General features: G+C 33.1%; 14 protein-coding genes across 24 annotated transcripts in view; 7 read left to right on the forward strand and 7 right to left on the reverse strand.

The window, feature by feature from the left end:
- Positions 1-4,069, forward strand: part of LOC107953548 (rhodanese-like domain-containing protein 8, chloroplastic) — a 12,718-nt gene extending 8,649 nt beyond the window's left edge. For 2 of the 4 annotated variants that reach the window (XM_016888887.2, XM_041097321.1), the window contains 2 exons: positions 409-681; positions 3,079-3,390. In XM_016888887.2, the coding sequence (XP_016744376.1) occupies positions 409-681; positions 3,079-3,220 (415 nt within the window). In that variant the 3' untranslated portion in view covers positions 3,221-3,390. Of the gene's footprint in view, positions 1-408; positions 682-3,078; positions 3,391-3,637 lie in introns of those variants that run through there. The other 2 variants (XM_016888888.2, XM_041097322.1) reach the window with 2 other exon arrangements.
- Positions 4,070-5,295: 1,226 nt separating this feature from the next.
- On the forward strand, positions 5,296-9,964 carry LOC107956560 (NAC domain-containing protein 86). Its single transcript, XM_016892175.2, has 3 exons — positions 5,296-5,493; positions 5,572-5,849; positions 9,463-9,964. The coding sequence occupies exons 1-3, from the start codon at positions 5,337-5,339 to the stop codon at positions 9,769-9,771; spliced, it is 744 nt and encodes a 247-aa protein (XP_016747664.1). The 5' UTR covers positions 5,296-5,336; the 3' UTR covers positions 9,772-9,964.
- Positions 9,965-14,174: 4,210 nt separating this feature from the next.
- On the reverse strand, positions 14,175-18,692 carry LOC107953546 (galactinol--sucrose galactosyltransferase). Its single transcript, XM_016888886.2, has 4 exons — positions 17,348-18,692; positions 15,417-15,594; positions 14,959-15,326; positions 14,175-14,883 (listed from the first exon to the last, which is right to left on the reverse strand). The coding sequence occupies exons 1-4, from the start codon at positions 18,569-18,571 to the stop codon at positions 14,317-14,319; spliced, it is 2,337 nt and encodes a 778-aa protein (XP_016744375.2). The 5' UTR covers positions 18,572-18,692; the 3' UTR covers positions 14,175-14,316.
- Positions 18,693-21,603: 2,911 nt separating this feature from the next.
- LOC107953545 (UPF0426 protein At1g28150, chloroplastic) lies at positions 21,604-24,671 on the reverse strand. The gene is made up of 3 exons (XM_016888885.2): positions 24,446-24,671; positions 24,229-24,348; positions 21,604-21,905 (listed from the first exon to the last, which is right to left on the reverse strand). Exons 1-3 carry the CDS (start codon positions 24,485-24,487, stop codon positions 21,729-21,731), a joined length of 339 nt encoding a protein of 112 aa, XP_016744374.2. The 5' UTR covers positions 24,488-24,671; the 3' UTR covers positions 21,604-21,728.
- Positions 24,672-35,881: 11,210 nt separating this feature from the next.
- LOC107953544 (mannose-1-phosphate guanyltransferase alpha) lies at positions 35,882-41,769 on the forward strand. The gene is made up of 15 exons (XM_016888884.2): positions 35,882-36,856; positions 37,116-37,213; positions 37,306-37,406; positions 37,509-37,587; positions 37,725-37,785; positions 38,611-38,657; positions 38,733-38,825; positions 38,933-39,023; positions 39,308-39,356; positions 39,893-40,009; positions 40,249-40,396; positions 40,716-40,808; positions 40,929-40,997; positions 41,342-41,384; positions 41,472-41,769. Exons 1-15 carry the CDS (start codon positions 36,799-36,801, stop codon positions 41,570-41,572), a joined length of 1,248 nt encoding a protein of 415 aa, XP_016744373.1. The 5' UTR covers positions 35,882-36,798; the 3' UTR covers positions 41,573-41,769.
- Positions 41,770-42,364: 595 nt separating this feature from the next.
- LOC107953543 (uncharacterized) lies at positions 42,365-46,098 on the reverse strand. 3 transcript variants are annotated; one of them, XM_016888880.2, is made up of 6 exons: positions 45,912-46,098; positions 45,759-45,829; positions 43,944-43,992; positions 43,747-43,853; positions 42,896-42,978; positions 42,365-42,781 (listed from the first exon to the last, which is right to left on the reverse strand). In XM_016888880.2, exons 1-6 carry the CDS (start codon positions 45,958-45,960, stop codon positions 42,517-42,519), a joined length of 624 nt encoding a protein of 207 aa, XP_016744369.2. In that variant the 5' UTR covers positions 45,961-46,098; the 3' UTR covers positions 42,365-42,516. The 3 variants fall into 3 exon arrangements, with proteins under 3 accessions (XP_016744369.2, XP_016744370.2, XP_016744372.2); XM_016888881.2 differs by having other exon boundaries at positions 45,908-46,052; XM_016888883.2 differs by lacking the exon at positions 45,912-46,098 and having other exon boundaries at positions 43,944-44,031; positions 45,759-45,835.
- A 1,328-nt stretch (positions 46,099-47,426) lies between these two features.
- LOC107953542 (betaine aldehyde dehydrogenase 1, chloroplastic) lies at positions 47,427-52,802 on the reverse strand. The gene is made up of 15 exons (XM_016888877.2): positions 52,553-52,802; positions 52,257-52,399; positions 51,739-51,819; positions 51,511-51,659; positions 50,990-51,082; positions 50,746-50,869; positions 50,566-50,631; positions 50,391-50,457; positions 50,165-50,241; positions 49,254-49,367; positions 48,853-48,930; positions 48,627-48,778; positions 48,466-48,526; positions 48,192-48,298; positions 47,427-47,793 (listed from the first exon to the last, which is right to left on the reverse strand). Exons 1-15 carry the CDS (start codon positions 52,659-52,661, stop codon positions 47,703-47,705), a joined length of 1,512 nt encoding a protein of 503 aa, XP_016744366.2. The 5' UTR covers positions 52,662-52,802; the 3' UTR covers positions 47,427-47,702.
- Positions 52,803-59,434: 6,632 nt separating this feature from the next.
- On the forward strand, positions 59,435-71,216 carry LOC107953541 (FKBP12-interacting protein of 37 kDa). The gene is given in 15 exon segments (XM_016888876.2): positions 59,435-59,645; positions 59,755-59,806; positions 59,909-59,970; positions 60,193-60,260; positions 60,393-60,429; positions 60,998-61,085; positions 61,236-61,300; positions 61,402-61,414; positions 61,417-61,478; positions 62,582-62,629; positions 63,115-63,168; positions 63,679-63,840; positions 64,115-64,184; positions 64,354-64,409; positions 70,807-71,216. Coding segments are annotated over 15 exon segments (1,038 nt in total). The 5' UTR covers positions 59,435-59,618; the 3' UTR covers positions 70,981-71,216.
- Positions 71,217-73,779: 2,563 nt separating this feature from the next.
- LOC107953540 (triose phosphate/phosphate translocator, non-green plastid, chloroplastic) lies at positions 73,780-79,168 on the forward strand. 2 transcript variants are annotated; one of them, XM_016888875.2, is made up of 10 exons: positions 73,782-74,420; positions 74,917-75,039; positions 75,114-75,266; positions 75,471-75,556; positions 76,209-76,293; positions 76,465-76,584; positions 76,698-76,766; positions 77,448-77,577; positions 77,695-77,782; positions 78,851-79,168. In XM_016888875.2, the coding sequence occupies exons 1-9, from the start codon at positions 74,040-74,042 to the stop codon at positions 77,769-77,771; spliced, it is 1,224 nt and encodes a 407-aa protein (XP_016744364.1). In that variant the 5' UTR covers positions 73,782-74,039; the 3' UTR covers positions 77,772-77,782; positions 78,851-79,168. The 2 variants fall into 2 exon arrangements, with proteins under 2 accessions (XP_016744363.1, XP_016744364.1); XM_016888874.2 differs by lacking the exon at positions 78,851-79,168 and having other exon boundaries at positions 73,780-74,420; positions 77,695-78,015.
- Positions 79,169-84,690: 5,522 nt separating this feature from the next.
- On the reverse strand, positions 84,691-87,022 carry LOC107953538 (uncharacterized). Its single transcript, XM_016888873.2, has 3 exons — positions 86,038-87,022; positions 85,351-85,401; positions 84,691-84,944 (listed from the first exon to the last, which is right to left on the reverse strand). Exons 1-3 carry the CDS (start codon positions 86,855-86,857, stop codon positions 84,898-84,900), a joined length of 918 nt encoding a protein of 305 aa, XP_016744362.1. The 5' UTR covers positions 86,858-87,022; the 3' UTR covers positions 84,691-84,897.
- Positions 87,023-91,166: 4,144 nt separating this feature from the next.
- LOC107953537 (pentatricopeptide repeat-containing protein At4g17616) lies at positions 91,167-95,806 on the reverse strand. 2 transcript variants are annotated; one of them, XM_016888871.2, is made up of 3 exons: positions 94,961-95,806; positions 92,363-94,571; positions 91,167-92,258 (listed from the first exon to the last, which is right to left on the reverse strand). In XM_016888871.2, the coding sequence occupies exon 2, from the start codon at positions 94,541-94,543 to the stop codon at positions 92,417-92,419; it is 2,127 nt and encodes a 708-aa protein (XP_016744360.2). In that variant the 5' UTR covers positions 94,544-94,571; positions 94,961-95,806; the 3' UTR covers positions 91,167-92,258; positions 92,363-92,416. The 2 variants fall into 2 exon arrangements, with proteins under 2 accessions (XP_016744360.2, XP_040953258.1); XM_041097324.1 differs by having other exon boundaries at positions 92,363-94,466; positions 94,961-95,704.
- An 849-nt stretch (positions 95,807-96,655) lies between these two features.
- On the reverse strand, positions 96,656-100,443 carry LOC107953536 (uncharacterized). Of its 3 annotated transcripts, none has more exons than XM_016888870.2 (5): positions 100,194-100,443; positions 99,652-99,702; positions 99,208-99,338; positions 97,733-98,188; positions 96,656-97,290 (listed from the first exon to the last, which is right to left on the reverse strand). In XM_016888870.2, exons 2-5 carry the CDS (start codon positions 99,676-99,678, stop codon positions 96,876-96,878), a joined length of 1,029 nt encoding a protein of 342 aa, XP_016744359.1. In that variant the 5' UTR covers positions 99,679-99,702; positions 100,194-100,443; the 3' UTR covers positions 96,656-96,875. The 3 variants fall into 3 exon arrangements, with proteins under 3 accessions (XP_016744359.1, XP_016744357.1, XP_016744358.1); XM_016888868.2 differs by having other exon boundaries at positions 99,652-99,762; XM_016888869.2 differs by lacking the exon at positions 100,194-100,443 and adding an exon at positions 99,857-100,169 and having other exon boundaries at positions 99,652-99,762.
- A 17,417-nt stretch (positions 100,444-117,860) lies between these two features.
- Positions 117,861-121,331, forward strand: LOC107953535 (probable methyltransferase PMT2). 2 transcript variants are annotated; one of them, XM_016888866.2, is made up of 7 exons: positions 117,861-118,082; positions 118,526-119,191; positions 119,370-119,580; positions 119,722-120,010; positions 120,126-120,503; positions 120,615-120,692; positions 120,903-121,331. In XM_016888866.2, exons 2-7 carry the CDS (start codon positions 118,547-118,549, stop codon positions 121,153-121,155), a joined length of 1,854 nt encoding a protein of 617 aa, XP_016744355.2. In that variant the 5' UTR covers positions 117,861-118,082; positions 118,526-118,546; the 3' UTR covers positions 121,156-121,331. The 2 variants fall into 2 exon arrangements, with proteins under 2 accessions (XP_016744355.2, XP_016744356.2); XM_016888867.2 differs by having other exon boundaries at positions 118,533-119,191.
- Positions 121,332-132,773: 11,442 nt separating this feature from the next.
- On the forward strand, positions 132,774-134,027 carry LOC107953533 (protein PHYTOCHROME KINASE SUBSTRATE 1). The gene has a single exon (XM_016888865.2). The coding sequence runs from the start codon at positions 132,774-132,776 to the stop codon at positions 134,025-134,027; it is 1,254 nt and encodes a 417-aa protein (XP_016744354.1).
- Positions 134,028-142,955: the final 8,928 nt, after the last annotated feature.

Consider the following 142,955-nt stretch of genomic DNA (forward strand, 5'->3'; position numbering starts at 1 on the left):
GGTAACTGATAACATGTATCCCATTTGGATTTAAATTGTGGTTGGGAATGTGAATTTCTTTCACATCCTGTTATTGCTATTGTGGACAAATGGATGTTACCACGGTAAAAAATAAAGGCTATGAATATCGGGGGTGAGGAGAGTGGAAACTGTTAGATAGCAACCTGAACCTTGTGTTACGGCCGCTATTTAAATCCTTGATCTAACATGGATATGACACTGATATGTGGGGGCTGCAGTGTGTTCTGTAAAGAGGGAATGCTCAATCTTAGTAACGATGCAAATTGTATTTATTGGTAGGAAGAGAAAACATAATGAGATACATCTTAGCTGTGATTGAATTACTTTGCAAGTCAATGTACTATAGAAAATTTCCCACTCTAACAAGATAGTCCATTTTTATGTTAGACAACAGGGTTTTCAAAATTTGTACACCTTGGAGGGAGGGGTATCTCATTACCTCAAAACTGAAGGTCCTGTAAAATGGATTGGGAACTTATTCACATTTGACTCTCGTCTTTCTCTCCCACCATCTGCCTATAACCATGAAACAATGATTGAAGCCAGCATGACTCAGCAAGCATCCAGTGATAAATTTGCTAAATGCTACGTTTGCAATTCACAAGTTTCTGAGTTAAGGCACCGGAACTGTGCCAATCTTGACTGCAACTTTCTTTTCTTGTAAGTTTCTCTCCCCTTTTATTGCGTATTTGGCCTGCATAAATTGTGAAGGTTTAGCTCATGCTAGAAATGCACGTCACACAAATAACCTAACCAGGTTATTGTGGCTGTTTCAATATAGCCATTAAACACAATTTACCTATGGACTGAATCAATCATATCAATTATGTTGGTTCTATAGTTCTAGCATGTGATTTTAACTCTAAATTTGTGGACATATGGGAATTCTTGAAAGATCATGCATAGAGGACTGATGGCAGCCTATTCAAAGAAGTGAAACTTCTTATCTTGGTAGTGGAAAATATAATGTTTAAATCACATTGTTTTCTTTTTTGTGTTTATTTCTAGCTTTCTCACTGGTCATCATACTTGTTCTACATTTATTTATTTATTTTTGAGGGGGAGGGGTGATAAACCATAAAAGTTTAGCAAAGTCAAAGGTCTTCTCACATCCTTTTTTCTTCTTTTTCTTTTTCCTTCTATCAAGATAAGGATTACTCCAATAAAAAACCGCAATATATAACTTATATGTTTTTATATTTTCATGTAGAAAATATTCAAAGTTTACATATATAATCAATTATTTGAGTAAAATTCATATTATTACTCAAAAATGTCTAGTCAATTTTCAGACTCATTTTATATCCCCTAAATGTAATAAAAAGGTTGAAGTGTTATAAAATGTAAATAATTACCATGCTGAAACCGATTTCAAGGGCCTAAAGAAAATCTTAGCGCAGGTAATCGGGTTAGAATGGTGCCCAAGTCTGCTTTTTTTGTGTGTGTGTGTGTGTTGAATTAGTGACTATTAAGTATTCAACCTTTTCAAATTGATACAAATAAGGAATTAATTACATGGTCGGTAATCTAGTCCTTAAAATTTAAGCCTATTAAGTATTCAACTCTAAAGACCAGTAATCTAATCCCTAAATATCAGTAGTAATCAAATCAGGTCAGTTGTCATCAGCTGTCAACGCATGGTCAAGCATTCTGCTGTGGCTCGGTCTTGACTCTAATGCTAAAGGAACGGTTAAAAATAAAATGTTGATGATAGTTGCTGATAGAATAAATTTCTAAGAGGGAAGGAATAAGAAAAAGATGGAAGAGCGAAGAATGTTGAAATTTTGAATTATGCTAAAGGAACAGTTAGGTAAGAAGTGTGGAGCATGTTCAGATCTTGATACCCTATGAGGCATCTAATTTAAAACCACTTGTGACTAAATGGGCAAAAGTAGTGTTTTTCTATCATCTTATATTCAAGGTCAACCTCCCCATTTATTGTCTATTAGTGTTTAGGTAGGATGCTTAACATTGAGTCAAGGCCCCGAGTATACTTTGTTCATCTTGCCTAACCCCATGTGAGGTCGATGACTCTTTGTGAGGCTGTTTACGTGTAGGCCTTTGTTGAGTTACATGTGAGAGGGAGTGTGAAGTGGTATTACCTCAAATCTATTAAGTTTATTGTGATCTTGATTCAAGTTGCTGATTAATTTTAGGTTGGATGCTTAACAGTTTATGTTACCATTGTGTGGTTCATTCTTTACTTTTTGATGTTGATTTTTTGATTGGTTTATAAATAAACTTATATATTTTGAAGCCTCCCTTTGGAGTTTATTTCCTCTCTTCATTTATTTGGATGGTGTAATGACTAGATGGTACTTAGTTTGGTGGTTATATTTAACAAGCGTTCCCAGTCAAACTTTCTGCTTTTATCTTGATTCTCAATCTGTATAAGATTAGATGGTATTGGGATTGAAAATCTCAATAAATGAGAGCCTGAAGACCCACCCCCTTTAAGCCCTTATCAAAGTCAAAGGTTTTGCTTGTTTTATATAAAACTTTGTTGATGAATATTTGTTTGGAGTTTTGCTTGAGTCGGTCAAGCAAAATTATTAGTTGATCTTAGTTTGCTTGGTTTTATTTTATAAGCCTTGCCCATTCTTTTCTCTGCTATCTTCTTCTTCAATCTGTATAGAATAAATGAATGGTATTGGCTTGAAAATCTCAGTAAATAAAAGCATGAAGACCTAGCCCCTTTAACACCATGTCGAAGACGAAAGTCTTGCTTGTTTTATGGAAGATTGTTTACGAGTAATTTCTTTGGAGTTTGCTTGAGTTTGTCAAGAAAAGTTACCTCTTGATATGAAAAGTCAATCCAGTTTGATCTAGGAACATTGGGTTTTGCTTGAAGTATTATGGAAAATTATTGATGGTAATGAAAAACTGTTGATGATAATGATAACTTTGTGATCATTCAAATTTTGGGAAGTTTTGTGTTTTTAGAAATATCATATTTCGGTGGAACAAATGTATTTTTTTACATAAAATATTTACTTTCCAAACGTTCGTTTTAGGTAAATAACTGATGGGTAAATTGTATTTATCTCTACTATCCAGATGTTGTGAAAACTGTGTGATGGATTTGGGAGGATGTTGTTGTTACAATTGCATGACTGCGCCCCGACGCAGACCTGTTTTACCGGGGTTTCAAAGATACAAAAAGTGGCATGTGTATCGAGATCAGAAAGTCGAAGCTTGAGCTCAATGAAGAATTCACGATTAGGATGTTTTTGAGGTAATCATCCATAATCTACCACAATTTTGTGGTACCTTATAATCTTGTTAGAATCTAGTTATTGTATCTAGAAAACCTGCAATTTTTAAGTTTGCAACAGTTTTTGCAATGCTATGTTGCAAATGGTCACTGTAGTCTAGCACTTTCATTATAATTTTATATTTCAGCAAACAAGCAACTTAAAATATCAACAGAAACAAGAAGAAATCTAAATTAAAAGTTAATAAGAAAAATAATATGGATTAAGAGATTGCGAAAAATATTCAAATGAAAATTGAACACAAATATATCCAGTGAAAGGCAAATTAAAAACAAATTTGGGGATTTCATAGCTCTCCTAAGAGGATGATCAAAGCCTTACCACTTTGTTTTGAAACGCAGATTTGCATAACGCTATATAGGAAATCAAGTCCATTAATAAGCAAGACAAAGACTGGAAACCCCAATCAACATAATAACACTGGCTTTAACCTCCACGGTGAATTGTCTCACCGTCTTTATTTTATTATTTCTTGTTTTTACTTCCACCGGCAGTGTTACCTCCAGCCGCCGCCTTTTCTTGTAAGGCCTTTGCATCTCTTTCCCAGCGTTGTTCAGGGGTCAATCCATCGTCCTTGGATTTTCAATCTACAAAAGATCCAACTTCTTGCTTTTTCTATGTTTGTGCTCAATCAAATTCCATGTTTTAGTGAATTTAAGAGAAGATTGGGTGATACTTTTATGGTTTCACAATATATATTCAGTTTTCATTCATTTGAAATCTTTTTTTAATCTCTTGATCGCTATTATGATGATCATCATCGTTTGATTTTGATTTCTTCTTCTCTCTCCATGTATAATATTTTTCCTTGGAAAAGCTTAGATGAAATGAAACTGCAAAGGAAAAAATAATTGATTCTTTTAACCATGGCTTAAGAGATAATGACATATATAATGCTGACATGGAAGTTCATTCTTTTAAGAATGAAGTAAAGTCAAGGAAAATGTGAAGTTAATGTGCATTGACTATTGTAATTTTCTGTAACGAAGTTAATGTTCCAGCAATATATATTTCAAATTAGGAAGCTAAGTTTGGATTGGGTGAAATGGATTTTTATAGAAGTTTCCGTCAAATAATTATTTTGTGAAGCCAAGAATGGAGGGGGGAAAATAAGCCATTTTTTCTTTTGAGAGAAGTGATACACCAAATCGGGCAAACGACTTTTGTTCAACATAATTACAACCTAAAATTATTTAAGAATTAATATCAATACCAGATGAGCCTTCACTTTAATAGTAATGCACAAATATGGAAAACTAAAACGCATGGGTTCAATCTTTTTTATATCTATATATATTTTCTACATAAAATATATAAAATGATAAATCTCGGAAATCATACAATTCAATTGATACCAACAAGTATAGATTAATAGTATCCCTAATTTAAAGCATAAATGTTTTTAAATGGTAAAAGTACCATAGAGACTTTTGTACAAGAGTCAAATTGCATTGTCTCCTCTACTCAAAATGGGCAAATTAGTCTCCATACAAAGAGCAACTGGTTGTTCTATTGAAAATTACATTCATTTTTATTGTTAAAAATTGTCCCATATATGTCAGAACGAGGTACATGTGACATACAACGTATAATTGATTGACACGCCAATTTTTAGCGGTAAAAATGAAGGGATTTTTTAATAAAAATGATTCGTTTGCTCTTTACACTGAGATACAATGATTATTTTACTCTTTTTTTAGTAAAGAGGACAAAATACAATTTCTCCCACAATTTGATAGGTCTAAGCGTTGCTAGCTATCCTACCGTGGATTGAGCGAACACAGTTGTTTTTAGTCCCTTGAATGGAAGATGTTGTCCTAATGAAAACTTGAAAACAGTGTTAGTCTTAGACGCAAATGGTTAAGAGAAAATGGTTATTGCAATTCTGAAAATATTGAAAAGGAACGGCTTGTGAGGAACGTTTGTCCAAGAATCTATTAAAGAAAAAAAGTGAAAAATAAAATAACCCAAAGAGAGGCGACTTTGAATACTTTATATAGCAATCATGATAAGCGTAACTAGTGGGGAGTGTAAAAAGAAATGGCACCATTGGGATTACCTCCTGGTTTTAGGTTCCATCCCACTGATGAAGAGCTGGTGAATTACTATCTCAAAAGGAAAATAAATAGGCAAGAAATCGAACTCGACATCATCCCCGAAGTTGATCTCTACAAATGTGAACCATGGGAGTTAGCAGGTCTCTCTCATTTCTACGTCTCATTTCTATGTTTATTTCTCTACCACTTGCCTTGATTCTTACGTATTATTTTCACAGAAAAATCATTTTTTCCAAGTAGAGATCCGGAGTGGTACTTCTTTGGACCCCGTGATCGAAAATACCCGAATGGGTTCAGGACGAACAGGGCGACAAGGGCGGGATATTGGAAATCTACAGGGAAGGATAGGAGGGTTAGTTGCCAGAATCGAGCCATTGGAATGAAGAAGACACTGGTTTACTACCAAGGCCGTGCCCCTCAAGGAATCAGGACCGATTGGGTAATGCATGAATACCGGCTCGACGATAATGAATGCGAGGGCACCTGTGGGATTCAGGTAGTTGCTGCATCATAAACTTAACATCCATGATAAAGATAACAAGCATAACAGGACACAAAACGAATGGTTGAACTCGTCAGTTGCTTGCTTTAGTATGAGATTATTATTCACCAATTAATCAGGATTTCAACTGCATTCATCATAGCATTTTCAGTCTCATCCTAGGTTTTCAATTACTCACGGTAAACAATAGTGAAGAGAAGAATAGAAATCCATGCTACAAGCTCCGGCAACGGCGGAACGTGCCACTGAGTTTTGGCGGCCAATTTAAAATTGTTAAAAATTTTAGGGGTCTAATTGAGTTTTTAAACTTTTGAGGGACTTAATAAAAAATTTTAAAAATTTTGAGGTTTTAATTAATATTTTTCAAATGTTTTTCAAACTTTCGAACTTTCGAGGCACCCCTCTGGCTCCAATGTTGTTTTGCCTCCTGCATGAATTCCTACTTTTCCTCTATCTTTTTTTTTATTGCTATGTTTCAACAAACACAAAAAATTTAATGTTGTTTGAATCTGATCGGATCGGTCGGTCAAATCGGTTGAATCGAAAATTAATTCAGAGAAAGACTTTGAACCGGTTGATCTAGGAATCGATACGAACCGGTTGATCTGGGTAAAAAATAGGTTGAATTGATGATCTGACCGATTCGACCACCAATTTGATTTAAAAAAAAAATCCACCCCGAAACAGGAGTGTTGACAATTCTTTAGGATTTAGACCTAAGATCATGAAAAGCAATTACTTGCTTTAGTTGTCTTCCCTAAATTGCTGAATCTTATGAAATGTAGAGACGTGGGCAATGCATGACTTGCATGCAAAGTTAGGGCATTTAGGCACACTTTTACTTTATCATGATTTTTTTTATAAATAAATCCAAACAAAAATGGGTGACATATTCCTTACTTGCAGATCTCTAAAGTAGGAAATGTTTTGTCTTACTTTGCCTTTTCTAATAAGACAAAACCATTCTCCTCTCTCATCTCTTCAAGGTTTAATTACTATAATTTGATATAATATTTACTTTATTTCTCTTTTCTTTATATATTTTAATTATGTTTAAATTATATAAAAATTTTCATGTTGATTATTCATATTATATAAGTTTAATGCATTTCTTATCTACACTAATTAGAAGTCTTTGATTGAACTTAATGCTCCGAGTTAACGGTACTAATTTTATTATAAAAAAACTTAAATTCTAAAATAAAAATTATTATATAATAATTTTATTTTTTTAATTGAGTTTATTGTTACAAGGTAAAATATATCAACTTGTTAAGTAAATTATAAAAAAATTTACAAAACAAAGGTGTGTAATTATAAAGAGATTTTACTATTTTTAAATTCACTACCTATTTTTTTAATCGCCACTAATAAAATTTTGAAATAATAATTTATTTTATTTACAAAGAAAATAGTCATTTTAGTTTTCTATTTAATTTTTCGCCTATTTTAGTTCTTAAACTTGCATTGTTTCTCGAATCACTCCAAAATAGATGAAATAATTTTATAATTTCTTTTTTGATTTTTAAAAAATATTAATTACTGGTGTGGCACTCATGTGGCAATCCACTTGTATGCCACATCAGCAAAGTTAACAAAAATTAACTTTTTTACCCATTTTGAAATGATTTGATAAATAGCACAAATATAAAAGTTAAAAGAGACAAAAATTAAATAAAAGACTAAAATAAATTATTCTTTTAAGTTGACATTATGGCTAAAACTTTTCCATACATTGTTAAGATTAAAAAAAAATCATCTAAACAGTGGTATGCCATATTTCTAATGTATATTGTATGTGTATATTTTAATTTTTTTTACAGTGTATTTGAATTGTATAATATGGTAGTGTCCACAATTATTCTAACTTGTAACTACATCCCAACACCATTAAAAGTTATATTCCAAACATATATATTTTGACACCTTTATAAGCAGAGGTGTTCATGAGTTAGGTCAAACCCTGACAAAAATCTAAGCACGGTTAATAGGTTCGGTCTGAAAATGGGCTTAAATTTTTACTCAAGTTTGATCCAGATAAAAATGTTAAATCTCAATTTGGTCTGTCCGTATTAAAATTTTTTATTTTATTTATTTATATAAAAAAATTAAAAATATAATTCATCAAAACACTAAAAATATTAAAATAAATGTTTCTCAACAAATTGAAAATAAATTTTAAAAAAGGTCTTGATATTTAAATAACACTAAGATATAGGTGCAATTTAACGAGTAAATTCCTCTAAATTAGTAGCAAAATTAACAATAAAACAAGAGTTATACAATGTCCAAACAATAATAACAAAATAGTAGCAACGTAATAGTGAAATAACAGTAAAATATTGGGAAAACAATAAGAAAATAACAACAAAATAAGAAGTTATTTTTTACAAATTCGGGTGGACAAAAAAGCTTTACTTAAGACTTGACCCATTTTTTAAACAAGTCTTATTTTTTATCCAAACTCATTTTTTAAACTTATATTTTTACCTAAATTTTTTCAGTTTTTGGTTCATCCGCACGTAAAACTTTACTTATAAGCCAATGAATTTGCTGTTTTATTTATTTATTCATTATGTTGCTATGTTTTGTTTAATTCCTCGATTTGGGTAAAGATTTGTGAAGAAAATGAACATTGGTAGCCAATATTTTAATGCCTCTCCATCAACAGTTTCAATGGATGTTTGTCCTGTATTTGTGTGTTTTTTCGTGTTAAAATTTTTCGAGATTTAAATCATTTTCTATTTTCAACATATTAATAATATTGATTATTAGTGAGATTCAATGTAATTCTTTTTTATTAAGTATTATTTTCATTTAATTAAAAATGATTAATAATTTTTTATGCAAAATTTAAATATTTCCACTTATGATTTTTATTTCATTTAGGAATAAAACTATTTTTACTAAAATTTGAGACAAGATGTTGTTATAAAAAAAACTAAATTAATAAATAATGTATTTCATAGTTTATTGTTGTTATTGTTATAGAGGATAAAAATAAAACATAAAAATAAAAAAATTCTATAATAAATTTGACTATTATAATGAAATGTTGTTGTAGAGAAATCTAGCTGTATATAACTTTTGACAAGTTTGTAATATGTGTTATATGGATTTAAGCACGTGCACATCTTAGTGTCATATTCATTTCATGTCGTATTATGTTTTATGTCATGCAATTAAATTATAGGTTAAAATATACCATTAGTCTCTACACTTTAATAAAATTTGAGATTTAGTCACTATACTTAAAAAGTTAAAAAAAAAAACTCAAGTCATCCTACTCTCTTGATTTAAAAATCCAGTCCAATCATTGAAATTGTAAATAATTTTCATTAAAATTTGTCAATTTGACATGTTGATTAGGCCATCCTCATGTGATGTGGACGAAAAATAAACATGTTACGTTGGCAATTTTTAATTGGAATTACCAATTATGATAATGATTGAACTAGGATTCTTAAACCGAAAAAGTAAGAGGAATGAAATTTTGACTATTAAATTATAGGGACTAAATCTCAAATTTTGTAAAAGTAGAGTGACTAACAGCACAATTTAACCTAAATGATATGAATAGGAAGTAAAGAGAAGTGGTTATTGGCAGGATTCTTATGCGCTATGTCGGGTGTTCAAGAAAAATGGCATGACGGGGTCGGAAACAGAAGAGCAAGGGCAGAGTAGTTTAACGGTAATGGATCAGTACTGCTCGCAAGGTGTAATTATGAATGATTCGGAAACCATGTATGGGGAAGTCCCCATAGGCGCCTCCTCATCTTCATGCATGGAAGAGGAAGAAGATAAAGATGATTCATGGATGCAGTTTATCACTGATGATCCATGGTGCTCTTCTAACTGTACTGCTGCCATGGCTGGGGATGAACTTTCTAATACTGGCTTTTACAATCTAAATTAATTTTGAGATGGTGAATATACAACACAAAATTAATTGGGTAATTATGTTTCTTGAAATAAGACGCAAATATTACACTGTAAAATCTCTGATATTTTTCTCTCATTCATTAGGAGATTAGTTTCTCTGATTGGGTGTAATCACTTGGGGCCTCATTATTATTAGTATTATTAAGACAATAACTACATTATGCTCAGCTTCGGCTTTTATTATTAGTCTCTCACCCATAAATCAGATCAGATATAATTCATCATCTTATTCCTTTTATGAAAAAACCTAATTCCACCAATTAATTACATATCCAAAAACCTAAAATTACACCTAATTTAATTTTTGCAAATTTACTTCATCATCGACTTGAAACTTTGTATTCTTTACATTTTGGTCCAAATCGACCTCGGTTTAGCAAATAAGATTTCATAAATTTGTATAAGACTTGGAATTGATTATATAATGATTAATAGGCATGAAGTACTTGTAATTAAATGTATATTGATTATTCAATTGACTGTTATAAATTGCAGTTGCTCTAGCAACAAATGTGATATCTTGTAATTGAATTTTCAGCTCTTTTAACTTCGTTGGTGCCATACGGTACAAGGCAATTAACACGAGAGCTATACCTGGGTAAACTTAAATTGCAAACTCAACCTCACGATCAGGAGGCAATTTCGACAATTTTCTTCTAGGAACTCACATATTGTTCGTATCTTGCTTATTTGGCTTTCATCTGAGTTCGAGTTAATAATATAGGCTAAATATGCTTCGCAACCTTGATTCAGAAGCTCATTAGCTCAAACCGATGAAATGATATGAGTAGAACCACTCGATCTGATGTCTTTGACTTCAATAATTTCGCCTTCCGGACTTTGGACAAAAAACTTCTTTTTATGGAAGTCCAAAATCACATCATGTTTAGTTAACCAGTCTATTTCCAGAATTACATCAAAATCGCTAGACGACATGATCAACAAATCAATAAGAAACAATCTATTATGGATTTCTAATGGGCACCGCCTACACACTTGGTCAACAAGCACGGTTTGTCTCAAATGACTTGAAACAACTATTGCTACTTTTGATATCTCAGATTTCAAATTCTCTGATGAAGCTAGAATTTGTATAAGAAGCATAAAGCTAGGGTCAATTAAAGCATGCACAGGTGCTGAATATAAAAGAATATACTTGTTACAACATCGGTAGCATCACCCTCTTCTCGGGTTCGGATCATGTAGGCTCACACAGTTGTTGAACTGCCAACTCGGTTCCTCTTCTCTGACTACCCCTCGATACAAAACCACCACGAGGATTTCCTCTACCTCTAATTGCAGGAGTGAACCTCTGAGTGGTAACAAGAGGATCATTATCATTCCTCAAACAATCTCAAGCAAAGTGTTCTTGAAACCCACATCAATTGAAAGAAAGGGATAACCTAACCTTTTCCTACAAAACTGACTTGAACCAAGCAAAAGTGATCTAAAATATCTTACGATAGTTATGTACTTACTCTGGTCATAAAGTTAATAATAATACTAATATTTGTTTTTTTTTACTAATGTTGAGAGCGCTTTGCCAGATCAATTCACTAGATTCTTGAGCTTTAGGAGAGTTGATGGTTTAACTATTTATTTAGGTGTTCTGTTATTTCATAAAAGGGTTATAAGTTGCACATATAAATTTATTATTGACTTTAGCTAAAAATGGGTGTTATTTGCTTATCTTAATTATCTTATGAAAATGGCACTGATTCCAATTGGAATTTGCAAGGAGATTGATAAACTAGTGAGTATCTTCATTTGATTCGCATACAAAGTGAAATTTGCCTTTGTTAATTGGAATTCTTTGTGTCAACCTATTAAATGCGATGGATTAGGATTAAGGCATTTGGTTGAACACTACAAGTCTACGATTTTGAAGATAGGGTATAATATAGTAACAAAAACTTCAGCTTCATGGGTTCGGGTTGTTGGAAGAAAATACAAATTGAAGTTGTCCTGTGAACATTGATAAGCCAAAAGTGCTCGATCCTATATTTAACAATTAGTATCAAAGATTTGGAATCAAATTCGGAATAACTTGCGCTGGTCAATAGGCAATGGAAGACGAGTCCAATTTTGGCTTGATAGCTGGACATCCGATCTTAAGCTGTTAAAGAACTATTGCCATAATGTAGATAAAGAGAACATGAGGTTTTGGATAATACAATGGTGGACTGAACATAGAGACCGGAACTAGGAGGTTATACAACGGGAATTAGGTCAACCAATCATTACAAGGATTGTGACTATTTGGCCTCTTGAAGAACGTAATGGTGAAGCCCATGACCAGTTCTGGAGGTTGTCTAGAGGTGTGGCCGCCCAGGGCCCAAAATTGAAAGGGGTCTAAAATATTGTTTTCTAGTTTTTAAGGGGCTTAAAAAGTTATTTTTTTTAACTTTTAAAGGTTAAAAAAAATTTACTAACTTTTAAGGGTCCAAAAGTTTTTTTTACCAATTTTTAAGGGACTTAAAAAAAATTTCATCAACTTTTAAGGAACCTAAAACCCCATTTTATAGTTTTACCTAGGGCCCCAAAAATGTCAAAAGCGAGCCTGGTGAAGCCTCATGCTTTTGAAGGTAGGCGGAGGATGGGAATTACTCAACATACGTAAAAAAAAAAAAAAAAAAGGTCGAACACGGTCACGATGGATAGAGACCCCGGATTGAAAAACTAAAGTTGAGAGTGAAAGGGGAAGCAGAGTTTTAGATTTTTTTTCCCTCGAAAGTTTTTTTTCGTGAAAGGAAATGAAAAGTTTTTTTGAAGCTTGAAAATTTTAGGGTTTTTGTGAAAAGAAATAAAAGGTTTTTTTAAGCCTGAAAGTTTTAAGATTATCCTGAAAGGAAATGAAAGGTTTTTCTTCTTAGATAAATTTGAAGCAATCCAAGGTCCTGTCTTGGGCTATTTGTAATTAATTCAAAATATTGGGTTGGATTTAATTTTCGTTTATTATTGTAGGCAGCCCAAGGTCCTGTCTTGGGCTATTTGTAAATTAATTTAAAATATTAAGTTGGGTATAAAGTTTTAGATTTTTTCAAAAAAAAAAGAAGTAAAGTAAATTACCAAAAAAGTATAAATGTATTAGTATGTTTTGTAATATTTTATGTTATGGCAAGAGAATTTAATGGAAAAGAATCCATTATATTTTAATGAAAAATATTAATATTTTTATTCATAAAGTACTTTTTTATTGTCATATCTAGTCATATTTGTGTCCCCATTTTTTAAAATTTACTATGTTACTATGTCTGTATTGTGTCGTACCCTTATTGCGTATCGGTGCCCTCATAGCTGGTTATATGCTCCTAAAGGGAGAAAACTAGGACCCGTAAATGCAATTTGGTGAAAAGTTTGGGAGATAGGCGCTCCCAAAGAGTTGAACAGTTTTTATGGCTATTTGCCTAGAGTAGACTCTTGACTAATGAGGAAAGAAGTAGACGTGGTATGATGGATTATGCTTCATGTCGAGTTTGTGGTCATTGCGTGGAAACCATAGTTCATGCCATTCAAGAGTGTGATATGGGTAGAGCTGTGTGGGTAAGGATTATACCCCCAACGGGCAATTGACAGCTTCTTCTCCTTGCCTTTACAATACTAGTTTGTGGGAAATAGTGATATCAGGTTTTGAACTCTACTTTAACGAGGTGAAATAGATTCTTGGTTCGCAATCCTAGCTTGGATGATTTGAAAGAGAAGGAATGAAGTCGTTTTGGGGAAACCATGCCAGAGTGTGGAAACCATTTTGTCTCAACATGGAGCTGGGCAAAAAGCATTGAAGACAACGTATGTCTTTTGATTGAATGTAGTGGGAATAATATTGAGGTGCCTTAATGGCAGCCGCCCCCGACTGCTTGGTGCAAAGCTAATATAGATGGAGCAATGGCTACTAATTCTGGTATAACCGCTGTAAGGGGATTACTTCGCGACAGCAATGGAAGGCGACTGATAGGCATTTGTTCACCACTGCAAGCTGAGCTTTAGGGAATGATCGACGGCCTAAGAGTAGCATGGCAACAAGGAATTCGAAAGGTGATCATAGAATGTGATAATTTATTCGTACTAATGCTTCTGTCTAACCAAATGATAGAAGACTGAAGCTTCCCTTGGTGCGACAAATACGGCATTACCGCAGCTAGCAGTGAGAAACTGAGATTATGCACATCAGGAAAGATGATAACCAGTCAGATGACTTTATGGCGAAGCTGGGATTCAGATTGCAACAAAAGTTCCGACTAGAGCCAACGCTTCACTTGGTATTGAAGGCTTTCTTATTAGGGATCATCTAGCAATAGAGGAGTGGCTAATACTCTAGTGTTTTGATTATATCTCTTATTATTCCAAAAAATAATAATAAAGTAAATAAATAAAAAAGACATAATTATACCATTTTATAATTTTCTTTTTTTCTTTTATCTTTTAATCAAATAAGATTTCTCTTCTTCTTTTCATTCTATTTATTTTATTTTTATTTTTTTGCATTTAAAACATGCTCTGGTTTTTGGGTGCTTGAAAGTTAAAACAGGTATTCCACAATTGATAAGCTTGAAGAACTTAGCGGCCATGGAACGTGAACCGTGATCATCTGCTCTTCGTAATTGAACTCGGTCAGTGTCTCATCAATTTTGCAGGTCATCGGTTTCTTTGAAGCGTACACCCTCATTTCTCCACTTCCTTTTACTCCAATCCTTACCAGATTTTCACCATCACCCAGCATCGTCGACTGAATTGCACCACCGGTATTAAGCATGTTCACAAGCCCGATGGGAGCAAAGTGGATGTTCTTTCTTGGAAATATTGTCACAGGGGAAACAGTAAGTAGCTCGTAATTGAACGGCTCAAGTGAAACCTCTATTTTATCTGATGGTTTCATCAGCATTAGCTCCCTTTTCTGGTACATGTATACAGCAAAGATGCTCACACCATCCACCGAAACAGGGTTCTTGCCATTGCTCCATTCCACGTCTTTAGGGCTCGCAAAACAGCCTACCATGGCTGAAAACTGAGAGGCACTCTCATTCCTTCGAGATTCACGGGACCATCCACCCCCTTGACAGTTGAACAGTCCTAAAACTCCTGTATACTGATGCCAATGCAAATGATTAATTGACCAAAATAAAAATTTACTTATAATTTAGTGATTACAGTAAAATCTTACTTTGTTGAGGTTCCAAATCTTGAGCATTGTTTTCCCATCATGCAAAGGGTCTTCAAATAGGCAATCTCTTGTTGGGAGAGCATAGTGTTGGCATCTTAAGATGGATCCATCAGGCAATGCAAGGCTCTTTAGCAACTTGAAATTGTGTTGTCCGACTATGTCACTTATATAAATGGGTCCACCAGATATAGCTCGAGATGCGGCATGGAATTCAGCACATTGATGAGTTGATTGGAACATGTCCCAATCGGGTTGTATGAAATTGCCCATCCACAAGCTGTTGTAGGCACAGTGCACCATGTGGCAACCTTGAAGCCAATAGGTCCCATGTGGATCGCCTGAGGGGTCAGTGCACCAGAAATCATCACCTATGACAGCACAGAATGATATTACATTAAACCTAGACTTAATCCCATACTGTTTTTTTTTTTTTCTTATTTTAGTTTTCAAGTGCATACCAACACGACCAAGTGAAATGGCCTCTGTTCCAAGGAAAAAGAAGTCATTACAGTGCTCCATGCTAGCAATAATGCCATTTCCTTTGAAATGTTTCCTGATAGAAGCAGTTAAAGCCTTGTAATAAGCTTTGGCCAGATCTACACGTCCGCCGAACTCCTCCGCCAGCATCTCAAGCAACTGAAATACAGCAAATTAGCTTAATAGTATACGCAAAAGCCTGGTGAAAACTGGGGATTTGTTCATTTGTTGTACTGTGCATTAGAAGCATTTGAAATGTTACAAAATGAAAAATTAACTTGCTAAATTTAGTCAAACCAATAATGACAAAAAATTGGATTGTACCATCCAATTAGATTAAAAATTGATTGATACATAATCTAAAATAAAACAATAAATCGATTAGTCTATGAATTAATATAAAATTAATTGAATCAAATTAAAAATTAATTCAACTAGATTTTATAATCTTTTAATATATTTTTTTAATAATTAATTTAATTTAAACAGAATAAATCATCCAAATTCAATTCTAAATTTATTGGACAAAAGTAAATATCCAACAAAAGGAGCTTGCCAAATTGCCACCGCTAGCTTTAGCTATGTGATGACGAGTTTTTATTGTAAAGCCTGATCCTTGAAATGACGATCCAAAATTTTATGCACGTCATGCCAAATACGTTGTATTGGTACCCATCTCATTCTCACCGCTGACAATTATACCATTCACTCGCTCATCTAAATAGGGGACACGTGCCCAGACACCTGGTAATGGTGCTGTCGTGTACTAAACCCTGCAATCACAATTAACCAATCTTTTTGCACCACAGCCTCTTCATTCCTACCATGCAAATGCTATCTGAATTACATAAATATTACATTGGTCCATTTTTATTTATTAATGAAATAAATCTTAAAATTATACATAAAAATTTTAATTTGATCTATTTCTTATAAATTATTAATATAATTATTGATGTAACATTATTTTATGTTTATATATTGTATAATTAATTAATTATATTTATCCAATATAAAAATAAATTGATGTCTTTAGTTCTTTAAATATATATGATTAAATTAAAATTAAAATTTTAAGTATACATTTGAACCATAATTAGAGTTTCACGTATATAATTGTGCAAATTTAAAGTTCATATATATAGTTACACATTAAATTAAAATTCGTGTATAATTTTAAGATTTATTCATGATGTTTTACCTTCATACTCAACTCACTAATCAATCATTAGTGACGTCAGAGCCTTAATCTATATATATTTTTTAAAATTTTGTAAAAATAGTTAAATTTTAATTTTAATTATTTATCTTTAAATTTAAGATTTCATTTTTATATTTTAATTTTTAAGATAATTTGGTGTTTATACTTTTATAATGTTATTAATACATTCACATAATTAATATTTCTAAGTTTTGTATTAAAATATTATATAACCTTTTATAACTTGAATTTTCTAAAAATTTAATTTGTATACTTTAATTTTTGACTAATTTTACCCTTTAATTTACTTCTATAAGATCATTTAATTTAAATAATTAATATTGTTAATTATTTTAATTAAAATATCATGTTAATTTTTCTTAAGAATACTATTCTAAAAAAATTATTTTATCATGAAAATTTAAGTAAATATTTTAAGAAAAAATCATAATTAATATTTTCAATATTATTTTTATTGTTATATCACTATTAAATAAATATTTAAAAAATTAAAATCTCACTTGAGAATTTAATAAAAGAATCAACAATGGTAATAACAATTTTTAAATGAAGAAAGTAAATGATTAAATTTTTAAAAATAAAAGTAATTAAATTAAATTTTTAATTTACAAAAAAGTAGAAATTTATTCAAATTTATAATAATCCTGGAATAAAAGAAGAAAATCTTATAAGAGAGGTTGGAGAACTTACATGGATTACGTCAACCTTGACGCCATCAATCCCCACCGATTGAAGATGAGAGTGAAGTCCTTCATACATCTCGTGGACTACTTCCGGCGGGACCAAGCCTACCCCATTATTCACAATCTTGTCTACTGCTAAATCTTCCATTGTCATCTTCAACCCCTGCGACAATTTAGGCGTTACTACCTTCGCGGGTGGCATTCCTTGGACATTCGGTCTTATCCCACCCCAATATCCACATAATGCATGCCACACATACACATGTTCTATGGTCTTATATTCTTCTTTTAGGTCCCTAATAAAGGCACCCATCCCCTTCTTATTACCTAACTTAATACTTTCATACTCCCTAAACTTATAGTTTTCTTCCATTTTTATGAGCCTACACGGCATTTGCTCACCAGCTGAAGTTCGATTCATGCCGTCTTTATCGCTGATGGGGTCATCGTCATGACAAATGGACTGCCACCCATCATCAATAAGGACCATCCCAGGAGGGCAACCACCTTCAGCTAGGCCCTTCACCCCTTCCCAAACACCTTTAGGGTGTACATTAAGGTAAAAAGCATCCCAAGTGCACCAACCAAATTTGTCTACGACACCTGGTGGAGTTTTCTCTTCGAGAAGCTTGATGGTCCCCAGATGGTGCCTGGCCACCTTCATGGCCTCTTTGACGAGTTTATACGGATCATCACCAACATGCATATACAGACAACTCCGGAAAGTAGACCTAGACACCCGCGTGGACCCACTTTCCATGCAGATGTCTACATTGTCATCAATTCCTGGCTGGAGAGAAGCCCTGAAAGGGCCTTCAAGAAGTGGAAGGAGCAGAACGTAAGGACGTCCAGACTCATTTTTGTCCAACATCATCATCTGAGTCTCATGCTCCAAGTCTTTTCCACTGTTTCCAACCCAGTGGGTGGTCCACCAGACTTTGAACCTGAATATGCTCATGAACCTTATGCCACTGAGCTTGCCTATGGACACTACGTGTTGACTTTTTGGTTCCTCAGTGTCGAATCCAACAAAGCATCCTACTGCGCCCTTGGATTTGTCTAGAGGTGAAAACGGTGATGGGGTGGCTACAATGTTTTGAGGGACATTGGAGAGAATTGGTTGGCCATTAGCAAGGAAGTTTGTTCCTTTCAAGGTTATTGACATGAATACATGATCATCAGCTAGCCCTATTGCATCCAGGGCATTCTTGGTTATGCTTGGAGGAGCCATGGAATGATTGTGGTGATGTATGTCAAGTTTTGGTAGAGAAGGAGAGGTTGGCAAGGGAGACAAGGAAAATAATCTAGAATTTGAGTGAGAGCAATGCAGGGATACGCGGTGGTATTTATAGAGGGCTTTTAAGCTTTGTGTATACTGGAATGATTCCACAAACCAAAATATTTAAAGTTTCTCCAAGACTTTCTATACATTTTAATTTAATATTTTTGCTTTTCCCATTTAATTAAATAAAAAACATATAGTAATAAATATGAATATAATGAAAAATTTTAATCATAATAAAATATTTAGACTAACTAATAATATTATAAAAATTGATATATTAATTTATGTCAAAAATTTAAATATAGAAATCAAATTTTAAATTTAATAGTATAATATAAGGATCAAAACTGAAATTTGACCATTATTACTAATCTAAAAAATCAAAAGATTCTAACTGCCACGTGTTGCGTGAGATGGTTTATGGCATTCCTTTTGTATACAGTATCAGATTGTTGTTACTAGTTTTCTTCCCACGTGTAAAAAGAATGCATGCATTTATTTTTTTATATTATCCATACTTTGTCTTTTTATATGATATCTATCCATATTTATTTTTACTATTTTATGGCGTTAGTGTCACGGTACTGACATGAGCGTAATTTTATTTTTATATAATAAATCAATAAAATTTAATATTTAAATTAATTTGTTAACTATATTTTATAATTTAAATAAGAAATATTGTTTTGTATTAATTATTGTAATTAAAAATAAAATATTTAATAAATTAATTAAATATTAAACATATAAAATCACATAAAACCCATATAAAATAAAACATCCAGCATTTTTGTTTTTATCCCCTTTTTTTTAATTTTTACTGAAAAAATTGGTTTGGCATTAGTAACCATGCTAATAGCTAGCAAAAAAATAAAATATTGTAAATTAAGCAAAGTAAAAAAAAACCTACCAAGTAAAAATTATAATATACATATTTACTTTGTCTATATTTTCCTTTTAATCATAAAAACAAAATATTTTTGTGAATAGAAAAAATTGTTATATAGGAAGTCGGTAATAATTCAAAACTATGGTTAGAGGAGAGCCATGGGAAGAATCTAGCCATGGATATCACATTTGGGTAGAGAAGGGGACAAGGACGAGTGGGTAAATACTAGCAGTATGTTTAGTTGGGTTGAATGGATTATGGATTACAGGCGGAGTTGTGTAACACTCTATTATAACTGGACTAGGAATAACCATTCCTTACTCCCCTTCTGAATCCCAATTCAATGCAATTATTTCATTTATGCCCTCATTTATTCACGAGCTTCTTCCTTAACTAGCAAAACACTGAGATATTGAACCAAACTAAAATTTTTGATTAAACCAATTTTGAACTAGTCTAACCGTGATTCTTAGAATTATAGGTCCAACTAGTTCACAGCAAATAAATTATTAAAAATATATAAAAATTGATTCAATTAATTTTTTAGCCTGTTCAACCGGTTTGTATTGATTCTCAAGTCAATCAGCCTTTTACCTCTTATAGGACCAATACCCTAGCTGGTTCTTGATCCAACCGGCCCGATCCAATCTAGATAACATTGAATTTTAGAATTTTTTAAAAAATTATTTTTTTATTTTTTATTTTTGACTTTTGACTTTAAAAGAGTTTTTGTTTTTTTATTATTTTTTTGTTAAAAATTATAATTCTTTTGTTTTTTAAATAAGAAAATAAATAATTTTTTTTTAAAAAAAACATACTTTTAAAGAGTATAGATCAAATTGACGAAATACTATAAATGTTGAAGGCTAAAAAAGTTTAAAAATTAAAAGAAAGACAAAAATAAAATAATATACCCATGAACTGATACAGACTGGTTGAAGTAGACTAAAAAATCAGTTGAACTGACAATTGAACTTATTTTTATATACTTTTTAATTTTTTAATAATATATTTACTTTGAACCGATCGAACAGCTCGTTTTGGAAATCAATTAGTCAGGCTAGTTCAAAATTGATTCAATTGTCGGTTCAATCAATTTTTTAGCTTGATTCAACCAGTTCATACCAATTCGTGGATCAACCGGTTTTTACTTTTCACTAGACAAATACCACAACTAGTTCCCAATCTAACTAGCCGATTCGGTCAAGTTTAGATAACATTGAATTTTGAAATTTTGATTTATATTTTTAAGATTATTTTTATTTTTGATTCTTAATTTTTAAATAGTTTTTATTTTGTTTATTTTTTAGTTTTAAAGAAGTTATATTTTAATTTAATTTTTAAATAATTACAAGTTTTTTATTTTTATTTTTTTATTTAAAATATAAAAAAATATTGTTTTACAATTTATGTACTTTTAAAGGATAAAGACCAAATTGACCAAAAACTATAAATGTTGAAGGCTAAAAAAATTAATTTACCTTTGTCAGTTAACTTTAACAGCAATATTAAATGGAAGATAAAAAATTTTAAATTAAAAAAATACAAAAAACTCAATATCTCAAAATTAAAATATAAAAATTAAATTTTAAATTTTAAAATAATCCATATACTTTTAACATATTTAAACTTTTTATATTAATAATATTTATAATAAATATCTAACTTCAAGTCAAGTTGGATTGGACTAAAACAATTTTACTCAAAGCATGGCCCAAATAGAAAAAATAAATTTATTTTTCGAGTTTTTCGAACCAACCTTCAAGAATGAATAACGTTTGAGCCACACTTTTTTGTTTGCCTAATAAAGAGATTTATTAAATAGTCTTTTTTTATTCTTAATTAAATTAAAAATGTTATTTAATTCTTAGATTGTGAAAGAAAAAACATCACTATTTTTTGTCAAAAACAAATGCAGGAGAATAAATTATTTCTTAAGAGATCTTTTTTTATAAATATTTTATTTACTTTATTATTTATGTTGTGTTTTCTTTTCCGAAATAAATATAAAACTTTAATTACTGAAGTCTTTTTCAAGATCTTTCACCATTTTGAAAAATAATAATAATAAATCTTTTTGGACTATAAATGTTTGGTACTTTGTTATTCTTATATATAAATCAGAATTGATACAAGTCAAATACACTAGATATAAGAAAGAAAAGAGTAAGGTTGCGGTATCATGGAACAACTTTGCAAACAAGGGATTAGGTTTCAATCAATCTCAATTTGTTGACGGGTGTCTTCTTCCTCCTGGAGTCCTTCAGAAATATCATCCTCACTGATGTTAGAGGCTTCCACAGTTCTAGCAACCCATTCCTTTAATGGCTCTTCATTCAAATCAAGCCTTAAAATCCCAGCAAACATCCCACCCATGAAGGCTACTGGCTCCTAAACAAGAAATCAATGGCATTAACACCGAGTTTGGATAATATAACCTACATTACATTTTAACATGAAACACAAAGTGAAAAAAGAAATCACCAACCAATGACCATTTCAGAAGTTCTTTTAGAACATGTTTAGACCATACAACCATGACAAGCTTCCACTTAGACTTTATCGATCTACCATCCGGGCAAAATCCACCCCATGCTGCTTTGTTGCCTATTTAAACCTTACACGCGAGGACTAAAGTCTAAACCAAAGACAGTCTGATCTCTCCAGTATGTGCGTGAGTGAGTGGGTGCTTCCTCAAGAGGACTAAATGCTAGGGCTAAGAAAAATCGAAAAATCAAAAACGAACCTGAATCGATGTATATGAACAATTTATGGAATACAAGTTAAAAATCCATATTACCGAAACTAAAATTTATTTTTATTTAATTTATAATTATTTTAAATTTTTTATGATGTAAAAATAAATATTTTATATTAAAATAGTGAAAATATCTTTAAATTTCTATATAAAAAGTTTTTTTAGAAATTATTATATAAAAGTTATTGGTTATTTTTTATTTTTTTAATTCTTAAATAAACTTTGAAACTTTATCAAATAAGGTCCAAAAGCCATAAAACAAAGTTTATTTAATCAAAATAAATCCAATAACTCAGCCAACTAAATTAGGTTGGCCGGGCAGATTATAGTGCACCATCGCTCTGCATTGGGACCATAGCCTCAACAACTCAATAGAAATGAAGTCTTCCAAAGTTTCCAAACATTCTCTCTATTGTTTTTTTGTCCCATTCTAACATAGGTATCTTCCCCTAATTTGCATCTTACAAATTACATCTTCCTTTTGGCAATGTACAAAGCACCTTATTATTTCACTCATGTTTCATAATATGTAAAACCCTCGTTGTGCACCATTGCCAATTTTATCCTCTCTTTCTTTGCAGTAAACGACACAAGTAGAGAAAAAAGTACCCTTGTGTATTATTCTCCTCAAAAGTGAGGTATATACACAACTTACAGAGGTTACACCAAGGAAAGAAACCAAAAACTTAAATCCCTAAATATCAACTATATAATCCTTATGTGGATCAGCCCAGGATTATTTACATAATTCTACAAATTTTGTTACACTCTTCCTTGAGTTGGAGCATAGACGTTAATCATGCTCAGCTAGTTACAAATATAATCAATCCAAACTCCTTTCTATGCTTTTGTTATGTCCCCTAATTGATATCCGATCTTGAAATAACTCAGGAACTAGCATTTTACATTTGACAAAAATCACGTTTGATCAGAATGAACAAGCAAGTTATTTGAATCCAGAGCATGCCAGCAGATTACTCTAGAGGCCTTTCATCATCAAAGTCAAACACTTCCAAAGCCTAAATCAGTGCAAACAACAGACCTAAATTGCTATGAAATTTAACAAAGATTACATAAGAAGACCAATATAAGGAACAAGAAATATTCCCTAACTCGAGATGTCATTCGTCCTACAACGGTTGGAAAGGAAGGTTGTAAAAATGAAGTAAGAATCCTCCAAATTAAAAGAAGGTTGGCAATTACCGAAAGTGGTGGTAAAAGTACCATGGAGGAAGTTGTACTAGAAGTCAAATTGCATTTTGTCCTCTCTACTAAAAAATGGGGCAAATTAGTCTATAGGTTAGATCAAAGAACAAATTGATCCTTTCTATTAAAAATTTTATTCATTTGTACTGTTAAAATCTAGTGTGGTTGACGGAATAGTTAGACAATAACACTTAATGTGCCATGTTTACTTCATGCTGATGTATAGAGATCAATTTTTATCCATAGAAATGGACGGAGTTTTTAATAGAAAGACCAGTTTACTATTTGATCTAAGGACAAAATTGCCTATTTTCTAAGTAGAGAGACCAAAATGCAATTTGGCTCCTAGTAACCAAAGTGGTTCATCAATCATTTCCGCCATTTAAAAATTGAAAAATACCTAGATATGTAACCTACATTTGATTATTGTTTTGCCCCTAATTTCTGTTTCAGTGCTCACATAGTTTCCCTAAAACACTGGCAAGTTAGGATATCTCTCCATGGCCAATTTATTATCCAACTCGAATAAAACAGCAAATTGAGTTGGTTCTTTTAAGAGATTCAAAACCTCAAAATCCATTCCAATGAAAAGAAAAAAAGAAGAAGAAAGCAAGCAGAGTAATAATCAGTTAATCCAGAATCAGGTCCAATTCCAAACATCGAGAATTACAAGAACACACCACATGGATGAACTGTAAACAAAAAGAAATTCTTAGGTAATTAAAAATGAAAATGAATGTTTCAACGGACCTTAACAGCTTGATTGAGGATGGGCACTTGATTGGGATCGAAGAAAAAAGCTTTGATGACCCTCCGCTTGGAGTTTGAATTGAAATTCACGGAAAACGACAAAGGTTTCTTCCAAGTCCCCTGCCAAAACAAACAATAACAAATATATGATTAAGGTATGTCGAAAGTGGAGGGAAATGAGAATGGAAGCACAAGAAATGAAGAGGAGTTGGAGTACCAGAGCAGACCAGCAAGAGTTGGTCAGACAGACGACGCCCATGGTTCCTTTAGGACCAAATAGTTTTTTTTTCTTTTTTTGGTTAATTCTTTCTTTCTCTTTATCTCTTAGGTTTGTGTGATTTTATGCTTTTTATATAAATATAATTTCTTTTTAATTTTTTTCATAAAAAATATCATATCATTTTATATATCATATAGGTTTTTTGTGGGTACAAATATATCATATTTTCTTAAATCAGTTGCTGGAAACATCTAATATGTTTGCAAATTAGGAAATTAGGAAGATTGAAAAATTAATGATGTAAAATCTTTTTCTAGAAACAATGTTTTTTCTTCAAATTAATTTTTCTTTAAAAAATGTTTTTTTTTCGAGCAACAATTAGTAATATCTTATTTTAAATGGTTACATTTTGAGGATAGTCCCTATACTTATTGATTTGTGTGGATTTAGTCCCTCTACTTTGATTTGCTTAAAATTGGTCCTATTTTCCGATTGGCTCATTAACTTTGTTAAAAAATTAGGTATAATCATAAGTTTAGCCCCTCAACCTTTACAACGGTTATTAATTTAACACCTACTCTTTTAATTTTTGCTTTAATTATTAAAAATTTAAAAAAAAACATATGTCGAAACTGTTTTTTGAAAACAAAAATTTTAGGTTGTCGACTTTTAAAAAAATGAAAATTGGGAGTCGCCACCAATCTTTTATTAATGTGTGATTGGGTCACCTAAAAACGACTTTGGTCTACGAATTTTAGAAAAACGGGTCCGGAAATCGGTTACGTATGAGGAAGGATTAGCACCCTCATTACGCCCAAAAATTGGTACCTAGTTAATTAATTAATGTCTTAATGTCGAAAATTTGAAAAATATAATCCTTAGCAAAAACACTTAAACGTTATGTATTAAGACCCTTATCATTTCAGAGAAAGAAAATGCCACACCCAATGCGTTAGGGCACGACATTCTAATTTCCTCAAAAATGAATTAGGCCAGAATACTCGTGTAATAAAATTTAAAAGAATATCCATTTATTCAAGATTTAAGAAATCGCGGCCCAATACGTTAGGGCACAATTCCTCCAAAATCCCAAACTCGGAATATTTCCTTTATTGTTTTTTTAGAAAAAAAAATCTTCATTTCGAGAAATCAATGCGTCATATCCAATACGTTACGACACAAAGTGTTGAATCCCCAATAATGAGTTCTTATTTTTTGATTTAAGAGAAGTGCTCGATTGTTAGATTTAACGAAGAAAATCGGAACCGAATACGTTAGGGCTCAATTTCCTTAAAAATCCTAAATACAAGCATCATCTCAATTTTGAAAATTTTGAAATCGAGAAAAAAAATGATGTGATGCTACATTAAATATACAATGCAATAATAAATATTACGATGGCATAGGAATAATATGAATAAATGAATAAATAAAATTGATAACAATAATCCATGACATGTAAAACATTTAATGTAAACACAATTATATATCGAATGAGGGAAGCAAATCAAATAAATGAAGAAAAGAATATATACAATATGAACATAAAAATTATTAAAATATACATATGATTTACAAATAAATTTTTGGGGTTATGGAACTTATATATATGCAATACATAATATTTACGAATATAAAGAAAAATAGATAAACATATATAGATTATAGAATAGGTATTTAAAAATATATATTTGAGCCCTTTTAAAAAAAATAAATATCCATATAGATATAAATAAAACATTTGTTAAAAATATATATACATATGTACCTATAAAAAATAGTAATAATAATAATTACATTATAGAGAATATACCTATATATAGGAAAATAAATGGATACATAAAAATATATATAAAAATATTAAATTACAATATTATAAATAAATATACGTACATATAAAAATATTTGTTAAAATAAATAAATAAATAATATATAAATAAAAACTAATTAAAGAAGTAATTACATTATGGAAGTCAATTAATTTTAAAGAAACTAAATTGAACTGAATATGAAAAATCTGGGGACAAATCTGCAAATAAATAAAGATCGAAAGACCTCAATGAACGCCCTAATAATTCAGAGGTGCTGGAAGGGAAATTTTCTCTTCTCCTCTAAACGACATCGTTCAATAAGGACGAGGTTGGAATTAAAAAAATAAATAAAGGGAAAATTAAAAAATAAAGAAAACTTAATTGAAATACACTAAAAGGAGGAGGGGCTAAAAATAAAATTTGCCCCTACAAATAAAAACACGCGGATCCTGGATCCAGATCAGGTCAATGCGCGGATCCCACCTCCTTCCAAACGGCGCTGTTTTGATTGGCCTATTTAAGCCAAATTTCAATCAAAAATTTCATTTTTTCCATTCTTTACAAAAAAAAAAAACTTAAAAAATTTCTCAAATTCTCCCTTCTCCTCCGGGCACCGGCCCCCTAGTCCGACCATCGGCCGGTCACCGGCCATCGCGTCGGCCGCCGATCTCCGGCGCCAGCACAGCTGTATGCGATGGCCGAAAAAGGGAAAACTCCCTATTCGGCCCTTTCGGCCTCCCTTAACCCGAATCCGGGCTCAAATACTTCAAAAAAACAACAAAAATACCCTCTAGGCCCTGGAAACCTTTCGGCTTCCGGCCACCAGTCCTCGGGGGTGGCTCCCTTAGTCGTCTTCGCAACGTCGCAGATCCGAACCCAGATGAGTCCTTTCTCTTTTATTTTTTATTTTGTATCAGTATATAAAAATAAAAATAAAAAGAAAATAGATGACAGAACGAAAATATCAACCTTCGATTGATTCTCTTTGTACCCTCTTAGTATCCAGTTGTTTGTGAAAATATTTATGTATTTTACTGATTTCTGAATCCTCTCCCGTTACAATATGTTAAATCGCTTTTATAGCGATCGTCAATACAAGAAGAAAAGAAAGAAATAAAAAGAAATCTTCCAATTTTGATTTGATTTCGATTCCTTCATTTTTTTTTCTTTCCTTTCTTGTGTTTGCAGGCGATTGCATGGAGATTCGGCTCTTGGTGATGGTTGCGGTGCGAAGATCTTGCTGTTGCTAGGGTTTCAGAAACTGTTCTTGCCTATTTGGGCTAAATTGTAATTGGGCTTTAGGTTTGGGTCACTTATTTTAGGTTTTGTTGTAATTGGGCAGTTTCATTTGGGCCCGTTTATTATTTGTAACCCGGGCAAAAATCGGGTATTACAACATATAGCAAAAGTATAAGTTTTTCCCATATGAGACAAAAAATTAAAGATAGAAAAAAAACAAACTTACTATTAATCATTACTACTAGAGATTTTAACTTGCAATTTTTATTTAGCAACAATAAGTATCGTGTATATTAAGTAAGTTACATAATAAATCTTTAAACTTAACCTCAACTTTCAAATAAGAATAAACTTTTGATTTAATCAAAGTACATATTTTAACTTTAATTATTAACAACTTAGTTCACTTAAAACAATATTGTTAAATTATTTTAACAAAATAATTGAATCCACATTCCTACTATGCATGTCTTTAACATGTAAACAAATTAATATCTAATTGAAATTTTAAATTGTTATACCCTTTCACTACTTGGACACGTATCGGCAAGATAGAAGGTGTTGACTTCCTTTTTGACTCCACCTAAGACAATATCTTGGTTGGCCACCTGCCCATACTTAGGGAGAGGTACCCTTCTGATACTAAAACCGCCCACTTTCAAGTGTGAACACTCCTCAAGTGTGAACATGCTCTCAATGTAATAAAGAGTTTATTTAGGCATAACTACCTCGTACTAATTGAGTACATAACAAAATGGGCCCCACGATATATGTCCTTTACACCTATGAATATCATGTATGCATTTGGTAGGGCTAAATATTTATCCTGCCACGTCATATCAGTGGACAATAGGACCTCTCTTATAAATACTCTTCCAACAATAAAGAAAAGATCAGCCTTTTGAAACCCTAAAGTTACTTTGAAGAGATCTTTTTACTCTCGTTCTTAGTCAACCTGCCCTCTTGTTCTTGTTCAGCTCTTCGCCTCTTTAGGTGAATTGACCTACATAGAGCCACCATTGTCTCATCTCTTGTTGGACTTTGTATCAACAATTGATGCGATGAACATTGACCAAAAATGTCTCAAATTCAAAAAGATACAACTCTCAACTCCTCTAACCCTGCCATGTCCGGTAATCTTGCCAACTCCTCTTAGGGAATGGCAAAGATCCTGCCAATATTGAGCTTCCTTCGAACCAAAAACTTCTTTCCATCACTCAGATGACGAACCACCCAACTATTACCCCACTTAAAGCCTTCACATAACTCATGGCCTCCCTCAACATCCCTCTATCCACTCCTTTGTATGATCTTGCCATTGCTACAAGCATGCCACCTGCTACCCCAAACACTCAGATCTCACCTGTAGTAGTACTATTTTAATTTTTCATAGTTGGGTGACAAAATTGAATAGTTGGGTGGCAAAAAAAAAACATAGTTGGAGACTACTAATGTAGTTTACCCTACTTTTTTTCGTATTACCCAACTATTTTAATTTTTAAAATACATAAATACCATATAATGCAACAAACCTTAGTGTATTAAGCATTTTAATATGGATTAATATATTATTTGGTACTTGAATTTGAATTTTAATGTGATACTTGTGTTATTTTTTAATCCAATATTCCACTTGTATTTAATAAAAGTTATATATTTTGGTACCCAAAGGTAATGGTGTTAAATTTCTAGTGTTTCATTTGAATTTTAAGGTTGATTTGATGAAAGTTAACTGCTAATATTATTATATTTGAATTTTTCATGATTTTGTTAATAGAAATTTAATGTTAACTATGAATTTATTAAATATTTTGTTTAATTTGTCAAATAAGTCCGATAGGTGTGATTTAATTTGGGTTTTAGGGTTGATTTTATTAAAGTTAATTATTAATAGTATTAGCTAATTATGAATTTCTATCAAATCAAATTTAAAACATGAATTAAACACTAAAAAGTTGTCATTGTTATCTTCAGGCAAGCTTGATCAAAGCTTTTGGATTTGAGCAAAATGTTGATGAATCTTATATTTACAAATGTATTGTGGGTGGAAAGATAGTTTTTTTGGTTCTCTATGCCGATGACATTCTACTCATTTGGAATGATGTAGGGATGTTCTCATTAGTTAAATTATGGTTAACTCAACTGTTTAGTGTTAAGGATTTGGGTAAAGCCAACTATGTTTTAGGAATTTGAATACTTAATGTCTAAAGAACAAAGCAATACATTTATGGCAAGTTTCATACATAGACAAGATATTAGAACATTTTGCTATTGTCGATTTAAGAAAAGGGTTGTTGGAATGCCACTACGCCCTGTGGTGCAACGGAAAAAAAATTTTGACGATCAACAACCATGGATCCAAGTATGATGAACGAATCGGGTTGAAACAAAGTTGAAGATATACTTTTTCGATCTGATCCCCTGCGCAATGCCAATCCCAAGCCGCAACAAAACTGTCTCGGCCTCTACATAGTCCACCTACTCAAAAGAACGAACAACAAAAACTCTCTTGAACCTTTCAAAGAGAATAATTAAAAATTGGTTGCTAGACCCTCTTTTTCTTTTTCTTTGATAACATACACATTAGACAGGATATTATTCAATTTCTTCAATATCACATAATAAAAAAAATTGTTCTTTTTCCTTTTTAGAGAAACATATGGAAAATAATAAAATATTTTTTTTCCAATAGAATATTAACTTCCATATTTTTTTATATTTGATCGAAATTATTATTACAACTATTTATTTTAATAGTTTCAGTAAAATATATTCAATTAATATTTTAACTAAATCAAATTCATATATTAATTTTAATTATGTTCTCTATTCATGTACAACAAGTTTGTGCATATAATGTGTTTAATATTTAACTGTCAAATTAAATTATTCAATAACTATTTTAATTCATGTGACAGCTAAACACAATATCAACTATGTTTCGATTCTATTCGCTTCAACCATAGGGTGTGACCCTATAGGCTCTTGTAATGTTAGTAGTAATACTAAAACATTTTTAATGTTACAAGCAATGAGTGACATCTAGCAATGCATTATTGTTACACAAGTTACAAAAAGTCGTGATTCAGCAGAACCTTTCTGTAATTTTTCATTTATTATATCTTTTTATCCTTTATATCTAGATTGGGCACAAATCATGAAATAGTCACACTTGTATAGTCCGATCTCATATTTCTTGATATTCTGAGTAGACTGCAATAAACAAATAAGTGTGGTATCTCATATCAACTTATTTGAGTATGACCATTCATTTCTAGTCTCACTCTATCAAGTAGCTTAAGATATTGCTCTCATTATGTAGGAGGGACAAATCCTATCTTCATCAATCATATCCCACTACATAGATTGTGACATACACAACATCAGTCTTTATAGTACAACCTATTATAATAGATGTTTGGCTGTAACAAAATATACGACTCACGATACTGGGACAATGATAATCTCAAGTCTGAGGATCATATACATAGTTATCACTTTAAGTAATGTTGTCATTATTACATAATAATCCAATAAACATACTCATAGCAGGTCATTCCAGTATGTTGTTCTCTAACACATACTCATGTATTGATTTTGACATTCCTATGTCAATGACAATATTTTGTCATCAATCAACTACATATTAGTCTCAATGTATTATTATTGTCCAAGCCCACAGTAATACTTGACTAAAGACCTTTTAAGAATAATCATATTATTATCAAAAATTTAATATTAATCATTTTATTTACACAAAAAAAACTGAAATAACAATGGCAATGTTTTATGTTAACAAACAAGGTAAAATGAGTATGTGATTATAATTATCTTATGATTGGTCTTTGGGCATACTCTAACATATGCACCTTCTATATCGGGCTTTCATCCCTCTTTGGAGGATTATCCTATGACAATAAAAAAAAGAGCATATGAGAAAGGTTCCTTATATTTTGGCAATAGGAAGTCTCATGTATGTTATATTATGCACATATCTAGATATTTATTTTGAAGTAGGTTTGGTAGGTTGATATCAGGCGAATCTTGGTTCAAGACATTGACAGACAGTTAAACATATACTTAAGTATTTACAGAGAATAAGAGATTATATGCTTATATATTTGAAAAGAGATTTAACTCCTATTAGATATACGGATTTTGACTACCATACGTATAAGCATTCAAGGAAATTGACATCAAATTGTGTTTTTGTCCTAGGCAATGGAGTCATACTATGGAGAAGTGTCAAGTAGAGTTGTAATATTGATTCCATGATGGAGGTCAAATATGAGGCTGCTTCTGAGGCTACAAAAGAAGCAATCTGGCTTTGAAAGTTCTTAACAGATCTCAAAGTTATAACTGATATGGAAAAAGCTATCACACTATATTGCAATAACAATGTGACAATAGCTAACATCAAGGAAACTAAAAATCATAAACAGACAAAACATATTGATCGAAAATATCATATTATATAAGAGACAATGACAGACAAAATAGTGGATGTAGTTAAAGTCACATCTAAGAAAAACCTTGTGGATCCATTTACCAAGACTTTAGTGGCTAAAAATTTTGAGAAACATGTAAAGGGTATGAGTAAGTAAAATATAACTCACCTACTTCACTAGGGCAAATGGGAGACTATTGGGATATAGTGCTCTTAATGTAGTTATTTTGTCATGAATGCTTGTAATTTTTTGAACAATTTGGTTTATAAAATTCCACCATTTATATTATTATCTTTTGTATGTTTCCTCAATTTTTTTGCACGAAAAGCAAAATGTATAAGCAAATATTAGGTCACTAATTATTTAACGTTTAACTAATATTAAGTTACATCATGTGGTCGGATCATGATGCAAGAAGACAACTTATATTAGTGGGTAATTTAAATGGTACATAATCTTAAAATCTTAAAATCAAAATTGAACAAATTGATTCAAATGACTATTATGTCGTCCATCAAATCTAATTAAAGAGGTACCTTGTATTGGTATCAGAGCAGATGACTTCTAAAAAAATAGGCATAAGTGTGATTGTCTGGACTAACAATACATCAAACAATATCCAAGTTGAATATATACTAGATTTGTTTAGAGATTTATTAACTTATGACATTCATATTGCGACTTACCTCAATCCTGACTATGTGTATACAGCTCATATACTTTGATATACTGAAAGTCTGAGTTCAATTGGTAATAAAGCTAAAAGCTGACATGTTTGGCATAAAACTTATATATGGCATATATTTACTTACAATAGTGGAATTCATAGCCCAATAAAAGGAAAAAATATATCCTCTCATAAATATTGTATGGTTGATATGGAAAAGTAACGTGGTCACAGATCATTTTTTTGGGACAAATGATTTATTTACTGTGTACTAGTAATTGACTTTTTCATGAAAGAAGATGTAGTGGTTACTATAAGATAAAATAAAATTATATTAAGATAACAAATTTAACCTAAAAAGATTAAGGATATCCTATGAGGGTAACACATATATGATAAGATCATTGGACAAACATATATTAAGTTGCTTTCATAATGATATTAATAAGAGAGAGTTTAGTTATGGTAGTTTTATGACTCCATGACTAAATAACATTGTAATTAATAGACGAAGAGTCGAAACTTAATTATCCTTACTTTAGAATTTGTATAGAGTCTTAGGGTTAGACTTAAGATTAGAATTATGCTATAAGTTTAGAATTAGTTTTAGAGCTAGGGTTAAGATTATGTTAAACTTAGGACTAATCTTAGAACTAGGTTTAGGATTAGACATAAAACTAGAATTAGACTTAAGTTTAAAACTTAGGATTAGACTTAAGTTAAGAGCTTAGGATTAGATTTAGTCAAACTTAGGACTTAAAACTCATTAAATTGGTATCTTACATTAACATGTTACATCTTTAGATACCTTTTCCATGACATATTTTGTGCTTTTATTTGAAATTTGTTTTGTACTAATATGTAATGATCACCTCCCTCATGTCACACTCATTGGTATCTATTGTATTATTACATTGCTATATTATTGAATGAAAGCCTTTGTCATGCCTTGTGCTAATATCTCTTTTGCTATTCCTATTAAAATCTATGGATATTGACTTACCCATGTGCCCAACATATTTTCTCATTTTAAATTTCTAATAGAGAAAAAGTCCAGAATACCCCTTTAATAAACCTTACATTCAATTTATCACTAAAATTCTCTTTATGCAAAAATTATGCTTTAGTTCCTATACTTTTCACTTTCATTCAATTTATTCTATTCCTTGATTCTCAATTCTTCATGCCAATATATTTTTCCATGCCTCTTCACTCAAGATGATTATTGAACTACTCTTTCTTCGTAATGGTCAATTTACACTTTAATCCTTATATTTTCTCCAAATCTCAATTTAACCCCGTTTCCAAAATTTTGAACTCACATAGATCTTTACAATTTCCTTTCCCAAATATCTAATTAATTCCTTTAAAATAATTATTTAATGAATTCATTCCAATTTCTAAGGAATACTATTATGCATGTCATCGGGACATTGCCATTAATGAACCAAAAATTTTAAGGTGTTACATAAATAGTTCAGAGAAATATGTTTGATTGCTACTACAATAAAATTTTTAAAAGTTAGCAACTTGATAAATAAGTTTAAAGAGAATAAATTGAAAGGAATCACTATAAAGAGAATCTTAGGGGAAAAAAACTTTTTTATTGAGTTTCAAGTGGATAGGATGAAAAAATGTTCCTTAAGCGGGGATGAGATTGGATATTGAGGTGGTTTAAAGAGGCGGAACCAGGGCCATGTCTAGATTATATGATATTTAGATTACTAGGTAATGGTGATGGAAGTCTCTCTTCATAGCTAGAATATGATAATAATTTAAAACATTGTTGTTCCAGGGGACAGGTAGCATCAATGGAAGATTCACTCATGAAAAGTTACGATTACAATAAAATTACTACAAAGCTTTTAATTATTTAGTTAAGTTGTATTAAGGAGATTTTGATACTCAATTACAGAAAATTCCATATTAGAGTTTTATAATGCAATGATATCTTTAATTCATTATTTTTGTTTGGAAAATGATTCTAATCAATCCATTTCTCGTGTCATCTAGCATTGAATCAAGTGGTTCTAATGATCGGAGAAAGAAACTAGGAAAGATAAAGAAACAAGTTCATATTAGAGGTGGAGAAGGTGAAAGAGAACATAGGGTGCATTTAAATTAACTGGTTCTAATGAATTGACTTAAGGGATTTTAAATGTCAGACATACTAATGGAGAAAGGGAGCATAGTATTTAGCAATTAGGTATGTAGCCATAAAGGAGCAGATGTTGGTGATTCATGTAGAGGTAGCTATCAAGAAATATTGGTAACTGAAAATGGCCACTAAGGATGAAGGAGAGCTTAGTGCATCAACATTAGATCGAGACAATTCATAGGTTTTTTAAATTAAGACGGTTTAAATTCTTTGTAAATTGGTGCAACTAGGTTATGATCAAATCCTTAGAGAATGAAAATAAATGTAACATCCATGAAATTAGCGGAATACATAATGATAGGTCTGACTTTTAAAAACAAGGAAAGTGAAAACTCTTCAAAAGATCAAAGATGAACTTTGGTCGAGAGTGGCTATTAGAAATTTGAGGGAAAAAGAAAAGACGGTGTGAAGGAAAAAGGTGCAATCGTTGTTTAACAAAAGTAAAAAGAAAAAAAAAATTACACCAATAAGTCTTTTATTGATTTCAATATTAAACGAGGAGGAGGCATAATGGTCAACAAGCTCTTTGGATTATCGACAAATGTTGATGATAACAATTATAAACGAATTGATTTATCTTGAAATCAAGGATATATGAAATGGTGTTTTTAGGTTTGTGCATAATTCTTTTTTTTAAAACTAATGTTTTGGGGTTTATTGAACATTAAGACGGTAAAGAGTGAAACTAAATTAAATATTTCATGAAGACTATTCATCTTTACTTAACAGGGACACAAGTTTAGGTTTATGGCTGGCTTTTATTAAAAGAACAGTGGGTGTGAAAATTTGTTGAAATTGTATGGCCTTTATGCATGTATTTTATGGGATTGGTTAGAAAAAATTCGGATGAGATATTAGAACTTAAAAACCTTATTCAAGGGCAATGGTAATGGTCACTGTATATGTTAAATACAAAACTCATGTGATAAGATCTTAGAGCCTTTAACAATCATTTGGTCGAAGAGGGAAAAGGATGTAGAACATGTTCTACCCTAACTTCAATGAATTTATTTATGATGGGAAATTCGTGAATTTATTAATAAAAGGGAGATTGTTATTTCCTATTGCACTCATTTTTAGATTTAAGTGTAGAAGCAGTGGGAAAATTTCATTTTAGCTTTACATCTATTTTTCACTTTTTTTAATTTTTGAATTTGTCAATCTTCTTCTTTTTTTTTTTTTGGTTAAATCACTCAAAATGAATAAAACTTTACTGATGTGGTATAAATTGTTAAACAAAGTTAATTTTTCCATTTATTCTAAAGTGATTTGATAAAGTATTTAAGATTAAGTCTTAAAATGAAGTTAACTCCTTATGTTTAAAAATGTATGAATTTGATGAAACAAAAATTATAAAGGAGAGATGAAGCATATCCATGATTTGGTGGTAGAGTTTTTTGTGTATGTTTTATTTCGGTAATAGCTTCTAAGCTGGTTATAGATGGTCTTTTTATCATCATAGTCAACAAACATAACATACATACACGCCACGGAAACAGATATATGGATTTGTTTTCATTTTCATACGCTTTTCAGTACCAGAAAATGTCTTAAGCTTGTCAAAGCGCAAAAGGCTAGGAAACTTCCTTCCTTTGCCCTTTTAGTTTTATATATATCGATCTGTTTTCATTCTCATTTTTATATTTTTAGCTTACTTATCGTAAGCGAGTGGTCTTAGCTTTGTCTTCACATATCCCAAATTCTACCCTTTTATCCGACACTTTACTGGATCTTCAAGAAAATTGCTTCCCTTTTTTTTTTTTTTTACATTATCGTATCTCTCAACATTCAGCTCTTTCTTTCCTTTTTCTAACTTTTTAAGGTTCAAACATTTCAGTCACTGCTACTCCGTGCTTATCTGGTTGTTAGCGGATTACTGAACTTTCATCGAAATTGTTCATCCGGATCATGTGTTGGGTGTGAATTTGTTTTGTTAGTGAGCTTTTCAGGAAAGGGTAGTCTTAGTTTTGTTATATAAGGGCAATTGCTGTTATTGGAGATCTGGGTTTTCTTTTATTGATTTGAAGATGGGGATATCAGATGAGAAAGTGGTTGCTGTGATCATGGTGGGTGGACCCACGAAAGGTATGGCCCTGATCTTACGGTGAAATTTGTCATCTTCAATGTTATGCCTTGCTTGTTAACAATTCCGTTTCGGATTATTTGGATCGGATATGGAGTTTTGTATGCAGCGAATGATGTGATCTAGTCTTTCTTTCTTTTCGTTTATGTTCAGACTTTGATGTCAAATTGAATCTTTTTCTTTCTCAATTATTTGCTGGGGATCTTCGACTGAGAATTGTAATGCAATTTTTAAAATTCCCTTTGAATTTGCGGATTGCAGGCACTCGGTTTCGTCCATTGTCATTGAACATTCCAAAGCCTTTGTTTCCTTTGGCTGGACAACCTATGGTTCATCACCCCATTTCTGCTTGTAAAAGGGTACAATGTTGGATCTATACTAACAGAATATGAAAAATGCTCTTTTGGTTTATAGTTTCTGGTATGTATTAAGATTAATATCTCTGCTGTAGATTCCAAATCTAGCACAGATTTATCTAGTCGGTTTCTATGAAGAGCGTGAATTCGCTATGTATGTCTCATCAATCTCTACTGAGTTAAGAGTTCCAGTCAGGTAAATCCTTGCTTTAAATTTATACATTCTCATGAGGGGATTGATATGTCTTTATGGTTGCTTCATCTTAGAGTTAATCCTTTTTGTTCTTGCTGTTATTAGATACTTAAGGGAAGACAAACCACATGGTTCAGCTGGTGGGCTTTACAACTTCAGAGATCTGATCATGGAAGATAATCCGGTTTATATCCTAACCTATTTCCTTCTTAGAGGCATATCTTTCATAGAGAAAAATACACAGGCTGTAATCTGCCTTGTTTGTCCATATTTACTTTACTTTGACAAAGTTATATGTGTTGTGTGCTTTTGTTTTTGCAGTCTCATATCTTCTTGCTGAATTGTGATGTTTGCTGCAGTTTTCCACTCCCAGAAATGCTTGGTAATCTTCTTCACAATGTTTGAACCCCGTAATGTATCAATCTTAATTTTCTGAATATAGTTTCTTGCTGCTATCATGCTATGTAGTGTGTTCTGCGTTGCAAAAACTCTAGTGTCAATCTTTTAGGACTAATGGCTAGTTTAGCATTGCTTTTGAAAAGGTTGCTATTACTGTCAAAAAGTGCTTTTGAGAAATAAAATATTCATCTTAGGCATGATGTTGTAAAGTAAAAAAAAAAAGCATTTAAATGATGTTCAAATTCATTAATATTAAGATATTTCAGTAAAAATATTAAAAAAGGAATTTGTTGTAACTCATTATTAATATTTTGATATATGAAATTGAAATATAATTTTTAAATACTTTTAAGTGATTAATATTGACTATTTATAAAATTTAATTTGAATATATAAACTATATTTTAAATATTAATGTATAACCATTACAAATACAAATATATAATGTTATATATTTGAAATAAATTTCAAATGGGGAAATAATTGTGTACCCAATATAAATATTACACAAGATACATTGGATTATAAATAAGGCTTAAAATTGTCATTTAACTCCAAAAGTGCTTTTTTTCCAAACTTAAAAGCTATAAATTTTGGCTTTTGTGTTGGGTTCAAAAGCACTTTTGGCCTCAAAAGCTATTTATTTAGCATTGCTTATGGCTCCGAAAGTGCTTTTGAAAAGCAATGGCGTACAAAGCCTAACTGCAATTAGCAGTGGCGCGGATAAAATTACTGCAAAGTTTATTTATGTTTATTTTGTCTTCCTTGAAGATTAATTCTTCCTTTTACCTGTTTTTTGCCTTCGTAGAGGCTCACAAAAGATATGGTGGTATGGGAACTATCCTAGTAATCAAGGTTGGTTGTCGTGGTGTGATATTTTAAGACTTGTATTTTCTTTTGTCATTTGGCCTTATTCTCCTCTATTTGCAGGTTTCAGCTGAATCAGCCAGTGAGTTTGGGGAGTTGGTAGCAGATCCCATCACCAATGAACTGTTACATTATACAGAGAAACCTGAAACTTTCGTATGTGCAGTATCAGAGATTCAACTACAATTTGGAATATTCTCTATTTATTGTTACTTTGATTGAATTTAATGGATGCTCTGCTCCAATTACTTGCCATCATGCAGGTAAGTGACCGAATCAACTGTGGTGTCTATGTGTTTACACCAGATATTTTTACTGCTATCCAAGGTGTTTCCTCTCAACGGAAAGACAGAGGTCAGTAATAAACAATCTTTAAATTGTGCTTCTAATTTCAAAGTAGCTATGGCTATGTACTCATTGGAAACATAAACTGGATTCACTGGCATCTTTCTTTTTCTTTCTCTTTTCTTTCTTTGTGGATTATTTCGTAGGTTAGTGTTTTTTTTCCCTTTTGAAGCTATGCCATTTTTCTGCATCCTTATCAGTAGAAATTTTTTCTTTGCTCAGATCCCCATTATATCTGAATATCATTAATCTTCATTGTACTAAAATCTCAATTCATGTTTTGCCATCTCTAGCCAATCTGAGACGTCTTTCCAGCTTTGAAGCCCTCCAGTCTGCTACAAGGTATGTCTGTTCTTTTCTTGATTTTACAGCATTACAGCATACTAGGTGCATACTTCATTCGCTTCTCTTTCTGTCATTATGAATCACACAAGTAAATATTCACTTAGTTTATTTCACTTCTTCTCTATCTCCATTCAAATCAACCTATGCTGATGAAGTTATGATATGTGGCATGCCATCTTTTTTACATTTTCCATGTATTCTACCTCAACAATCTTGCTGTTGACACAAAATTCTAATAATAGATTAATGATGTTTAATTTTTTTTCAAAGCCATTGAAACATCCATTTGATCATTTGACATTTTTTTGAGGGGGGGCGGGGGGCTATAAAACAATAGTTTACACTCACTTCTTTAGTTGGTGCTGGAATCTAAATGAAACTAAACCGCACACTTATATTCCTCAGGCTGTTTCAACCCATATTTTGATTTTTAGTACTGGTTGTGCCTTTCTTTGGCGTTCTTTTATATAGAGAAATATTTGTCTTTATGTTGGAACCTCAACATGTATCCTAATAAGAGCTCCTATTACCAGGAATCCTCCGTCAGATTTTGTAAGGTTGGATCAAGACATCCTTACCCCTTTTGCTGGGAAGAAGAAGTTGTATACATATGAGACCATGGATTTCTGGGAACAAATCAAAACACCGGGGTAAGCCAAACTGTGGTATGGTGCAATTTGTTTCAGTAGCTTCCGCCTCGTTTTTCTTCCCCTTCTTCATTTTACCCCATAGTTTTTGTATTATTTTTTTAATGAAAACATAGAAACCAACATTAAAATAAAAAAATAAAAAAATCAAACAAAATCCAAGTGAATGCGTAATAAAATGAACAAGCCAATCATAACTTCCCCTTCGACTAACCCTGATTTTTCCATGTTTACATCTGCAGAAAGTCCTTAAAGTGTTCTGGCCTGTATCTTGCACAATTTCGGTTCACCTCTCCCAATCTTTTGGCTAGTGGGGATGGTACAAAAAGTGCCACCATTATTGGCGATGTTAATATTCATCCATCAGCAAAAGTACATCCAAGTGCCAAGGTAACATCTTTTTCATTGCGTTTTAATCATGATGTATGATGGAGAGTAGAGTGCTGCTGTTCTAGGTAATTTGTCTATTAAAGTGTTCATTTGTTTAATGGACTGTTTTAAGTGGGTGATAAAGTATATGTTACCGACACTTATATGCTATTTGCCACATTCCCTAAATGCTTTTCAAAAATAATATTAGCACCCACAGAGATTAGAAAACTATTTCCCTCCCATGTTTGTGCTACTCCTTACGTTATATGAGCATTCTTTTTCTTCTGTTGCCTGCATCATCTATGGGATTGATTGCTAGTGCTACATGGTTAAACAGATCGGTCCCAATGTCTCAATATCTGCTAATGCGCGTATAGGAGCAGGTGTAAGGCTCATTAGCTGTATCATTCTTGATGGCGTTGAAATCATGGTATGCAACCGAATTCAATGTTTTCAAATTGCTTTAAAAACATTGACTGAGGTCCCCTTGAATCTGACACATGATTGATTTGCTTTGTCCAGATTGATGACTCAGTTATTTTGTTTTCAGGAAAATGCTGTTGTTTTTCATGCAATTGTAGGGTGGAAGTCTTCTATCGGGAAATGGTCCCGTGTTCAGGCAAGTTTAACTTATGGTTATTTTTACATGATATTGATGACTAAAAGCTATGTTATATTAGACTTTTTTTACAAGTGTTCAACATATGTGTCTAATACATATTCGGATGTGGGTTTGAGGTATGATCGGAAAAATAAAAAATTGAGCATATCCTTTCTGGATTCAAAGCTATATTCAACACTCACTCCCGAGTCTAGGTAACCTAGGCTGAATGTTCTTCAGACTGATGATGAATACCAGCCTCCATAAATTTCCTCTCAAGATTGTCTCCTGTCGAATGACTCTTTCTTGCTCTTCTACCTGCCATTTTTACGCTAAATTCAAATCGACTCGACTCATTGCAGGCTGAAGGAGACTATAAAGCAAAACTCGGAATCACAATTCTTGGTACTTTGCAAACATTGCCTTTTGTTTTATTTTTCCGTTTCCTTTACGTAAGACAACCTGTTAATCATATTCGCATATCTGTTACAGGAGAAGCAGTGACTGTTGAAGATGAAGTCGTGGTCACCAATAGCATTGTTCTTCCGCACAAGATGTTAAACGTCAGTGTTCAAGACGAAATACTATTATGATATTTGTATCCGCTCCCGTTTGCCGCCTCTAGGCTCCCTCCTATTTCGCAGCCCCTTTATCTACCCTAGTTGTGATGTAATGGTTGCTACTGTGCATTTTGTGAACTAGGGAAATCAGTAGTATTTCTTAATTTTTACTCGTATGTATATTGAGATGCTCAAATTAGAATAAAATTCAACCGATGTTTCATTTGGTATCCTTTAATCTGACTCATATTTGGGATTCATAATTGTTTCTCTTACATGCTGAGCTGAGCTTGGGGTAAATTCTGCGACCCACCTTGGATGGAAGTTTTATATAGTCAAAATAATAGGAAATATTTTTATTTAAATTTAATTATTAAACTATATAAATAAGATTCGATTCCCTTATACTTACTAAAATATTAATGGTATAAAAAAATTATAGAAATACCTAAAATTACTTTAGTTAATCAGACTTTTTGGCTGACCTGAAAGATACAAGGAAAAAGAACTTGCAGGCCTCCTCTACGCATATGCTACTTCTATGAGAATTCCATTCATTTTAAAATGAAATCTTAATAATAATAATAATAATAAAACATACAGAATTTACAGTAGATGAAATTTAAACTTTAACTTGACAATACTAGAGAACCTTTAAAAGAACATGCTCTTTGTTGTTATATTTATTTTAATAGTATGATTATATTTGATCTATTTTATAATTTACCATGTCAGTATTTTTAACATACCAAACTCAATATAACGCAAGAAATAGTAGTATACATGATACAAGTTCCACATTATACTATTTTATAAGATGCCATATTGAAAATTTTCTTAAAATACCTAAAGGTCAAATACGATATTAAACCTACTACAAAATGTGAGCGTTTGTTATGGAGGGAGAAAAACAAAAACAATGTCATGTTCATGTTCATGTTCATGTAGATTATAAGTCAAATGCATGTATATATCAGTCAATCATCATCATCATCATCATCATCATCATCAGAACTTGCATAGGCTAAGCCTAATAAGGATTTGGTAGACTTTTCCACCTTATTCTGCTTTTCTGCTGTATTTGATTCCGAAACACAATGCCCAACCTTCTTCTCATGGTTGGACTCCTGCCCCTGAGATTGTAAATTGGATTGATTCCCCTCAGGCTCAGAGCTGGAGGGAGATGAAATTTTGGGCCGTTTCGGTTTAACTTCCACAACTTTTTTCAGCAAATCTTGCTGTCTGCAAAACAAAGAAGATAACAGAAAATGGTAAATTAAAATAATAATAACATAACAGTGTCCAGAAATATAAATATAACTATAAATATTTTATAAGTGAGAGAGAGAGAGAAACCTGATTCCACTCTTTGGCTTGGGTTCAACTCGAAGAGGAAGAGGAAAGGATGCAGGTGAGGAATCTGCTAAACTTGCAGCTTTGTGTCAAGTGGTTAAGAAAAAGTGAGCACCAATATAAAACATGTACTAGGTAGACAAAACTATACAGTATTCAAGATCAACTTTGTGTGATATGAAACAACTCGTCAAGTAATCTAATGCAACTGAGAAAACAAAGTGGGAACTGATGCTAGAATTCTAAGACATGCAACATAGAAAGTTGAACTTCTACTGATAACGATGTTGATGTTAAAACAGTTCACTTGAGAAACCAACAATTTCTTCCTCCTCTTTCAAAGTAGTAATTGCAAATAGAAAACAACAAACTCAAATGAACACAAATTCAAGAAAAAGACGATTACTTTCCACTGACGAATCAGCTGCTAGGTTTGCAACAAAATCAAAGCAAACCAGAGTAGCAATGAACAATTGGACTCTGCTCAACCTAAACTGCGTGATCTAACACAAGAGAAACACCATAACAAACAAAATAACTTTCATTTTCTTTAACAATCATGAGCTCTTCGCGAATAAAAGTTACAGGGATGAACCTACATATTTCAGCACATAATACTTTAAACAAAATCATGCTCATCCTATGTCTTTTACCAAGTGGCATAAAATGTTGTAAGAAGCAAACACAAAGCAGGCAACAAGCAAGAACAATGACAAATATAATAAAAATGTGGCAAGAAACCAATGCACTAAAAGCACGTGGCAGTGAATTCAATTAATTATTTGCCAAATAAAAGGTCAAAATCTACATGGCATGGGGAGCAAGAGTCACAAAAAATGTTCAAAATAGGATATCTTAAATGCAGCAAATGCCCGTTTCTCGGTACGGCGCAGGAGGCGTTCAGCATCCTCCTCTGCTTCCATCTGCTCCTTGAGATAGAGTAAATCATCACTGTCCAAAGCTGCATAAATAATACATAATAATATATAGATTTATCAAAAGAAAAATCTATCGGGGTCTCAAGATGTAGGGACAGATATAGAAGAGCTACCGCCCCGCCCATGTAGGTAGCCTCCACGTTCTCCAGCAACCTCTTGCATCTGCTTGTATCAAAAGCCCAATGGGAGAAGCCAAGATCCCTGCCAGGGCATGTTATCAGAAAACTAAGCAAATTTGTATTTATAGTAAGAAATTGATGCCAGCCAGATTTAATTCAACAAGTAAATTATTAAAATTATAGCAAGCATCATCATTCCTTCCACTTCTAGTCCTAGAACTGTCAAAGATATATTATATCTTACTAGCTCTTCATTTCCTTTCAAGTACTAGCATCTACCACACATTTGACAGCTATGAGCATACAGATTTAAACCTCATAATATAGGGCAGAACTTAGAAAAAATTAAAATGCCCTTAATACATAGTCATATCCAATACTCACCCAAGTCCAGATCACACAAGGCATAATATGCCATGGTACATCTAAATAATCTAGAAAAACTTGCAAGCACACTCTTGTACCTTCAAACAAATATCTAATTGAACCTTGAACTTTAGATGATAGAACTGGCATTAGCAGCAAAGGAAAATTGAGATAATTGAAATGATTAAAGGAATTAGCATTAAATAGAGCCACAAATGAAAAGGCCAACCAAAGTTGTACATATTAAGGCTATGCTTGTTTTACATTTGGAAAACAAAACCCTTTTCTCAGTAACAGTATGAATTTTGTTCTCTGGATGAAACTATTGACAATACTTTCCATTGTTTGCCATCTTTGAAACACTTTATCGGTAATCTAAACCCTAGCCCTCTACATCAAAACCCACAAACTACCATAAGATTATCAAGTGCTCAAATTTGTATGGAAACCTGTTAAAGCTACCTGAATCATTCCTTTTTATCAATCAATAAATTTTCACCATCACCATAGCCAAGTTAGGCAAATTTTCTGAACAAATTAATCAAAGCTTATAAAATATAAAAAAATTAGATGCTAACCAAAAAATGAAGTCCAAACAAATGAGAAATGGAGCAGCAATTAATGAAAATAGAAATAGAAAATGGTTGATAGTGGTTGAGGAATGAAAAGATGGGTTGTGACTTATTGAGCTTGGCAGCCACAAAATACCACAACAAGGGATTCAGAGCTATATGGAAAATTAAGGAAAGAGAGTAATGTCGGAGGCAAAGAGGGAAGAAGAGAACATGGAAAAGGAAGGCAGGTCGTAGACATAGCAAAGGAGTATGAGAAAAAGGAGAGGGCTGTTGTAGGCAGCTAAAAACAGCGGTGTTGGTGGATAGTTGGTAATGAGAGGGTCCGTGTGGTGAGTGTCAGGGAAATATGGGTCTTTGATGACTAACAAGAGATTAGGTTTTCTTCTCTCCTTCCAAAATTATCTTGTGGATTAAAAAGAAGAAAATTTCACCAATCTATTAGGTAGACCATTTAAATTTCGGCCATAAAAACCAGAAACTGAGATAAATGGATTTCCCAAAGTCATTTTCAGCAAAACAAATGGCAATCTCATAATCTATTGATTGGGTTGAATGCTCTCTAGTATGTATGTATAAGAACAAAGAAACAAGACAGTGAATTGATAATGGTTTCTGTCATATGAATGATGTTACGTATGAGATAACACCAGCCATTGTGTCCCATTGGACAACAAGAGCTCTTTCACTGAAACGGTAAGGGATTCTAGAAACTGCAGATTCTATTAAAACAATCGATATCCAAAAGAAACCATAAGAGAAGGTCCAAAGCGTGCGGGCAGGTTCGCATAACACAATTCCCATAAAACCAAGGAAAAATAATAATCAAATTCAGGAGGAAGGAAAAAGATGGGAGAGGCGACGCTCTAACCTTGGCAACCATACGCTGGAAAGCAATATCTTCATCGTCCAGTTTGTCCTTTCCTTTGCCCCACCTTTTATCTGCAATTAAGATTTTTAATCAGTAGAAAGAACAAAGAACAAATCGGGAACCTACGATTCAAGTTTCGATTTTCATACTTGCCTTTGGGGTCGCTCAGATTGGTGTACTCACGAACTTCTCTCCCTGCCATATCTCAAGAACACAGCAAAACAGCAAATCAAGAAGAGAAACTTGGGATTTTTATTCCAAAACCTAACTGGGAAATTTTTGTCTTGGGGGATTAAATTAAATCCAAGTACACGACACTAGCGTCGAACACAAACCAAACGTCCCTTCTTTGCTTCCCGTCTTTCGGGTGCTTGACCCAAGTGCCGCAGATTCGATTGGGCTTAGACGGATAAGGGCCCTTACAGGCTATATCACTAAAGTTAGGCCTTACTTCTCATTGTCATTTCGATCCAAAACGCAACGTAAACATAATCCCGGATTACTTTTTAAGGCTTAACGATTAAAAAAGCTTTTAATGTGAGAGTGTTGGCTAAGGAAATTTGATGAGAAGATGATGATAATGCTACGGACATGTTTGGTGTCTTACTAAGTTTTTTTTTCAGTTCGAGTAATGCGGGCGAAAATGGGTTTGGGGGGTGGGTAACCGGGTTGGGTTGGGTTGGGAAATTTTTTATTTTAGTTTTTTTTGGGTGGAATTTGTTAATACCATTAATTATTGTGTTTAATTTTAAAATTGATAGAGATTAAATTGTTCCAATTTTTTTTATTGAAACTAATTTGCTCAATTTCAAAATTGATAACAGCTAGGTAAGTCTTTTACGAAAGCTATAGATTTTGTTACCAAAGATAACCGTGGTAACTTTTTAGTATTTAATTTAGATTTTAAAATTAATTTGATAAAAATCCATAATCAACTAATAATATTAACAATTAACTTTCATCAAATCAACCTTAAAATCAAAATTAAATCACATCATCAAATTGTATTTGACAAACTAAACGTAAAATTGAATAAATTTGCAATTAACACAAAATTTATTCTATTAATAAAATTATAAAAAAATTAATCTAATAATATTAACAATTAACTTTTATAAAATCAATCCTAAAACCTAAATTAAATACTAAAAAGTTATCATTACCTTTTAATACCAAAATATATATTTTTTGTCAAATAAATTGAACCAAAAAATAACACAAACACCACATTAAAAAAAATTCAAACTTGAATACCAAATAATAAACTAAACCGCAATTCTTATAGTTAATTATTTTGATTGGTTAATAAATTATGAACTAATCTTTTATATCATAAACATTAATTAAATATTAGCACGCATCATTATTATATATACACATTTTTATTTAGAAAATTGATGAATTAATTATTTAAATATATAAAATCTTTGAATCCTTTAATTTATAAATTTTTACTTTTTAAAATAAAGATAAATTTATTTTTTATATGAAATGATTTTAAAATGTATAAATTATTTTATTTTTTAAAACATTTTCAATATTATTTCTTACCAATATTTTAAATATATATTTAATATTTCTATCGATTTAAACATATATTTTAATATCTTTCACGTGAGTTAAAACTAATTATAAGAAAAATTACTAAGTTCTATGCATAAGCACATATTTTAATACATAAAACTAAGCCATTCATCTCATAGATCACAAACCATAATACATTCATACATGTCTATGTATGTAAATGTATATATTGAAAAAAAAGGTACAGTAGACTTGATGCATAGATGTTGGAGTCTCTCATATTTGAGTTCTATGAACGATAATCCTGCCTTCTCATTAATCACTTCACTACATGCCAATCCTCTCATAAAATACTAACTCTTTAATGGATCTTACCTTATGTCCTCGATGGTTTATTTATTCGAACAGCCCCCAATACTCTCACAGCTTTGATGGCGAGCGATACCACCCCCATGGTTCATCAGAGACATACTGCGTGACCTGCTTCACACTCAAGTAATTGTCGAGACCCCTGTAGAAAAACCAACCAGTTCTTAGAAAGAGTCCCTATTTTCTTTTGAGTGAGGAAATTAAAACATCAGTTTCGTGCAAGGTTTTCAAAATTGGACCAATGATCAAACCGGTCAGAACACCAGTTCCCAATCCGGCTGATCTGTCCGATTCGATTGAATAGATTCTTAAAAAATCATAAAAATTTAAAAAATAATAATAAAACAGAAAAAACCGATTCAACCGGTCAAACCCCTTATGCAGGACTGGTACCCAGGCTGATCTGGTCCAGTTTTGAAAACAATGGTTTTGTGATGCAAGGAGCACATATATGCTTAGCATTTATAACAATGAAACCGTAAGAGGACAACTAATAAGATGACACTGTTATAATATAATTTGGATAGTCGGAGTGCGTACCATTCCCCGAGTTCACGCCCAAAGCCACTGCGTTTATTGCCTCCCCATGGAGCTTGACAGAAGCATGGCTGTGAACAATTGACCCACACAATTCCAGCTTGGAGATTCTGCAAAACAGGAGGGGGAGAAATCACTAATAAATAGTTTACAACATGAAAACTAATTTTCACTCTAATTTTTCACTTTTTTTTTTCTCATTTTCTATTCTATCAAGCACACCCTTAAGGTGCATAATAGCTAAAAGCTTCAACTACCGACTATTAACAACTCTCACCTTGCTTACACGATCACATCTTTCCAGGTCATTTGATATCACGGCAGCACCCAAACCATAACTGGAAATTAAAAAGTATATAGAAATCAGAGACATTTTATGGTATTAACCAGACAAAATAGCAATTCACTGCACTTCAACACGAGAATTCGGCAACTTACTGGGTGTCATTTGCCAGTTCAAGGGCTTCCTCTTCTGTACTAAATGTCTTGACACAAAGAACAGGTCCAAAAACTTCTTCTCTCCAGATTTGCATGGAAGTTGTCACATCAGTTATTATAGTTGGTTCAACAAAAAATCCCTTCTTTAAATGCTGTCAAATAGTTCTCAAATATGAGAAGTTTAGACAGATAAACAGTGTTAATAACAAGCAGCAGCAGCAAATACCTCAGGACGAACTCCACCACTCAAAATGGTAGCACCTTCACTCTTAGCAGTTGAGATGAATTTCGATACTTTCTCATACTGCAACCAATGAAATAAAATTTGAGCAACTACTGATTGTGAAAATATAGGTATTAACATGTCTAACAATCCACTCATTTAGTAACATTTCCGAATCACCCATATTTACAAATTCACTATCTATATCTCACCCCAATACCTATCAAGAGAATCATAGACACTGAAGAACGTAAAATACCAACGTGGATTTAACAAAAAGCATTAATGAGACAAAAGGAACAAGGGTGGAATAGTTTAACATTTCTAACTGGTACGGCTTCCCATTCCAATAGAAGACAAGGAAGAAGGCAAAATGATACATATTGCTCAAACAGAACCCTTACCTGTCCTCCACTAACAACGGGGCCAAGCCTGCATCCTTCTTCAAAGGGATCAGAAATCTTAATGTTTTTAGTCCATTTCACAAGCCTGTCCAGAAATTCTCTCACAATGTTTTCCTGAGACATTTGAACATTGCAGTTTCACAGTGAGAAGAGGGGACCAAGAAGGAAAAGGAAAAGGAACTAGGATAGACTTCTGATTAAATAAAATACTATCGTACATCTGTTATATGAGATTTCAGCTGCCAGGGCATAAAAATAAGCTTGCTTTATCTATTGAACAGAAACGAGTTACATTTACAGCTCTTGCTCACTACATCAGGAATGAGAAATCATGTCTTCCAAAAATAACTACAAAGAGCCCCAAAAAATTTCAGCACAATATTCCAATTGATATGATGTTTAAGCCCATAACACCAAATTTACAGAAGAGCAGTGGGCAATAAAGAGGTACGTTCACATGGCAACACTGTTTGCTTAAGCAAATAAATTGTGATAAAACATGTAAGGAGGTGAAAGGTGCATAAAGTTCTGATTACAGCTCTTAGTGATCTTTCTGAATTAATAGTAATCAGTTGAACAGCAAAATGATGATAGATCTGGCTGGGTCACTGTATTTGATTTCCATTTTTCAAGTGCTTCCCTGAAATAGTATGTCCAGTCTGGTCGCTGACCTCACGTTAGGCTTTTGACATTTGAGATTGGGGTCCAAGGGAAGTTAATTTGCATGGTTATTTAATTTCCAAACAAGATGCACTAAGGAGCCCCTCTAGGTTGTATGGTGTATACAACCTTGTTTCCGATCATACAACTACTCCCCTTCCAAGTATTGAACCAAAAGTAAATATGGCATTATGAAAACATATTTCAGAACCGTATAAAGAAAGAACTAACAATATCATCAAGCAACTTACGTGTACAATAAGACGGGATGTTGCACTGCAAATCTGTCCATTTGTCCAGAAGCAACCAAATGCAGTCCATTCAGCAGCTATTGAATCAAAAAGAATTTTATTAAACTTTATAAACATGAAGTCAGGGAAAAAAACCATCATGCTGTACGGTTTTTGTAAGATGATAGGTTTCAGAATCCAACTGTACGGAAACATATGCTTAAACTGTAATTCAGATGGCACTAACCTTTGTCAAGGTCAACATCCTCAAACACAATAATTGGGCTTTTCCCACCAAGCTCTAAAGAAACAGGCTGACAAAGAAAGCACATAAGTATTTGTGCACAGAAGGAAATAAAGTGATTATGACCACAAAATGGGAGAAAAGGAAAAACATTTTTGTTTCCAGAACTTTAATATACCTTCACCATTTGAGCAGCTGCTGCCATTATCTTGGTCCCTGTTGCACTGCTTCCAGTAAAGGCAATCTGCTTAAAACCAAGTATTAAAATTTATACCAAAATTGATATTTATCTTATAATAGTCAATAACTGAAATCAGAAAGTCATAGAAAAGCATCAATGGAATGAAAACAATTGAACCTTGTCAACATCTGGATGAGATGCCAAAGGAGCGCCAGCTTCAGGGCCCAGCCCAGTCAGAATGTTCAGGACACCAGGAGGAAGACCGACCTCCCTACACACTTCAGCCAGCTCCAAGCAGGTGCTGGAAAGTAAAAATGCATACATAATTAGCAGCATTGTTGGTTCCAAATGAAAAATATAAACAAATGCTCTCAAGTTCTTATATAACAGACAAATTACTGCAACTAAGTTAAGAATGTACATAGATGCCAACTCCGAAGGCTTCAGTATTGCAGCACAACCAGCAGCCAAGGAAGGAGCTACTTTCCATGTAGCCATCAATAGTGGGTAATTCCTTCAAAAAAGCAGAAACACAACAATATGAAAAAGCCATTATTAAGTGTCTTCAAGTCAGCACCGATGTTTGAGTAGAATGAATTGATATGCAGCCTTATAACAAAAAAAATGCGACAATCAAGCCTGTAAGAGTAACTAATTTAACTTGCAACTAGCACAACGGTTTTGCAATTACCTTAAAAGCTAAAATTAATACAGGGGCCTAGTTTCATGTAGTGCTCATGCATATGTATGATGCACCAAAAAAGTAAAAGATAAGTCCAATGCACAAAAATTAGCTTTCATAAATTGGACAAGAAAACCTAAGAATTGAGCAAGGATAATGATAAAATCTGTACTTTTACTGGTGAAACTGAGCAGAGCAGCATAACAACATTTAGAAATAGTTATACTCCAATTGCACAAAGAACAATAAAATAAAAGTACCATGGAGTAATCAATCCAACAACCCCAATTGGTTCCTTAAGCACATAACTCTTAAATGTCTCCATAGGAAGAGAGACAGGAGCCTTTTGCTTTGCATCTAAGCCTTCAGCAAGGTCTGCATAGTACTCAAAACATCCAGCAACATCTTCCTGAATGAAATGAATTGAACGGGTAAGAAAATACACTAAATACTGAATCATAAAACTTTCATCAGTGTGACGAGCATACAATGTCCCAAACTGCTTCATCAAGAGGTTTCCCACAATCAATTGCTTCAAGCTTAGCCAACTCAGTTTTTCTCTCTGTTACCTGGATCACTCAAATAAACACAAGACATCAAATCAAGCAATACAGCCAATTCAAAGATCAGCATATTCTTCAATTCATTCAGAATCAGAAAGGGCCAGAAGTTAGGAGATCCCAAGGGAACCATTACAAGGCTATGGATTGGAGGAAATAAGACACAAACAAGTAGATTGAAGGCTTCTCTTATTTCAGTTTCATATAGCCAGATATGCCTCAACCGCCTGGATGGCTTAGTTCAACAGGCAACCTACAAATAGACTCAGCATATGGGATCACAATATGAAATTATTGATACTATTGAGCCCCTAAGCCCTCATATTAAGGGACCACGTTCTCAGCAAGTTCAAAAAGCTAAATAACAAGATGAAATCATAAAACGAATGCAAATAGTCTAGACTCTAGACAATCCTACACAACTAGTAAGTTCACGGCATGTTTACCTTAGCAGCGATGGCACGTAAATACTTGGCACGGACAGCGCCAGGAGCGGTAGCCCAATCCTTGCCTTTGTTTCTAGAAAGAGCTCTCCGAGCAGCCGCCACCGCAAGCTCCACGTCTTCAGCTGTAGCTGCTGGAATGTTACCTGGAAAAAAAAACGCATCAAACCTCAAATTTTCAATAATTTCTAAAACATTATCCGCTAAACACCACGGAATAAACTTATTAAACCACTAATCAAGAAAACTAGAAAGATCGATCCAAAACATAAAAAAGATGCAAAAGATAAAGAGTTCACCGATGATCTCTTCAGTAGCAGGATTGATGATTGGGAGTCGCTTCTTGAGAATGGGCTCTCTCCACTCGCCATCGATAAATAATTGTCGACTCGGAACTTGGACCGCCATATTAACTCAGTTATTTTAGTTTCACTTCCAATCTCAAACTTAAAAGCTTTCTGGTTTATAATGAAGTTGATCGCTGTTTCTGGGTTTATAAACCTGATCCGGTCTCCATCTAAATTGTTGGATAATAATAATAATAAGGTTAAAATATGCCCTACATCCTTGTGCTTTTCACAAATTAGTAATTTAGTCTTGTACTTTTATTTTCAAGAATTTAATTTCCTATTTTTTCGATTTCAAGATTTAATTATTAACACTATTAATTTTTTATTAAACTTTTTGATGTGACATTTTAAAATAAAAAAATACTCACTTGATAATAATGTAACTAAACAAATGGCCTCATAATCAACCTGAATTTAACAAAATAATTTCAACAGTGTTAACAATTAGACCTCAATTTTGAAATTTAAAAAATAAATAGACTAAATTTCTAGAAATAAAAGTATAGGGATAATTTTCAAATATACAAAGAGTTTAGGGACTTATGGCATATTTAACTTAATAATATTTTTTTTGTTTTATTTTATTTTTGGCTTAATCCACAAATCGATACTTAAACTATATAGTTTTTCCATCTTGGCACCTAAACTCTTTTTTTTATCATAAATGATACTAAAACTACTCTTTTTGTTTCCAAGTTGGTACCTACATTAGTCCCGTGCTTATTCAAACCATTAAATATATTTTAAAAAGGGGTTAACCCACATATTAGTATCTAAAGTATACCCTTTTTCTCAAGTTGGCACTTAATTTTTTTTGGAACAAGTGGTACTTAAATTATTTTTCTATTATCCATTTTACACCAAAATATTTTATTCATTAAAAAGAATTTCAACCAATAATAAATCGTCAATTCATATAAACTTAAAAAAATATTTTTAATTCTTTTATTTTACATTGTTTCTCTCTTAATTTTTTTTCATTTTATTCTCTCTCTGTTTTCTTTCTTCTTCCTTTATAATGTTTGATAATATTAGTAATACTTGAAATTTGCCCTCGAGAACGAGACGCCGATAATTAATTATGTTTTCAAACTTCATAACCTACTTGCTCGACCTGATGGAATCGAAAAAGTTATTTCATTGATCAAAAATAGTGTTTTCATAATCGAACCAATCAGGGTATTGATTTGGGGATAGGAGTTGAACCGATTAACCTGCGAATCGATACAGACGATTGAACCAAGCCAAAAAAACCCAATTGAACTGATTTTCTCTAATTTTTTAAATATTTCCATTTTTATGTTTTTTTTAATAATTTATTGATCGAATTTAATGAACTGGTCCAATTAAGAATTGACAACTTAATTGGTTCGACTATCAATCTAGTAAAATATATATATATAAGAGAAAGTACTATTTTTTATTTTTTTTCACATGTCAATTTTTAATTGATTATATTTTAAATAGAGTTAACGGTTTAATTAATATTTAAACTAACAAATGTATTAATTGAGGGGAAATAGTTTAAGAACAATTTGTGACAAAAAATATTTAAATATCAAAATAGAAAAAAAAAGATAACTATGATACTAATTTATGGGTTAATTTCTTTTTAAAAATAAACTTAACGGTTTTACTACTAAAAATCAACTTAAAAGAGAAAAAATAGTTTAAATGTCAGTTATGGTAAAAAAATATTAAATATCAAAAGAAAAAATAATATAATTTAAATATTAATTTATAGGTGAAACCTTTATTTTGTATACCAAAATCTTCCCCTAACGCTCAGAATCGGAATATCATGTGAGTATTATTTTTAAAGGTAAGAGAGCACGATTTTCCCTTTTTTTTGGTAATAGCTTTGGCACTATCTCCACCTAATTATAAAAAATATATAATTATATTTTTTATTTATAACGTGCGATTCTGTTTTGGGACTTGGAATGATAAAAAAGACAAGGGGATTTAAATTTTGAAAATGAAAGGCCGAAAGGGTTTTCTAAAGTTGAATTCAAGCCTTACACCGGTTTAATTAGGGTAAATTATAAAATTAATCACTTATGTAATGTCTAAATTATAGATTGATCACTGGAATTTAATTCATTATGCTTTGGCCACTAATGTTATGAATTTGTTACATTTTAATCATTGTGTCGTTATCGGTATTACGCTTTAGTTATTTAGACCTAGGTCGTGTGTGATTCATCTCGTAATTATTTTATTGTAATATGACTGGTGCGTAGTTATTTAGACCTAGGTCGTGTGTGATTTGTTTTATTAATTTAGTTTAAATAAACCTCTCTTGACTCATTGAGTGTGATCATCGGAATGCTTCTCAGTGTTTCGTTTTAAATTTTACTATGTTACAAATTGACTTGTACATTTGCAGACACTACACTTCATTCAAATATTCAACTGCATTTTCTTTAGCCCCAAAGAACGCATGTTGGGGCGTGATCATATACAACACGTATATCTCAAATTATATTGACTAAAAAAATTTGATTTCAAAAACGATTTTTCTAACACCAATGAAAATCAAGTTGTTACAAAAAATTACTTATCTAACCTGTATCAAGTCGGACCATCATCCCTTGATACTTTCACTTAGTGAGAAGTGGCATGAGACTGGGTTGAGGCTATTTCAGTTTCATTTGACTTGGTTATTGTACAATGGCTTCTCAGGGTTAGCTCGTTCAAGCTAGGATGCAACGACTCCTACGACAAACACTGTAACTCAAGTTGGTGTGGCAGGTCGTAGGTGGAATATAAGTTTCTTCTTTTTCTTGTAGTACCGAGGGGAGGAAGAGATGTGTTTTGGAAAAGATCAAGCGAGTGTAGGAGTCTCTAGATATGGCGCTAAACCCATGTCTCTTAAAACTAGAAGTGGACTTGCGCACGAAACTTGAAATACTACTTGACGAGGAGGAGTTGATGTGGTGTCAAGGTTCTTGTTGTAATGGGATGGTTCAATGTGACTATAATACAAACTTTTACCATTGCAGAGCTAAGAGAAGGACACGAATGAATCATATTACAACCTTGAAGGTTAGTGATGGAAGTTAGTGCTATGACAGTGAGTTACCTAAAGACGAAGTTGTTAATTTCTTTAATCGTTTATATAGAGTGGAAGGGCATTATTACAGGTGACTTCCACTTCGAGGTCGGTTTCCTATTTTAAGTACTTCTGAGTTACATTTTTTAGATGCTGAGATGTCTGCAGAAGAGATCAACAGAACTTTGTTTTAGATGACACCGCTTAAGTCCACTAGTGTTGATGACTTCCATGTGCAGTTCTATTAGTGTTATTAAGATGTTATTGGTCGTTCCTTATGCCAGATGATTAAGGGCATCTTCGTCTAATCCATTTTTTGGAATGATGCGCTTCTAATCCTCATTTCAAAGTAGGATTATTCTTAGTTCAAGCCCATTAGTCTTTGTGCAGTCCCTTACAAAGTCTTAATAAAAGTTATTGTCAACAGATTGAAAGTTATGTTGCCAAGGATCATTACTCTACCAAATGAGCTTTGTACCAAGTCGGCACATTACAGATGATATTATTGTAGTTTAGGAAATTATTCAATTCATACGTACTTGGAAGGGGATGAAAGGATGGATGGCCATGAAGGTGTATTTGGAGAAGGCTTATGACTATTTGTGCTGGGATTTCATGGAGGATACTTTAAATGATGTGGGTTTGCCATCTGGTCTAAGCAAAGTAATAAGGCATTGTATTTTTACTTATTCAATGTAGATTCTTTGGAATGATCAACTATTTGAGGAGTTTCATCCTACTAGAGGAATTCATCAAGAGAACCCTCTGTTGCCTTATTCATTTGCCATTGTCATGGAGAGATTAAACCATGTGATTGGAGAAGATGTTAAGTTGAATTGTTGGAATTCAATAAGCTAGGCCAACAAGGCACTGCCATTTCTTATTTGTTTTTTTGCGAATGATCCTTTCCTTTTTTACAAAGCTTGTGTTGAGCAAGCCGGGGTGGTTAAGGAAATTCTCCATAATTTTTGTAAATATTTGGGTCATAATTTTTGTAAATAACTGTTATAGTAAAGTTGTTATTCAGTCAGTTAGTAGCTAAGCAGTTTCTGAGTCAGTTAGCAGTTTAAAAGTTAGTTACAGCAGCAGTTAGTTTGTTCTAGCTCTCATGCTCTCATGTTTGTATAAATACATGCAAGTCTGCATGTTCATATTTTAATCAAAAAGAAAATATCATTTCTCTATTTTTTCTATCGTAGCTCTGATAATCTTACATAAAGTTTATTTCTCTTCTAACATGAGCGAGGTGATTGATGATTGGATTGGTAGTATGTTCAATTGTAGATGGTAAATAATTTGGGCACTTATCTTTGTGTGCCCTTGCTCCACACGAGAGTTACAACAAGTACTTACTAGTTTGTTGTTGATAAAGTTTGTCAGAAGCTAAGTGGCTATAATGCTCATTTACTCCCAATGACAAGCAGAGTAACGTTGGCAAATGTAGTGCTAATGTCCATTCTGACTTACTTTATGCAAACTGCAATGTTTCTTGGTGGGATTTGTAAGGAGATTGAGAGGATTGCTCATAATTTTATCTAAGGCGCTCATAAAATGGCTCTCACATATCAAGCTTTATCATCCCTCACTCATATAATTTCTCTCCAATCATTTTTATTTCTCCACTATAAACCATTTCCCGATCTTAAAAATTTTGGTCACTAAAAATATTTGGTTTACATTTGAGATATTCTTGAGTCGTCGGTGATGCGATATTGCTTCGAGCCACACACATTTCATATATCATGTCGAAATAGGATCATTGCCTTTGAAGCCTATCCTAGGGAAGTCGGTTATGGGGTGATTTTGCTTTGTACGATCAAGGGTAGAAGTCGATGTGGAGGTTTCAATCGACGACCATTATGCGGTAATGAATCAAGGTATAATGGGGGAGCCAGTTGACAGCCGTTATGCGGCCACGAGCTCAAATACCTAAAAATGATGCTTTATAAATACCATACAGAAGTTTGATGTCATATTCATACGGAAAAACTCTGGGGTTTCTAGCTATAATTGGTGTAACTTTTTTCTCTATTTCCAAGCAATCGATACCTTTAACCTTCATTCTTGTTTGAAGGTCGGCACCGTCATGGACACAAGAGGACTCTCAAGTGGGGAGCAGCTGTTACGGTGCAGTAAAGGCGATGCTCCTTTCGGAGCGACAATGGTTGTCATTATTACAGGACCTATTAATAACTACAACTGTTGTTGCGCCAACTCGAGTTTGACCTCTACTATGCTGGAACATCCGCTCTCCTCCTAAGAGCCCTCTTGTGTCCACCTCGGTGTTGACTTTTGGACAAGAATGAAAGGTTAGAGATGTCAATTGCTTGGAAATAAAGGAAAATTTTACGTTGATTACATTATAAGTCCCCAGAGATTTTCCGTATGATTATAGCCTCAATTTTATGTATGGTATATATAGGGCATTGTTTGCGGGTATCCAAAAATCTTGAACTCCTGATCGGGTAACGATCGTCACTTGGCCCCTCGGTTGTACTCGAACCCGTGAGCATCACGGCCACCGGCTGGGACATTCACGTTGAATCCAATCCCTGATTGTATCAATCATTATTAACCAGATTTCCCCACAATAGGTTTCTAAAGTCATGATTCTATATCGCAGTGACATATGAAATGTATGTGTGTTGCAGCGCGTTATCACATCCCGACCCCTTAAAATTACCTAATTATTTTTGTTGTTTTAGTCGAAAACCTTGATCACTTTTAAAACACCCTAAATCCTATAAAACCCTAAACCAAAACCCTAACCCTAATAAAATTAAAACCCTAACCCTAGGAGAGAAAACTGAAAAGTTGGACGCACTTTCCAACTAAATCGACCTATATCCTTAATTAAATTTAAAACCCTAATTAAAAAAATCAGTCTATAGGCCTTATTTTGCCTAGTTATTATTTTGAATAATGATACTTTGCATTAATTACATAAAGTAAAACTATATTGTAGGCTGAATATGTTAAAAATGTTTCAATTATTATTTGAAAATTTTCTATCATAATATTTGAATTGATAAATTAATATATTTTAATTATATTTAATAAATCATTAAAAAATATTATTTTATGCTAATTACTATATTTAAAATATAATATTTAAAAAAACTAGCTAAATATTAAATTCGTAAAAATAAATCATAATATTATGTTCCCGCGCGAATCTCAGCAATCACTTGTTCTGATTCTACATATTGATCGTTTTGAACTAAAAGAAAACTTTTTGGTGGAATAGTCACCTTATGTATAATATCTTCACTCTCAATAATTACATACAAGTCCCGATAACATAAAAAAGCAGGATGCCCGTGACGTGTGCGTGTAGGATGAACCAAATCCTCATTGAATTTTATTTTTCCATTAAAACGGGCTCGGACATGTTCTGCAGTACCCCCTGTAAATACTCCGCCGATATGAAAAGTTCTTAATGTTAGTTGCGTTCCCGGTTCTCCAATGAATTGCCCCGCAATAATACCTACAACTTCTCCCAATTCAACCAGGTCTCCATGTCAGAATTAGTTATTTTAAATATTTTAATACTTGTTAAAAACTTAATATTATTTTGATATAACATATATTTTTTAATGTATTATTTATCAAATACTTTATTTTAATTTAAGGGTTGGGAAAAGAATCCGATGATGTAGTTAATAAAATAATTAAATAATAAGACGTGACGTGATATATATGTACAAAGAATAATTTTAATAATAAAAAAGATAAATTTTAATAGAAAATGATAATATAATCGGAGTGACTCATGACTGTTTTAAACTGCCATTTTGGATTGATCTCCTCAAACAGAATCCTGTGACCGGTCACAGGGGATCTGAGCTTCTTCCTTCCCAATTTCGAATTGGGTATCTTGGTGCCGCCCACAGTGATACTATTAGCTTTTCACTCAAAATCAAAGTTTCTAGGGTTTTGTCCGCCGGAATCCTGCCTTCAATGGCTTCTCACGCGCATCTCGATGATGTCAGTTGCTTCTTTCTCTTTACTATGCAGCGCTAATGCATTCCATTTTAGGGTTTCTAATATCTTTTTTGCCTTTTCCAATGATAAATGGGTGTGTTTTGGAGAATAGGATGACGATTTTGGCGGTGACTTTCCTGGGAGTCATAGTGCAAGGCATTCAGGTTAACCTTATTTGATTCCTTCTTTCCCTACAATATTTTTTTTATCAATTTATTTAAATGAACAATTTGTATTATTATTTTTTCTTTCAAATGCATATTCAGGTAATAAAAGAAGTTTTGGTGATCTTGAGGACGATGAGGACGATATTTTTGGATCAAAAAAGGTAGCAATAGTTTTTAAGGTTTATTATTATTATTGTTGTTGTTGTTGTTAAACCCAATGGATTTGAGGGAAATTTTGAATATGGAACCTTAGTGCTCTAAGTTTTCATCCTTATTCATTTCCTACTCATTTATCACTTGACTTCGAGAAGCCATTTGTGGAGAAACAAAATATATTAGTTTAGTTATTTTAACCCGAGGAATTTTGTCTGTTTGTATTGTAGGGCAATTCTAAAGTAGAAGAAACTGCCCCCGGTGTAGCAACAGGGATGATTTTGTCACTTCGTGAGAGGTATAATGCATAGAATGACTTATACCTATGAGATTATTACGTTTATGCAACTGCTTGTTTGTTTGCAATTTTCTGTGAGATTTATCTTCACTTTTTATCGTGATTCTTTTTTTTTTCTTCCACCTTTTGCAGCCTTCAGAATTGTAAGGACACCCTTGCAACGTGCCAAGTATGTATCGTCCATTGTTTGATATCATCAAATTGTTTCTTTGTTTAATTTGTATATGTGTAATAAATAAATGTTGTAAACTCACCTACTTGGAAATACTATAGATACTAAGACATTAAGCATGGAAATTTTGCTTCACAAACGAATAAGTTTTATATGAAAAACCATCTACAACATAGATTTTTCGAAGTTTTGTCTTTTTGGTTGTACAAGTTTTATGCTTCCTTGTTGACTTAGGACCTTTTTGGATATTTTACAGTGTTCCTTTCTTCCTTTTTTTTTATCCTTTCTAAAATAAAACGATTCTATAATAGGCTTGGAAAGGGACTTGTCTTGAGGACTCTAGCTATCATGTCCATGTTAGCTCTTTCTGTCCTTTTCACTTTGAAATGGTATTATATAGGCGTGGAATTAGCTTAGTCCATAAAAAAATTCATGGTTGAAGAATATAATGGCAACCACCTGAGCTTTCATACCTTTTTTCATAAACTGTACTTCCTTTTCTCTCCTTTTCCTCTTATTTCTCTTCTTTTTTTGGATTTTTTTATTATGATGTTTTCTGTTTTAGACGGAGCTTGAAGCTGCAAAATCAGAGATTCAGAAATGGCATTCTGCATTTCGGAATGAGCCCTTCATTCCAGCTGGAATAGCTCCTGGTTTGCCTTTTCTTGTAGTCTTCTCTATATTTATGTTTCATATATTAGGCCCTATTGATTACCTTTCCAGTTCGAAGTTCTATTAAATATTGATCATTTTAGGTATGCTACTTTTCTGATGGAGCAATTGTTTTGTTCCATTTTCTGTAGAACCCAAGTTAGTAATGAATTATCTTCAAACTCTGAAATCCTCTGAGGAGACACTGAAGGAACAAGTAAGAACTTGATATTGCTTACTTTCTCACTATATATTTTCTGCTTTAACTGTTCTTATCTGTTAATCAGAATTTCATGCATGCTTTGTTCTTATTTTCAGCTAGAAAAAGCCAAGAAAAAGAAGCTGCCTTTATTGTAACATTTGCAAAGCGTGAGCAGGAGATTGCTGAGTTGAAGGTGACATCTTTTAATTTTGTTTTCCCTCTTGACTACCATCTATGATTGTTTAGCATGCTGTTTGCTGTCTAACTGTTGGAATATGGCAATGTGCGAGGATGAGATAAATTTTTGGATATTTCTGGTAAAGATAAGCAAAAAGTATATCAATGTGCAGTAATGATTGTTCTAAAAAACATTTTAATTCCAGTATAGATTGCTATTGAAGAGACTCATCTTTTAGGGTGTGCTTGGTTGAGTGATAATGTAGAAAGATGGAAAGAGTAGAGTGGAACAGTTGAAAGAAAATAAATTTTCAGTGTTCTTGGTGGGAAAGAAAAGTGAGAGGAAAAATTCTGAAAGATGACCATTTTCCATCATAATGCATAAAGACAAATCATTCCAAATTGGTATGATAAGAGGAGGGAAAAGTAAAGAGATACAAGTGTGCATATTTACAAGATTATCCTCTTTTTTTTTATTTAAAAAAATCGTTTTCTTTCCTCTCATTTTTCAACTTTACCAAGCAATGATGTAAAGAAAATTACTTAATTCTTTTCATTTCTTCATCTTTCCTACCAAGCAGACCAATGGAAAGAAAAATATATTTTCTATCTTTTTACTTTTCTTCTTTTCCAATTTTCTTTCCACCATACCATGCAAAACCTTAGTTTTAATATGTGCACCATTAGGACTTGCTGGTGAATATGTTATCTCAAATGTATGCTACATTTACTTCTTGAGGAAACTGCATATTTTCTTATTTTTCCACTGTTGATGTTTGTCTATTGTTGATTCTCAAGTCGGAGAGGACTCCTTTAAATCTAGTGGAGTGAGAATTCGTTTTGCTCATCTATGTGCAATCCTTTACGATCTTCCTTTTGGGAGTTTCTCTTTGCTGTTGCTTGTGGTGTAGATTGTCATGACCTTTATTCTACTTCAGATTCTGAAAGAATTTCTGGGGGCACCTTTACCATTTTTTCTTACTTCTATACAATCACCCTGACCCTTTTTTTGGTTATTCTCTTGTATAAAGCATTATGCCCCACTTAGTGCATTGATTACTTGGACATGATTGTCTAATAGCTTGGCCAACTATGACCAAAATCTCTTTTAATTTCCAGTCAGCTGTTCGTGACTTGAAAGTTCAACTGAAGCCACCATCAATGCAGGTATTATCTAATGCTCACTTCAAAGTGAATGATGTTATTTCTGTTAGCAGATATTATATATTACTTTGCTTTTGTTGTTTTATTTTCTACTTGGGAGGATGGTCAAGAAAAATGCATAAAATGCATTTCATAAGAGCTTATGTACCCTTATTTTATGCATTCAAATAATCTGATATTGGCATTATATCTGTCTTTTGAGTTTTGAGTTTTCACTATAAGTTGTCTTAATGGTTCCAAATTCCCAATTGAACCTGCCCTCTGTATTTAAGCGAATTGTTCTTGTTACTTCCTAACATTTTTATGCGATTCAACATTTTGTTGTGTAATTTATGGGTCTGATTTCATCAAATATCTGCTTCTCTTATTCTTTTTTGTCCAGATATTTGTTAGACATGATTTTTTACCGTTTCTGTTACATGATCTAGAACTAAAGGATGTTTTGCACCTTTCTACCTGTTTAATTTTCTTTGTGGCTTATGTGACAGGCCAGAAGGTTACTACTAGATCCTGCCATTCATGAGGAATTTACTCGTTTAAAGGTTTGTTCTTAAAGTTCCTTTTTGCTTATCAGTGCAAGGGTATCTGTTTTCTAAATGAAGTAGAATGAATTTGGGGAGAAAGGAATCATAAAGGGAGTAACATGTTTGCCTGGCAGGCACTGTATTAGAAGCCATAGATGGACCATTGTAATATTACTATTTGTAGTTAATCTTTGGGCTTTTGGACTTTAGGGTGGTTTGGAAATTTTGACAAGTTGGTGTCACAATGGATTAGGCCTGAAACAAGTTCGGTTTCTGTTTGTTTTTTAAACTTTATGCATATCCAAATTCTTCTTATTCGTTTCTGGTTGGTAATCTAGAACATGTTCAAGATTTAAAAGTTGAGGCCTGTAAGTTTAATCTGCTGTTAGGTTGCCCTGTGCTTATAGATTACCCATACAGATACAGTGTTATTTTAATGTCATTATGCTAGAAGTGGAGATATATGCTGTTAAGTAATCCATTGTGCTTATGGATCAGTTATTTATAGTTCTACTGTTATGGTACTAGAATTTGGTTGAGGAAAAGGACAAGAAAGTTAAAGAGCTGCAGGAAAATATTGCCGCTGTTAGTTTTACTCCTCAAAGCAAAATGGGAAAGATGCTGATGGCAAAGTGTAGAACATTGCAAGAGGAAAATGAGGAGATTGGTACTCAAGCAGAGGAAGGAAAGGTATGCGGTAATACATGCATTACTTTGTTGGTGCACGCCAATTTATGTGTTTAAGCATTCATCTCCCCCATAATAAAATTAGGGGGTGGCAAATAGATCGATTGTGATAATTACAGGCTGCATTGTAAAAGCATCTTTGCACTTCGAACTGGAATGAATCCTGAAATAGATTAGAAGGCCTTTCAAAGCTGCATATGATTTATTATGTTGAGACATTGGTTTGTTATTTATGCTTATTTTTACTTACTCTTTGTTCACTCTTTGTTCAATGCAGATGCATGAATTGGCCATGAAACTGGCCTTACAAAAATCTCAAAATGCAGAACTTAGAAGTCAATTTGAAGGTCCGTGTTAAATAAGTTATGAGTTTTGGTTGAATGGACCAGATTGGGATATCCAACATTAATGAGAACTTGAATATGCTCTCTGCCTTTCCGTAATTGAAATTGTTATTCCATGGTTGAAAATTTGGTTCATGCTCATGTTTGATCGTTGCTGTTCTGTTGCTTGCAGCATTATACAAACAAATGGAGGGGCTGACAAATGATGCGGAAAGATCAAATGAAATGGTTGTTATCTTTCTCTCATCTTTAATCTTCTCATTAAATTGAATCATCAAATACCATACATTAAATGAGCATCAGATGGAAATTCCCTTATAATCATGAAATTGCCATTTCCGTGCCATTTGACCTCAATATAACCATCATGCTGAGTCATATCATGTGTTATATACGCCTACTTTCCTTATTTGACAAAAAATAGTGCCCTTTATTTGCATGATAATTGGCATTTGCTTGAAGAAGCTAAGACATGTTTTGAGATAGGATCATTATATTGCTATGTTATAGAGTGGGAAAGATAATAATTTATGGAAGAAAAATGAACTTTTAATGTACAAGCAACACTAGATGCTCTTCCTCTCCATCATGCATCTTCTTTCCCGCTTGATGTCATTGCACCATGTCATTGTAAAGTTGGAGCAATAAGTGTTTTTTCTATTTGACGCTATTTATATCTGGAACCTCCTCTTTGAGCGCTTATTTTGTAGACTAATCACTTTCGTATCCTACTACTTTTCTCACTACCTTTTTCTCTTATCATTTTTTTCTAAAAACAGTTTCATAGCTTCATGCCTTCACCTTTCTTTCCTTTAGGACTTGAGATGAAACTTATTATCTAGAAAAGCCAAAATAGAAGCAAATTTGTGTGAAAAAGGAAAAAGAAAAAAGCTCAAACCCAAAACTTTGCCCACAATCTATCCAAGGTTAAGGTATTATAAGGAACTAGAAATGAAATTGAGGGAAATGAAAAACATATTGGTGAATTGCAATTTTTAGTTGAAACTTTTTGATTGAATTAGAGAGCTCAGTAATAGTAAAATATCTCCATTTTTTTAGGACTTGAGGTAAGCGAAAGATAAGAAGATTTGTTAGGAGATTTGATTCAGATTTTGATTTGATTTTGAGTTCTTAAAATTTCCTTGTTAGTTTAAATAAACTTTCCTAATAAATTAGGATACTTGGTTGTCATTTTCTTTTCCTTAGAACATGAAATTAGGAATTTCATTTTGTTTCTTAAATTGTAAACCTTCATTTAAGAGGAAAATTATTAATGAATAAACAAGTTGAAAGTTGAAAGTTTCAGTAAATTAAAGGTAGGAGTTTTGTGGTAGGGAACTCTACTAGAGTTCCACAACCATAGGCAAAACTAGGGAAATAAATGAGGGCAAAGATCCTTTAGTTGAATCTGATTCCTGTTTCATGTTTCGTGACTTGATCCTAGATTCGGGATCGTAACAATTTGGTATTTGAGCTAGGCACCAAGAACGAGAAAACCTTTGATGAGAAAATTCGAAACCTACTATGCAAGGCTTTGACTTAACATGAAGCGTGTTTGGTTGTATTAGTGGCACGAGTTGATGCAAAGTTAGAACATATTTAGGTTCTGTTGTGCAAGTTCTTTCTTGGGAAAGAGGTAGAGACAACATATTTAGGTTCTATTGTGCAAGTTCTTTCTTGGGAAAGGGATAGAGACTTTTGACCAAGGAATCCCAAACTGTACTTGTGACCAAAATGCACACTTTGGGGTTCGTTTTAGTAGTAGAAGCATCATGGACATACAACAGTCCATGATGGCAACGTGGGTAGGGAAATAGTACCTAAATACATCAAACTTGATTTTCCTACATATAATGGATCGGATGAAACCCTTGTTTGGCTACATAAACGAGAGATGTTTGGCCAACAAATAATATTGCCTCTCAAGATAAGGTTGGGTTGGATGTCTTCTACATGTTAGGAGAAGCATAGCTCTCATTCTATCAATTGAATCTGGAACCAAAAGTGACATGGGCGATTTGGCAATTCAAACAGTTTGTGGCTTAACCTAGGAAGATGTTATTCAATTCAAAACAACTATTCCAATGTAGTTTTTTCCTTTAGAGTTTAATAGTAGGCAACTCCTTTAGATTTCCATAACCATAGGCAATAGGAATCAAAATAAGGGCAAAGACTAGTCAACCCCAAACTCGAGACCATAACACCATTCTTGTCTAATCAAAGGGATGACTTGCATGAATGGTCATGATTGAGGAAAAGAGAGAATTACCACCATCCTAAGCTCTTGGTTATAAATCTATAACTTAAGGACAAAGTTGAAAAGGGGACTTTAAGTCATTGTGAAATGCCATGTCATATGGTACTATGCTATGGTCCTAACTTATGGATCAAGTCATCGGATGATATGCCAAAAAGTCTACTACAATTAAGGGGGTTTTTCCTTTGTTACAATTCTTGCCGCGAGAATAACCTATGATAAACTTGTTAAAGGGAGTCTATTGCAGTACTTGGACTTGAACTTATTGTTGATATACCTTCATGCCCAGAGTTTTTTTTAGCAAAAGAAGATGGAGTCGTCATTGCCATGTTGGTATCGTTAGTACACTAGCTTGTTTGTTACCATGGTTTTCTTGGCATGCTTGCAGTTCTTGCTAGTTGCTTTTTTTTTAAGGATCATGTCAAATTCATTGCCTGAACAAGGTTAGGAAGAGGATTTTGCATCACCTCATCAAGCCTAATTGAATTCATTAATTTTGCGGTAAACAAGTTGACCTATTGGTCCACTCACATTGTATTGGCACGTGCCAACAACCCTTGAAATTGACATTGGTCCACTCACATTCCAGTCCGTTTCAAGTTAACCAATTGACTGCCGCCAAATATGTGAACGTTTGACTGGAAATACAACATAGATATAAAAATATAGCAGTGGTGTCTGCAACTATACGGATCAAATTGTAATATGGTAAATGTACAACGGGTACTGGAAGTACTTCGAGGATCGTACCCAAGGGAGGTTGAATTAAATCTAAAAATATTGTCTACAATAGTAGGTCTAAACTGTAATCATTAACACTACATTACGATAATTGAAGTCATAAAATAAATATTAAACTACAAAAGCAAAGTTGACAAATGAAAAATTCTCTAATAACAAACAAAAGATTAAATTGCTTTAGAGCTCGGGTTTTATTAGGGAATTAGTTATTAACTAAACAGTATTACCTTTCAGCCTCTACTACCTAGCTAATCAACCAATACTCTTTTATCTTCCTATCTTGCTTTTTTGACCGGTATAAATTATGATTTTCTCGATAAACTTATCTCTAGTTCTTGTTTAACTTAGATTACTTTCTAGGGTCGTCAATCCTAAGATTTAAGCACCCAATAATTTATACCAACTAATTCATATGAAAACTATTATTCTTTCGTTAATCACTCCCACATTCGCTCACTAATCTCCGAAAGGACTTAGAAGTTAAAATCTTAAACTACTAAACTAAAACCTTAAAATGGCTTGGCAAAAGTTCTCCCTAGTTGAGCATAAGCCTCCTATTTATAGACAAAGTTAGCAACCCATTTTAGGTCAAATACAAGCCTTAATCACACTAAATATGGATTGTGTAGACAAAAACACCTTTAATTAATTTTTGCCCTCCGTCAGACCTGTGTCGCGACACAGCCTGGTGCGTGTCGCTACATATAACTTTGATTATAAATTCTTGTGTTGGTTTGGTTGTGTTGTGACTCAGTTGTTCTTGATGCTTTTGGGCCTGAAAATAGGTGACCTGTACACTCAATTAGATCATTAGAATTACCTTAAGTTTGATATTGGCCCAATAGGTCAACTAACTCGAAATATTACGTAAAAATGCTTATTTTGCAATAATTTGAATCTAAGTTAAGAAAACTAAAAATGTAAATAATTAAACACGAAACGATTTAAAAACAAGTTCGTTAAGTACCGAAAAGTACTTAAATTACCCCTACAATTTGTGGCAGGTCACCAATTCACCTTAAGGGTTAATCTTCAATGGTGGGGCAAATCTCAAAGTGCAATATTCCTTGCGCCAGATCTACCTTAGTTGTTTTCCGGTTTGAGAAAATTACTCACTCTTGTGTAGCTAAATCAAAAGATCTTTTGTACCATCAAAGGTCAAAAAGTAACTTTGTATATCGCGACACAGTTCTTGATCCACATGTTGACTTTGTCTTGTTCTCTTGTCTATTCTGTCGACAACTTATTTTGTTGACATTGTTGTTTCCTCTATCAAACCTTTTTCCCTTTCATGATTTTGGTTGGAAGTCATCAATTCTTGTCTTTGAAATGACATTTGTTGCAATAGCTTATTGCAACTTGTCAATGCTTTCAACCATTCTAGACTACTTCCAGTTTTGCATCAATGCTCTTTGATGTTGGAATCACCTATGGTGTCTAGCTTTGATATCAAATTGTTACGGTCTCAACTTACAAGTTGAGTCATCAGACAATTTGTCGGAAAGTCTACTACTATGAAGCACGGACACGCCGAAAAGTCCCTTGTACTGGTGTCGACACGGGCACGCTGTCGACATGCCAGAATACATATCAAACACATCAGGATATGACAAAATAATAATAAATATCAGACACGGTCAGATATGAGACATGCAAGGACACAGGATTTTGGTGGTTGAAAGTTAGTGATAGGAATTCTCTATTTGAAACCTAGATATACACTTTATTGTTGAGATTTTCTAAAATCTAATTTGGTGCATGTGATTAGGAGGTTGAGGGAGATATAATGGGGGTGTTTTTCAATATTTCGACATCGTTGATGGTGGCCGAAGTGGTAGCGGTGACATTGGTTCTAGGTAGAGGAAGATGAGACAGAGAGAGAAGGAAATATAAGAGAGAACTGAAAAGATGAGAAAGGAAAAGGAAAAAAATAAAGGACGGGCCATTTAACTTACCCTCTAAGTGAAAAGTGAATTAATAGTTGACTGGGTCTGAGTTTTCTAAGATATAATGGGGTTTGCTGTACACCATTAAATATAATTAATGAATTAATATGTATTCTGAAAAATATATATCACTTTGATTTTTTTTAATAGATTGGAAGTTAGGATATAAATTGTGTGATAATAAAATATTTTCAATATTACGACATTTAATTATATTGATAAAAATATCAATATATTTATCGAATATTAATATATAAAATATATAAAAGAATTTTTTATTGCTGTGTCCTGCCATATCCTTATCCTCATTTTTTTTAAAATTATCGTATCGTCGTGTCCGTACTTCATAGTAGTAGACTTTCCAATTGAGGGGTTTTTCCTTTTGTTATGATTCTTGCTGCGAGAATAACCTATGATGAGTGAGTGAAACTCATCAAAGGGAGTCCCTTACCTTAGACTCGTTAAAGAGAGAGTCCTAAACCTTTGAAATTAAATAATTTCTTAATTTTTTTGCTGTCAATCAGCCTCTTAAATAGAGGTTACATAGGTTTACTTGTTTGAATAAAAACTTAAGGAAATTAGAACATCAAATAAAGAAAAACTTCTAATACCATAAAGATTATTTTAATTAAAGAAGACTTTTAGTTAAGGTAGATCTTCTAAAGTTAACATCTTTCTTGAAATAATAATTAATGTCTTCAATGCGTAAGTAATAATTGATGTCTCACATACTAGAGAAGAGATGGCAATCCATCCGAACAAATAGCATTTTCCTTAGACATATCATGTTTCACTGTAAATCATATCTGGGCTTTTGACTGGACAATTATTTTCTATTCCGACAGTATATATTGGCAAAATATTTCTCTTAAGCGAGCACACTTTCGTGAATCCACTAAAAACTCTTATCTTTTGTCGACAAAATTAATATCTTCATTTTGATAGTTGCTGTGTTATCAAGGTGTGCGCCTAGGTGTGGTTGCGCTTTGTGCCTTAACATTAGATAATAAAACTGATGCAGACATTTTCAGGCTAAGTTAGTAATGTGCTAGGTATTTTTTTTAAGGCAATAGGCTTTAAAAAATCCCAATTGATTGAAGCTCTCTAATTTCTTTTTATTTTAACTTTTTTCATGAGGTGTACTTTTACTAGTAAAAAAAGGGAGAGTATCAAGCTCTCCACTTCTCAGTATTTGAGTATTCAACATGGGATCATAAGGAAATTATACACATTGTCTTTTGTTGATAAATTGGACCACTGTTTAGTGTCAATTATTGTAATTGTTTAAGTTTATACGCACACATCACTCAAGCAAGTATTTTTATGCCTGAGGTGATATAAGGGTTCTAGTGCCTAGAGTGTACCTTGTGCCCTTGATAACACTAGATGGTTATCACCAGGTAGACTGTATCTGCTGACTCAATTCAGTTAATAACAATTCTACTACTTTTTGTATATTATATTTATCATATTCAAGGAGGGTCATATATTCACCAATTGCTATTTTACTGATGAAGGCATAGTTACATCAAGTTGGATGTTTCTTGGTTTATATTTTACCAAATGCTAATCATGTTCATTTAGCCGGCACCAATGTACTAGTATTTCGTCATGTTGTTTTATCATTTATGTTGCTGTTGTAATTGCTTAAGTTTGATAATTCAGCTGGGCTGTGCTGCAGGTGTTTATCTTGCAAGAGAAATTAGAAGAGAAAGACGACGAGATTAAAAGGCTTAACCTAGAGCTGCAGCACAAGATGCTGCCGACTGAAGACAATAACAAGACAGGTTTATTCTCTGATACTGAAAAGGTTAAAGATGAGATGATAACCGATGAAACTGGGAACAGTTCTTAATTAGATGGACATGTACTGTACGATATCGGTCAATGATTTTGGCTCAAACTTTTGTAGTTTGTACATTCTACATTAAGTAGGTTTTTTTTTGGGAAAACGCATTGCTGTTGGTGAAATTGCACTATTGAAGTGCACGTCCACGGTGTATCCAAGTATGAGTTTAAACTTAACCTTCCCCGAGGATAGCATATTATGTTGTTTTATTTTATTAGTGTTTAGATTTTTTTGCATGGTTAGCTTTGGTACTCGTGGATTATATGCTTGTGGATTATATGCTTCGACGTACACTTTATTCTTGCTATGCCCTCACTAAAACATTTTTCCCGTTATGAACCATTTGGGAACTTGAATTTGAGGGGTGAAAGGTTTTGGATTTTTTGATATGCAAATCCAAAAGAAAATTTGTTTGGATACTAGATTCAAAAAAATTGATATGGAACATAGGTACTTGATTTTAAATTTCAGGGATATTATCATATGGAACATTAAAATTAAACGATTTAACCATTTTAATACTTGTAAAATTTACCTTTCATCTTTTTTGCTATTAGTATCGTTTATGCATATTTATGCTTTTATGGATCTTTAGACGCAAGAATGTTTTGAATTTTTTACACGTTTTCTGAAGGGTTTATATAATTTTTGGCTTTCTTTTTGGTATTTAAACTTTGCAATTATTTTCTTGCCTCATAAAATTTTTATATTTTTAAAATTTAGATATCAAAGTGAATAAAATAATATAAATACCAAAGTAAATATAGTTGCTAATCTAGCGGGTTAAAATTTATGTTACCCTTTTTGGAATATAAATTAACAGTAGGATAATTAATCTTATTTGATATTATAATCTATTACCAACCGTATTGAATATTATAATGACAAGATACATTTCATTTTTAAGAAGAGAATATGATTCAAATCTTGGAGATAATATTGTTGGAAGGGATATTTATAAATCTTGAACATGAATAGTAAAACATACTTGGAAAGTACCAAAAAATATTATCACATGTTATATAATAATTATTAATATTATTATGGCAGAATTACAAGATTCACCCTCAATGTTTTGGGGGTCTTCACTTTGGCCCTTAATATATTTTTGTTGCAATTTCACCCACAACGTTGAATTTTTTTTAAATAAGGCCAAAATGGATGGAAATCGTTAGTCAAGTAATGATCAACATTTTTGTCTGATGTGGCATGCCACCTCAGTTGAAGGAGCAGAGGCCAGCAATGGTGAGCGATGGAGCACCGACTGGCAGTTGGGGTTTGTTTTGAGGAGGGGAGAAGAAACAATGAAAGAAATAAGAAGAGGATTAAAAAAAATTTAAAAAAGATAGAAAATAGAAAGACGTGAAGGAGAGGGAGAAAAAAGATTTTTTCTAATTTAAGTTTTTTATTTTATTTTTATACATTTTTACTATTTGATAATATTTAATATTTTTTATTTTTGAATAAATTTAATTCAAAAGTTCACATCAATTGATGAGGTGTCAAGACAAAAATATTGACCGTTAATTGATTAACACCCTCAAATGTTTAAAAGTAAATTTTGCAATTCTGCCTATAACTATTTATATATAATATATTATGTAATTATTAGTATAGCTATTAATATAGTATCAAACTTTTTAGCTAAATACAATGAATTGTTAAAGTTTGTATGCATTTCATTAAGTATAAATAATACATATAATGTAACTTGTGGTAATTGTATATTATAATGAGATCTATAATATAATATAATTCTAGACAAGGGATGAAAGAATGATCGAATTAGATGGGTTTCGTTTTGACCCAATCTCCTAGGGTAGAATTTTTTTTTTTTTAAATGTGACTCGAGTGAAATTACAAAACATAGTCGGGATAGATCAAGGTTGGATTTGAGGCACATCCACCCCTCCCGTCGCCAGATATTTACAAAATTACTCATGATATATATTTCTTTCAATAAATAAATATATAAATTTATATCAAATTTTAATTCTAAATTCAAAAAAAAAATCTTATTTATTTCAAAGTAAAATAATTAAATTAAATTTAGGTCAGAGCCAAGTTTCCTATTATATTTTAGAATCGAGTTTAGGGTGATTTTTTTTCCTTTTAAGAGTTGGAGGTGTTGAAAAAATTGATTTAGAAAATAATGTTATTAGGAATCGGGGAAGTTTGAAATTTTTCTTAAAATCGTTGTAATAAACTTTAATCAAAATTATACTTGTGCTTTGTACGAAGGCGGTTTAGGTCATTTCCCGATTTTTAACTGATCGATTTTATCTGCTATGCTCAAACCTTGAACCGCTTTGAGTGTGAACTCAAAACAAATTGAATCATCGCACAAAATGAAAAATTTACTTAACTTTTAGCGAGAAAATTATTTCTTTTTATAAAACAAAAACTATGAATATTCTTGTGCAAAATAGAATTTATTCTTTAAAATAAATTGTCACTATTTTTCAACACAATGTTGGTGCTCAAAAGTGTATATTAATGGGTTAACTCATAGTTCTTATTTATAGAAAAAATGATACAAGAGTTCTCAGCAAATAATATTTTAATAGAAAATACGAGTTCCACTCGAAGTAAAATTTTGAGGGCGATGACATGCACTAGGATTTATCACTCATTGTATTATCCGGGCTTATTTGAGCCTTTTATGTATTTGGTCTAATTAAACGTGTTATCCGAACTTTGATCCAACCGTTACAATTTATCTAACTCAATAATATAATAATATTAAATTTAATTTAAATTAATTTTTATATAAAAACAAAATAATCCTGGTTTCTGAAAAATGATTTTCACTTACGCTAATTTCACCGCTCAAATGGAGCAGAAAAAGGTTAGGGTAAGCTTTTTTGTCCTTAAGCATACTGTAATTCTCATAGTCTTCCCTGAGTCCTCACTGTCTCAGGGACTGCAAGGGAAGTAGCACAACACTACAAACTCGCTGCTTCCAACAACCCCCTTTCTTTCTTGACGGATTCCCCAAAGCTAATTTCATTTCTCTCCATAAATCTCCCTTTCAGATCTCTCATCAAATTATAACCACCAGCACCATGCAAAGTGCTGCCTTTTCTTTACCCTCTCCTTCTTCACATCCTTATCTGAAGCCCCGGAATTTCGCTTCCAATCCTACATTTTATCCTATTCGCGGCGTTTCCAAAGGTCGTGATTTTTCTGATTCTACCAATGCCATCTCCATTCCTTCTTTCCCTAAGCGATCCTGGTCTCTCTCTTCCTCCTCGCCTTTGCCCCTCAGGGCCTGGACCTCCGCTCCTTCTCTTTCTAAACCCAGTCCCCTTCACCTTAGAGCAACGGCGGCCGAGAATGCCGGTGAAGCTGGAAAGTCAGGTAGCTTGCTCAAGACATTGGAGCTGGGTTTGCTGTTTGGATTGTGGTACATTTTCAACATCTACTTCAATATCTACAACAAACAGGTTCTTTTTTTTTTATCTCCTTTCTTCGTAAAAAAAAAAAAACTTAGAGTTTCCTTAGATTTCACTTTTTATTTTATTCTATTTATTTTTAATATGAAATCAGCTGAATTTAAGGTGTAAAGAATCTTTTGCTGGAAAAGTAAATTCAGTTGAAATTCTACAGTTCAATCTAAATGATTACTACATGCAATCGAATGAATTTTAAGTTATGAAAGATTTTATTTAAACGCCGTTTTGTCGAAAAAAGAAATAGCGATTGGTTGCAAAGCAAATTATGTTGAAGAATTGAAAATAATAAAATATTTATTTTTTTTGGATAACAAAATTATTATATGGATGTTAGATCTAGTGTTGTCATATTCTAGATTTGTGCTCATTTATAATAAATTATAGTATTGTTTTATCAGTATTTACTTTTAATTTTGGTAACTAAATTGAATCTCAGAATATAATGAAGAGAATAAATTGTGATTGAATTGTGTTTCGTTGTGCACAGGTTCTGAAGGCCTTCCATTACCCTATAACTGTCACTGCAATTCAGTTTGCTGTTGGAACTATACTTGTTACTATAATGTGGACTTTTAATTTGTACAAGAGACCAAAAATCAATGGTACTCAGGTATTTGGACTGTTTCAGTGCCAATAGTGTTTCTTTTCTGAAATGATACTGATTCTTGAACTTTTTCCTGCCAGCTTGCTGCTATTCTGCCACTTGCTGTGGTGCATACCTTGGGCAACCTCTTTACGAATATGAGTCTTGGAAAAGTGGCTGTTTCGTTCACTCACACGATTAAAGCTATGGAGCCATTTTTCTCAGTTGTGCTTTCTGCAATGTTTCTAGGAGAGGTCTGGTTTCCTTTTAACTTTTCTTTGGTCAATTCTTTCTTTTTCACTTTCTCATCTATAAATATCAAAAACATCCTAATTTAGATGGGTAAAAAAATTATACCTGTTTGAGTTTCCTTTGCTCTTCAATATCTCTTGAAGTTGTTCAAAGTGTTATTTCATGTTGACTGTTCTAACCTGGATTATGATGTTTTGTTGTTACAGTTGCCAACTCTTTGGGTAGTTGCTTCCCTTGTACCAATTGTTGGAGGAGTTGCACTTGCATCCGTCACTGAGGCCTCTTTCAATTGGTTAGAAAATGCATATGCTAATACCTATATTTAACCATTGAAATTCTTTCAAGCGCAGTGTTGTCAAGGTGTGCGTCTAGGTGTGATTACGCCTTAGTGCTAGATAACAAAACCACCTCAGACCCTTTCGGGTGAGTTGCATGCCTGTTGCACCTAGGCATGCTCTTCTAGAAGGTGATAAGCATAAAAAATGCCTGTCTGAATGAAGTTCTCTTTACTTTCTTTTAGTTTCACATTTTTCATTAGATGTACCTTTACAAGTAAGAAAGGGATAGCATCAAACTTGCTACTTTTTAATTGTTGAGTATTCAACAACAGTTGTAGATCATAAGAAATCATGCATATTGACCAACAGAAAAATTGCATGTTTTGTGAGTGAACAAGATCACTCTTTAGACACACAGAAGCACTTACAAAAATACATACATATTATGCTTTACTTCAGGCAAGTAAGTGCCTTTTTTTTGTTCTTTTTCACTTTGCACCTGAGGCAGTACAAGGGTTTTAGCACCTAGGGTATACTTTGTGCCCATGACAACACTGTTCATGTGCAATACATTTCTGATTCTGGTACTGAGATCATGATATCAAGTGCTTATTGAATTGGTTAGCTTTTTAACTTTGAGTATAACCTTTGCTTTAATCTATAAAGGGCTGGATTCTGGACTGCAATGGCTTCGAATTTGACAAACCAGTCTCGTAATGTTCTCAGCAAAAAAGTCATGGTTAATAAAGAGGTTATTTTACTTCATCTTTGTTGTGTTTGGTCTCTGTAGTGCTAACTCTGTCCGAGTGGCATTTTGATCCACCATTTGATCCATAGAGTGCAACATGGTCTTTTTATAGTTCAGATCTAATTTGGGACTAACTTTAATATTGGCACATAACTAGCTGTTATTATGTGACAGGAGTCGATGGACAACATTACCCTCTTCTCAATAATAACAATTATGTCTCTTATCTTGCTAGCCCCTGTGGCTATCTTCACGGAGGGTGTCAAGTTTACCCCTGCCTATTTGCAATCTGCTGTGAGTACACTCAATGAGCTAAAGTTGCTATAATTACCCTGATTTTGCATTTGATTAACAAGTCTTGTTGACATTTTCATCTCATTTAGCTATGTCTTTATCTTGGCAAACAGGGTTTGAATGTTAAAGAAGTTGTTGTAAGATCTCTACTTGCTGCTCTTTGCTTCCATGCCTATCAGCAGGTGAGGATGTGTTGGGTGTTGGATGGTTTTTCCTGTCTTCCTTAAGAACTGCATACTTGAATATGAAGTCATTGGTTTCTGAATTAGAACTGTGGGGAATGAATAAGAAAAAAAGGGGCAACACGTTGCTAAGGTTCCTTAGTCAAAGCTTGAGAAGATTCTTATTAAAAAGTCAAAATCAAAACCAATAAATTCACAAATCTTTTGACATCATGACGCATGGAAAATTTTTAATAATTTGAATAATTTGGATATTTTATTTAAATGGATCATTTTATTGAAAATTTTAAAGTTTTTTCTGATAAAAAACAATCTATGAAAAGTTTGTGCCTTGATATTATTTTTATTTAATGTTTTACATTGTTCTCATTATACTCAATCTATCTGCTTTAATTTTCAAATTAATTTGTGTAACCAAATTTGAAAAGAAATCCTATGTACTTGACCTAAGGAACCTTGGCTACACCTTTCTTTTGAAAATAATGGAGAAAATGTTGAATGCTAGATGAGTTCAGGAAGTATGTTGGATATCCTAATGTCCTTTTGTGTTTTCTTGTTTTGTTTTTTTATGTTGAATTCGTTTTCAATCAATGCCAAAACCTTCTTAATGTAACCTTAATTTTTTTCTTCACACATGATAGTAAGTGCAAAGCTAATTACTTTTGGATTGTAATCATGCAGGTTTCGTATATGATATTGCAAAGGGTATCCCCTGTTACTCATTCCGTAGGCAACTGTGTGAAGAGGGTGGTGGTTATTGTCAGCTCTGTTCTATTCTTCAAAACACCTGTCTCACCTATTAACTCTCTCGGTAAAATTTACATTCCACGTAGATCTTTACTGAGAAGGTCTTTTTTGTTGTTGTTTGTTTTGGTCCTTTTAAGGCTTCTATATAATCAAGATGTTATTCTGGTGATATCTTGGGCAGGCACTGGAATTGCTCTTGCTGGAGTGTTCTTGTACTCAAGGGTGAAGCGCATAAAGCCCAAAACCAAGGCAGCTTGAAAGTTTAGCCGGTAAGTTTGTATTGGTTTAGGAAATGTTCGATGGCATTAATTGAAGGACATATTTGCAGTTTAGGCCAGAAAAGTAGTAGGCTTGGTTTGATTTCTATCTTTTTAAAAAAAAATTAGTTTTCTAATTATTTTTGGTCCATATTCGTCATTGGGATATTTCATTTTTGGAATGCCACTTGATTTTAGCAAAGAGCCAATGTAGCTGAGAAAAAAAAAATCGTTTTTTGGTTTAAGCTTAATGACTTTCCTGATGGTTCATTGTTTCGAATTTGGGTTGATTTGACTTTAGGAGACTTCATCAGTTTCAAATTAGATAAAACTAGAATATGTCGACTCACTACGATCAACAAAGTGGGATTAAATTTTTAGATATGGTATATAATAATTTAATTCTTAAATAAACAAATTTGAAATTAAAATATTGAAATATTCAAAAATTAAAGTGATTGAAAATTTCAAATAATTAATGAGGTTAAAAAAAACATAATATATAAACACTAGTATTCCCATCACATGTGTATGTATCAAGGGGTTAGATTTTTAGTTTTGCAAACCGCGCAATCTTAAGTGATTTCTTGAGTTCAAATCTTGTCTAAGTTAGCCTATTCTCGGAAAATGAGAATTCTTGTAGAAATTTTAAGGTATTGAAGCAAAGTGGAAGTAAACTTGAAAGACAAAATAAGTTACAAACAAAAATTCATAGAACAATAGCGCATACCAAATGTTTGAGTAATTGCTCTTAATAGTATTAAATTATTATGAAGGATTACAACCAAGTGAATACAAATGAGGGGAATGTCTTTATTTATAGAAGATCTCTCCAAAACTAACGCTATAAGTTGAGTTAAATCAACGATTGAAATTTGTGTGTATCTACAAGATGAAAGTCTTAAGGGACTTAAATTATATACTCTATACATTTTTAAGATTTACATTAATTACCTTGATAATTCTAGTAGTAGATGGACTTCTCTATAGGTTCGACAGATTAGGTTAGTTCATGTGGGTCAAATGAGTCTCATTTAATAAGTTGATCTCTATGAGACGTTCTGTGCGCAATGTTCATAGGTTTTGATCCGCGACTTGTGGCATTCTCTCCCACCCATTCTAGCGACACCCTTGTCGCATCCTTAGGATGACATTGGTTTGACTCATCTCAAAACGGTTTCGATGCCTCGGTTGATTGCCAACTACTCTCTATAAGGTAGTTTTACCTCTCAGAACATTTGCCTCGTCTTATGTCTCTGTTGCCGCCTAACTTGCACTGTATTTTTTTCTTGTACATCTTAATTGTAAGAGGTCATCGCTTTTACTTGCCTCTATTGTGACTTGTCTCGATTGGGATCCTATTGATTCACATAAATAAGCTCTTAAACAGTTTGCATATTCGTGGTATTTTCTATAAAACATTAATTTCAATTGAAAACTCAAGTTTTACCAAACACTAGCAGATTTAAATCATAAAGCCGTATAAAATTTAAATTTTAAACCAAAATTTGTAAAGGCCATAATTACAGCAAAATATTCCCAAATAAAAGTAAAATCATAAATAGGTAGTAAATAGTGTAAAAGAAGTTATGTGGCCACCACTGAATTCTTCGTTGCATCGATTTGCCTATATTTAGGGATTACCTGTACAGATTAAATAGAAGGGTGAGTTTATGTAAACTCAGTGTGTAATCCCCATACAAATGAACAGGCAGTAAACAAATAATCACAGTCTGGGCTCAAGCCCTTTTCAGTATCAGTATCAGTCCAGTTTGGGCCTTAGCCCATCTCAGTACAAAAACAGTCATGCAGTAGGGCTTTAGCCTATCACAGTATCAGTAGCAGTAACAAATATGCAGTTACAAAAATCTTACCCATCCAGCCTCTACACACCATCTCCGTCCAACTCTACATTCCATGTGGGAATATAATCAACCCACTCATCCCTACACTCCAAGTAGTACCGAATGCGGCACTAGACAGTAGTTTGCAGCTGAGCTGCCAGTAAATTAAGCTCGAGGCCTTTCAGTACACTTCCTCCGAACATTATAATCCCCCAACCCAATATAATGCAATATACAGATATAACATGCTATAACATAATATCATGCATGTAAACAGGGCATACAGTATCAAATCAGTGAGACATCATCAGGCTTAATCATACCAGTCATACAGTCATTTTAGTCAAATAGGGGTCTAGGTAAACTTACCGATCCTACAATAGGTTCACAATTGACTTGGGCGACCCGTAAAACCTTATCAGTCAAACAGTGAAAATGGACCTACAAGCCCATGATGATCGCCTGTGTGGGCCCACACGCCCGTGTGACCCACATGACTTAAATTGGCCTTGGCCTCGTGATCCATTTTAATGTAACTCGTGCTAATTAATTATTCGCATGTGTTTTCACTATTTACTTATATAATTTTTTAAAGTTGTCTACTTGAGTCATTGTTACTAAATTATTTGTATCTTAAGCTACAGAATTTTGAATTAAGATCCACAATTTTTTCTTGAAACTAGACTCACATATCTTCTTACCATAAAATTTTCAGAATTATTGGTTTAGCCAATAAGTACAGTTTATTCTTTAAAGTTTTCACTGTTCTTTTGTCTGTCAGTTTCGACCTTTCTGAACTAAAAATTAATTATCTACTCGTACAGAATACAAATGATGTTCCCACTTGTTTCTCTTGAAAGTAGGCTCATTCAAGATTTTAAACATATAAATTCTAACCCATAATTATTTTTATACAATTTTTAATAATTTTTCAAAGTAAGGATAGGAGATTTCGAAATCATTCTAACCCTGTCTCACTAAAATTCAAGCATCTCATAATATGAAATTCTTTTGCTTAGTTCGTTTCTTCTATGAGAACCTAGACTCAAATATCTTTAATCCCATATATTTTTTATTCTCTAATTCGATTTTCACAATTTATGGTGATTTTTTAAAGTTAGCCTATTACTGCTATCCAAACAGCAATTAATTTTGACTTTTCGCCGAATCCCTTATTTTTGTGTTTCAGGTACACACATAGTTTTGTTTAATGCTAAAACAGTCTCCGAGCACTCCAAAACCTATAATTGAACAAATAACACCATAATCAGTCTTACCTCGCGATTAATCAAAATCCTGAAACCAAAATACTTACCCATAAAATGATGAATATTTACCTTAAAAACTTCAAATCGGTACGTTTACGAAAATCACGAGAGCCTTAATCCTCGCGAAATGTTGCTGCCAACACCCCGAAATTAGACTTTTGAACACAAAATAATCTCTTAAAATGATACCTAACAACTTATTAAATTTGCAAAAGTGCTCTTTAACGCTACGAAATTAAGAGGGAAGAATGGATTAGGGGGAACAAGGGAATTTCAGCAGTAGAGGAAAGAAAAGAAATGATAATCGAGTAAGAAGCAAGGAAGAAAAAAATTCGGTAGAGATAGGGGAGAGAAAATGTCAGAAAGATGGAGAGAAAAATGATTTTTTTTCAAAAAAGAAAAAAGTGATCAGATTTTGGATATTCTCCCCTATAAGCTCCTAATTCACTCCTAAAATCGCTCCATCATTTCCCGCTACACATCTACCACTCAGAAACCCAGTTCAGCACAACTCTTGCCGGAATTAGGAGCAAAAATACAACCTTTATCGTCCCAAAGATTCGAACCTATGACCTTCCTCACACCAACACTCCACTTATGCACAGACCAATAAACCCATTCTGTTAATTATTTGCTAACTTTTACTTAAAAACATGCTGACTAAAGATAGAGCTTATTTATAAAAATACCAAAATTTGTCCAAGTTCTAGCTTGAATTTGAGACTTCCCAAACACTCCCAGAACACATAACCACTAAAGCTAATCGATGCTTGTGTCACATTCATAATACCCAAAATTAAAATTTTGGGGCGTTACAAGTCTTGCCGCTAACTCTGGTTTGTAAGTCACTTGGCTTACTCGCTTTTAAACTCTGAAAGGGTCCTTGTGTCTTCATCAAGCCAACGGTAAGCCATAATGTAAAACACTAAATATGTGTTTGAGATGTACCTTACTTGTAGCATTTATTCCCTTATTGATAACTCAGTAGGCTTAATATCGTTGTTCTACTCTAGCATTTTCAAAGGGGTCTTTGTAGCACTCTGATCTACCAAGTTAATATTCCCACCACACGGAACATCCCTAGCTAGTTAGATTGTCAACAATACATTGGTTCTACCTTTTGTGTCTCGACTCACCGGCATAACGCATTATTGTCGAGTATTTAAGATGCAAATACAATCTGCAAAAAGAATTAATAAAACATCAATCTTGTCAAGAAAATTCAAGTAAAGCACAAAATCACAATCATTTAAGTGAATTACCTTAAAGTCGTTTTTACCTTTCTATTGACCAATTTACAACTCAACTCTTTGTGCTACTCCCACAGTTGGGACCAATTAACAGTCTTGATATCCTTGGTTGATTTGCTAATTGAGAGAAAGAAACCTATGACTTTTCTCAATATGAACAGATCTGACACCCTTGTATCAACAAGAACACTTTAAAGATGTTTCAACAGAGTGTAAAATGATTTTCTCAACTCAAAGAGTGGTGCACTCTAGAGATCAACTTCCTAGGCATGCACTTGAAAGATAACTTCCTAGGCATGCACTTGAAAGATAAATAGTACATAGCGCAATCTCGCATCGCCTAAATGCTTCAATAGTTCTCGAATGAAAACCTCACGAAATGACAAGTGCAACAGTTTCTCATAATTGTAAACTACTTGAGTGAGTTCATTTCGAACCTAACGAGAATAATCAGTCCCCTCAAGAAACCATTGAAAAAGGAATCGCTAGGCCAGTGAACATAGAAACACTCAAAGGCATAAAAACACTGAAGGAAAAGTTTACAGTGATCCCAACTTTAAGGATTCCTTCACAAGGTGAACAATCACACAAGATTCTGCAAACAAATGCAAGTAAAAAGTTTTGGTCTGCAGTACTCTTTGAAGAGACAGACGGAAGAAGACAAATATGCGGATATAAGAGCAGACGCTTCAAGAACTTAGAGATCTACTATCACTCCACCTTCAAAGAGATACTAACGGTAAAATATGGCATTCAATAATTTGATTTTTAATTGATCGGACGTCATTTTACTATTGGATATGACATGGCAGCCTTTAGCCAAATGCTAAATTTCAAAAAGAGACTACCCAATGCTCAACACCTGAGATGGGCACAATGGTTCAGCCAGTTCAATTTTACCTTCAAGCATATAAAAGACAACACCAACATTGTCTTGGACATGTTATCCAGACCTCCTCAGCCTAAACTAATATCAGCCATCACGTTTATGGGTCCTTACCATCCCCAATGCTTTTCCTCTCCCTCTTCTTCAAACACCTCTACAACCTCATACCTAGAGTTGCTTTTCCTCAAATGACCTTTTAGACTAACTCCCTAGTGAAACAAAAGATGACATAGGTCGTAAAACCCTTGAAGCCAGAGCCAAACAAATGTTCTACCATTAGTCCAAGGTAATAAAAAAGCACAGAGACAGTGTTATCAGACCCATAGGCATAAACCCGAAATTTTCGTTCCTCCACCTCTTTCGCACCTTGTACTACCAAAGCCTCCTGAAAGAAGCACTGTTACTGTTATGGTACCTAACCCAACTTTACACAATCGCCATTGAGTTTCCAACAAAGAACATTCAATGGGTGGTCACAGGACGTTCCACAAGAAACACCCTTAGAACCTTCCTAGAATGGTTCTCAACCACTGAGACATGGAAAGATCGACGTGAAGATTACATCGAAGAAACCTACATAATATTCCTCTTCCACAGGCCCTACACGAACAAAGGATTCACACCAACGACAAAAATCTATACTAACTTCTTCTATTCCCTGTACGAGAGCTCGTTCATGAAGCCAAAATGGTACAAAGGTATTTTAACTACCTTGTGCATCAAGAACAAAGTCCAACCCTCGAGCGAGCTCCAAGCATACAAAGAAATCCGTAGGAAAACAATCCTAAGAGGTACGTGGACGAACTAGTACAAGACATGGAATACCAAGTGAAGCATGGAAGATTAGTAAGAGAAATTGTGTTTCTTGCCAAGACCCATTAAAAACAAGGCATGTGAACCTATCGATGTTGATCCCCTCAAAGGTCACTTCCTTCCTACGTAACCCATATTGGACAAACTAAGGAAACTATTGTTGACTCGTTCAAATTCGTAAACCTCCTTTTAACCGATTGGGTTCATCAAGCCTATGTACTGTGCTGTGCAAGATTGATAGATACCAATGGACAACAATATTGTGGATGAAAAAAGCTTCGCAAAAGCACTCGAAGAATTTCGAGAGTATCAAACAGGAAATCCTGTAGAAGGAAGATCTAGATATAGTTTGTGAAGTTATGGGATGAACAAACACGACAAATATGTCATTCCCGAGAAGACAAGCCAGTTTCGAGACTTTTCGTCTTTTTATGTATTTTGTTACGTGGTGTGTTTTATTGTGTTCTACGCCTACCATTTTGCATGAGAAGTACCTACCATTCATCATGTAGTGTCATAAGTGTAAAAGTCCAAGTTGCGTAATAAATATTTAATATTTGTCTTTATGTCATGTATGTTGTAAATTCACTATTCAAGTGAATAGTGATTTAATTAGTGAATAGTGTTTGTTTTTGTTCCTTAGTTTAAGAAATTGCCTATATATAGGCAACGAGTCTTTGCTGAAGAGGAGCTTTTTTAACTATGTTTTGCTACTTTAGATATCAAATTGATATAAAGAAAATTTAAATACCAAAAATGATAATCGAGTACAAATTTAGAAATTAAATACAAATTTAACCCTTTAAAACATGAAATTCAGAGATGTAAAAGTTGGCAATTTAATCATTCTGCAATGTGCAAATTAAAATATTTTAATTTTGCTAGACCAACTCAAAATGATTGGTATAAATGGGAACATAATATATATATTCTCTCCCTCAACAAGAGATCAAAAAAGTGTTTATAACAGAAATTCAGAAGCTATGCAAACAATGTAGTGGTATAAGCCAAGACAAAAGTAGCATTTACATGGAGTTGATAAGCAAAATGTTGAATGTCCCTTGTCTCAAGACTGGCTGCCCATTATCCAGGTTGTCATATATATAAAACTTCCTGCAAACAATTTAGTAATGTAGTGCTTAATGCTTTTATTCCTGGTTGTGTTTTTTTGGTATTATAATTATAATTAATTATTTTATCATGTTAGGCTTAAGAATTGTGATATCTAAAAAAATTTAAATGTATTTATTAACTAAGTATTAAAATATGCTTTTATTTTAAAGAATTTGATCCTATACTTTTCAGATTTAAAAATATAAGTCATGTTGTTAATATCATTAAAATTCTTCTGTTAAATTCAAGTTCACTTTTCTTATTACATGTTTACCAAACGAGCATTTGTTTATTTCAAAATATCATATTAGTGGTGAATTTAATAGAAGAGTTCTAATAGCATTAATTTTGAATTTTGAAATCTAAAAATAAAAGTAAAAAGATTAAATTAGAGGTAGAAAAGTACCTGCTAATGCGACTGCCAATGATAGTGTCATTTTACTGGATGTTGAGCTTTCTGCACAATACAAAGTTTGATTACTTCAAACATCCTTAAAGTAACCATCAAACTAACCACATGGTTACACAAATCTGGTAGGCCAAGTTAAAACCCAGCCAAACTCAACTGGAGCCTTAAGAGACAAATGTTTGGAAACATTTAGATAAAAGTATCGCGAAAGTCTTATAGTAAGAGTTGGATTGTATTTCCTTTTTATTTAAAAAAATGAGTAAATTAGTCCACATATTTTAAATCAAAGAGCAATCTACTACTTCTAGTTAAAATTTTTATTCTTTTTTACTATTAAAATTTGATTGTGACTGATAAAATAATCAGATAGTTATATATGGCGTGCCATGTGTATATTATGTCGACGTATAAAGATCAATTTTTAACCGTAGAAATAGATGGAATTTTTAATAAAAGAATTGATTTGCTCTTCGATCTAATGTATAGGGACTAACTTTTTTTTTAAAGTAGAGTGGGCAAATTCGACTCTAAATACGAGGGCCTCCATGGTATTTAACGTACTGAATCGATTGAACAACAAATTAATGGAATGCATAGGTTAATTACATATCATACATTTGAAAATTTTCAAACTGATAAACCATCAAATTTCTTATAAGATTCCTAGGAATATATATATCTGACCTGAATCACAATTGGTGGTAGAATTGAAGCTGCCACACATGCACAACTGTTTAACCCCGTCGGTTCCAAATCCACATGCTCCACCAGTGGCCTCACAAGCTCTACAAAACTCATCGTTTCCTTGAACTGAATATTTCACTCTAATCCCATAAGACCACCCACCAGCCCCATCAACTCTCAGCGGTGCTAGACTATATGCACTACTATACCCTTCACACTGCAGCTTGCTCAGATTTATAGCCTTGATTGCCTCAAATGCCACCGCACAACACTCTGGGGGCCCTGACCCATAAACTGATCCTACCTTCTTGTGACCAATCAGGCTCCATGCCGGACAATCATAGTATTCCTCACATCCCATCCCTGATACATTCCTACATGGCAGATGCTTCCCAGGGAAACCCTGGAACAATGGTGATTCAGCTGAACAACCTATGAGCATGAACACGTTATCAGGTGTTGGATTGAAATATGGCGCTCGCCATTGCTCAACGGTGAAGCCGTTGCCTCTACCGCCTAGAACGATGGTGTCACATGTTGACATGTGGGGGTCGTGTAATGTGATTGCTTGATATGCATAGTCTATATCTAGGACCCTGTATGACCCTGAACTGATATGGAACATTAACACATCATTCATGCAGAACAATAGGTCTCTAAAACCAGGATGACCACAGCCGTAATCAAGAGAAAATGGGTAATCTATGGTAATATTTCCACAATATGATCGACATGAGTTAGCTTGATTGGTGGCAAAACTTGGTGTAGCTAATAATGCTAGAAAACTCGAACAAACAGTAAGCATGAACAGTAAAGTCATGGCTAGAGAGTGGGATAGGGAATTGCATTTGAATTGGAAATTTATTTAAGAAGAAAGAAAATGGAATAGTGGAGGATGGAATGATACTTTGCTTGGAGAGGAGAGGAAATGTTGGGTTATCTGTGTGAATAAATGATGCAAAGGGGGACTTTATTCACATGATATGTTGAAGAATCTAGTTACATAAATATTTTTATGGGTTTTTGCTTCACTTTTATTTTGTGTTATGCTAACTTTAGTATGCTTTTTGAGTTGACAGATTCAAAAACTTCATTAAAGACTTGTTTATGGATTTGCTTTATAATCAATCAATATTTTGCTTCTATAGCTGTTATTTATTTTTAATTTTAGTCTTATTAATATAATATTTTAGATAATTTTAGAAAAAATATAGCTATGGTAATTTGAATATTTTATTTAAAAAAAGATAATTTATTTTAAATTTTTAATAAAATAAAATCTCCTTCATATTTTGGCTTATTCATCTTAATCAATATTTTTTTTTGTTAAAAATTTTATTTTAAGTAAAAAAATCAAAATGATCGTCAATCACATTCTAAATTTAAAACTTACACATAATAACACATAATGATATATAATTGTACATGATGTGATTCGAACGCGGTTAAAATTTTATTGATAAGGTTTAGTGAAGTTTGAGAGTGAATGAAATGTTTTATGTATTTCTAAAAAGATTAGAGGTTAAACATGCAGTCAAGTGGAAAAAGAAGTTTAAATTAAAGATACTTTAATTTGAAATTTAGGCTAATTGCAGATGAGCAGCTTATTAAAAGAAGGCTCATGAAACTTAAAACAACAAATCATCATTTTATTTCTCAATAATCACTATTTTAAACCCATGGAGATTTTCTTTAAAAAATTTTATATGATTAACAAATTTATACTACCTTTTATTTATAATTATACACTATGGAAAAAAAAAGTTTAAGAGTCAAAAAAGATTACATAAAAAATTTACAAAATCAATTGAATCTCTATAAAAAAAGTGCTTAGTGACCAAAAAAAAAAATCAATTGATCCATTCGTTAACGAAAATCGTTAATTGACCCGGTTTGATCGTTAACTTTGTTGATATAACTAATAGAAGTCACTAAAAATTGCCATGTAATAATATGTTGACATGGCATGAAATAAAAAAAATATTTTTTTAAAGATTAAAATTTTCAAAAAGTAAAAGCTTTTTTTTAAAAATAATTAAAATGTATAAATAGAATAAAATGGTTTCTAATTATTAAAAAAAAAAAAAAAAAAAAAAAAAAAAAAAAAAATAAAAAAAAATCTCATGTATTTACTTAATATTAAAGAGCTGTTGGTGGGTGATGATCAACTTCAAGAACTATTGCTCAAATCAACTGAACAAGGAAGGGCCTGCTCTCATCGATCAAATCAATGTAAAGCCGAGTAACTACCCTACATTTTAAAGCAAAAGGGCAGATCAAGCCTGCAATTAAACGGGTGAAGTTCCGGGTTGAAGATAAGAGATGATGCCGTTTGGCTATTGCTGCTATTATGATAAAAATATGGTGGTGCTTGGTTTCTAGGAGCTCTGAAACATATAAACAAATTGTAAGATGGAAGCTTTTGGTAACTTTTTGTACAAGGTCCTTGTATTATGTATTTTTTGTGGATATAATCTTTATAATTTGATTTTTTTTGTCTTTTTTATTTTTGGCAACATGTATTATATATATATATATTAGAATTTTTTTAATAAATAATATTTTTTAAGTTTTTGAACATTTGAATTTTTTATATATACTTTAGATTTTTTTTTACATAACATTTGATAATTTTTTATAATTTTTTTGAAGTTTTTTTTTAATTTTGCACTCTTCCAAAATGAATCTGGACAACCATTTGTTCAAATTCATTTTATATGCACATTTTAATTATTTAAAAAAAGATATTATTTTTTGAAAAAAATTATTTTTTAATTTTTGCTGGTGTGGAATGCCACAACAACATATTATCACATGGCAATTTCTGATGGCTTCCGTCAGCCATGTTAGCGAGATTAACAGTCAAGCCGATCAATTGACGGTTTCTGTTAATGAAATAAGCCAATTGATTGTTTTTGGATCACTGAAAGCTCAACTAGATGTATTTTTTCATAATGACCCAATTGATAAAAAAAAAACATGAATGATTTTTTTTGAATAATCTCATTATAAGTTTTGATCATATTTATTCTTTTTTTATATAATACCTAAAACTACCTATAGCCCTTCCTCAACCCATAGATAGGAGGATAATGCGCTTTAGTACACTCGAATCCACGTCCTCCTGTATTGACAATAATATCCATGCCAATCGAGCTGAAACTCAATCTGCAAACATGAATGATTTTTTAAATGCTAATTTTTTAGCAAAAATTGCATCTCTATTTGGTGGAAAAATTCGGAGCAAATATTTCATTTCTATCCAAATTTTAAAATTTTTAAAAATAAATTTATTTATTTGGTTAAAATAATGAAGAATTTCAAAATATTTCAAAAGATAATTTGAGTAACTCAAATCTACCTATAAAATTTCACTAAAAATGATTTTTTAAAAATTTTGTTATAATCTCCTAATAAAATAAAAAACTTAAACTTCAAAATATTATTTTTATTTAATTCTAATTATTTTTATTTAACTTAACATATATTTATTTTAAATTATGTGTTAGTTTTTATTTTTAAATATTTTGACATAATAAACTATTTTAAAATTTCCTTAATCAAATTTGCTGAATTGATATTTTAAAATTATTTTTAAAGTGTTATAAAACTTAAAAATAAGATTCAAAATGTATTGAATCTTTTGTAAATGCTTTTAAGTATTCTCAAGACATTTAAAAAATGTTTTAAAGATAATTTCAAGCAGTTTTTAGATTAAATATTCATGCCTAGCATGTAGGTATCAATACTCCTCAAACAATGTCTAATAGCACTTTCTAGAGGGGTATGATATCAATACCTAGCCTCCAAATATCGATATATTAGAAGTCAGTAACTATAACACTGTCTAAAAGAGTATGTTATTAAAACATGTTCATCAAGTATCAATACGTCCTTATGAGGTACCGATACCTATCTTGAAAGTATTAATACTCAAACACATTTAATGGCTATTTTTTTCAAGGCATCGGTACCACTCAAATCAATGAGAATGTATAAATAGGGTCCAAGAACACTCAAATCAAAACAAAAAACAAACTTTCAAAAATCGAAGTCCAAAAAGCTCTTATTTCATTTGTTTTACTCATTTTCCTTTAAAAATCACTTGTTGTGCTTATTTGTTTTTTCAAATCTTAATCTTTGTATATCCACTGTCTAGAGGTTTTAATTTTTTTTTATATATTTTTATTTCTCTTATTTGAAAGGTTATTTAAGGTTTTGGATAGAAAACTTGAAGGGGAATAGTCGTATCATACCACCCCTTAATCCAAGCCAGCGATGACCCCAGTTAGACAGCGTTACATTCGATGCCCGTGGCATCTTCAATGATACAATTTCTTTCTAAGGTTATACAACTCCCGGGTCTCTACAAAAATGGTTAATATAGATGGTTGGAAACTCTGAACCATCTATTTGGTTTAAATATGCTATAAAAGGTGAAACTATGAAATATATGCATGGGTTGGGCTACTTGTCTAACTCCAAAATGCTCATTCGAAATTTGGAAGGATTTGTGAAAAAATATTAGGCCCAAAATGAGTTTGGACAAAATAATTAAGCCTGTTTAAAATATGAGTCAAGCTCAACCTAACTCGACAAATCTTTTATATTTATAATATAATATATTATTACTTTTATATATTATATAATTTATAACACAAAAACTAAATCTATAGTAAAATATAATACTATAATGTAAATATTTGAAAAATTAAGATGCTTACATATAAAATGTTACTTTACACCAAAAAAATGAATAAAATGTTAATAAATAAAAAAGTATATAAAATTAGTAAATATTAAATTTAAAATTATATAATATTTTTAAAAAAATTCAAAAGAAATATGAACGGACCTAAAATGAAATAGGATTAGCCATTTACAAATATGAATGAGATTGGATAAAATTTTAGACTCATATTTTAAATTAGGTTGGCTTAGAAGTTTAAAGTGGGTTAATATCATACTTAAGTTCGATCCATAACATCTCTATTTGTAACACCCAAAAATTGTTAGTGTTGAATTTCGAAAATTTTCGATGAAATACAGTGAGGTTTACCAAGATTAATTACCGAAAAGCAAATTTAATTTAGTAGAGAAAATTTAGCAACTATTAAATGGATAAAGAATGAAAATTTGAGGTTGAGGACTAAATTGAAAAAAAGAGATAGGCGAGGAATGTTAGAATATACAAGTAATGGAAGTTATTTTTACAGAAAGAAGTAACCCACTAACGTTCCAATTAATTCCAAAAGAGCAATCATCTTCTCTTCATTTCAATCCCAAAACCAACGAAGACGTGTTTTTGGCCACCTAGTTTTCTGCATTAAAAATTTGATAATTAAGACAAGAAAAAGTTCAAAATGGGACCAAATCATGAATTAAACCTTAAACCAACACAAAGGATGGACATTAAATCTAAAAACACCTTAGTTTTTTTTGGTGAAAAGAGAAAATCCTAAATTTACTCGACTAAAACTAGCATTCACCTATCCTACCGCTCAAACAATTTCCTAAAAGATTTTCTGAATTGCTATTCCTAGACGAATCCCAGCTACTAATTGCATTATACTGCTTTGCCCAATTTATTGACACTTTAATGGCTTCCACAGAACTCCATGTGAGTCCTTGGAGTACAAAAAGATTCCTATTTTTCTATATGAGTCAAGCTAATATACCAAAAAGTGTTGACCAAGGGACTCCATTCCTCGGCAGTCGCTCATTATTTCCTAGTTTTGTTTTGACCCATTCTAATAAATTATTACAGAAAAACTGAGACCAGCTTGCCTCTGACACAATCAATTTCCACATATCTTTAGCTACCGGACACTCTCTAAGAACATGCACGTTGTCTTCTGCTTCATATTGGCACATTGGACAGGCTCCATTCTGACTAATACCTCGTCTAACCCGTTCAAGGTTAGTAAGCAATCGTTGTTTATAAACTAGCCATAAGAAAAACCAGACTCGCCGCGGGCCTTGGAATTTCTAGACATCCTTCCATTTTCCATCTTGCTCATTCCATGTGTTTTCTTTTATCATTTGATACGCACTTTTGACCGAGAAGCCCCCGTTGGATGTATATATCCAAAAAAATTTGTCTGGGCCTGCTTGGGGGTGCGGGGGAGGAATGCTTGCAATCTTTCTGACTATTTCTTCCGGCAGCCAATCTCTGAATGCCTCCAAATTCCAGGCTCTCTCTTCTGTTACCACGTCCTTGACTAAACAGTCCAAATCCAAAAAAACACCTTAGTTAATTACAGAGAAAACAAACAACATGGTTTAGGATAAAGAATAATGAATGTTAAAAACCCTTTGTCCTTACCTGGAGAGAAAGCACATTCAACTTCGACTTCCGTCCCAAAATGCTTGAAAACATTCAGTTAATGCCAGCCCATTTCTTAAAAGCCTTAACATGCTCAAGCCTTTTACCTTGAGCCTCAGTTCTAGCTTTTGATGCTTTTAAGCTCCTATAAAGATTCTTATGGATTTTCAGATATTCACTCTTATACATCCATTTGTCAACATACATGTTACACTTGTTCATATAACCAATAGCCTCCATCACTCTTTCAAAGTATCCACCTCGAAGAAAATTGAGTAGCAAAAACTCGTACAAATCACTACTCAGGGTTAAGCTCCCAGTCTCCATGATTCTCTTCATGTCACCCCATAGAATGGTAATATCACGATACATTTCTAGTGAAGAATACCCACATACCAGATACATAAACGTATGTTCAGTGGGTTGGACTTTCATCTCTTGCATTCTCCGGTATATATTCAGTGCATCCCCCATCATTTTAGCCTTGGAAAAGAAGTAAATAGAAGAGTTCAATTCATAGATTATATGAGATACAGCCTTCTCCGCATCACTTACTTCTTCAAAAAGACATTTGGACAGACTTGGTTGATAAATGGAAGATGCTTCCTTTATGGAAAGAGGACTTCTGCCTACATTTGATGGCAAATTTTTGGATAAGACAATATTGTTAGCTAAATTTATGACCAAACCAGCCTTCCTTACTTGTTTTAGCAGTACATTTGCCTCCCTAGACATATTTCTTTTATAATAAGCAGTCAGGAGTGCCATATATGCACTAGAATCCAAGGAATCCCCAGAAGATTCCATGTCATCCAAAATGTCATGAGCAGTTTCCACCCAGCCTAATGAAATGCATGCATCTATAACATCACATATCACACTTGATTCGCCTGATGAATATAGCTCCTTTTTTAAGCCAAGTAAAAATTTTGACAGCTCATCCATCTTCCCATGCCTTTTATAACCATTAATGAGCTTGGACAGAGCCCTATTAGACGGAAGAAGTTTCTTATCCCTAAACAAAACAAGATCTGATTTACCTTCTTCTTTGAGGGCAGAATCCTTATGTATCAGCTCAGGCATGATTTGTATCTTCAGTCCATTCCTGAGATTCTGAGATCCAATTGGAACAAAACGAGGCTTCTGGAAATCCTTCCCAGGATCATCCATAGGATGGGATCCCCGTGATCTATTCATGTCCAACAGAAGCTCAGCAGCAGCATCAATGTCATCAAACTTAAAATGCAAGCTTAACAAACATTCATAGAATTGTCGATAATGAGAAACAAAAGCCACTGGTAAAGGTGCAACATGATCTTTAAATTTCTTCAACTCATCCCTCTGTCCATTAATTTCATGGATTTGAGCAATGATAATGATTGAGTGTCCATCAGCAACAACTTCAGTTTGCGACATCAATTCTATAATTTGTTGACCTTTGAGAGATGAGCCAAATCTAACACAAGCATCAAGCACAAGATTAAAGATCACTGTATCAGGTTTCAGCAAGTTTGCACAAGGGCTTTTCCCTGAACAAAATTGTACATAATTATCACAAATCTGGATCAACAGATTGGATGCTATACATGCCCCAACCTCTGTCTTGACCATATGCAGAAATAGCAACTGCAATACATTCATTGGGGGTAACATCCCCTTTTCCAGCATCAATCTAAGAATCGTTGATGATGGAATGGGCATCTGAGCTCTTGATAAAGAAAGAGCTAGCTTAACCAATATGTCAGGCTGAAGATGATACGATTTCTCTCTCAGGACCATCATAACCAAATCATAAGCTTTTTGTAGTGAACAAGGGCTGGATGAGTAGGATAGTTGAGTAATGAACCTGCTAACGAGCAAATGGTTAGGGAAACCATACAACCTTATAAAATCATTGAAAGTTTCCCATGCTTCATCCAGTTTGAGATCCTTCAAAGCATTTTCAAGCTTTGTCAACAACACTGTATGAGAAGAACCTTCCCAACTTAACCTTTCCAGACTTGTAGCAGGAGAAAAGGATAGATGTCTGCAAATCACACCAGATTCTTGCAGACCACCAAAAATTTTGCTAAGGAAAAACCTTGTGTCATGATCTGAACTCAACCTGACAAGGAATCGCGAAGAGTTGTAACTAAGGAAGCAAGGATTCACAAATACTTTCCTTGTCAATTTTATTGCCATTTTCAGATAAATGGTAATGACAAACAACCTGCACCAAACCCAGATTCATTTTCATTTATTAACACATAAGAAGCATAACAAAGGCCCAAAGTACCATTAACAAAATGAAAAGTATGTCTGGATATGTATATATATGGGGAGAGATCCACTTACATCGGTTCGTATGTATTTGTACGATTAATATTTTAAAGCTCTAATAGTTGAATTTATTGATATAACTGTAATTTTTGTACAAAAAGATACAAAGGAGTGTAAAACTATACACCGGTGCAAATAGCAATATAACGGAAAATAGCGGTGATATCAGTCTAACAAGCAGGAAACTGAAAAGCAAATATAGCAAAGTGATGCAGAGGCAGAGACCAGATAATGACTCAAGTACAAATCTTCAACAAAAGCTTAGGTTTCAAAAATTACCTTACTTAATTTCCTGCTCTGTCGGAAAACTTGAAGGTAAGAGAGGGTTTGGGTCCGGGACTGAAGGAGGAGAAGAGGGAGAGGGATAAAATAGGAGGAAGAGAAAGACGAGGCTGAGACCAAGTGGTGGCGCGAGAGGCTTGTTTGGCGGCGGGGACGGGTGAAGAGAGAGATGAGAGCGGTGGTCAGGAATTTATAAAGGAAACTTTAGAAATAAAACAATTAATTTTGATCATATTATTAGTTCTATAGAGAAAAAACATCAACACTCAGCGTACTTAGATCATCCAACGAGTCTAGCATTCCCCTTTCCACAATCAGAAGAAATTAAATAAAGGAAACAGAAAGGAAAATAATTTCGTCTCTGACTAATCTATGAGTAGTTTTACTCAATTACTTAAAAAAAATTATAATTTAATTATTGAACTATTCTAAAATTTTTATTTAATTCACCATTTAATCCTGTTTACCGAGGCATATGTGGATCAGATGGTCACTGTGAGATCTGTTCTAAGCACTTTTGGTATGTACTCTGGGTACAAGGTAAGCTGTCAAAAGACTTGGGTTTTCTTTTCTAAGAATGTGTCTCTAAGGACTACGTGAGTAATCTTGGTATGTACCTAGGTGTTCCCTTACTCTACAAACGTGTAACGAAGGCAACCTTTCAGTATTTTATCTCGAACATGAGACAAAAGCCTGCTGGTTGGAAAGCAAAAACTCTCTCGCTTGCTGGGAGGATTACTTTGGCTGAAGCAGTCCTTGCAGCTATTCCCATTTATGCAACGCAGTTGGCTGTCATTCCCGAAAGTGTTTCGCTGGAAATGGAGAAAATTATTCGTAATTTCATTTAGGGTCATAAACGGAAGATTAACCTTGTCAAATGGGACGATATCTGCCAACCTGTAAAAACCGGTTGCCTTGGATTCAAAAGTTTATGCCTACAGAATGCGGCGTTCATTGGTTTCAATTTGATTCTCAAATTGGATCATCTATGGGTGCAAATACTCCGGTCCAAATACAAATAGGTTGGCACTCTCCCTGATGATCTCTATGTTGATAACTGTTCGCGACTATGGAAAGGAATTAGTACGGCCTAGAAAGATGTGAAACAGGGTGTCATATGGGAAGTTGATAATGGGCAGCTTATAGACTTTTGGAGAGACTAATCAAATGAACATATAAAATTATTTAATATCTAATAAACTTGTACCTAATATAAAATTCTAAAACTTAGGCTTAAAGAATAGAAATTAATGGCTAAAATGACTTCTAATTTAAAAATTTCGTATTGAATTTCTAAAAAGTATTACCGTAAAATTCTTGGATCCCTTTGGAAATGCATTGCAAGGTGACATGTTCCAGACTTAACCGCACGTAGGAAGTTGAGAAGAAAATTTTATACCTTGGACAAATTTAGAGAGGGATTCTGTGAAAAATTGTCTTCTCAGTTTAGGTTTGAGAAAAATTGAATTTCGCTAATGGGTCAGATATACTTGTTCTATAGTGTTTTGGTTATAATTTTTCTAATTTGCGAGAACAACAGTGGAATCCATACCTCTGAGATTGAGCTTTTAGGTGTTTGCCTCAATTTTCAAAATGATTGGCAAAAATTTCAAGTTAAAATGACTGTATACAACTCCGAACCAGAAGAAAAACGGATAAGAAGCTGTTACAAGGAATGAACCATCCCACGCAAAAGCAAACCACATTCTACTACATAACATCACCATGTATATCAAAATACAAGCAAAAATAAAACAGCCTTGAGTTGAGCTTTAACAAAACCAGTTCTCTACATCATCATCATCATAATAATTGCTAGCTCTGTTCCAAAATTTCAAATATTTTCGAGGTTGAACTTGAATGTCACTCTTTTCATCTCACCTAAGACTTATCTCGTATCAGAATCCAAATCCTAAATGATGTTAGCCCTCTTCAGAAATCTGATGGTTCTGCAATAATATGGCCATACCGATTCCACAATGTCCACATATGTCTCCATCATCCACTCTTGGAAATCTTTCATCTTTCTTCTAGATAGCTCCTTGTAGTCCAAGTTCTTTATGTTTACCACTGGTTGCCACATACGAGCTCTTACTTCTTCCTTCAGCTTTCCATGTGCAATATAATTATAAGCCACGACGTAATAAGTCGGTAAGTTCCCAACAATTTGAAGTGTCTGCTTCAAGCACAAAACATAGAGTGCACACAACCCTCTGAGAATCCTGATGTAAAGAGCCACAATTAGAGGCCCAAATACCCATAGAGGAGTTAACTCCTTTGAAACTTCAGCCCCATAAATCAAACTGACAGCCATGTACAATGGAATACTGCAGACACAGAAATGCATTTCTTAGCAATGTACATACATGTATAATTGCATTTTTTTCATCTAAAGATCATCAAATAAATTATCCACGACTGACAGAAAGTACTAATATAGAGAATGATTCGAAGTTACAATTTGACACATACAACATATGATATCAGTAAACATTGAATTGATCATCTAGAGGATAGATAGGCAAAACTGATAATGACAGAATCCAAACAAGGTAAACAGCTACCTCAGCAACAGTTGATCAGAGCAATACCAAAAGCCCTTAACACAGTCAAAAAATAATTTGTTTCCACTTTTTTCTTGAGAAAAGGCATTGTGCATCTATATCATATCACAAATATTTAAAAACAAAGCCTTAATAAATTATAGTATAGCAAGGAATATCTACAAGGACACAGAGAGATACTGCCTTTCATGGAAGAAATACTTACAATAATAATATGGGTAATTTAATGGTTACATCCATATCCCAGAAATGGCTCCAAACCATCTTTAGGATCTCGCTTTTTCCATTGCTTTGGGTGCCAATTTGAGTTTCTGATGTGTCCCTTGGGGGAGGTCCAACTCCCGTAACTTCATCCATCACTTGATGTGGGGATTGTGAGAGCAATATCATTATCCATTTCTTGAATAATTTCTGAATAGCAGGGGACCCCAAATGGTTCTCACTTGTTTCTGAGGCATAGGCAAGTGGAACATTATGAACATTTGAAGATTCTATCATGGTCTCTTCCCTGTCTTTTGGCACATAAGAAACTTTAATAGTATTCTTGGAAAGAAATGCATTATTTGTTCTGCCTCTCGATTCATTATTCTGACCACTGCCTTTGAAGGTTGAAATTCCAACATTTTTTACTTTTGAACCACAGGTATGAGGAGCCCCTATACTGCAATAATACATCTAAATTATATGTTTACAATGCATAAGATGAAAAAGGAAGTACTTGAAGAAAATGAAAGGAAAACTAGTTCACATCCTTTTCAAAATGCAAAGCTGTTTCCCTGTACCAGTGTTCATTGCGATAGTTGCATAAGATTTTTAGAAGAGAATAAATTTATTCTGTTTCACAACCAAAAGTTATTTATTTGGAAAGAATAAAATAGCACTGACAAGCAATTCCATAAAAGATCAAAGACAATGTTTGGGCCTGCTCTATTGGCACACCATGCGAAGCAAAACCATCTTTCCCATCCTCACAAGTAAAGAAAACAAAAAGAATGCTGAGGATAGAAATGTTATCAGAGGAAAAGACATCAATGACAAGAAAACAAGATTGGCAGAAACCTGTATTTTATGAGAATAAGTATCATTGAACCAATTGGTCGCTTTTTGCCAATCAGCAGAGCAATAACAATTCTTCACATTCACAAACTCACATCACATCAACCTAAAATTATCTTGACGAAGTTTTGTGCACCACAAGTTCTACGCTGTGTATTCAACATCACTGATGTTTAATATAACCAACAAGATCAAAGCAATTTACAGATAGCAAAAGGAATGGGACTTCTCCCTATGCAATAAATAAGGTTAGGAAAACTGAAAGGCTTCTTTTCTTATGTCAGCTCAGAAATGAACAAACCAGATTACTTTTTTATAGACACTCGTTGAAAATCATTGATTCCCCACCTCCCTTCATTCAATTTGTAAATTTGCTTCTAAATCTAGATCATGATAAAACTAAAAAAAAGAATTGACAAATCGGGGGAAAGGAAACAAATATTTTAAGAGTAAGCGTTATTGGTTTTCTTTCCCAAAATGAATTCAGTATGCTCATTTAAAAGCATAGTCCTTTCAGGATCAGCACTTCCAAATATAGCCTCAAAGTTATCGAACTAATTATCATGCTAAGTGACAAGCTACCAACATTGAACATTGCGTAATCATAGGAGAGAAGTTGGTTACCTTGAACAAACAGAGTGCCTTGATATGCCCCTCTCTCTTCTCCCAAGCATATGAACTGTAACTACATGTCGCTTTAATGTCAAACCTTTCCACCTTGATAAAGGCCTTGATGGAAATGCTATATGTGAATCCTGAAATCCAATAAAATGAACAACACACTTACAAGTTTTCAGATGAATACTAAAAGAAAGCTGAGATCTCTATGTTAATAGATGAAAACAAATAAGACTCTTCTCAAAAAGACAAATAATCTTCAAAGCAGTTCATAAGAGAGCCTCCAGAACAGGATTTTATCACTTCATGGATTCATCGGACCTATGCACTGTCAGGTGGGAACTTTTTAACTCAGCCATCAAGCTCTTGTTTCTAAAGAACTTTTATTCAATATCTTGATCCCATTAACTTGTAACCTACTAGTTTTAGTCCAAAGTTTTCTTAGAATACCTGCAATTGATGAGTCAACAACACCATTGTCTAAACCTCCACCTTAAGCACCTGAACAATTATTTAACAAGGCGTAAACAAAGAACATTAACACAATCAACCCATGATGTCCTGCAACATCAAACGAGATTGGTAGCATCAGGTAAACTGGAAATTATACTAACAATGATTTGAAACTGAGCAGAACCAAAAGCAAAGAAGGTACCCTAAGTGACCCCTACTAGAACGATATGGGCCACGGCCAGAAACAGTACAGGTAAAGAATTCCATTTTGTTCTTACATAGCGTGAAAATTTCGAATATAGAACAGTGAAATTTATACTAAAATAAAAGGAAAGAGTGCGAGGCAAAAAATGATACTTAGTTGAGTTGCAGGGCATCAAAGAAAATTCTATTAGCTTCAAATTTGCATTCAAAAGAAGAAAATGAAGATAAGCAGGATTTGAAGCTATTAAAATTTAACCCATTTCCATGTAAATTAAGTAAATTCCTTATTATTTCAATTAAAAATCAAATAGAGGATAAGGAGATAAGAAACTAACCTAAGGCATTAATTGATATCTTCAGTTCGTCTCCGACAAACAGCCTGTAAATGTGGATAACTTTTTTCTTATTTATCTTTTTGTATCAAGTGATATGGTGCTACATAATAACTAAAATTAACTAATTTTACTCTTCAATTTTCTTGGCAATATACTGGATTGAACGAGAAGGACGCTTTCTCCTAGACGAGCTAGGGTTTTTATAGGGAGAGGAGTCGGACTCTATCTTATCCATCGTACCTTCTAATTGGATCGCAGGAGTCGGTCCATATATTTATTCGGACAAGAATCCACTATTCCAATCAATAATTAAATTTATCGATTTTCAATTATATATATTTTTAAATTTTTTATAAGATTTCAGTAATTTATTTAGCTAAAATCGAATTAATTAGTTGAATCGGTCAAATAAAAAATTGTAGACCTCCAATCTAATTTAAATTGTAGTCTATAATTTGTAAGAGAATAGATTTAGGAAGGATTGCATTCATTAGATATTTTAATCCGAACAACAAATACAACTAGCTTGATTTGAATCCAAGCCACATTTACAGCAATGAACACTCTTAACCATCAGACCATCATTAATTATTATTATTATAATTATATATCAATTAAAATTAAGATTTACTTTTATAAATAACATAACATTACTTTTATCTGTATAATATAATTTTTATTGGTTTGAATTACAAAATTAAGCATATTAATAATTAATTGTTAGATATTATTTTAAATTAATTATCATTTAATTATATTCACAATTGCATATCAATCAAATTAAAATTTACCATTATAAATACCATTCAACATTAAATCATTTTCAAACAATAATATTTAAAAATATATGCATTATTCATGCAAATACAGAAATATAAAACGAAACTTAAAGGTTGAATATGGAACATTTCAGTGGCAAGATTAAAATCATTTTAGGATGAATGGTGTGTTTTGTTTTCTCAACTCTATTTTTATATCCATGTAAATATAAGATTAGTATGAAGTTGATGTGCGTTGTGATTTAGTTGAATCCAATTAGTATTATCTATTTTCCCAAAGATTAAGAGATTATTAGCATTCATAAATTAGAAGTATCCAAAAAAAAAATAGTAATAAAGTAGTGATTAAAAAGATGGAGTTTTTAAATTTATTTACATTTGTTTTAATTATTTTTAAGAAGTTGAATTTTTTAAATTTTTTTAATATTATTTTTTTAATATAATTAGATGATCTAATCTCATCTCAATTAGATAAGTTGATTTTGAACAAGATTCATAAAGTTTACTTTGATTATATTTGATACAATTTGAATTTACTTTGTAACGACCTGATTTTTAGTGGTGTCGAAAAAGACAGTTTCGGGACCCCGTTTCCATAAATCAAGTCCGTAAGTATTTAACGAAGTTATGTTGTAGATGAATTGAATTTTTGATAAGTAATTTAGTCGAAATTGCATTTAATTAAGGCCCAGGGACTAAATTGTAAAGGTTCACAACTATATATTTATAATTGGTCACATATTTAATGTAATGGCCTAAATTTAAGGTTATCGGAACAGTGGTTTCGTAACCACATATCCGATTTAAAGAGAAATTTATTTTAATATTTTTGCATGAATATTGATATGATAGGAAAATCGTATGAAAATATCGATAGAAAAATTCTACCGATTTAGTGGTTAGTTAGAAAAAGAAATTATTGAAGAAATTGGGTAAAAACAAGGTATCGAGTCGATCTCGTAAAACCGAGTCAAAAACATTTTTATAAATATTTATGAAATGTTAGTAATATGGTATTAAAATTTCGTTAGAAAATTTTAATGTTTGGGTAGTCGATTAAGTGAAAAGGACTAAACTGAAAAAGGTGTAAAAGTTACTAGAAGGATTAAATAGCTCAATTGTTAAATGAGGAGGGACATAAATTGAAAATAAGCCCAAAAGGAGATTTTTGGGCGGCATAAGCTGAGAAAAATAAGGGTAAAATGGGAAAATAACAAATTTTACTAACATAAAAATGGGACCAAATTGGAATATCTAGAATTCTCTTTATTTTTCTGCATTCTCATCAGCCAAAAATGTCCTAAGGGTTTATTCAAGCTGGTTTTTCATAATTTTTTCACCAAGTGAGTTAATCCTTGCCTTTTTCTTATAATTTTTGTGTTTCTAAGACTTTTACAACTAGGTCCTATTACTAAATTCATTAGTTTTTGATTTTATGAATGAATTTGAAAGTTGCTATGAATATGTGCTGGAATTTTATGATGAAATAGCATGAAATTGAAGCTTTAATTTGTTTATGAGATGATTTTATTAGGTAATTTCAATAGAAATTGATTTATAGGACTTAATTATGAAAAAGTTTGGAACTAAAGTCTAGTGCTAAAATTCCGATTTCCAAAGGTTATAAAATAGTTTAAAGTGATATAATAAAGTGTTAATTTAGAAAAATCAGCTCAATTGATAGGTTAATTGAGCAGGGATGAAATTATCATTTATTGAAAGCTTAGGGGAAAAATGGTAACTAACATCATGCACTAAAATAGTTTTGGGCAGCAGCAGTAGTTTAACTTTGAAAATCACCAAAAATTGTAGAGACTGAATTAGAGGATGAATAAAATATGAAATTAAAGCTTATTGAGTCTAGTTTCTTATAAAAGAAAAGGTGTAAGCAATGGAATTGTAAATCATAAGATATAATAGATTTTGTGAGACAAGGTCAGAATGAATTCGAATTCCACTTTTCTGAATTTAGAAAATCATAAAAAATTGGAGAAAAATAATTAGGGACTTAAATTTATATATTTAAAATCCTTAATGAGTCTATTTTCAAAAGAAATAAGCGAGAACATCATCCGAATTTTGTACAATGAGATAATTAATTTTTAGTGAAGAGGGGTCCGAACTGTCAAATAGTGAAATAAAGGGAAACTTTAAAGAATAAACTGTACTTATTGGATAAACCAAAAATTCTAAAAATTTTATGGTAAGAATATATGTGAGTCTAGTTTCGGTGAAAATTAACAGATCTTAATTTGGAGTTCCGTAGCTCAAGATATAAATAATTTAACGATTATGACTCAATGAGACAGCTTTGAATGCACTATAAATAATAATGGAATTATTGACAATGTTACATATGAACATGAAATGTATTAGATTAATGATTAAATTTATTTATTTAGATCTAGAAAATTCAAATACGAAGCTAGATCAAGGAAAAGAAAAATTTCGGGATTAGTAGATTTTTGTTTACGAACAAGTATCGAGGTAAGTTCGTGTAACTTGAATTATATTCTTAAATGCTTGAAATTATTTTCTTGATGAGAATATGATTTGGATGCTTATTGTATGATAATTGATGAAGTATTGATAATCTTAATGAAAAGAGAAAATAGATCCCGGTTGAATGAAAGGAAAATTCGATGGATCTCTGAAAAGGAATTGACGGTAAAAAAGATCTAGCCCGGACAGGTGATCCTATCCTGATATAGCCTCCCGAAGAATATGTGGAAAATGGATTTAGCCCGGATGGGTAATCCGAATTAGGGTCTGAATTTAGCCTGGACTGGAAATTCAGATCCAAGCTCATTAGAGTAATTGTCATTGCAGGGGATTTAGCCTAGACTGGTAATCTCGACAATACTCTATGAGTTTATATTACAGGGGATTTAGCTTGGACTGGTAATCCCGCTGTAAGGATGAGTTCGCGAGACTGTGCTCTCTGAAATGGAAATGTGCGTACATGAATATAAATTGACGGACCCGGATCTATACACTAAAGTGTACCCCTGAAAATCCATCAAAATTCCAAGTAGTTTAACGGGATAAATATGGAAAAATAACAAGGGAATGGAAATCATGGTATTGATGAGCTCATCAATCATGGTATATATTATTGATACATGGAAATTATTGGACTAATTTGAATGTTGAGCTTGTGGATGATAGGGGAATAATGTATTGAATGGGTGTATGAATGTTTATTGCATTGTATTGAAAATATTAGCTAAGTATAATTCTTGTTACATGAGCTTACTAAGCCCAAAGTGCTTACCCTGTTTCATTTTCCCCCGTGTTGTAGTGTTAAGAGCTCGGAGGTTGGATTTGGTCGGAGACGCATCACACTATCAACCTCAAGATCTCGGTATATAAAGAAACTTTATTTTGAAAATCAATGGCATGTATAAGCTAATAAAGTAAATGTTAATGTGAAATGAATGTAAGGTTAGCCATTGGTATGGCTAACAAATCTTAGTTTTGGTATGTGAAGAGGTTATCTTATGGATATGTTTGAATTTATCTTGAAAATATGTTGAAATGGATTGGATGTGTTGGATTAGTCTCGGTTTAAAATTGCAGGGAAGGTTAGAAATTTATAAAGGGGTTATATTGAGTTCAAAAAAAAAACTTTGGGATTTTACGAAAAATTTCTTATGGTTTCGATTTAATCCCGATTTGGTCCCGATGTATGTTTTGGGCTTCGGAGGCCTAACCAAGGGACGTCATGACATGTTTCGATAAATGAATAGTATTTAACTCGTAATAATAGAAAATTAATTCGGTAAAATCTGGTAATGCCTCATACCCTATTCCGGCGACGAATACGGGTAGAGGATATTACATTTAATGACTTATATAGCAATTAAACCAATATATAAAATGAAAAATATACCATTTTAGAATTATATTGGAAGATTTGTGGATTATTTTGTTAAAATAAAGTTAAAAATTTTAATTATATTAAATTATAAATTATAAAAGTAAACTAATATATATGAAAACATGGAAAGAAAGAGAAAACATTTCTCTTTTTTTCTTCAAAGGATAGAAACCTCCATTGTTGAGGAGGAAGGAATCGATTTAGGGCTCTAAACTTTAGTCCCCCAATTGGTGAGTTTAATTTAGTCATTTTCTTATAATTTATATGTTTTTGAGGTCCCAAGAGCTTAATTTAGGTATCTCGTGTACCAATTTGTAAAATTGTTAATGTTTTTAAAAGTTTTCATTGTTGATTTCTTGAAGTTTTTGGTACTAAATTATTAGATTTTGAGCTTAGAAGTGAAAAATGACTAATTTGTAAAGTTTAATTGCTAGTTTTGAACATAGGGACTAAAGTGTATAAATTTTTAAATTTGTGTAAAACTTCTGTAATTATTGATAATATAAGGTTATAGAAGGATGCATTTGAGAACAAATTCGAAATCGAAACTCAAATTCGAAAAATATACCAATTTCAGTTTTAGGGACTAAATTGAATAAATGAAAAATTTGTATAAAATGCAAATTGATTGTGAATTTGGTTTAATATTGATGGTATTATATGTTTATGTTAATCTATAGCTAACGTTGACTCAGATTCCTCGAGAGTGAAAGGAAAACCTAAAGTTGTCGATGAATAGCTTGGAATTTTCGGTTTGTATTTCTATAATTCGAACCACTTCAATTGTTGCATATCTATTTTGTTTTGCATGGTAAATTTATGAGGTGATGACAGCTTCTCGACATACCAACATCAAAAGTGAGAATATTGCAACTAAATATAGGAATTAAGGCGGTGTTCGCAAGTATACGGGTAAGGTTGTAATATAGTTTATACAACGAAGTATTGGAGTACTCTGATGATCGTACCCAAGGGAGGCGATACTAAACTAATATTAATTCTTATCCCAACCAACTGATTCGCTAAAAAACCCTACATATATGTTAATTAATACTACATCCGCTCGTTAATCTTCCTTACTGGATTAGTTCCCCATGGATTTAACACATGCAATGCAAATTGATTGAAAAGATAAACATTAAGAAAAAATCAAGAAAAAATCTTGATATAATTATAATAGCGTGAATGGTAATCTGTGAAGAGTTGATTGATCTACAATCCAATCCCCACGAAGAACGAGATAGAAAACTGAAATAAAAACTACAACTGAAGGAAATCTAAATTATAATTGAAAGTAAAATTAAACTAAGTAAAATGTTGTCCCTAAAGTGTTTAGAACAATTCTATTTATAGGCCCAGGTTTGGGCGCTAATCTTTGACCTAAAACGACATACTATTTCCTGTTAAAGTTCATTGTGTGGACAAAAACACCCTTAGCCTATTAAGTAACCTCGTCACGTTGGTGTCGCGACACCTTTTGGCCTATGTTGCGACATTGATGGCAAGCAGCTCCTTTGGTACTCTGTTCACTGTTTTGAGGCATCCAAGCTCCGTGTTGCAACATCGCTGGTAGTCTACCATCTTTGTGCCTCAGAATAATGTCCTGTACACTCACCAGTCCTATTAGTCTACCTTGAGGCCTACTTTGGCCCACAAGGTCATATAAATTACTAAAAATTTTCATTTTATTGCTTAAGTACTATAAGTGAAAACTAAACAAAAACATAATGAAATTGTTTTCCTATGAGCTAGTTAAGTATAAAAAGTAGTTTTATCTACTACAACGAATTGTAGCAGATTAGGTGAGCTGAATTTGACAAATCGAGTTGACTTGATACGATTTTGATTGATTATTAAGATAGAAAACTAAATTTAAAATATTGTAAATTGATGTCAATGTAAAATTGACTTTGAATTGGGATGAATCATGCTATTATACTTATTAATTGATGATTTAGTTAATGAATTGAAAATGATAAGTAGTGAAATTTGAACCATATTATGAATTGGATAAATGGATACCTTATTAACTATTTGGGCAGAGTCAGATATAGTTGGCATGCCATAAGATAGTTGGAGTACAGGTTACTTCAACTATGTGTTAATGAATGATGGACACAACTTTTACTTCGGTTATACTGATGAGCGCTGAGCTCAATTTATTTACTTCGGATTTTTCGATGAGGCACTGGGTGCCAAAATTGGTATGTTGGTTGGATTCGTGTATCTATTCGAGTCCGAGTCAGGTTAATAGGGATTTAAAATGTAAAATTGATAATGACATATGAAATGAATGGCTAATATGAAAAATTATGTAAACTGAATCATAAGCTCGGAAGATTGGTATGAAATTGAGACAAATCGACTGATTGGATTCGAGGTATGTTGTGATAATGTATGATACTCCTATACTAGTTAATTGAACTTGAAGGAAATGATTCATATAGTGGAATGTACGTTATAACATGTTGTTTGGCATTGGTATTGAATGTCCTTTTTATTAAGTGTTTTTAGTTTACTTAAGTTGTATTATAATGTTCGATTATAGAAATACCACTGAGTTTATTACTCAATATATGGTTGTTTTTCGTTTGCAGATTAAGTTTCAAGTGAGATCCCAAATATCGATTTCAGCATCTAGATAGAATCCTAGACTCAACAATGTTAGTGGATCCCTTTTGTTTTGTTAGTTAGCATGTACCTAATGGAGTTACCTTAATATTTTGTTATGTTTGAGATTGTTAAATTTGAAATTAGTAAATGATTATAAACATGTATATACTAAGTTGGTAATTGAAGTTTGGTTTTATTTGTTTAATTGATAGAATTAGGGTATGAGCATGTTATTGAATGTATATCAATGTGATAGAGATCCTAGTTGAAATGGTACAATGATGAATTGTTGATGCAAAGTTAAAGATGACATGTTTTGATATTGGTTAGAATCCATATAAAGCATATGTGTACAGCACAATATATTGCCCGGGCCCACTACCCAAAATTTCAGTACCAAACCCACTTAATCTAAAAACCCCAGCCCATTTCCAATAGACCTAAAACCCAATACAACATAACCCATAAAAACCCGAAACCCAAACAGGCCCAAATTAAAAAATAGCCTAACAGGCCCAAAAGACAATAGCCAAACTAGGGTTTCAGTTTTTTCAAACCCTAGCTGCCGCCAGCTACCCACCCTGCCTTTGACCAGCGCCGCAAGCCACCAACTGCTGCGCCGCACCTACTATCGCCTGCTTCAAACGCCTGCAAAGAGGAAAGAAGGGACAATCATAGCAATGAAAATGATGACACAATCGGTTATAAAAAGCCAACAAAAGAAATTTGAGGGGGTTGGAAGAACTTTTGTAACAAAAAGAAACAGACATTAACAAAAAAGAAATAAAAACAAGAATATTTGAGAGGTGATTTTCTCTCATTTCTGTTTAGTTTTTTTCTCTATTTTCGTTTTTTTTCTCTTCGTTTGTATGGTTTTTTTTACATAATAAAAATAGAGAAATGGACCTTACCTGCGCCGTGTCGGGGAGGAGAAGATCAGCGGTCTTCCCTCGTTCTTTAGGCTTCGGGCTCCTTTTTTTGGGGTTTGGCCTTGGATTTGTGCCTAAGAGAAGCCTGGCTTCAAAAAAGGATAAAAAAGATCCGATTTTGAGTCACCGGCAACCGCAGGAAGAGAAACAAATTCTACCTCACGAGGAGACGATAGAGACAGTGATCCTAGAAGAGGGAAAGGTGGTAAAGATTGGCACGTGCATAGCTGAAGAAGTAAAACAAGACCTCATTGAATTGCTTCGAGAGTTTAAAGATGTCTTCGCATGGTCATACCAAGATATGCCGGGGTTAAGCACTGACATCATAGTTCACCGACTTCCTATAAAGGAGGATTGCAAACCAGTTCAGTAAAAAAATCCGAAGAATGAGGCCTGATGTTGTATTAAAAATAAAAGAGGAGGTGCAAAAACAATTCGATGCTGGATTCCTGCAAGTGGTCAAATACTCTGAGTGGGTAGCTAATATCGTTCTTATCCCTAAAAAAGATGGGAAGGTACGAATGTGTGTAGATTATAGAGATTTAAATAAGGCTAGACCAAAAGATAACTTTCCCTTGCCGCACATCGACGCCTTGGTGGACAACACAGCAGGGCATTCGCTGTTTTCTTTCATGGATGGTTTCTCTGGATACAACCAAATTAAGATGCATCCTGAGGATATGAAGAAAACTAGATTCATAACCCTATGGGGAACCTTTTGTTATAAGGTGATGCCATTTGGGTTGAAAAATGCAGGGGCAACGTATCAGAGGGCCATGGTAACACTGTTCCATGATAGCATAAGGAGTTAGAAGTCTATGTTGATGACATGATTGCAAAATCTAAAACAGAAAAGGAACATGTGCAGGTCCTTAAGAAATTATTTATGAGGTTGAGAAAATTTCAGCTAAAGCTAAATCCAGCAAAATGCACATTTGGGGTCTGATCAGGAAAATTGCTTGGGTTATGGTCAGTGAGAGAAGAATTGAGATTGATCCTGACAAAGTAAGAGCAATACAAGAATTACCCCCGCCGCGTACTCAAAAGGGGGTTCGAGGTTTTCTAGGAAGGCTGAACTATATTGCTCGGTTCATCTCACAGCTAACTGAGAAATGCGACCCCATATTTTACCTCCTCAAGAAACATAATCTAGGTGTATGGGATGAGGAATGTCAAAAAACTTTTGAAAAAGTCAAACATTACTTATCCAACGCCTCAGTGCTGCTACCACTCTGCCCAGACAAACCGCTCATACTGTATTTGGCAGTATTTGAAAATTCCATAGGATGCGTGCTTGGTCAACATGATGAATCAGGACGAAAGGAAAGAGCAATCTTCTATCTCAGTAAGAAGTTCACCGAATGCGAAACAAGATATTCGCCAATCGAGAAATTATGTTGTGCCCTAATCTGGACAACTCGGAGACTGAGACAGTACATGTTGTACCATACGACCTGGTTAATCTCCAAATTGGACCCTCTGAAATACTTAATGGAGTCAACCGCTCTGAATGGAATAATGGCCCAATGGCAAATTCTTCTATCTGAATTTGACATAGTCTATGTGAACCAGAAGGCGGTCAAAGGGAGTGCAATAGCGGAATTCCTAGCAAGTAGGGCTCTGGATGATTATGAGCCATTGAACTTCGATTTCCCAAATGAGGATTTGATGTATGTCGCAACTGTAGAGAAAGATTTCCAAGAAGGTGGTCCTTGGAAGTTGAGTTTTGACGGAGCTTCAAATGCTATAGGCAACGGAATTGGGGCAGTACTCGTGTCTCCTAGTAGAGATTATTATCCTTTCACTAGCAAATTGGACTTTGATTGCACAAATAACATGGCTGAGTATGAAGCTTGCATTATGAGCATCCGGGCAGCCATAGAGTGGAAAATTAAAGTGCTAGAGGTATACGGGGACTCTGCATTAGTAATTTACCCGCTCAAAGGGGAATGGGAAACAAGAGACCCGAAGTTGGTTCGCTATCGAAAATTGGTTATGGATTTGATCGAGGAATTTGATAGTGTCACCTCTAGTTACCTCCCACGAGATGAAAATCAGATGGCAGATGCTTTGGCCACTTTAGCTTCCATGTTTAAGGTGAACAAAATAGAAGATATGAAGCCTATCCAGATCAGCATCTATGAGGCTCCAGCCCATTGTTGCAACATTGACAATGAAGAGGAAAATGATGATCACCCTTGGTACTATGGCATATTGTGATATGTGAAGAGTCGTGAGTACCCTGACCATGCGACAGAAAATGATAAGAAGACATTAAGGAGATTAGCCATTGACTATGTCCTAGATGGGGAAATTTTGTATAAAAAGGGAAAAGATCAAGTATTGTTGAGGTGTGGGGATGCTGTCGAGGCAAAGGAAATTTTGGAAGAAGTGCATGAAGGTATCTGCGGAACGCATGCCAACGGCTTCACGATGGCTAGACAAATTATGAGATTTGGGTACTATTGGTCCACCATGGAAGGAGATTGCATTAATTATGCCAAAAGGTGCCATAAATGTCAAATTTATAGTGACAAGATGCACGCACCACCTTCACCCCTTCATGTTATGGTTTCTCCATGGCCTTTCTCCATGTGGGGAATGGACGTTATCGGGCCAATATCTCCAAAAGCTTCTAGTAGGCATCGTTTTATCTTTGTGGTTATTGATTACTTCACTAAATGGGTGGAGGCTGCTTCATATGCAAATGTCACAAAGTTAGCAGTTAGCAAGTTTCTAAAAAAAGAGATCATATGTCGATATGGGATGCCTGAAAGGATCATATCCGATAATGCACTGAACTTAAACAACAACTTAATAGCGGAAGTTTGTAGTCAGTTCAAGATCAGACACCACAATTCGTCACCGTATCGTCCAAAAATGAATGGTCCCGTGGAGGCAGCTAATAAAAACATGAAGAAAATTGTAGAGAAAATGACTGAAACCTACAAAGATTGGAACGAGAAATTACCTTTCGCTCTCCTGGCATATTGTACTTCCGTTAGGACCTCTACTGGGGCAACACCATTTTCTCTAGTCTATAGGATGGAAGCAGTTTTACCCATAGAATTTGAAATCCTTTCTCTCCGAGTATTAGCTGAACTAAAGTTGGATGAGGCTGAATGGATTCAATCTCGATATGACCAGCTAAACTTGGTAGAAGAAAAAAAGGTTAAAAGCTATTCGTCATGGTCAGATGTATCAAAAACGAATGATGCGAGCCTATAACAAAAAAGTTCGTCCCAGAGAATTTTACGAGGGGGACCTGGTTTTGAAAAAGATTCTTCCTCTACAAAAGGATTTTAGAGGAAAATGGATGCCAAATTGGGAAGGTCCTTATGTGGTAAAAAAGGCATTTTCAAGAGGAGCTTTAATCCTGAGCGAGATGGATGGTAAAAGCTTACCAAATCCTGTAAATTCAGACTCAGTCAATAAATACTTCACTTGAAAAAAGGGGGCACTCGAAAAAAAAGAGAGGCCAAAGTGAAAACCCTTAAAGGGCACCTTGAGGCCAAAGGGGATTTGAGTTGAAAACCTGAAAAAGGAGGCTCAAATTTTGAAGAAACGTGAGGTGAACGGAACAACTCAAATTTTGATCAGGATCTGAGGCATGTGGTGGTCTTACTATACCTGAATCACAAGAAGGAGTAGGTGACATCTTGGGGTATCGACAAAATACTGTGGATTCCCTAAACACATATTAAATGGTCTTTAGAAAACTTATGCAGGGAAGCTCGTACTGCGATATCTGGGGCACTTGTTGTCATATTATATTTTAAATCTTGGCAAAATTTATTGTTTTGATTAATGTATTCATTTCAAGCTTTGCTCCCCAATAAAATTTCATTTTTATCTATTGTCTTATTTCATTTTATCTTAGCAAAATTTGCTATCTTGATTAACTCATTCATTTCGAGATTTGTTCTCAATAACATTTGTTTGTTCGTTGTGATAATCTTTTTCGAAAAAACATTTAGAATAACTATTAATGAACTGAATGTTCAAGCAAATGGAGTTTTACATATTACTCTAGAAATTTCTAAATAATGAAGGAACCTGAAACAGGACTGTTGTTTAGAACACACAAAATTCAAAGTGTCTAAAAGGGAAAAGTCTAAGTCAGGACTATCCTTTCAAATTTTGTTGTCCAAACATTGAACAAAATGACAAGATGTCGTGTTGATGGCAAAGCTTCAATGAACAAACAAGCGATGTTCACCAAGCATTAAGAAAAGGTCTTCTGGGAGAAGAAAATTCTTCATTGAGCATAAAAATTTGGTATAACACCTTGGGAATGGGGTAAAGGACCAAAGAGCTTCACATTCTGTATCATTGAATTGTGATAGCAGAGGATCGAGAAAAGGCCAGATCTTTCTACCTTTGGGTTACAGCAGGAGAAAGATGGTTCAAATTTTGCATCCAGTGGATTGAACTTGGAGGTTTACAGTGGGGGCAATCTGATTAAGTGTTTCTTCGGATTTGTCAGTCGAGCAAGAAGGCGTTGTAGCACGTCAGCGATAAACCTTAATAGGCTTTTGCGTGACGATAACCTAAGCATTAAGGAATCATTTTCATGACATTCTGCATTCATTCAAATGTCATTCATACACGTCTAGTTAGGAGCATTTGATTTATTCTGGTCATCCTAATCACTAGGTACAAATAGGTTCATAAAATAGAATATACAGGTATTGTTCCTCAGAGAACAGATCAATAAAGATAGTAGATCTTGCCTTCCTGCACTAACAGCGAAGCAGATTGAAGAAACCATAGTTTGCAATTCAAAAGATTGAAGCCACAACGGCGAATCTTACTTCTGGCGATGCAGTGGAACAGTCGGAAGCTACAACAACGAATCTCATTTCCCCGACATTGCAATTTGAAAGATCGAAGCCACAACGGCGAATCTTACTTTCAGGCGATGCAGCGGAACAGATTGAAGCTACAACAGCGAATCTCACTTCCCCGACATTGCAATTTGAAAGATCGAAGCCACAATGGTGAATCTTACTTCCAGGCGATGCAGCGGAACATATTGAAGCTACAACAACGAATCTTACTTCCCCGACATTGCAATTTGAAAAATCGAAGCCACAATGGCGAATCTTATTTCCAGGCAATACAGCGGAACAGATTGAAGCTACAACAGCGAATCTCACTTCCCCGACATTACAATTTGAAAGATCGAAGCCACAACGGCGAATCTTACTTCCAGGCGATGCAGCGGAATAGATTGAAGCTACAACAGCGAATCTCACTTTCCCGACATTGCAATTAAAAAGATTGAAGCTACAACAGCGAATCTTACTTCCCTGGCGGTGTAATGAAATAGATTAAAGCTACGACGGCGAATCTAATTTCCCTGACATCACAGTTAAACAGATTGGAAATGGCAGATGTTATCTCTCTAAAGTTGCAGTAGAGCAGATCGCATCTAGTCCTATCTCCCTAAACAATTCTATCTCCCTGGTTGGCAGTGGAATAAATTGAAGAGTTACAAATCTTACCTCTCTGAAGTTGTAGTGGAGCGGATTAAAGCGATGAATCCTATACCTCTGAAGTTGCAGTAGGTTAAATTAAATTTATCATGACAAGTCTTATCTCCCTAACGTTGTAGTGGAGCAGACTAAAAACCACAAATCTCGTCCCCCTAAAATTACAGCAGAGTGGATTAAAGCTACAAATCTCATCCTCCCGAAGTTGCAGTGGAGTGGATTAAAGCAATAAGATCGAGTGGACTGGAATGAAGTTACCTGAAGAAGAAATGCACCAAGAAGTCAAGACTCGGCAAGACCGGGCAAAATTAGGCTTTCTTAGTCATTGCTCTGTTCTCGTTACACGACAACGAGCAAAGAGAGGCAGCTGTACAGCCCAATATATTGCCCGGGCCCACTACCCAAAATTTCAGTACCAAACCCACTTAATCTAAAAACCCCAGCCCATTTCCAATAGACCTAAAACCCAATACAACATAACCCATAAAAACCCGAAACCCAAACAGGCCCAAATTAAAAAATAGCCTAACAGGCCCAAAAGACAATAGCCAAACTAGGGTTTCAGTTTTTTGAAACCCTAGCTGCCGCCAGCTACCCACCCTGCCTCTGACCAGCGTCGCAAGCCACCAACTGCTGCGCCGCACCTACTGCCGCCTGCTTCAAACGCCTGCAAAGAGGAAAGAAGGGACAATCATAGCAATGAAAATGATGACACAATCGGTTATAAAAAGCCAACAAAAGAAATTTGAGGGGGTTGGAAGAACTTTTGTAACAAAAAGAAACAGACATTAACAAAAAAGAAATAAAAACAAGAATATTTGAGAGGTGATTTTCTCTCATTTTTGTTTAGTTTTTTTTTCTCTATTTTCATTTTTTTTCTCTTCGTTTGTATGGTTTTTTTTACATAATAAAAATATAGAAAGGGACCTTACCTGCGCCGTGTCGGGGAGGAGAAGATGAGCGGTCTTCCCTCGTTCTTCAGGCTTCGGGCTCCTTTTTTTGGGGTTTGGCCTTGGATTTGTGCCTAAGAGAAGCCCGGCTTCAAAAAAGGATAAAAAAGATTCGATTTTGAGTCGCCGGCAACCACACGCGGAGGTGCTAAGGCGGAGGAGCGCCATAGGCCTTAATCGGCCGATGACCGGCGCCAAGGCCCGAGAGAATGAGGGAGAGAGAGAGCTCCTCTCTGTTTATTTTTTTTTTTGAAAAATGGTTTTAAAACTTTTTTAGTGTTTTTTCTAGTATTTATATTAATTTTAAAACGGCGCCGTTTTGGATCAGGGGATCCGCGCGTCGACCCGACCCAACTCAGGGGATCCGCGTGTCTTCTATTAAGGGGTTATTTGCGCTTCTAGCCCCTCCGCTTTTTAATGATTCTTCAATCAAATTTGTTTTATTTTCAAATTTACTCCTTTATTTTATAATGGATCTCAATTTGACCCCTCATATGGGACGACGTCGTTTTATAAGCGTGGGGAATTTTTCCCTTTTAGTTCCCCTGTTTCGGCACGTGTCACAATCTAGTCCTTTTCGTCCTTGTTTATTTATTTCGAATTTGCCCAGTATTTTCGTTTTTACTTTAATTTAGTCCCTTTTAGCAATTTATTATTTTGTTCATTAGTTTAATGTTATTATCATTATTATTTATTGTTATTGGTTTTATTTCCCATTTATTTAGTCATTACAATCTTATTAATGCCTTAACTAGTTTTTATTTATTTATTATTATTTAGCTTTATTTTCATAATATATGTACATATACCTATGTATGTTTTTATGTATATGCGTACACATATATGTTTCTATATTTTATTTATATATACCCATATACATGTCTATACTTCATTTTCATAAATACTTATATATATACACTTACATATACTTTATACTTTCAAAATATATCTTATATATATTCTTTACATTTTATGATTCATATATACCTACACATATGCTTTTATATATTTGACGATTTGTTATATACGTATATATGTATGTACATACACTTACATAATTTTTCATGTATAAAAATTTCGAAATATGTACACATACATATGTTTTTCATATTTTCGTTATTATATATATATATGTTTATATATCTTTTATATTTGCATCATTTTGTTAATTTTGTTCATTTATTTACATGTTTATTATTGTTTGTTTTCTTACTTTAGTTCCTAATTATTTGTTACCTTGCCCGTATGATTGTTTTTATTATTTATTGTCTTGCTTGTATCATTTTATTTACATTGTCATCATTATTATTATTTTACATCCATTTTTACTCGGATTTATTAAAAACGAAAAATTTCAAAATAAAAGCAACACTCGGTATTTAAGATCTTCGAGAGAATCGAGCCCTAATGTATTGGGTTCCGATTTTCTTTGTTGGATCTAAATAATCGAGATTACTTTTTTAAATGAATAAAAGCTCATTATCGGGAATTCAATATGTCGTGTCCTAACGCATTGGATGTGACACGTTGCTTTTCTCAGGATGAGGATTTTCTTAAAAATAACAAAGGCAATATTCAATGTTTGGAAAGTTGAGACATTGTGCCCTAACGTATTGGGCTGCAATTTTCTCATCTGATTTGAACAATTGAATATCCCTTTTAAATTTTATCATATGAGTTTTTTTAAGACAAGCAACTTTTTATATAAGTCTCTTAAAACAAAGGATCGTATTTTTAAATCTCTTTAAAATTTTCAATTCTCGACATTAAGACATTAAGTAATCAACTAGGTACCAATTTTGGGCGTATCGAGGGTGCTAATCCTTCCTCGTGCGGAACCGACTTCCGAACCCGTTTTTTTGAATTTCGTGGACCAAACTTGTTGTTTTAATAAAATCAAAGTCGTTTATTAAAAACAACCACTTTTCGAGGTGATCCAATCACACTTCATACAAAAGGATTGGTGGCGACTCCATTTTTTTTCATTTTCCAAAACCCAAGTCGACCCCGTTTTCATCAAAAAAATGGCGTCAACAATATGAATTGGTATTTAAGATGTGGATTGGTATGGGTAATGGATTGGAATGAGGTAGGTACCAAATGCAGAATTTGAAATTTTCTATGAGGTATCCATACATTGGGAAGGGCATCGATACTTTAGTAATTTTTCTTTAAATTTTCAAAACATCGAATTATAAAATGATATCGATACAAGGTAAGGTATTGATACTTTGTAGAAGGTACCGATACTTTATGAAAGGTATTGATATCTTTTATTTTTGTTTAATTTTTCTAAACATCGACGATCAAATTGATATCAGTACCAGGCAGAGGTATCGATACCTGATTTGAAAATTTGAAAATATTCAATTTGGTCCTGTTTCAATCTCGGGTTAACTTTAGAGCATAAATAGGCTTGTATAAGTTCCGGGAAAGGTTGTGTAAAATTTTTTTTAGCTCTCTAACTTTACAAAAAATCATTTGAGCCATCCATTTATTTTTCGCCCTTTCTAGCCCTTAAACTTGTGCTTTTTGTCAAATCATCCCAAAATGGATGAAAAAGTTAACGTTTTTTAACTTTGCTGACATGGCATACACGTGAATCGTCACGTGGATACCATATGAGCATTTTAATTAATTTTTTAAAATTTTAAAAATTCAAAAAAAAATATTTTTTAAAATTAAAATTTATAAAATTTATAAAAAAATTACAAAAATTATTAAATATTGTCATACAAAAATTTATAAAAAAATTTACAAAATAATTAAATATTGTCATATCGTCACGTGTATCCATATTTTTGATGATTTAATAAAAAATACAAATTTAATTGCTAAAAGAAGAAGGCTCGTAAAGTTGGAGGATGCCTTTATAAAATTTTAAACTAAATTCCAAAAGTTTCTTCTTTATAACAAGATTTATATTAATTTCTTTTCTTTAATAAAGAAGAGGGAAAATAATTTCTCATTTTAAAACCGGAAAAAGTGGCAATGGAAACAGAAGAAAGAACAAGTTCATAGTTTCCTCCGAGAAACACAGAGCGACATTCTCAACAAACTAACTTACTCATAACAACGCAAAAACCTACAAACCAAACCCATTCCATATCCCATTTTTCCCTTTTTTTATTTTATATTTTTAAAGAAAACTACCTTTCTTCCCTACTTTGGAATCCCCTCCCCCCTGCAACAAAAACCTTTGCTCATGGTTTAGTTTCAACTCCGTCCTTACATTGGTGTTCTGTAAGAAACTTTGAATCTTTTTCTCTTACAACTTTTACTTCTAGCATGTTATTTCAATCGTAAAGTGGGTTGTTTTTTTTCTTATTTTATCTTATTTTAAGGCATGGTTGAACCAATCATAATTCATTCAAAAAGTTTCAACCTTTGCTTTTTGAATCTCATTAAAGTTTTGTATTTTCTTCTATATTTGTCCACACCTGATCGTTATTGAAATATATATATATATAGTATCTGTATGATCACCATGGGCATTACTGGTTTTCGTGTTTGGTCCGTTCTTGTTTGTTTCATTCTTAATTATAACTGTAGCAATATGAGTCTAACTGTATTTCAATTTGAAATGTGCCATAACCGTTTGGTTTAATTGCATTATTTTCATGTTCAGTTATAGTTTATGAGGCCTTACTGAAGGATTTCCTTTTTTTTTTTCCCCTTCATTCTAGTTAACAGATTTAAGGTGAATTATGGCAATTAAAGGGAACTCCGGGGAGCTGAAATCGAGGAGCTCGGCGTCGATTTTCATAGTGATCGGTTTATGTTGTTTCTTCTATATATTAGGTGCTTGGCAACGAAGCGGTTTCGGCAAAGGCGACAAGATCGCCTCGGCTATCACTAAACAAACAGATTGCAGCGTCATTTCGAACCTTAACTACGAGACTCATCATGGTGATGATGTTGTGACGGCTGATGGTTCAGACAAAGCAGCCAAAGAGTTCCCATCATGTCATGCAAAGTATGTCGATTACACGCCTTGTCAAGATCAAATGAGGGCGATGAAATTTCCTCGAGACAATATGATCTACCGGGAACGACATTGTCCTCCTGAAGATGAGAAGCTGCAGTGCCTTATCCCGGCTCCCAAAGGATATGCAACACCATTTCCATGGCCACAAAGTAGGGACTATGTGCCATTTGCGAACGCACCCTATAAGAGCTTGACAGTCGAGAAAGCTGTACAAAACTGGATTCAGTATGAGGGAAATGTGTTTAGGTTCCCAGGTGGAGGCACGCAATTTCCGCAAGGAGCCGATACGTATATTAATCAACTTGCATCAGCGATTCCTATAGACAATGGTGTGGTGAGAACTGCATTAGATACAGGATGTGGGGTAAGTTTAAATTATAAATCAGGTTTCTAATTCTATTATGTTCTTCAACTAACATGCTTTTTGATGTAATTGAAACTTAGCATTATTGAAACTATTGTAATGTTATTGGCTGAATGCTTTTCATGCATTCTTTATTAAATTCGTCGTAGCAGATTGATTTTTCTTGTACGGTGTTTAGGTTGCAAGTCTCGGTGCATATCTATTCAAAAAGAATGTTATAACAATGTCATTTGCACCTAGAGATTCTCATGAAGCACAAGTTCAATTTGCTCTTGAAAGAGGTGTGCCAGCTGTTATCGGAGTTCTCGGATCAATAAAGATGCCATTTGCTACGAGAGCCTTTGACATGGCTCATTGTTCTCGTTGCTTGATTCCATGGGGCGAAAATGGTGAGCATGAAAACTATAAAAGTTATCTTTTTTGAGGAGCCTTTCTAAGGGGGGCTCCATATGTGGGATAATTTAAGCATATGCCAACTCCTATATGATGGGATGTACATTATAACATTGTTATTGAACATCTTTCGACAGATGGATTGTTCATGATGGAAGTCGATCGAGTTCTTCGACCGGGTGGTTATTGGGTTCTTTCTGGTCCTCCTATCAACTGGAGGACTTATTTCGGAGCATGGAAGCGTCCTAAAGAGGATCTCGAAGAGGAACAAAGGAAAATCGAAGAGATTGCGAGACTCCTTTGCTGGGAAAAGCTGGATGAGCTGGGTGACATTGCTGTTTGGAAGAAAAGAACAAATTACGATTTATGTCGCCAGCAAGATATAAAACCGAATCTATGTGAACCAAGCTATCCGGATGATGTCTGGTATAGTATTGCCTACAAACGGATTTTCATGTGTATTGGCTAAATAGAAATGACAATTTCGAACAACGGAATTACGTTGCTTGTTTTTGAAGAATCTTTTGTATTGTTTACACAGGTACAAGAAAATGGAAGCATGCGTAACTCCTTATCCGAAGTCAACCAAGTCATATGAAGAATGGAAGCCCTTTCCGGATAGGCTTAATGCTATCCCTCCTAGAATATCGAGTGGATCTGTTCCCGGAGTTTCTGTCGATATGTATCAAGAGGATATTCAGATATGGGAGAAGCATGTCAAATCATATAAGAGTATAAACAATCTCATCGACTCTGGGAGGTTTCGCAACATCATGGACATGAATGCCGGTCTAGGAAGTTTTGCTGCCGCTCTTGATTCTCCAAAGCTGTGGGTCATGAATGTTATGCCAACAATAGCCGAAAAAGACACATTGGGAGTTATTTCCGACCGTGGATTGATCGGCATATATCATGACTGGTAACTGTAACATTTCTGATTCCCGGTTCGTGTATATATATATATCCTTAAAATGACTTCCTTAACTATTTTGTAACGGATCCCGTCCTTCCGGGTTCCACTGTATGTCAGGTGTGAAGCTTTCTCTACGTATCCTCGGACATACGACCTCATTCACGCAAACGGTATCTTCAGTTTGTACAAGGATAAGTAAGTTTTCGCTCTATATTCGAAGTCACTATGTTCATACTTTAGTATCAATTGCAGAACTCAACAGCTTGAACCTTAAATGACTTGCCTAGGAAGCAGCGTTTGCCCAGATTTTCAACTGATCGAATTCATCTTTGCACACACATGTACAACATGTTTGGTGATTACAAGAACCGTGGAAGCTTATATGCTTGTGTTTTATCGTTGCAGATGTAAAGCCGAAGACATTCTTCTGGAGATGGATCGAATTTTACGGCCTGAAGGGTCCGTCATAATCCGTGATAACGTTAACGTGTTGGTCAAGGTAAAGAAAATTGTGGGAGGAATGAGATGGGATGCCAGAATGGTGGATCACGAGGACGGTCCTCTAGTATCCGAAAAGGTACTATTTGCGGTAAAAAAATATTGGGTTGTGGGAGATATTATCACAGCACATAACAAAAAGAACAAGGTTAAAAATTAATCTTATCTCGGAAGGTAACTATTTCTAGTTACCACAAAGAAATACGCAATTCAGCATTGTTTATCATTGATTAGTTGATGACACATTTGGCATTATTGAATCAATTTATCATTTGATATCGTAAGATTGTAAGAAAAATAGCCACGGAAATGTGAAAGTAGCTTTATTATGGTTGACTTTATTTTTCGTTTACTTTGTTTAGAATTGGGTAAGCGTGACATGCATTGATACTTAAAATGGAAAAACAAAATCAAAACTAACTTCACACATGTCCTTAAAAAGAGTGGTGTTTTAACTATTATTTTCAAAAATTAGAAATTTAGTTTTTGTACTTGTATTTTTAGGACTTTTTAAATTTTAAAATTTAGGTTCAATTGTTAACACTGATTTTATATATATATATATATATTTGTTGTGACATTTTGAAATAATAATAATAAAAACTACTCATTTGGTAACAATGTAATTGAAAAAAGATGTAATTAACTTGAATTTAACCAAAAAAATTAATAGAATTAACAGTTAAACTTGAAATTTAAAAAGTAGAGGGACTAAATTCCTGAAAATACAAATATAATGACTAAATTTCTAACAACCTTATAAATATTAGCCCCATTATCTTTAAGACAAGGAAGATTCTTTTTGTCTTTTAACTCTATATTATTGTGCATCATATTTGAACTTATATAGAATTTGAGATTTGATCTCTATACTTTAAAAGTTAAAAAGTTTGTTACATCCTAATTGTTCAAAATGAGCAATAAGCTAACCAATGTTGTAGACAAACCCCTCAGAAGAACCCCTTGCAAAAACCTCCAAGCCAACGATTGAGCAAGCCCTATTCATTAACTACCACACTAGGCTTTTGTCACATCTCATTCGAAGTCACATAGAGCAAATCATAATTCCAGCCTATTTAAACCTATACCTTCAGGACACCAAGCTCTGACTCACCAATGGTAGCATGACACGTGGCACTTAGGGATAAGGGACTAAGAGTATGGAAGGATTGAAGCAACTAGGTAGCACAGAGATCCCCCAGATACCACAAAACCCAATTCTCTTTTCTTCTTCTTTTTCTCCTTCATACTCTCTTCTCTAGCCGCCATGTTTGATGGATCTCTACCTTGTACCAAAAAAAGTGAATCGCACATCTTCACCACCTTACTTAAATTACCATTAAAATTTGTATGGTAAGCGTGGACTCACTCCCGTCATGACATCTTTTTGATAGAAAACATAGAGACCAACATTTCTACCAATCAAGTCAATCAAAAGCAAAAGCAAAATATTAATTAGACCCAACTAACCCTGAACTTTAGAATTTACTACAACAACCTTTACAATCAATTTGCTTTGCCATATCCATACCAACAAATATACTATGAAGCCTATCCCAGCTACTAGCCACTAGTATCAATACACAAACCTAGGCTAGTAGAGATGATAGGCATATTGCATAAAACATGATAAGGTGGTGCAACTGGGAAGTGCTAGCCATCACAATAGTACTAGAAGTTGTGCTAAACATTCATTCGATAGAACCACTCCCGACATAAAGGGTGAAGCAAATGGAACTAAGGTAGCAGGAGCGAAGACGGTACAACCTCGCCTGCACTAAGAGTGGGATAGGAGGAAGGCCCTCTACACCAATGTTGCTTCTGGAACAAGTAGACACCACCTTCCAGCGGACTCATTTTTGTTGCGAGCTCTCCCTCTAAACACCGTGGGACCTCTTTGTTGGATCTAATGCCTTAGTGTAATATTTTCGTCTAAGTACACTTGTAATTTTTTGAATAGATTGATTAATAAAATTATTCATGAATTATATTAATACTTTGTATATTGTTCTCACATGGTTTTTACACGCAAAGCAAAATGGAAGTAAATGTTGCTCATTAGTTGTCTAATGTTTAACTAATACTAAGTGGTATTACGTGGTCGGATCGTAATACAAAATACAACTTATATTAGTAGATGAATCTAAACATATCCTTAGTCTAATTAGAAATGGGCAAACCAATTAAAAGATTAATATGTTTTCTATCAAGTCCAATTGGGAAGATACTTTGTCTTAGGCATCGGAGTGGATAACTCTCAGAAAATAGAGACATAGATGTGACTGGTTGGATTGACAGTACATCAGACATGACTCAAGCATAATAGATCCAAAATCTATTTATGGACTTATTCACTTGCAACGTTCATAGTGTGTCATACCTAAATCTTGAGTGGATGATGGACTATGTATGTATGACTTGTACACTTTGATGTAAGTAAAAGCCTGAGTTCAAATAGATAAGGAATCAAAAGTTGGTGCATTGGGTGTACGACTTCTGTAGTATGTAGCGTCATTCACAACCATAGAATTCATAACCCAAAACATGATTAAATGATATCCTCTCATTGGCATTACATGATTAATGAAAAGTAAACGTAGCCACGAGTAGTCCACCTTTATGATGAATGACTTGATCACTATTTAATAATAATTGATTTTTAATGAAGGAAAATGTAATAGTTACCATGAGATAAAATGGGATCATATTGAGAGAACTGATATTATTCCAAAGAGATCAATGATACCTTATAAGGGTAACACACTTATGATAAGGTCATTTGAGTAGTTGCTTTCGTAATGGTATGTTGTTGGGGAGAGCTCAGTCACGATACTATAGTGTAATGACTTTGTGACTAAATGAGTTTATTATTAATAGGCGACAAGCTGGAACTTAATTATAAACCATTTGAGCCTAAACTACATATGTCCAATCGGTCCCTTAGCTAGCTCATTGAAACTATAAATGAATTGTGTGTTTGAATCGAAATGAATAGGAAAAGAGAAATGGGAAACATTCAGGAATGATTATGGTTTTCTCCAAAATGGAAAAATGAAATCATTTGGAATAAATGCAGGTTTCCAAAAATGGACATGGAAATGATCCATTTGCAATCCTATATGGATTACTTAAAAAATGATCGGAAGAATAAGTTTATTTTTTGGACTGTTTTGAACCCCAAAAATAAAAATAAACCATTTGGTCATAGTGAACATGTTGAGTTGTAAAACATTTAGCATATTTTCTTGAAATTTTACCAAGGGCAAAATTGTCAAAATTTTACCAAGGGCAAAATTGTCAAAATTTTACTAGGGGTAAAATTGTCAAACTTTTGCTAGGGGTAAAATAGGGATGAGAAAATTGTTATATATATAAATATTAAAGTTTTTTTTGGGAAATAGAAAAATTGAATTGGGTTGGATCACATTACAGAGTACTGGGTCAAAAAGGCCCAATTATAAGTACTCGTAATTGGACCCGATGTGAGAGAGGCCCAAAAACCCCTTAATGAAATGAAGGGGGTGGCAACCCTAGTAGGAATACTAGGGTGTGCTACCCACCTTAGTCTTATTCTAAGTAGAATATTATTTTTCTATTTGAAATAAACTACTACAACTCAATAAGGGTTCTACCTTCTATTCTTATAAATAAATGGCACCAGTAGAACTATGAACACAACTTTGAGATACTGTTATTCTACCGAAAAATAGAGAGAATTTATTCTCAACTATTACATATATTTTTCTGAAATAACAATTCTACCGGTTTCTATTAAGAAGAGAGAATTTTCGTTTTCACCCCAAAAGAAGAGAAAACTTTTTCTAGTTTTGTGTTTCGATTCAATTGATTCGAGCCCACACTCAAAGTAGTTCATGGTACGATAATAATGGAGAAGAATGTTTGGTTGAAAGACGGGAACAATAAACATCTGCTAAGCCAAAAACACAAGTACGAATTTAGTTAAGGTTTATTGCTATAAATATCACAAACCGGATCGATTTTTAAAATTTTAATTTTCTGTTGTGCAAGAAAAATATTTTCAAACAGGATTTTTTCCAACACTCTTTTGATGCCTCCTAACATTAATACTGTTGAGCAGTGCCTGCGCAACATCTATTTCGTCATCCACAAAAGTGTTAGCCATTATACTTACAAACAGAAGAGAGAGAGAAACTCAAAAAAGCCCAAACAATATTACAAGGCAGGGATTCACAAGGTGATCCCTCATGAATTTATTAAACCACTCCCGCTCTTGTGAACATGCATTTACGAGGCCAACACATCTACAGCTTCATCCAAAGAATGAATATTAAAGAACCTTCTTCTTCATTTGAAGACAACTCTTTGACAGGGATCCCATGGCTTGCCATATCTTCACCTTTGAAAATTGTTCATCTGGATTCAACAGCACCTTTCAGACCTCATTCACCAGTGGAAAGACATGTGCTAGTATCTTCAAAGTCACTAGCAAAAAGATGCTCTAACTATTCCAGAATCCCCACCAATGTTTAGCACCTCTCGCGAATGGTTCCTAACTCATCCAACTCCATACCTCGAGGTGCCTCTAGTGTCACCTACCCCTCACAACATCCTCACCATCTTCTACCTCAATCTCAGAGTACAAGTATTCACTATTTTTCTTCTTACTCCACCTACAATTGGAGAAAAACCCATACATCATCAAATATTGCCAAGTTTAGGAGTGACACCTAACAAAATCCGAACCTCTTCATCTTGTCCACCATATGGCCATGCCTCCATATGTGGCAGAATGTCTTGGGCTTCATTTCAAAACTCCCTAGCCAGGTCATGTTAATTAAAATCGTTATGGCTTACACTCATCAAGTAATGTGTAACACCCTATTGCCCGATTCGATCATCAGGTTCGAGTAATAGAATATCACATACGTTACCAAAGCAACTAACATTGAAAACACTATACTTAAATTATTTATACACAAATTTAAACATTCCATAATAAAACAATCATACATTAAACAAACATTCTGAGACTCACTCGAGCTTATGAAAGCTCAAATACTAAACCAAACATGAAATATGATTAAACTGCAAAATTTTCAAAGTTTCAAAACGAGTATCGATACCCTTGATAAGTACTGGTACCATTTTTAGTTTTGATGTTCAGAAAAATCAATTTAAATTAAAAGGTAATGATACTAGGCTTATAGTACCGTTATTCACATCTAGATACTGATATCGATATTTTGGTATCGATACCAATTTAAGGTTCAATGTTTTGCCAAAAAATAACAAAAATAACTATATCGATACCTTTGTAAAGTATCAGTACTCTAATATAAAGTATCAAGACTTTAGTCTGATATCGATAACGTTTTTGGATTCTGTTTCTTGAAATTTTGCTTGAAAAATGCTAAGTATCGATACCCTACCCAAGGTATCGATACCTTACAGCAAAATTCCAAAATTTGTATTTGGTACTTATTTCATCTCAAACAAAATAAACCATACCCAAAAGTTACCTAAAACATAAGACTATATCCACATTTATACATGTTATCAACATCATCTTTCAATACAACACCGACATTATCATTCAATCTATCACCAACATCCCAATTTCAATTTATCAAAGGAACATAAATCAAACAATTACTACATTTTATCAGGTTTAAGTTCATACATATCCTTGAATACCATTTCACATTCCTATGTACCTTCCAAGCATCACCTAACAAACTATCATCAAGTAAGCATTACCATTATTATCACATCTTTATAAAAACTTACATGATTTATATGCAACCTAATCAATATCCAAGACATACTATGTTCAATCATCACTCCACATACCAGCCATTCCTACCCTTATGAATATGCTCATATATATTATAAGGACTTACATAAGACATGATCATTTAGCCAATTTACATATTAACACACCCAAATCAAAAGATATAAGAGTTTAACATCAAACAACTTGACTTAAATTAGATAGATACATGCCAAGTTATAAACAAAATTAGAAGTGTACAAGCATTGTTGAGTCGGGTTCGGGTACTAGATGCTAAGAAGACCTCCTCATTAGCCACCGAGAATCTAAGTTACCTGTGCATGGAGAAACAAGTCGTTCGCTGAGTAAAACACTCAATGGTAATCTATGATTCAAAACAATTAAATACGCATATGCATCATGCACAATTTCAATACCAAAACGTGTTAAACCATTGATTATACATATATCATCTTTATATACATAGTGACACAAATACAACCATTGATTATACATATAAGTTCACTAACATACCAACATACCAACCATTTAAAGTATTAGATATAGCTACAATAAATTTTACATATTCTTCCTCTTTAACAAATATGAGCATACATACAAATCTCACTTTATACAATATCTCAAATCGTTTCCGAGTCTATTGACTCCTAAATCCATAATTAGCACCCAAGGCTTCTTTTCATTTCATTTAGCATACTGATTTTCATACATAGATCATATCATATGTCAATTAAGCATTTCTTTTACTTATAACCCTATTAACCAACACAGACTCAGAATGGATACACAAATTTGTCACCCTGAGTTGCATGCAACAATGACGCTATAACGATACATAATACCATTTCGGATTGCCCGACAACAATGATTTTCTCAACTCGATCAACCTATCACCCCAGATTGCCTGGCAACGATGAATCATTAAATAACCTACCATCTTGGGTTGCCCAACAACAATGGCTATCAACAGTATTTTGACCTTATGACATGTCAATTGTATCTGACTCGGTCCAAACAATTAATAGGGTATTTTGTGTCCAATTCCTTATATTCAATTCAATACAAATCATATTTCTCAAATAAAAAAACATATTATAATTCCATAACTTACATAACATAATTCCACACAAGTCCAGACCAATTAGCAATTATCAAGTAAATTCCAAATTTTGTACTTTATTCGATTTAGTCTTTATCTCAGAAATCAATTTTATACATATCAAATTAGCCCAAGTAGTCCTCAATGACTTACCTCAACAATGTATGATGTGAAATGGCATGAAAATGTAGTAATTAAATAGGCCCCAAATCAGAGATATACAAACCATAAATTTCATGTTATTCGTCGTCAGCTTTAGCTTTTCCTTTTCCTCTCGAGGAATCCTGATCGACGTTAGCTACGGATTAACATAAATACATAACACCATTAAAATCCAACCAAATCCACAAACAATTGTCATTTTATACAAGTTTTGTAATTTATTAAATTTAGTCCCTAAAATCGAGACTAACATAACTTTCAATCTAAAACTCCAAATTGAAATATGATTTCACTTCTGTCTATTAGGGACCTCCTATTTCTTATTTCTACAACCAATTTTACATTTTATTCAGTTTACTTTCTAAAGTATGAAACTATCAATTAACTTTACAATTTAGTTATTTTTTATCTTTAAGCTTAAAATCAATCAATTTAACACCTAAAACTTCAAGCAATCAATAATGACAACTTTCTAAAACTTTAACAGTTTTACAAATTGATACATGGGCTAGCTAAATTAAGTTCCCATGACCTCAAAAACATAAAAATTATAAGAAAAAGACTAAATTGAACTAACCAATTGAAGCTTCAAAGTTTGAAATCCCTAAGGTCGAATGCTTCTTCTCTAATTTTTGTGGTTCGACTACTTGAGGAAGAAAGGAAAAAAATCCCTTCTCTTCCCTTTCACTATACATTTTTATCATCTTTTTATTTTATGATTTTTATAATTTAATATACTTATAATCTTAATATTATTTTAACAAATTTAATAACTTAACTGTCCACTATTATTATAAAATAGTATATTTACCATTTTGGTTTAATTGCTATATAAGTCATTAAGTCTTTGGCCAATTATTAATATATAGTTATGAACCTTTACAATTTAATCATTGGGCCCTAATTGAATACAATTTTGGTCAAATTACCTATCTAAAATTTAATTCAATTACATAATAACTCCGTAAATATTTTTATTAAATATTTATAGACTCGGTTTATAGAAACGGGGTCTCAAAATCGTATTTTTTAACACCACTAACTTTCAGGTCGTTACACAATGCATCCACACATTCTGAACCATGATCACCCTCAAACTATTTTATGCTAAAATGATCCTTCAACTTGGGTTTGAACAGTCTTAGGTTAGTTGGAGGCAACTTCCACATGGTAGGGAAGGTAAAATCCTCTACGAACTTGTGCTCGACCGAGATGTATTTCATCCAATCTAAACCCAAGTTGGCAGCCTTTCTTATGACAAAGTGCTTAAGCCCTCCTCACATTGGTGTTTGGTGAAGCACAACATCCCAGGGTGTATATTTTGATTCAGCGATGTCAAACAAAATAGGTTCTAAAACATGCCTAGTTGCGGGATCTCAAATGACCCACATGCACATACCGTTCTCTCAACCCTCTTCACTGTTGTCTTTTGATGCTTATCAACATTCAAACTACTCCATGCCTCACGCCCCAATTTTCTGCCTCACGCCCCAATTTTCTTTCATTATTTTTGCTCAAGAAATTGAGAAAAAATAGTAAAAAAAAAACAAAGTGATCGAACTTACAAAGCACTAAAATCGACACTGCTATGAACTATGCAGAAAAGTAAAGACTTAGAAAAAGAAAGAAACTATGGAAAATTTTCTAACTTCGATGAAAAATAATAAAGTACCTTGAGTATATATACACCCCTTAAGCCAGAAGACGTTTCTAGAACCCAACAAGCATGACCTCCAATCACGAACCAAAGTGTTGCACCTGGCGGTTGGCAATTTTGAAACTCAAAATAATAGGAAATTATTAGCATCATTTCCTAATAATGCATTGTGTCACACAACCATTAATGAGTGTCTTTAAATGCCCAAGGTTTGGTGAAATATTGTCTAGACGTGTGTTATACGCACACAAGCTAGCCATTTCAAATTCTAAGCGTTTCATACTAATTGTAGAGCCTTCACCAACACATCTCACTTCTCCTCTAAAATAAGGACATGATCGCATCTCAAGGCCGACCACTATATAGCCTCCATTTCGACCGGGGGAAGGGGGTAATTGTTATACCCCAACTGCCCAGACCAAGAATAAGCCCACGAATAGTGCAGACAAATCTCTCGCAGAAACCTTCCAAGCCAACAACCAAGTGAGCCCCATTTATTAATCACCACACTAGGCTCCTATCAAAATGTCTCGTTTGAAGTGACACAGAGCAAATCATGCCGCCAAACTACTAAACTTATATCATTAGACCACTTGGCCATTTGACTCTGACTTGCCAATGGTAGCATGGCACATGGTACCTAAGGATAAGGGACAAATGGTATATAAGGCTCGGAGCAACTAGACAATAGAGAGATCCCCTAAAGACCACAATTATATACTATTTGAGGACAGTCTAATCAAAATTTCAAGTTGACAAATTTTAACAGAAAATACTTACAATTTTAATTGACTAGATTGAAAATTTAAATAAAAAAATAAAACATGATTTTTAATTTTTTATGTATATGAATTAAAATTAAAATTTTATCAAATTACGGAAACTAACCATATATTTTATCCTTTATTTTAATTTAAAATTTTCCAGCAAAGTTGGATTACCTTAAAAGGGTGCCTAGTTTTTCGTTCTTCCTTTCTTCATATTTTTAACCCTTTGGAGTTTTTTTTATTTATGTGAATACCATTATAAAGAAATAAATGTTGTTGCCTTGAGAAAAGGATGATGATAATGATATTTCTTCTACCAATTATAATATAATTTAATCCAATATTAAAATTGTTTCTAAAATATTTTTTTGCTTATTCGATTTATTGATAAGTTGGATGGTATAGACTTTAAAGTGCAATCATGTGCCCCTTGTGACCACACCTTAAAAGGTTCTTAATGTTAGAATTTGGCTGAATTGTGTTTTTTTTTTTATATTGTTACTTAAACTATCTTTTCGTTATTTAGTTTATTTTTTTAATAGTGTTAAAACATCGGTTGTCACATGACGCTAATAAAAATGTACCATGTGACACTTACGTTTATTTAAAATAAAAACATTGACCCACCGTTGACCTGTGTTGACTGACCATTAATCGGTGTTGATTGATTGTTGACCAACTTTGTTCGTCCATGTGGTGCTATTAGAACGCTCCATATCACCATTTTTTAAATATTATATATAATATGTTGTTTTAAAATGTAAAAAAATTATCTATAACATATAAATAATTCAATTTTTTAAAAAAGATTTTAAAAATAAAAATCTAAAATTATAAATACAAATTTTTAAAAAATAAAGAATAAATCAATATTGAAAAATTATAAATTTTTTTAAAAAATATTAACTTTTAAAAAATTACAAAAAAACTTTTTTTTTTCAAAAATATATATTCTAAAAGATTTGTTATAAAATTTATTTTTTTCAAAATTCTAAAACTTCAAAATAATATATCTAAATTTTCAAAATAAACAAAGTTCATAAAAATATATTTTTTTTGTCAAATTTTCAATTTTTATATAATATTTTGATTTTTTAAAAAAATCTATTTTTATATATTTTAGATTTTATATTTTAAACTTTTTTGAATTATTCATATATTATATATGATTTTTTATGTTTTTAAACAATATATTATATATAATATATTTTTTAAAAGGTAACGTGGCACGTTCTAGTAGCACCACATGGACGATCAACTTAAGTCAATGGTCGGTCAACATTGTTCAACATTTGGTCAACAATAGTAAACTATTGATCAATGTCCACTCAATGGTGGGTTAATATTTTTATTTTAAATAAACCTAAGTGCTACGTGACATATTATTATTGGTTGAAAGGTGCCACATGGTACATTCTTATTGGCGTCATGTGACAACCAAATTTTTTTAATACCATTACAAAAAAAAAGGGCTGAACTAAGTAACATAATGATAATTTAAGTACGAATCTGAAAAAAAATTTAGGTATCAAAGTGGGAAAAGAGGCATGATTTGGGGCAAAATTGAACATTAAGCCTTGTTTTAATCCTTTGTTTTCATTTGGTTAATACTTCTTTTGGACCTTATATTATAATTAAATTATCACTTCAGTATGAATTGTTTTTATCAATTTTCTCTCTACTTTCATCATTTTCCATTAGAAAAAATCACCTCATCCAATCAAGTATTACCACATGTAAAAAACTCAAATTTTCTTTAAAAATAAAAAAGTTGCAAAAAGAAAATCCTAAAATTTTCAAAATTTTAGCATAAAAATTGAAAAAATTCTAAAATTTTCTAAAAACCTAAAATGCCAAACAAAATTATTAAATATTTTTCATAAATTTCAAAAATAGATTACAATTTTTTTAAAATTTTTATAGCTTTCAAAGGTTTTTTAATGATTTTTTAATTTTCTGATATTTTAGATTTTTTTAACGGAAAATATAGATAAGGTAATGGGGACAAAGGATAATTTAATTATAATATAAGTGCCAAAAGGGGTATTTAGTTTTTTATTTAGATTCAAAATCCCTATTTAATGTATATCAGCATTGAACATATCTATAGGTTGAGAAGTAACATAATTGCACATTAATGATAATTCCCCAAATCATGAAATTTAGGTGCAGAATGAAAATAACAAGTACACTAGTGAGAGAAGAGTGAATAATTGTGAATCAAAGCCCCAGGCAAAAGTAGGGTCTGAATTTACACCTTTGAAAGTTGCAGTCCTACCCTATATCTACTCTTCATATATACAAATCTTCAATCCTGTACATGGAACATTTATACAGTTTCCTGAGAATCTCAAAGGCTTCCATAATGGAAAGTGATAAGAGGAAAAATCCCCATCCTGCCATTGCCCCGAGTACCGGAATCCGTACTACTCCTGCACGGTTAGACCGGAACAAGATGCTTGAAGAGGGTGAAACCAGTGTCTTTGGTGCTGAAAAATACTTCAGCATGAAACTGGATGATGATGATGATGAAGAGTATTCGAATAAGCCTGTACCAAACCGGGGCGATCCGCATCGGATGATGACTCCGAGGCGATTACCAGGAACTCCGAGTGCGAGTTCTGAAGCAAGTTGGAACAGTCAAAGTGTTTTGTTACGGAGTTCGATGAGGAACCGATCTGAAAACAGGTTAAAGAAGGTTGATGGGAGGAGTTTTTTCTCGAATCTTAGCTGCACCGGGTCTTGTTCGGATGGGAAATCTGTTTATGTCAATCAAAATGTTGATTATCATGGAAGGGTAGTTGAGAATAGAAAAGATCAAATTCAAATCAATCATAGGCCTAACAATCTTGATCGACGGAAGCGGTATCAAGCGAAATTGCACAACCAGAGTTTCGATCGGATGAGCGTTGGATCGAATCGAGAGGCATACTATTATAAACCGCAGGTTCTTAATCCGGGGCTTCAAAATGTGACAGTTAAAGCACAACTTGATGATGATCCAAGAAAATCCCTTGAAGTTTTTGGTTCCACTGCAATTAAGAAAGGAGATATAGCCAAGAACCTTGAGAGGAAACTGTCTATGTTAAGTTGGGATGCCATTCCTAATGCCCCAACCATTTCATCAATATCTCGAAGCAGACGGTTAGGTGATGATATCGAGAGCGATACGAGTTCGGATCTGTTCGAGATCGATAACATATCAGGCAGTGGTCAAGCTTTGTTTACGAGGCAAGTATCTGATGGCATGTCTAGTTGTATGACCCCATATGCACCAAGTGAGACCAGCATTGAATGGAGTGTCGTCACGGCCAGCGCAGCAGCTGATTGCTCGTTTATTTCAGATCGTGATGGGAAGAAATCATCGGAAAATATTAGAGTTCCGGCCGGTAGAGTGACGAAAGAAGCACAAAGAAGCCGGTCCGGTGGGATATTGGGGTGCAAGAGTCTCAAAGCAGTAATGGTTGCTGAAAATGCATATAGAAGTGATGAGAAAGCAAAGCCAACTAAGTTGCACCAGTTCCCAAAACCAGTCACCGCCATGCCCAGTATGAAAGATCTTGATTTCTCATGAACCAAACAAGATTTTTTTTCCATGAGAAATCTTAAAGGTAATTAAGGATAAAGATGGCTGGAAACTTTCCCATATGACATAAATTTTTCTTTTTTCTTTTTCATCTGTAATTTTTCTCCAGAAATATTACATACAATCTTAAACTACTGATTTGGTCATCAACAATGGTCCACATAGTTTTGTTTCACTGAAATACAAAACAGCCCTGAAAAAGAACAGACCACACTTGTCTGATCAATTATCTTCAATCATTAGTTAAAGGTTTATTATTGTTCTCTTGATTTTCAACTGGGGGGACATTCATGTTTTGTAGCTTCTTTTCTACTTTTAAGTGAAGCTTTCTTTTTATGTTAGTTTTATGGTTGTTAATAGAGGATTAGCTCTTATATGAGAAGTCTTCAACATGTTGTCTTTGGTGATGCTGACATGATTTCTCAACAATGAAAAGTATTGTTTTCCGAAAGGGTTTTACCTCCCCTTCCACGGAGAGTCGTGTATTATTCACGGGAGGAGGCACCTTAACTATATATGGACATATGGACATTCACCAAAAGGTAACGTGAGCGTTTAACCTTTGGTGAGATTCAAGCCCTTAACTTATGGTATATAAGTTATCTATTCAAGCATATAACACCACTTGAGCTCAACATGCTATCAGACCGCACGAGCCGAATCACAAGAAACAAGAATATATCTAAAGTTTCCTCCCCCACACAGAATAATAAACAATAGGCACATTAACCTCTTTAACCACTAATCTTACACTGATAGGGATATACTTTTTAAGACATCTCCATATAAAATCTTTAAAATTTGGTAGGAATCGACGATTCTAAATTCTCAATCAAGGTCCATCAACTCCAAGCGAAGTAGAGTTAGAGTACAAACCAGTGCCACATAAATTGATCTGAAAAAAATTCTTAAATATTGATGACTTCCCAATTATATAGGTCAGTTAATATATTAAGCCCCAAAAATCATGTCATTAACTTTGACGACACATTCTAATCAAAATTAACTGTTGAATTGAGAATTGTAAATCATAAAATAGAAGATTAAATTTATATAATAACTAGCTTTGAAAGTTGAGTAAAGTAGAAAAACTAATTATAGAATTTGACCAATTATAAACTGAGATGTTCCAATTTAAGACAATGCATTCTTTTAGTTTGCTTGTAGTTATTAGGACACAAAAGATGCTTAGTCTTGTCCAAAGTTTTACTTGTTTGACAGATAAATTGTTGAATATTCTCTAAATAAGTACACGACAGAATCTCACATTGAAAAAATAACATAGGCGGACATATGTCTTGAAGCTTTATTGTTGTACTTTTGAGACCATACATATGTGATGAGAGTTTTGAAAAAATAGGGAAATTAGCTTTGTACATTAGATCAAAGAGTAAATTGATTATTTTGTTAAAATTTTTATCTATTACTATTGTTAAAAAACTAGTCCATTCACATCAATATAAGGTACACGTGTCACGTGTCACTATCTAGTTATTTCGCCAGTCACGCCAACTTTTAATAATAAAAAAGATAAATTTTTAAACAGAAATTTTAAATAATAAAAATAAAATACAATTTGAGTCTTAAGATACACTACTCTATAATACTTATATAGGATAGCTGGAATTTAAAGTAAGCAAACCATTGGATGAAAAGGTGCCGTGTTTTAGAAAGTCATGGCATCAAGTTTCTCCTTCCTTGTATATTTAAAGGAAAGCTTTAAACTTTCGATGGGAATATAATTCAATGATGAAAGCTACTAAGACTGTTGCCCACAATGACATATTAAAGTGATGACATGTTATTTTATCAGAACCCTTCATTTGTTTTTGTCATATATTTCAACACAAATATAAAATAGAAATTTAAAAAAAATGAATATACTCTTTTTAAATTAATAAATGTTGAGAATTATGGTAAACCTTAGAAATAATATTGTTGAAGGGAGTTAGTCTTTAAATTTAAATATATATATTACATTTGAAACATAAATTATATCTTAATATTTTTTATTATTACATTAAAAATATTATGAATATAATTTCATTTTAAGAGATGAAATTAAGAGTCAATTTTAAAAATTTTAACTAATAATAAGTTTAATATTATATTAGATTCACAATCTGTGAACCTCATAGTGAGTTCTCTTGAATTTCTAGTATGCTAGGAAGAGTATTTTGGGTGAAGAAGTAAACATGGGATAATAGAATTTCCTATTTACTCAAAACTCCTATTAAATCACATCCAATAGAATATTATGGAATTTAAATTAAAACATGAATATCTTCTTTTTAAAATAATTTCTTAATTAAAATTTATTACATACTTATTAAAGTAAAGCAGATAAACAGATGAGTCATATATCTTATATAAACTCATTTGAGCATGGAATGTATTTCTAGTCTCACTTGATCAATGGCTTAAAATATTGTTCGCATTATGTAGGAGAGATAAATTTTATTTTGATCACTCATATCCGGTTTGTCTCAATATATTATATATTTCATGAAATTTTTACAAACTAATAAAAAATATTTTCTTTTATGAGGCATAAAGTGATGAAGAGGTAACGGTACAACATAACATACAAACCAAAGGGAATTCGAAGATTAGTTCAACTACTTTGAACCTTATTGAGGGAAGGCTAACTTCTTTGAGAGATGTTTTCGAAGTGTTGTCCATAGAAGGTCAACAAACCCTTTAACGAGTTGATATTATCTCCTATGGGGGTTTTGTCTTATGACTTCACCGAGAGCCTGATTTCTTGAAGAGGTAGGGAGTTCAATAGAGTGACAGTGCCTAGTTGAGTGCCTGATAAGGCGGATTGTACATGTACATATCACCATCTAAAAAGAAATATCAACATTTGCACTTGGGTAGAACTTGAGTCCATGCCCTATAACATATATGACACTTAGGGTAACTACACTATCACTTGGGCTGGCTATAGGGCATGTGTTTAAATCCCACCAAATCCACCTCTTTAGGCACCCAACGAGGCATTCTTACTTGGTTGAATCCGCTGCCTCTTCAGGCACCCAAGCTCTCACAAAATCAAGAGACAAAATCCCCATCGACCACAAAAAATAATATCGATCCATTAATGGATTCATTGACTTCTTACAATAACACTTTAAAAACTTCAACTAAAAAATTTAGACTTCCATAAACAAACATTAATATCTCCAAACTAAAGGAGGGAAAGTAGAGGTTGTCCATCACATCAAATATTCAAAGATCAACATTAAATTCAGAATTATCTAAGAACTCCTAATAGATATTTACATCTATAAATTAAGCTACAAGTTGGCAGTGGATTGAGGCTAAAAATCAAAACAGTTGGCAATGGACCACTCGGAACAGGTACCCTTATTTAACTACCAGGCTAAAATCCTAATTGTTACATATCCAAAAGATGCACATCAACTGATTTTTGAGCCTTTGAAATCAAGAACTCAGCACATTAACCATTAAAAAACAACAGAAAATGAGTTCAAGGAAGCACCTAATTTTCTTATTTATTTCCAGCATCAGCATTAACCCAGAAAGCAAAAGGTATGTCGGCCAGACAAAACAAGTAATAGGCCGTAACATTGCCAAAGGAATGTCTTGCACCAAATTTCAGATTGAAAGCCATAACAGGTTTAATATGAACCATAAGATAGATAGAAAAAAAAAAACCGACCAAATTAATTTTACGTCTACCTGAAAAGGAAGCATAACTAATGGGAATTATTAGTGGTGAAGTTTGAAGTGTTCGACAAAAATGGGGACTACAAGGACAAACCATTTAAAACCATATGATTATTGTTTTTCCACTTATTAACAATTTCAAATGTTTAAACTAGGATTTATTGAAAACAATAGTTCTGAAATATAGTGTGCAATTTTCAAAACATATTTTTATTTGAAAAATATTTATAGAATGTTGAAAAGAATTTAACACCCTTATTATCATTTGACTATGGGTTATTTTTATTTAAATATACCTAAGTCATAAAATTATTATTAAGTTTACGTTTTTGGCCACTTAATTTCAAAAAGCTATAAAATGGTCACTAAATTATTTGAAAGTTTTCATTCAAGTTACTAGGCTATTAAAGTCGTTGTTTTATGACTTTCTCCATTCGCACTGCCTGCACCAATCGAAAGCTTTCCATCCTCTCTATTCTACAGTTCAATTTTTTTTATGAAATTGCTTTGAACGTTATGAATATGCAAGCCAAAATCCAAACAACTTTTTTTTGCAATCTTTGACACTGACTGTCATATCAACTTGGATCTAAAGTATGTTCTTTCACACGTTACGAATATGCAAACCAAAATCAAAACAACCTTTTTCTACGATCTTAGTCACTAACCCTCAGATCAACTTGGATCTAATGTATGTTTTTCTACTCATCGATGGGTATTGATCCACCATACTGATCATCCAATCGTTGCTTGGAGCTCGCTACCTAGACCATTTAAAAAAAATTAATAACCAAATAAATTTAATAAAAACTTTTGAACAGTTCAGTGACCATTTTGGAATTTTTTGAAATTAAGTGACTCAAACATAAACTTACTAATAGTTTAGTGATATTAGGTGTAGTTTACCCTAAGAAATTATAAATACCAAAAAGGTTCATGTACTATTAGGTTAAAAGTAATTTAGTCCCTTTCAAAATAAAGAGGGTAATTAATCCATATACAATTAGAATGTGAACAAATAAGCACGACTGACAATTGTGTTAACTATTTTCATTAATAAACTATAGGATAAGGAGCAATTTAGTCTCTATCAAAATAAATGAGGAAACTTTATTGCTATACTATTCAAAATTGTGAAAATAAGGATGCTTGAAGTGTTGGAATTCGATTACAAGCCCGAAAAATAAAAATTAAAATAAACTTGCATCAAAGTGTAGCTCAATAGAAGAATTAGAACATACAATATCATATTCCTCCAAGGATTAGTTGGACGTTCTTATCATGTCTAAGAACACGTTGGACGTTCTTATCATGTCTAAGAACACGAAAACCAGTAGAAAAAATCTATACCTCTAACCAAGGGGTCAGTATCACCAATTAAATTTTTATCCACTCTCGTACAAGCATTGAGCTTGGTTGTCGAAATCATGCCGCTGTTTAAACGTTAACCTCTAATGGTATTCCACACTAAGAATTTAGAAAATCTTTGTAAGGTCAAGATCCACTTTGTTAATGCTAGTTATATGATCATGTGCATTTACCTTTTTTATTTTAGCCTCAAAAATGAAATATCAAAACTTGAAGCAAAAACTCAAGAGTTTCTTCTAAGCTATGAATTGATGTGTGAAAAAGAGGAAAAAAAACACTAAATTCTCAATGAAAAGGGAGGCATAAGTTATATATATAGGCTTGGGTTTTTAACCAACTTTTGATTATTTACACATTTAATCCTTGGACCTTATATAATTATTAAATTTAGCTATTTTATTTTAATTCCCAAATTTTATTATCATGTGTGACCCATTAGGCTTCCAATTATGTTGATAACAAATATAATATAATTATATCATGAACCCCAATTATCAGAAGAGTCAAAATTAATTTTTTTGACAAATCCTTTCAGTGTTTGGTACTTATGTATATTTAATCGATCCATCATATACATCTAGAGCCCTTTGTGTTGATTTTACCCAACCAAAATTTGGTTTCTACCAAGCCTCATTTGTCTTGTTGTTAATCGACGATGCCTGACCGCCTCCCGATGTACCAACGTCGGAAGTGAGAATATTGCAACTAAATATATGAATTAAGACGGTGTTTGCAAGTATACGAGTCAGGTTGTAATATAGTTTGTTTACAACAAAACAATTAGTAAGTATTATGAGAATTGTACATTAGGGATTACAGTTTGGGAAAAACTGCTATTAAGCCAATTACTAAAAATAACTACCAATCTACTCGAGTCACGAATTAGTAATGTTAATCTGGAAGCAAGATGATAACAATAATAGTAACCAAATAAATTTAATTAAACCTAAATCTATTCCTAAGTTCATGTATCGGCTTCTCCTATCCCTTGTTCGACTATGCGAGTTCCTTTAGCCTAGATGCAATTGTTTTACCTAATTAATTATTGATGTAGGGTTCTAAATAGTTGGTTACTAATTAACCTAGCAGGGCTTCTTAGCCTTCTACTAACCTAACTAGTCGATAAGAACTACTCACCTCTCGATGGCACAGTTCAGAATGTGGCAGGATAAGGTTTTTACAGATAGGCAATATCGATTTTGAGTTAATTCCCGCCTATATGACTTCCTAGGGTTGTCAAGCCTATGGTTTAAGTTATTCCTTCCCTAACCACTAATCTGCTAAGTGATGCTTGGTAGGCAATACCAACTTCGAGTTAATTTCTACCCAAAAGACTTCCTAGGATCGTCAATTTAATTGCATTTAACCATATCTAACCAATCCAAATTGAACTCTATCTGTCAATCCATTAATTAGATTAGTATAATTGAAACATGCAAAATATGTATAAAGTATAAATTGTTTCTAATCTTCACATAAACATTCAATTAACAATGTTAAAGAAAGAAATATAAAGAATAGAATAAAAGAAATAGATGCTCATGGATTTATCGATGAAAGGGTGACTCTAGAACAATCCCCGCTCGCGAAAGTCTCACTTCGGAATAGGATCTTCCGATTATAAGAACATAAAATCAACTTCAACTAAGTAAAAACTAAGAAAAAATAAAAACCTAATAATTAATCCCCACAATGTGTTGTTTTGAGCTAGTATTTATAGATTAAATGTATTATGACCTAACTAGGTCAAGCAAGGACGGTTGAACATGTTAATTTAGGTTGTGTAGATGAAAACACCATTGCTCATTAAATTGGCCTCATCGTAGCTATGTCGTGACATCCTCAAGCCTGTGTTGCGACACCAAAGGCAGTTTGCTTTATTCTTGGTGTCTTCAGGGTTGTGTCGCGACGTCCTTAGCAGACTACTCCTTAGGTATTCTACTTGCTGTGTTGCAACATCGGGAGTAATCCACTATCCTTTTGCCCTTGAATGATATCCTGCACACTTAATCAACATGTTAGCATCCCCTTAGGCCTAGATTGGCCTAAAAGGTCATAAACATATAAAAATGCTCATTTTATTTACTAAGTCCTAAGAAGGGAAACTTAATAAAAACTATATCAATTTGCTATAAGACCAGTTTGTTAACTATAGAATTGGGCCTAATTGAATACAACGAATCATGGCAGATCAATGCCCTCCCCTGACCTTTTGTCAATTTGAAATAAACTACCTAATTTGTGCAATGGGCTACCAATTAAGACACACAATAATTCGTTTACCCAAAAATGTAACTGTTATGTTTTTTTCCATAGTTTTCAATAACAAATCATGAAAAAAGTTTGCCAATCGAGCCCCTCAATTTCATAGCCAAAGGAATTTTGCAAGTTCACACTAACCTAATCCATTAAGGACGAATAAAAATCCAATACTACTTAACAAAAAGATGACTTGGCTCCAAACTAATTTTGCCATACTACAATCCCAAAGAATATGAATGATATCTTTCGTTGCTGCACCGCACAACATACAAGCTACTGACTTAGTAAAACCTCGTTTAAATCTTTCAAAAATTTTCATGAGTCTTTCAAGCATTACAAGCCATAAAATTTGCTTTGTTCTTTGAAGGTCACATGATTTCCAAAGTAATTTCCACTTACCATCCTTAAGATTCCATGATTGTTCAACCTAAAATTGATAGGCCCCAACAGTAGTTATTAACCATTCTTAGCCCCTGATTAAATGAATTTATCGTTACCATCATGGACATTAGCGGGGAACATGATTTGTCGTAATTGAATATGTCAAATTAAGCTCTCTTGAATACTTAATGAGCTTGCTTTCAAGTAGTTTATGAGTCTTTTTAATTTTTTTCATCAATTTTTAAATTTTAGTGTTAATGATTTTTTTCTTATATTTTAACTCTTTTAAGACCCAAATAGGCAAAACTATGTCATTGGGAGTCTAATGTTTGATTTGAGTTGTATAAAGAGATGGTTAAGGTCAAACATCAAGGAAGACCTCAATTGTTGTCGGTATCATGATACTGATGCCAGGATGTCATGACATTAAGCCTCTATCACCTTAGGGGAGCAAGAATTCAACGAGAAACCAACTTGGAGCAGTCTGTCGAGGATGTTACGACACTCGATGTGTTGTGTTGCAACACCAAACTCGAAGCCGCGACTTTCAGCCTTCAAGGTTGCGATACCACTGCTGATGGTTGAAGTGAAGAAAGCCAGGGGTACTATTAAGATCAAGAACCCCTAAAGCCAATACCGTGCCCGCTTCTACGAATGTCGCAATGTAGAAGTTTGACGAGTGAAAAACTACAAGGGCAAGTTTGTGTCCAAACAAGCTTAAGTCACTTTTCATTTAAAGGGATTAATTGTCAATGTTAGATAAAGTACTTTTTAGGTTTTCATTTTTCTTTTCTTTTTGTTGTAGCATTTTTGTTTCTTTATTTTTGCTGGAACCTTGTGGATGGAGATGAATTAGCTCTCTCGTTTCATCATATTTGTATCTATTAATCAGCATTTCCTCAATCTTTATCTTTTATATTTTATGTCTACCATGTGTTTGTTAAAATGCTTGTGTGGAATTTGAGCTTAATCATGTGCTGAATCATTTTATTGGTTGATTAATAAGTGGGTTACTTAATTAAGTTACTATCTATGCCTTGATTAGTTATTTGTTCAAGTGTATTAAATTGCATATTACACTAGAATTGACATCTCTAGTGAAAGATTTAGATAGATAAGACCGAGATGAGACTTTATCATGTAGGATTGTGATACATTTGTGCCGAATAGTGAAACTTAAAATAGATCTATATGCTTAAGTGAGACTGAGAT

The sequence above is a fragment of the Gossypium hirsutum genome, chromosome D07, assembly GCF_007990345.1.
Source record: "Gossypium hirsutum isolate 1008001.06 chromosome D07, Gossypium_hirsutum_v2.1, whole genome shotgun sequence".
NCBI lineage: Eukaryota > Viridiplantae > Streptophyta > Magnoliopsida > Malvales > Malvaceae > Gossypium > Gossypium hirsutum.

What these genes read in the sequence shown, in the direction of transcription:
- LOC107956560 (XM_016892175.2), top strand. Translation starts at nt 5,337, where the DNA reads ATGGCACCATTGGGATTACCTCCTGGTTTTAGGTTCCATCCCACTGAT. An exon ending in TGAACCATGGGAGTTAGCAG is followed by an intron (nt 5,494 to 5,571) that starts GTCTCTCTCATT and finishes TTATTTTCACAG; the next exon opens with AAAAATCATTTTTTCCAAGT. An exon ending in AGGGCACCTGTGGGATTCAG is followed by an intron (nt 5,850 to 9,462) that starts GTAGTTGCTGCA and finishes GGTTATTGGCAG; the next exon opens with GATTCTTATGCGCTATGTCG.
- LOC107953546 (XM_016888886.2), bottom strand. Translation starts at nt 18,571, where the DNA reads ATGGCTCCTCCAAGCATAACCAAGAATGCCCTGGATGCAATAGGGCTA. An exon ending in CATTTCACTTGGTCGTGTTG is followed by an intron (nt 15,327 to 15,416) that starts GTATGCACTTGA and finishes GTGCTGTCATAG; the next exon opens with GTGATGATTTCTGGTGCACT. An exon ending in AGATTTGGAACCTCAACAAA is followed by an intron (nt 14,884 to 14,958) that starts GTAAGATTTTAC and finishes CATTGGCATCAG; the next exon opens with TATACAGGAGTTTTAGGACT.
- LOC107953545 (XM_016888885.2), bottom strand. Translation starts at nt 24,487, where the DNA reads ATGGGCGTCGTCTGTCTGACCAACTCTTGCTGGTCTGCTCTG. An exon ending in ACTCTTGCTGGTCTGCTCTG is followed by an intron (nt 24,349 to 24,445) that starts GTACTCCAACTC and finishes TTGTTTTGGCAG; the next exon opens with GGGACTTGGAAGAAACCTTT. An exon ending in TCCTCAATCAAGCTGTTAAG is followed by an intron (nt 21,906 to 24,228) that starts GTCCGTTGAAAC and finishes TTTCTTGTTTAG; the next exon opens with GAGCCAGTAGCCTTCATGGG.
- LOC107953544 (XM_016888884.2), top strand. Translation starts at nt 36,799, where the DNA reads ATGGGGATATCAGATGAGAAAGTGGTTGCTGTGATCATGGTGGGTGGA. An exon ending in TCCACTCCCAGAAATGCTTG is followed by an intron (nt 37,786 to 38,610) that starts GTAATCTTCTTC and finishes TTGCCTTCGTAG; the next exon opens with AGGCTCACAAAAGATATGGT. An exon ending in GAACAAATCAAAACACCGGG is followed by an intron (nt 40,010 to 40,248) that starts GTAAGCCAAACT and finishes TTACATCTGCAG; the next exon opens with AAAGTCCTTAAAGTGTTCTG.
- LOC107953543 (XM_016888880.2), bottom strand. Translation starts at nt 45,960, where the DNA reads ATGGCAGGGAGAGAAGTTCGTGAGTACACCAATCTGAGCGACCCCAAA. An exon ending in GGGCATTTGCTGCATTTAAG is followed by an intron (nt 42,979 to 43,746) that starts ATATCCTATTTT and finishes ACCACTTGACAC; the next exon opens with AAAGCTGCAAGTTTAGCAGA. An exon ending in AAGCCAAAGAGTGGAATCAG is followed by an intron (nt 42,782 to 42,895) that starts GTTTCTCTCTCT and finishes TTTGTTTTGCAG; the next exon opens with ACAGCAAGATTTGCTGAAAA.
- LOC107953542 (XM_016888877.2), bottom strand. Translation starts at nt 52,661, where the DNA reads ATGGCGGTCCAAGTTCCGAGTCGACAATTATTTATCGATGGCGAGTGG. An exon ending in TACGTGCCATCGCTGCTAAG is followed by an intron (nt 51,820 to 52,256) that starts GTAAACATGCCG and finishes TGAGTGATCCAG; the next exon opens with GTAACAGAGAGAAAAACTGA. An exon ending in ATGAAGCAGTTTGGGACATT is followed by an intron (nt 51,660 to 51,738) that starts GTATGCTCGTCA and finishes CATTTCATTCAG; the next exon opens with GAAGATGTTGCTGGATGTTT.
- LOC107953540 (XM_016888874.2), top strand. Translation starts at nt 74,040, where the DNA reads ATGCAAAGTGCTGCCTTTTCTTTACCCTCTCCTTCTTCACATCCTTAT. An exon ending in CTGCAATGTTTCTAGGAGAG is followed by an intron (nt 75,267 to 75,470) that starts GTCTGGTTTCCT and finishes TTGTTGTTACAG; the next exon opens with TTGCCAACTCTTTGGGTAGT. An exon ending in CTCACCTATTAACTCTCTCG is followed by an intron (nt 77,578 to 77,694) that starts GTAAAATTTACA and finishes TATCTTGGGCAG; the next exon opens with GCACTGGAATTGCTCTTGCT.
- LOC107953538 (XM_016888873.2), bottom strand. Translation starts at nt 86,857, where the DNA reads ATGACTTTACTGTTCATGCTTACTGTTTGTTCGAGTTTTCTAGCATTA. An exon ending in TACCACCAATTGTGATTCAG is followed by an intron (nt 85,402 to 86,037) that starts GTCAGATATATA and finishes TGTATTGTGCAG; the next exon opens with AAAGCTCAACATCCAGTAAA. An exon ending in ATTGGCAGTCGCATTAGCAG is followed by an intron (nt 84,945 to 85,350) that starts GTACTTTTCTAC and finishes AATTGTTTGCAG; the next exon opens with GAAGTTTTATATATATGACA.
- LOC107953537 (XM_016888871.2), bottom strand. Translation starts at nt 94,543, where the DNA reads ATGGCAATAAAATTGACAAGGAAAGTATTTGTGAATCCTTGCTTCCTT.
- LOC107953536 (XM_016888870.2), bottom strand. Translation starts at nt 99,678, where the DNA reads ATGGTGTTGTTGACTCATCAATTGCAG. An exon ending in TGTTGACTCATCAATTGCAG is followed by an intron (nt 99,339 to 99,651) that starts GTATTCTAAGAA and finishes ATTGGATTTCAG; the next exon opens with GATTCACATATAGCATTTCC. An exon ending in AGGCACTCTGTTTGTTCAAG is followed by an intron (nt 98,189 to 99,207) that starts GTAACCAACTTC and finishes GTATTATTGCAG; the next exon opens with TATAGGGGCTCCTCATACCT.
- LOC107953535 (XM_016888866.2), top strand. Translation starts at nt 118,547, where the DNA reads ATGGCAATTAAAGGGAACTCCGGGGAGCTGAAATCGAGGAGCTCGGCG. An exon ending in CATTAGATACAGGATGTGGG is followed by an intron (nt 119,192 to 119,369) that starts GTAAGTTTAAAT and finishes TACGGTGTTTAG; the next exon opens with GTTGCAAGTCTCGGTGCATA. An exon ending in GATTCCATGGGGCGAAAATG is followed by an intron (nt 119,581 to 119,721) that starts GTGAGCATGAAA and finishes ATCTTTCGACAG; the next exon opens with ATGGATTGTTCATGATGGAA.
- LOC107953533 (XM_016888865.2), top strand. Translation starts at nt 132,774, where the DNA reads ATGGAACATTTATACAGTTTCCTGAGAATCTCAAAGGCTTCCATAATG.